Genomic DNA, 144,179 nt, shown 5'->3' on the forward strand with positions numbered 1-144,179 from the left:
TACCCCGCCCCGTATGGGGCGGGTAGCACCCCTAATTGAGATTGAGAAAAATCGCAAATAAAGAGAAACTCTAAGATTAAGGTTTTAATATAAAATAAATCAATCATTCTTTCTGAAGCCTACAAGCCGCACTTAAATAGCTAACAAATAATGGCAAATCAATAATTAAAGCCAAACAATAAAATACGGAATAAGATAATTATGACTAAGATCTAACCTAAGTTACTAAAGATAAACATTACCATAAAAGAAAATTAACCAAATATGAAATAGTTGACTAAAGTTGACGTTTCGAAGGTAAAAATGACTATTTTGGGGTCGATAAGGGGCCCACCAGGTGAAGCGTGGTGACCACAATGTGTGCGCTGAAGAGAGCTTTCCGAATTTGGGTCATATAAGTGATTCTGACACCTATAGCCAAAGTTATAGTTAAAATACGGATGTCGCCACTTCTACTCTCTCAAGCAAGAGATAAGTCTCCTCGTCCAAATATGTCACTCATCACTCATCGTCCAATTATTTATCTCTTTCCACCAATTTTGTGCTCGTTTACCTTCTCGAAGTGGTCTAGTACTTTTAACGTCACATATGTTAGCTGAGCCTCATCGACCTCGGATTCAAACTCAGATCCCCTGCATCATATTGTCTGCAATAATCTGCCCATACTTTGTCCAATTTTCTTCCAATTCATTAGTAGCTTGAATAATATTATTGGCATCTCCCTAAAAAACAACCCGAGAGAAACCCATCTCATAGCATAATTCCATAGCCCTGGTTGGAGAACTAGCTTAAGCAACATCTGTGCTCATCAGATGTTTAGTTTTTTACTTGAAAATATAAACGTACATATAATTTTTAGACCACATCGCTACTTCAAGATTAATTCATAAAGTATTAAAAAAAAATCATTACAACTTTTTTATTTCAAAATTTTCATCTCAGCTCATTTTTTTTTTTTTTTTAAATATAATTCAAATACAAAATTTTCAAACTAATCATTACAACTTTCTCAAACTTTCAAACAAAAAATAAAAAGCAATTTAATTTTTTCAAAATCCAAACAAAAATATATTATAAAACTATATTCTAATAATATTTTAACTTTATAATATTTTTTATTCAATTTTTTTTTCTCTTTTCTTAAAACTCAAAAAATATTCAACTCAAATTATCTCACTACTATTCACAAACTATTTTATTATTATTTATAAATTTTGTATCTTATCTTACTCCTCAAATCAACTATTACCTCATACCTCACACTTAAAAAAAAAAAATAATAAAATTGTCATAAGTGTGTGGTGTGTGGATAAATAGCAACTAATGTGCAGTAAAGTCCTAAAAAAAATTATTTCATAAAGATAAGAAAAAATCTTGTTTACAGCCTATTGTTGGTGGAAGCCCAGCACACCCAACATGCTGGGATGAAGAAAAAAAAAAATTATGTAAGATGTGTGGAGAGTGCAAAGTACAATAGGCTGATCTCTAGCATTGTTCCAAAGATAATAGCAAAAGCATCGATGGCCAGTCTCGACTCGACCCGACCCGGTTCAGCTCCGTAAGGGGAGAAAAGATTAGCAGACCAAGCTCTAAACCATTTGATAGTCTAGCGCTGCTCGGAGTTCGCTCCTCGGCCTCATCTAACAGAGTTGAAGAAGGTAGTGTAATGAAACTATTTAAATAATTCAGGAAAGAAAATTACTTTTTAATGTTTTCTGAATTTCGATCTTTTTGTTCTGTTATTTTTTTTTTGTTGTTTTTCCTGTTAACTCTTTAAAGGTTTTTTTCGCCTGGGTTTCATAAAGAGCTGATCATTGGGGTCTAGCTGGGTCTTTGATATTATTACTATTATCTGTAATTAAGTTGGGGTTTCATGAAAATTGTTAACCCTTTACATTTTTTTGTTTTGCTAGATATGTTAACCCCTTACTTATGAACAAAAATTGATAACCCTAATTTTTCTTACAGGGTTTTGCACGTATTTTGTTTGATAAAATGACTATGAAATTGATTGGCCTTTTGTTGGGCTTCATGCTCGGATACGTGTTTGTTCATGCATGTTTGCATGTGTGCGTGCATACATGTACAACTTGGTCTATGAACTCCTGATGGCATTTGACCGTAGTTATTTGCTTTTCTTTTTTATATGTTCAGGGTTATTGGTGTTTGTTTAGACATTCACTTTGAAACCTCAAGTACATTGCATCACGGGTTGTTTTCTCATTTTGTTGTTCCGTTAGACAAATAAGCTAACTGCTGAGGTTATTATTGACATAATATACTTAATAATGCTAGTCCTTATTTTTGTTTTGCAGGCACTATGATAATCTCCTCATATTGGCTTCAATTTTATTGCCCAAGAAATGTTGAAATGTTTTATGAAAAAACTGGAAATGTTAATGAAAGCAATTGTTAACAATATCATCATTAGAGCCGTAGTTTTTCTTTTACCAAACATGCCTTTGTCATTTGCTTATGATCATGAGTTCACTTAAGGAGTGTTCAACTTCAAACCCAGTCTTTTGATATCCATGAATGGAATGCCTCTTCATTGTGCACCATTGACTCAGTATAATGAATTCGACTTTATAGCAAGGTTTGCTTGTGTCTGTGCATCTAATAAGTAATTTGACAATTCTTCTGATGGCTTTTATGTTTGATAGGTCTACCAATCAAGCAGCTTCATCAATCAACAATGAGACAGCAGGGGCAGTATACCCATTCGGGTGTCAATACATATGCCAGCAGCCAGATGCATCAAATGTCTACTCAGAGGATGGAGCAGAAGCTGGGTCCTTTTGAAGGACGACTGGAGGCCTTCACTCCTGAGAGGGAACATCCATATGGGACCTCAAATGCAGAGGGACGATGGAAATGGGAAAGGGATGGATCAAAAGTCTCAAATTCAGTGGCATCTTATATGTCCAATGAAGGCAAGTGTTATTTATCTGTGTATGCATCTTTGAACCTATACATGGGTAGTAGGGGTCCCTCGTAAATTGCTTAGTTATATGCTTTCCATGAAGAAGACAGGAGTAAGTGATTTTAATCATATGTAGAATACTACTTATCATAAAGAATTTATATCTGAGTTTTTACTCAGATATAAATTAGGGGTCTCTTGTATTAAAGGGAGGGAATGTTCATGAGTTTTTACTTTCTTTTCAGTTTGCTAGAGTGTAATTAGGGGTCTTTTTTGTATACTACCTGCATACATGGGCTTTGCCTAGTTGCATTCGATCAATAAAAGTTTATTACTTATAAAAAAAAAAAAAAAAAAAAAATTTATATCTGAGAGATGAAATGCAAAATCTGATTTATTTTTTATGTTAATTTTAATTTTTTTTAATTGATATTCACACTCATAGACAATTGGGTTTTGTCTCTATCTAAGGCTAGTTTATTTTTTTCAATACTTTTATTAAAGAAAATTGAAAATGGTGATATTGAGACCAAAATTTAATAATCTTTCTCTAGGTGTTCCTCTTGTGTTCATCCTGCATTTTTTAATGAACTTTTTTTATTACTTGCTTAAGGTTACTGGGCTAAGGTGACTTCTTCGGGAGGCTTTTATAAGTGCTGTGCATATAAATGGAACACAAAATGAGCCAGCCTAGAGAACTGAATAGGATAGATATGTTTTCAATTCGTCTTAATTATGTTTGTGGTTGTACATACCATATTTGCTTCATAAACTCAAGATATCAATTTAGAATTGTTGCGGATTTGACATGCACTTTAGTTTCTATCACTGTGTTGTGGACTCCTTACAATTTGAGACACACGCTTGTTATCATGTAGGCCAAGGGAGTGATGCTCCAAGATCCTATTTTCATGGTCAGAGGCCTGATCCAAAACTAGCTTTAGAAAAACAAAGCAACAGTGACACCAGATCCCAAACTCATGAAGAAAATATGGACCTTGGTTTTGAGGACAATGCTCTGTTGCAGACTTTTGAAGGTCTTGAGCAAAAATTCCATGATGATATTATGAAACTAGCCAAGGAGCAGAATGAAATTGAGGATGCTGAAAATGCTCGGCATAGAGAGGTTAGTTCATGTTTGAAAGTGCATAGAAAAATATTTCAAAGTACATTTTCCCAGCTACTTCGGATGACTTACTATACACGTTTTCATGAGGTTACAACATTGAAGTATGCCATTTGTCTTTTGCAAAATCACCTGAATTCAGTTTTGTATCTTGAAATTTTTTGTCAATTTATCTCCTATATGGAGTCATATTGAAGTGATAAATATTCTTCGTGCATCCATTTTTTTATAAGTTTCATCGTGATAAAAATGGATGCAGTGACGATTTTTGTCATGTAGGAAGACCAAAATGAGTCATGTCCAGAAATGCATCGTCTGAATTGACACAAAAAATTTTACAAGGATGAAACTGGGCTTGGGGTCAGGGACAAAAGACATACCTATTAAAAAATTGATCTGTTAACAGGTTACTGTAATGATAAAACATCAAAATAACTTTTTTACCTAGGAGGCTTTTTCTCTATTTTTTTCCCTTAATTCTTGGCTGACAATGGGAGAACCCTTAACCCCATAAAATTTCAAACCCTTCTTTGAATTCAGGATCCTTCTAGAACTTCTCCTTACTAAGCAATATGAAATCTCATTCACCATCTTCCTATACTCTATCTGGGTATTAGAATCTTCCCTTTTACATCCATGACATCCTCATCAAGCCATCTCATCATAGGTTGCACAACTCAAGTCACACACCTTTTGTTGGGATTGGCTTTGATACCATTTGTTAAGACCTAAATAAAGCACCAGCACGTTTCATGGAGAATGGACAATATGGCCTTCAGTTACTCGAAGCATTTTAAGTTTTGGTCAGTCAGTGACATCCCTAATGTCAAAACTGGGATGTCTGTGACTAAACACTGTTACTTGACTCATAGAAATGCTGCTAAAGGCCAAGGAAGCGTTTTATTTGCTATTGTTCTAACTCCCTTTTCTTGAGAATTTCCAAAGAGGCTTCTTAAACAGTGTCTAACTTGTCTTTTTGGCTGCAAGATTTGTTCTCCCCTTCATTAAAGACGCAATCTTAAGTTTTTCTAAATCAAGCTTTATATTATTTTAGTTTTGGTTGCCATCAACGCATTCCCTGTTGCTCACTCCATCTTATTTCACTTTCCACCATAAATTTTGACATGATACATAATAACCTAATTGTACAACCCAATTTATATCTTGTACAATGGTCTCTCATTTTTCAGAGAATAAACACAATAAACGCTCAGTATGAGGAACAACTAGTAGCACTTCGAGCTCGGCATGCCAGTCGTAGAGAAGAATTCCTACAGAGGGAATCTCAAGCACGGCATCATCAGTACCAGAAAGCCATGATGGATCAGTACCCTAACAGTAGCATGGGCTCTAGCGATCCTCATGGTTACATTGGAATTGCAAGCTCAGGTGCTGTGGGAGAAGCACGTAGAGGCTATAATACTGATCATTTTGATTCATACGGAGAACGGGCTCGATTTCTTGGGGGTGCCAGAGATGAGGGACTCGAGTCAAGAGGTCCATATCCTGGTGGTCGTGTTTATGATACTGGATCCCGCTACTACTAATTTCGATTCATGCATGCCTTGCTGATTTCTGGTGTCTGGTCTACGCAATACCGTTTAGGCTGGTACTACACTTTTAGTGCTGTAAACGTTCTATCTTCTGCAGTATTATACCATTTTCTCCCGTTTTATTGCCCCTTTGTTTATGTGAATCAGGATCTCGTGTTCAGCATTTAGAAGCATTGTTAAATTGAAGGACTATTGTGTTTCAGAATCCATGATGCGTGGCTTGCTGATTAAGGACTCATACAGAGATGAGATACAAAATTTTCAAATTTTTAAAATTTCTCATATTTTTATTCTCAAACGTAAAATATTTTTTAATTTTTAATTTTTAATTTTTAATTTTTTTATCTAATCATTATATAAACACAAAATCAAAATGACTTTTACAGACTTCAAAATAAAATACAAAAATTAATATGATTTTTACAAATTTTGAAATAAAAATAATATTTTAATAATATTTTAATTTTATAATATTTTTATTTAATTTTGATATATACATATATATAATATATATATATAATATATATATATATGTATATCAACATTTATTGTTGATATTGCTTTTGAAGTCGGTTTGTCAGGAGCTCACATGTAAGAAATAGCTTTCTTTCTTTTCTTTCATTTTTGTTCTTTTTTTCCTTTTTCGTGGCAATAAATAGCTTTATTGAAGATACGATGAAATCTTTTTTTTTTTTTTTGAATGAAATATACTCATTTCATTAATAAACTGAAGTTACAAATGTGATTTATCAATACAAGAAGTTCCAATACATAGGAAATCTAGTCCATAAGTCAACTAATGCAACAGCTCTAGGGCATTCCTACACACAAATACATTTGTGGCGGACATTGTCTTAACTTCTAATTAAATTCTCTCGTAAAAGAGAAAGCGCTCTGTAAAAACAGAACTTAAAGGCTCTCTCTATCCTCCCAGGGAAGAAGAATACGGGACACTGCTATGGACATCAAATCCTATAGCCTATTCCTATTTTATTAAAAACTAAACTAACAGACAACTACAAATAATCACATTACCAACTATAAGACCACAAGCTCTAGTGAGACCCCAGACGTCACGCCCATTGCAAGCATCGTCATCTCGAGCCCTGGTGGAACGAGCACCCAGCCTACATACGGATCACTACAGCCCGGTCGTATAACCACCGGCCGTAGCATCGCCAACCACTCTCGAAAGCCTTGCCTCGGATTACGTCCGATCTAAAAGCCCAAACCTCACTCGGATTACGGACAACAACAAAGAAAACGAAACAAAAAAAACAAAACAAAAAATACAAAATGGATGAACAGTACACAATGGTCGGCATTGTTTCGTGCAGAAATTGTTCACGCTGGGAGGAAAGCCGATGGTCAGACTTGGAAGACCCGGAATCAGAGGTTCCACAGCAACCAAGTGTGGTGTCAGGAGAGGGCTCCTAGGTGGCGCGTGAAGGCCACGCGCCAACGCTGTTCGAAACTTCGTCCCGCGCGTGCGGGCTACGTGCCACTCCGATGGACGTCGGATTTGGAGGTCTTGAAGATCGGCGGCTAGGCATCATATCGGTGGGGCGCGTGTAGAGATGTGATAGATGGAAAGACTCGAACGACGATCATTCCTTATTCGGCCTAAAAAAATACAAAACAAAACAAAAAACACTACACATAAATTAAATGGAGAGAGAAAAGGAAGAGGGCAGGGGGCGAGGAGCCGAAGCTCCCACCCCCTTTCAACGGATCTGGTGTTTAGGGAGCTTTAGAGAGAAAGGAGAGGGTTTCCCGTAAAGAAGAGAGCTTTAGGGTATGTTTTGGATTGCAGTAAAAGTTTTAAAAAATGTTTAAATAGTTTTAAAAGCTTTTAATGAAAAAATTAAGTTATCTGGATGTTACATATTAAATCACTTTTAATCTCAAATAAAATAAAATGTACGTTTGGTGAAAATCAAACGTATTTTTTTAGATAATGCAGAACGTAATTTGAATTTTTAAAAAGGCTGTCAAAGATAAAAAATATCAATACAATTTTAAAATAATTACAACTTTTAAACTTTCAATGATATTGTCATAATCTTTGAAAATTCAAATAATTATCATTTTTATTTCAAAAATTACTTTTTTAATTTGTTTCCAAACAAACGTAATATGTTTGAAAGTAGGCCTGATCATAAAGGGCTTTGGCCCGATCCTTTCAAAACACCCAATCTGTCCAACCTGAATAAAGATGGGTTCATCGGTTCAAAGTTTAATATCGGGTTTAGACATAAGCAACCCGTCGAAACCATGAACCCGAAATACCTCTGTGAATCTCTTCTTCCCACTGCGAAACTCTAGTCGTTGTTGCCCTCTTCAACTTCTCTCCACATCATTTTAGTCAGTTAGTCTTCACGCCGAGCACCACCAACGCCTTGCCACCAGTAATCTCTCTCTGTAGACTTGTTTTTTATGTATTGTTGATCTCACGATTTCATGATTTCGTATTTTTTTAATTAATTTATAGCCCGTATATATGTTCGGTACTTGATTAAACCCATTACCCATTGTTCGGTACTCCATTAGTTTCTCTATTAGTTCCAAGTAAATATGTATAATTCATAGTACAACAAAGGGAATCAAGCTAACAAGGATTCGAAGAACTCACCTCTGTAGCCTGCATATAAAATCAGCAACTGCTTTTGGAATCAATCTAATTAAAGTAATTATCTCTAGTTGTAATTATGATTACTAGGTAATCACAATAAGAGGGACTTCAACATATGAAATGAGTATTAATAAAATGTAATAATTGAAAATTAATTAAATTATTTATTTATATCCCACTTTGCATTCTTGTTTATTTTATGTCTTTTCATTTGTTTCTCTTTAGCATTTAGAAAAAATTGAATTTCCAATTGAAAGTCCAATACACCATATCATTGGTTTCCTTAAACCCAAATCATGTCTTAAGTACCCAAATTAAGTTTTGAAAGTTGGCTAAGACCATTAATCATCATACTTGAGGTTAGTGAGTTTTAAGCCATGTTTTGAAACTTAATTTTGTTTAATATTTTCTTAAACCTTTTAATTCAAATTTTCTTGAATTATTACTTCATTATATCATAATTAGACCTTGATAATACCCTAGCTAAACCTCCCTACATGTCATTAAGAAAAATGACATATCAAACCCAAACCTTGCATCAATTGGCTTTGTTTATTGTCCTTTGTATGCTTAGACTGTTTTGCCCTTAGGCCCAACATTTTTGTGGTTTGTCCCCAAGGGTAATATGGTCTTTGAACACCTCATGAGACCCCTTCAAATCAGTTTGAGCCATGGACAAAATTGGTTAAACAAACCAACTCAAATGACCAAACTGAGTGCACCTTGGTTTAGTTTGTGTAGGAACCGATTGGGCTGGAATTTAACCAACCATCTGCCATGGTTGAGCCACCACCCCCATGCCACCTCCTTCACCACCTAATACCCAAGGGGCCCATGACCATCATGAAGAAGACACAGATTTTTCTACCCAAAACCATCCAAAATTAGAAGCTCAAATCTGCCAAATAGAAGCCACTTGAATCCGCCGGTTAGCATAGGTGGTTTGCTTGAATTTTTGTCAACTAAACCAATGCCCCACGACCTATCCACCACTGTAAGACCATTGTAGCCATAGTAAGGAATAAATCATGGTGGTTTCAAGCCACTATTCCCCCTGCACAAGAGGAAACAAACTGATGAAGGCAATATGAAATTTCAGCAACCACTCTCTATTGCATCATCTTTTTTCAAACTGCACCTTCATAATCACTTGGCAGCCAACCCTCCACCTTCTATCACCAGAAAAGGCCTTCAAGAAGGGACCTTGCACCTGAAAAAATCAGCCATGATGATGAATCAAAAGGATGAGTAAAGACAATGAGCAAAACTATCCAAAGAAAATCACTTTGAACCCGTCAACCCCATGATTGGTTTTGTTGGCTTTCCTTCTATTTCTTTTGTACCACGACTTGATCAGCCCCCATAGGAGTAATGTAGCAACTACATAAGTGAGATCATGGTGGTTTAGGGAACTTTTTTGCTCTGTACAAGATGACTCAAGTGATGGAGTGAAAATCTGAAAATTTCAGCTTCTTACACCACCTTCCACCAATCACCTTGGACCAAGGCCAACGTCCCCTCCCTTTGGCTGCCTATAAAAGGTCCCTTCACCCCCTCATTTCCCCCACACCTCAGTGCCAAGCTTTTTCTTGAGTCTTGAGAGCACTTCTCCGTCTTAGAGATCAAAAGAGTGAAACCGAGTGAGTTCTTGGTAAGTTCTTGAGTGTTCTTGTGCAAAGCTATCTTGAGTACTTTGAAGGCCACGAAATTTGTAAGTTTTCTTGCTTTTGATCTTATTTAGCATGTAAAGTTTTGTCTTCAAGTGTTGGTACAAAATTTGGTTGAGTTTTGAGAAAGTTATCAAGCTTAGTTCAAAACCGGGTCAATTAAGAGATAATTTGAATGATTAAATGATTTTAAGTGAAAATTTAGTTATGACATGTCTTAACCATGATTTGATATGATTTATTATTGTCTTAGAATAACTATGGAAGATTTTATTTGTGATTTAAAGCATGTCATGATAGGTTTTAAATCTATCTTGTTTTGATCATCAAGTATGAATTAGTTTTGAATAAATTGGAGATTTAGGATATCTTAGTCATGATTAAGTGTTGTGATGAACTTGATTATCAAATAATTAGCCTTAATTATGTCATTAAAGATGTTATTAATCATTTGTGATTAAAGAAAATCTCATATACATGCATTCATAGGGATCACTAGTTGAAAACAAACTTAGGCATCAACTAGAGTGCATGCCACGAGTTGGGACTGTTTGGGCAAGTTCCACTTTGATTTTTAAAAAGCAAAGGGTATAGATGATTTTAGAATACCAAAAATATGAATTCCATGAATTTTGGTTAAATTTGGAGTTTGTTTGCAATTAGTAAAAATTTAGGGGTATTTTTGTAAATATCTAGGGGTATTTTTGTAAAAATTTTGTTTGTTTGAGAGTCTAGGGGTATTTTTGTAAATATCTATTTTTGAAGCCTTTGATTTTGAATCTCAAATATATAAGTATTAATCCTAGCTTAGTACACACTTGATTTTAGGTGCTACGACATTTTTTCGATTATTCAGGAAGTTTGTAAGTTGACCTCTAACTTATACCTTGATATAGGCCTGCTACTCGCATGGTGCGGGGCGGGGGGTGCCCTTCCCCGCACCCCACCCCGCACCATGCGGGGTTGGGGATTTTCTCCCCGCCCCCCGCCCCCCGCCCCCGGGAGGTGGGGGCGGGGTCCCCCGCCCCGGTGCCGGGGGGCGGGGGAAAAACCCCCATCCGCCCCGCCCCCCGCATTATATTAAAAAAAAAGTTTTTTTGGTCTAAAAATATTTTTTTAGACCAAAATTATAATATAATTTAAATAATAAATTAAAATTTATAAATATAAAAAAAATTTAAACTCATTAGAGTTAGATTTTGGATTGATTTGGCCTCCTAGACCAATCTTTATATAGGAGCCAAGGCAGAACAATAGTCATCCTTAAGCAATGTGGGAAGCAATCCAATGACTTGAATATAATTTTAAGTCTTTTATAAATTGTGTATATCTATATACAATATATTTATTTAATATATATAAATAAAATTTTTTTTTTTAATGGGGCGGGGGCGGGGGCGGGGGCGGGGCAGGTCCCCGCTGGGGTCATCCCGCCCCCCGCCCCCGCTATGCCCTCTCTATGCGGGGCGGGGCGGAATCCGGCCCTGCTGCCCACCCCTACCTTGATAGATTATTTATGATTTATTGATAAATGTCTCATTCATGTTTCAATTATCACTTTAAGCATAAAATATCATGTTATGTGACACACTAAGTGTATATTTACATGATAAGTGATATTTCTACTATTTTAGCATATTGCATCTATAAATGTCATTTCACACAAAAAGCTTGCATATATGCACATGTCATGGAACACATTTTTTAACTTAGCATGAAAATAATTTTTGTCATGATCCCAAAGGTTAGGATGAAGAATTATCCTAGTGGAACTCCTATATCCACTTTGGAGTGTTTAAGAATGGAGTGGTAACCCCTAAGTTGACAAAAAAAGTCAACAGGTTTCGAATGGATACTTTTTAAAGAACGCTGGAACAAAATCAATATGTTATGACACCTAATATCGGTGGGTGTACACGTTATGATGTTACGTAATATTAGCAATGCATTGAGAACGAGTCAGTAGACAACATAGTTTCAACGTGAGCTATACTACGGTCACTGGTACGTACTCACAGTGCACGTGGGGAACTATGATGATACCACACGTTATGATTAATTTATGAATTGCTAAAAATGATGAAATATTATGATGAAAATATTATCTTTTGACGATTAAAGTAAAAATGTTCTCTAAAAGAAAATGTGTCTCCATTTTTCTGAAAATGTTAAGGAATTTGGATGGGAGACACATGCACATTTTTATGCATTTCATGCATTTCTTATTTATCATTCTTTATGCATAATTTATCTTTGTGTAAGTTGGTTGTTAACTTACTGAGATTTCATGTAAATCTCACCCCTTGTGGACTCACTATTATTCCACTTGGAATGAAAGAAGTTGTGTCAGGATACGAGGAGGACGGATTAGATGGAGCACTAAATCCGACTGATTGAGGAAGAACCTAACCTCAAGAGTAGACTAGATTTGATCATCATGTTTATATCCCTAGTCCTTCAAGCTCTAGAACACATGAATCGATTAATTTAACTTTAAAGACTTTAATATTTAGTTGTATTAAGCTATGCTACGATTTGATTTTGAACTTATGATGATTAGTAATGCATTGTGATGTTTTAGTTATTCTGCATAAGTTCTGTTTTCACCCTTCTATCCGCTGTAGTTATTGCTTACTGTTAGTTACATACTAGAATGTATTGCATATTAATTATCACGAACGGGGGTATGTAACCTTGTGTTACATGTCCCGACGTTCTAAGTGTCCGTTCCATCCCAAGCGGAGGTTGGGGGCATCACAGAAACTAACTGGACCGAGGTTGAGATCGGTTGGTCTCGATCCATGGAATCCCAAAAAATCAGTTTTTGGTCCAATCCCGCCCCACCCAAGACCAGACCGACCGAATAGGAAATACATATTTTTAAATAGATTATATATATTATCTATATATTATTTATATAATAATTGTATAATTAATTATGTAATTTTCATCTAACCTTTCACCATTAACAAATTAACAATATCAGATTTTAAATATGTAATTACAAATTAATATTCTAACAATTAACTAGTGTATGATTTCAATTAACCTATCACCAATTTACCATTAACTAATTACTAACATCTACATCTATGGTCTAATTAAAGTTATTAGATAAACTTTTTGTAAAATATCTAAGTTTCAAGTGAGTATAAAGCAATTACAAATATTATTGTAATTAACTAATGTATGATATCAATTAACTAACTTATCACCAATTCACCATTAACTAATTACTAGCATCTACATTTATGATCTAATTAAAATTATAAGTAAATATAAAGCATGTATGGACCTATGGTCAATGAAGATTATTTATTAATCATATAAAAAAATAAAAAGTTTAATATAGCTCATTTTGCATTAACTATCATAGATTCCTAATACATTGACATACTCTAAATTAGTAACAAATTAATAATTAATATCATAAATATAAGTACAGTTAAATATTTTTTTAATGAGTTAATTAAATAATCCACATTAAATAGTTTACTTAATTTTAATTTTATTAATTTAAATAATTTTTTTATTAATTTATGTGCCAAAAAGATAAAAGAAATAAAATTTATATGTTATGTAAATTTATATAATTTGTTTTCTTTTATCTTTTATGAAGGTGTTGAATACAATGCATACACCCAATGCAGATGAATGAGGTGAGAAGAATATACTTTTATACTACTATACTAGTTATTTTTGTTATTAAACTAAGACATTGAATATTTGTTTGCTATGTTTTTGCAGTAAGCTTGTGAAGACTTAAAGTTTTGGACTTGGACTTGGATTTTTTTTATATTACTATTCAGTCATTTATAATTTATAATTTGTAATTTTGACTTAGATGCATGGATTGTAATTTGTAAATTTTATTATCTATTTTCTGTACTTTTTTTGATCTTGTAACTTTTTTTTTTCTTTCATTTGGAGTTTGGATGATTAGGAATTTTTAGTTTTATTAGTATTTTTTCATTTTTTCTATATTTTCTTTTATTTATATTTTGGATGTTATTGAAATTTTACATCTTCTTCTAATTGTTTTTTCTATATTTTGTATGTTAAATTGTTAATAATAATTTAGGTTAAAAATAGTCTCAAAATTAGGACTTGGGCTAAAATTTGACTAGTAAAGTCAGTTGCATCGAGACTAGAAAAGTGGCCCATTGGGATAAGGATCGGACTGATCGGACCTGACTGGACAGATTGGCAATGGTCCAGTCTAGTCCATATGCCAATCTGACATCCTGGACTTTAATAAGAAACATCATTCATATTTCAAATGGATGTTATTTTGCTTATGGATTTTTGGCATGGATTTCAAAAGGTATGTTTCTAGAAGACTTTTTGTAAGAGGGATGGAGCCTATAGCCCTAGGCAACTTCAACAACAAGGGGAAAGGAAAAGACTCAAAAAACAACCTAGGGAATGACACAAAAGTCATCTCAAGTGATATGGTGATTTCGGCAAACCCAAGAACACACATACTTCATGCCACTTGTCCTTAGTGAGGAGTTCCAAGAGACGTTTGCATGGGGAATGACACATGGGGAAGAAAAAAGTGAGATTTTCTAAAGGATTTATATTTGGAATACTAAGGGACTTTGGGATTCTTAAGCCACACACCCACTCAAGTTTATTTTCTAAAATTATGTCATTTGTCATTCATGCATTAGTAGAGAAAGGATTCTAGAAGAGAGTGGAAAAGACAATGCACAAAACAAAATTACCCTTGTAGCCCTAGGGTTTTGGCCGCCACTTAACACATGTCATATTCTGAGTTTTGAGAAGCATAAGGAAGTGGGAAAAAGGAAAAGATGCATGGGAAAAGAAAAGAGCATAGGGAACACACACCCACCTCTTAAATGACACTTGACAAGCATGCATAAGTCTATAAGGCTCAAGCCTAGGGTTAGGATTTATCAAATGACGATTTTGCCCTAGAAATACATTGAATTTAGACCATATGAAGGAACATGCCCAAGGAGCCTCTTAGGATTTCGAATTTTGACAAGAAAACCATGCCACTTGTCACTCATGTAGAGGATCTTTTGAACTTTCCAAAGAGAGGCAATGATGAAAAAGAAATAGGAGCTTTGACACATGGCGCCCATGTAGGGATATTCTTAGATTTCCTAAGAAAGCAATGATATTTCAAATTTCCAAGGACACACACCACTTGTCCCACATGCACTAGTTACACCTAGGGAAGTGGCCCTAGGGCAAGCCAAGGGACAAGAAGGGCACGACAAACCCTAGAGGGATTTGGTTTCTAGAAGATTTGGCCAAGTGTCAAGCATGCAAAATGAAATGATGAAAAGTGGAAGAAGGTGGCCTTGGGAAAGGGCGAAATCTTGCATGAAAAATGAGGACCTACACGCCTAAGAGCTTCTAGAAGGATTTTGTGAGGGGCACACTCGAAGTGGACTTCAAAAGGACTTGTGCATTGCCACCCACAATGACCAATCACACAATGTCCAAGACATTGGTAGAAGAAAGATCTCTTTGGAAAATAAAAAGAGTTTTTCGGTCACCAACACCCCACACACACGGCACATGCCACATGGCACACATGCACACTTGTAGAAGATTGATGAGGATCTTGGTTGGAAGAATGACTCTTTTGCCACTAGGTACAATGAATCAAGACACAAGATGAAAGGGTAAAAGTGGGAGATATGGTTTCGGTTTGAGGAACCACGCTACTTGTCCAAAAAGTTACATTTGGTTCCTAACATAATCCAATGATGGAGAAGGGGAAAAGGCACACAGTTTGGCTACCAAAGGGCATCCATGCAAAAAAGCTTTAGCTTTTCAAGAATGATCACATTCCTATATGAGGGAAGGAGCTGAAAAACCTTGAGGGTTTTAGTCATTTGGTGAAATTTCTTGAGTCATTCGATCATCTCATTTTCTCTCCATTTCTATCACTTTCTCTCCATCCAAACGCCACCCATGCCTCTATCTTTCCATTCTAAGTGCATGCCAAGCTAGAGACACCATCTACAAAGGAAAGCCACGCAAGGTGAGGAACAAAAACACTCTTTTCTTACATCTCACACACGGCCAAAGGGAGAAAGTTTCAGGTTCCATGAGGTTTTTCATGAACACATGCTCAAACACACACACACACACGACCAAGGAAAGAAAAGGACTTTCAGATTTGATGAAGTTTCCCCACATGAGCGCAAACACTTACACACCCTCGGGTACTTAGGGTTTTCTTATCTAAAGAATGCAAAATCTAAACCTTATTTGCTTTAAGCTTATGAGTACAATATATTTGAAACAATGATTTTTTATTCTACAAAAGTTCCGGACCTATGAAAGGGTATTGAATGTTGGAGGAGGAAAGCCAAGAACACGACACTCACTCACACACACGAATTAGTTTTTTAAAAGATCGATTCTCATGAATCTTAAACTGTACTTTCAGCTTGCTTATTAATGGATATTGTACTTTTGTAAGTAGACCCTCACCCTACCTTGGTTAATATTTGTATAGGATTGTGTAAACTTTGCATCTTGGTTACTATTGTATATACTTGTCATTCCATGCTTAAATATATATATATATATATATATATATGATGTTTCGGTTTGTATAATGATGATTTGCCATGATCAAGTGTGTAAAGTGTTTCGGTTTTATATGGTCTTGCTATGATCTATGGTCTATGAATGATTTGGATTTGCTCATGTCAAAAGATAATTTTTACATGCTTTTGTGAACCTTGTAACATGTATATGTGAATATGCTTGGATTGATCATTGTTGTTCCGTTCATGATATGTTTTGAGTATTTGCCTATGTAATATGTTATGCATATTAAAGTTCTAATGTTATCAAGTCGTGCCGAAATGTGCAATGCTAGTTCTCATGCATATACGATGTCTCACATGTAACATGTTCTATGAAAATATTATCTCAAGTCCCATGTCACATGCATTTGCGTAAATGATGTTTTCAAAAGAGAGGTTAGTACATGTTTTATCACGGCTCCAAATGCTAGGATAGGAGAATGTCCTAGTAGAACTCTCTGTCCATTTTGAAGTGTTTAAAGTCAAGTGGAGACCTCTGGTTCGATGAAGTATAGTCGACGGGTCTCGAATGGTTCCTATGGAAGGATACTGGAGCGAGGTTGCAACTCAAGCTAATGGGTGCTATCCGGTGAAGGCGAGATAAGCGAACTACTGTAAATAATATGTTTATGTTTATGACATCATCACCTCGATCAAGTGGATCTTTGGTTGATGCGGTAACTAGCAGAAAACACACGGTGCTTAGAAGAGTCGTGAGGTATCCAAATATGTGAATTATATGATATGAATAAGGCATTTGAGCTCCATGATATGACATGCCAATGATAAGATATGACAGGATATGATATGACATTGTACGACATGTCATGATATGATACGATACGATATCATGATATGACGAGATGATATGATACGAAATGATATGACATGATGTGATATGACAAGAACAAAAATTCGAGCTCAAATGATATGAACATGTGTTAAGAGTTTAAAAGATGAAAAGTTGTTTTATGGAAAGGTCCAGTTGCACAAGGCAAGTTTTATGTCAAGTACATGTCCATGCATTCATCTCATGATTTACCATTTGTTTGCCTCTGTTAACTGTTGTATATTGTATGTTTACTGGCTGAAATTTCTCGAAATATCATTGTAATAGTTTCTACTACCATTCTCCACCCGGAATGGTAGAAGTTGTGACAGGATCAGGAATAGTGATTCATGATGATGATGAAGGCTAAGGATGTGCTCAATTCGAAGAAAGAGCGGATTTAGTCATGACTTACTCGGAGATAGCGGAGATTAGAAAGATGCCTTAATGTTTTCTTTGTTAAGGCAATTTTTAGACAAAATTACTTATACAAAAGTGTAAAAATGAGTTTGATATTCTATTACTATGAAGTGTGATTTAAAGTTATGAATGAAATTGAGATATTAGTTTTATTTTGGTACAAAATTTTATGAGATGACCTATTCCACTGCAATTTATTGCATACTGCTAGAATATAATAGGTGCATTGGATCTTCATTGTCATGTATGAGGGATATGTAGCATTGTGTTACATTTTCTGATACTTCAGTCACTGTCAAATCCCAAGCTGGGGCTAGGGGCGTCGAAACCAATTCGGTTCGATCCAGGGCGGGAAAACCCTGGATTGAACCCCCTTGGTCCGGTCTGCAATATCCCTTAGGGACCGACCGGTCTGCAATATCCCTTAGGGACCGACTTGACCGAACCGAATTCAGCCCTACTTGCATCACCACACTACACCGCCCACTTCAACCATCCCAAGCCCCTTCTTCATCCAAAGCCAACTTCCCCCACCCTCGTTGAAACCTATAAATACCTCTCTCACATTTCCCCATACCACTCCTTCAAGCCATCTCTTAAGTCCTGAGAGCATTTCTCCCCTTAGTGTGCAAAACGAGTGAAATTGAATGAGTTGTGAGAGTTCTTGTAGAGAGGTTGTGTTGGGAGTTCTAAGGGCCACAAATTTTATAAGTAACCTTGCCCTAATATTTTTTTGGTATTAGAATAGCATGTTAGGCTTTAATTTATGCCATAAGAATGGATTTTAATTTAGTTTAGTTGAGGTTTACCATGCTAAGTTCAAAACCGGGTTAAATGGGAAGTATTAAATGCGTAAATTGTTTTGGATTGAATTTTTAGCTATGACATGTCTTAATATAATTTTATATGATTAACTAATGCCTTAGAATGAATTTTGAAGGTTTAAATTTGAGGTTGAAAGCATTCCGTGATAGGTTTTAAATTCATATCTTGTATTGGTCATCTAGCATGCATCATTTTTGCTTAGTTTATGTTTAACTTATAGAGTTTTGATTAATTTTACCTAGGCTTGAATAATGTGCATTTAGAAAAACCTTGTGATTGAGATAAGAATGAAAATGCATGATTTGATTAAGTTTTAAAATATCTCTTGGTAAAGAAAGCTAGAAACATCATGCATGCTTAATGGATGGTTTAGTGATAATTAGGTCTTAAGTCATGCTTAAGTGTTGGGATGAAGGTTGACATGAGTAAGGCTTAAGATATGGTAGAGTAGTTCTTTTTGGAACAAGTTATGCTGAAACTTGGTTTTAATCATCGTTGGGTGGGTTTAGTTCTCTCATGTATCAATTCAGTTTCATATAAGATGTTGTTGAATGGGGTGCCCACATCATCTTTCATTTCATCACGTGGATTGAGACAATGTGATCTTTTATTACCTTATTCATTTGTCTTATGCATTGAAGGCTTATCATCTCTTCTTAGGACTGCTGAGAATTGTTAGTTGATTAATGGTGTCAAGGTTTGTTCTAGGGCTCCAACAATTAGTCATTTGTTTTTTACGGATGATAGCTTATTATTTTGTTAAGCCACTCATTCTAAAAATGAACCGTTGAAATAGATATTGGCTATATATGACTCTGCTTCAGGACAACAACTGAACTTGGATAAGATTGAGTTGCTTATTAGCCTAATGTGGATGCAGATGACGTTAATGCTATTATGTCCATTTGAAATATTTCTTCTCTACAACACCATTCTCAGTATTTGAGACTTCCTTCATTTGTTGGGAGATCTAGAAGTTCTACTTTTCAAGATTTGAAAGAAAGGGTATGGGATAAATTACGAGGGTGGAAGGAACAACTACTTTCTCAAGTTGGTTGGGAGATATTGATTAAAGCAGTTGTTCAAGCATTACCAACCTATACAATGAACTATTTTTGTTGCCTAAACCGTTATGTGGGGAGTTGGAAGCAATGTTTGCTCGGTTTTGGTGAGGTCAACGGAATTAAGGACGCAAGAATCATTGGGTTAGTTGGAAGCAAATGTGTGTTTCCAAATTCCAAGGAGGGATGAGTTTTAAACATATGAAGTTGTTTAATATGGTGTTACTTGCAAAACAAGGGTGAAGATTTTTAAATGAATCTTAATCCTTGTTGTCTCAGGTATTTAAAGCCAAGTATTTTTCTAATGTGGATTTTTTGCATTCAAGTTTAACTCGTAAACCATCCTATGTTTGGAGAAGTATTTTTGCAACTAAGGAGCTTTTGTTGTCTTGTTGCATTTGGCGAATAGAGAAGGGTGATAAAGTTTATATAATGCAAGATAGGTGGCTTCCATTTGATTGTCAGATCCAATCTATTTCTTTTCATCATTTCATTCAACCTTTCTTTATTGTTGATTGTTCACTTCCTTTGCTGACTAGACAGGTAGATGATAAAATTGTATGATTGGGTAAAAAAATGGCTATTACTATGTGAAATTTGGTTACCATACAACTTTGCAATTGTTTCTTCCATCCAATGCAACTGAAAGTTCTAATGCAAATTCTTCTAAGTGGTTTTGGAGAAATTTCTGGAATTTAAAGTTGCATAATAAAGTTAAGAATTTTGGGTGGCAAGCATGTAAATACTAAAAATAGCCTTCCTACAAGACATAATTTATTGAGATGAGGGATTATTCCATCAGATTTATGTAAATATTGTAAGTTGTTTGAGGAAGATGGATATCACTCTCTCTGTAGCTGTCCGATATTTCAAGATGTTTGGGTTGTCCATTGTCCACAAATTTTATCTTATTTGAGGCAAGTTGGGAGATTTTTAGATTTAGTGTTGGCATTGCTGAATTTAATTCCATGTTAGTTCCCTATTTTCCTTACCGTTTCATGGGGTTTTTAGAAATATAGGAATCTTAAGTTGTTTAAGAATTCTGATTGCTTTCTTTTAGAGATAGTCGGTAACTGTCTTGTGTATGTTAAGAGTTATTTTCATGTGAAGAGTCAACGTGTGGTGGTGTATAAAGAACATCTACTTTCTTGGAAAGCCCCCCTCCTCCTCGCCCATAGCTTAATTTTGGTGGTGCCTTGTTTCGTTCTTTCGAGTCAGCAGGTATTGGAGTCATTTTAAGAGATGCTTATGGAACTATTCTGATAGCTTTTAGCCGTGAGGAACATGGTATTTTTGAAGTTGATGATATTGAAGGTTTAGCAACTCTAAGGAGTTTACAATTAATTTTGCATATGCGTGTGACTAATATGATTTTGGAAGAAGATTCTTTAACTATCGTTGAAGCTATCCGTTCTAAAGAATCTAATCTATCTAGACAAGAGTTTGTAAATGCAGAAAATCAAAGTCTTCTTCTTCAATTTGTAATATATGATGTACTCCATATTAGTCGCCAAAGAAATGAAGATGCCTATCTACTTGCAAGACATGCTTATTTTGTTGATAGTACGTTACAATGGTGGAATTATTGTCTAGAATTTATTCATTCTAGAGTTCTTTTAGATGCTGCCTTGTAGTTGATATGTTAGGGATTATGTAATTATCTTTGTTATGAATGAATGACTACTGTTTCTTTTTTTTTAAAAAAAGAGAGAGATTGTATTAGGATCTTCGTTCAAACACCACATTATTTATTAATTTTGTATTTACAAGTCAGTATCAAATTATGAATACATAAATAATAGAAAAATTTTAAACATAAATTTCACACTCTACACAGTACTTAAAAATATATAATTTTATTTTTTATCTTATATTTTATATTGAATTAAAATATGAAATATAAAAATAAAAAAATAAAATCACATATTTTTAAATAGTGCGTAAGAATATAAACCTTTTGTATCAATTGAATTAAAATATAAAATAAAAAATAAAAAAATAAAATTACATATTTTTGTATCACAATTCAAATAAACATAATAATTTTTACCTAAAGAATAACCGAGGCTGGGAAAAAGAATATGGGAAGAAACGGTATGTACTTTTATTTCCCACGAGTTTCTCAGTCTGAAAATTTTCAAGTGTTCTTTTTTCTCCTTAGCAAATTTTTTAAGTTTTCACAGAAATAGCAACGCACAAACACAATTCTGTTCTATCTATATTATGTATTTCTTCATTTTTTTCCCTCCTTGAATCCTCTTCGCAGAAAAAGCTTCGGTTGTTTCTCTCTGCAAATCCACCATCCTCGCTCAAATGATCTACATTGTCCAAATCCATTTCTAAATCTGTCGTTCTCACTCTACAATGGACGGTGTCTCCGACGATTTCTCTGATTCCACCCAGCGACCCGACTCGGACAACGACCAACGAGTATACTTCGTCCCATACAGGTCCCATCTCTCCCTCCCCAGATTCTCTCTCAGTCCCTTTCAATTCTCTACTTTCACTACCATTCACGAATCTATACCGAGACTCCAATTGTGTCATTCTGATTCCGCTATGCGTCGTCTTTGCTTGCCACGGAAAACGTAGGAAAAGAAAGGAAACGAACGGAATTGTTACTTATAATGTTGGCAGCAAGTTGGGTATGAACTGTGTTACGATCCACATCGACTAAGTATGTGATTGGTTGATGGTTTATAAGTTTCTACGTATCCTTTCCTTAGTTTTTAAGGGTGAGTTCTATTTAGTGGGTTCATAACAAATGGTATCAGAGCCACCCTACATCTAAAGTCATGTTGCGACGGTTGCAATGGTGCTGCATGAGGGGTGATGCCGGCATGGCAGTGTTCGTCCGGAGCTAGGAAAAGACCTAGTGCACAGCCAGCCCGTGTGAGCACCGGGACCGCCGTGGACGTCAGCTGCGGAGCGTGGTGGTTGTTATGATCCCACATCGACTAAGTATGGAATTGGTTGATGGTTTATAAGTCCCTAGGCACCCTTCCCTTGCAAGTTAGTTTTCAAGGGTGAGTTCTACCTAGTGAGTTCATAATAAACTAGGCTGCTATGTGATTACGGTTCCGTCTTCTCTTTCCCTTTTCTTCTGATTCTTGGCAATCAAACTAGTTTTTTCTTTTATTTTTTTTATGCTTTGTTTTTGAATTTCTATGATCTGGATGTGCCTACATTAGTGTGAAATATTCGAATCTTGGAATACTGTATACGTGTTTTTGTGTGTGATTTGGGGTTTTCAGGTGGTGGAAGGATGCGCAAGATTTGATGCCCGGAGATTTGGGTTTGAAGATAGGAATTGTGTATACGGCTTCGCCAGTTTCCTCGTATACAGGTCCTATGAAGCTCATCAACAACATCTTCAGCTTGGATCTTGTTTTCAGTCTGAGAAAAGAGGATTCTGAGCAGGGGGGAATGGTGAAGTGGGTGTATCCGGGCGGGACTATGCATTAGTCCCCTGCGAAATATGGGTGCAGGCACTTCGATGGTGAGTTTTCTGGATTGACTTTGGAATTTTTAAGTTGAATTATGGAGTGTTAATTCTTTATCTTTCCCTTGGAACTGAGGTGCTCTTTGTTGGAGGCTTGATGCCGGATCATAATTACCATTGGTTTTTGTTATCTATGATTCTCATTTGGAAGGAGTTCTACTCTTTTGCATGCGGATGACTTCTTTTCCAGTGCCTTCTCATTATTTTAATTTCTAGATTTGGAGCTAAGCTTTCAATTATTTGATCAAACCAGTGCCAATCTAGGGATGAAAACATTTAGCAGTTATTCATTGTTGTATCAAAAAATAATGTCTGAAATTATTTGTTCTGATATACAAACAAACTAGATCTAGTTTAAGATAGAGAAAAGACTAATAGAATCCTAGAAGCGGAAACTAGAGAGATATAGGTTAGCTATCATCCAATGGGACAGTGCATAAAAAGAAAGCCTTGATATCCTCGAGAGTCTTTGTATTGTCTTGAAACTTTGATAATGTCTTTTGTTCCATGCGCACCACATGAAGCAAATCTGGATAATTTCCACAACATCCACTATGACGGTTACCAAACCTCCCCTTCTAACATGCCAACATTGCTACCAGCTGAAATGGCATCCCCAATTACGTCTGTATGGGCTGATCACAGTTTTCCATAGTGCAATACCTACCTCAATTGTAGTAGAAGATGATCCACAGGTTTATCATTCCTCACGTACAGCACCAGTTAATCACCATCACATGTCTCTTGCTCAAATTTTCCCAAATAAGGATTTTCTTGTGCAGCTGTCTAACAAAGAAAGCTGCACTCAAGGGAGCTCTGCTCCTTCGTATGGGTTTTCAAGAATATTTTCAGACCACTTTTCAATCCTCTTGGATCATGGGCTGTGACAAGTCAAGGAACTTTAAAATCACATTTGAGCTTATATTCCAAAATGACTTGCCAATATTACAATTGGACCCGTTGGAATCATTATGTGCTGCAATAAGTTCTTCCTCCATGGTTATGTGGGATCCTATTGACTACCCACTTACACTTAATAATGGAACATTAGTATCTCTCCCCTTAAATCCTTGGGGTTCTTGTTAGGCTGTTTCATTGTAGTTGGCATGACTCAAGTTCTACATTTCTACTTGGGATTAATTTTGGTATCATTTTTAATGTTAGACCTTTCAATTCATAGATGTGGATCCCAAACCTATGAATGGATGTTCCCCTGCTATATCCAAAAGCCATGGGAAGCTCCTCCACAATACTCGTGAAAAATGGCTTGGTTGATGCAGTTCTCAAAGCATAGGAGGCCCAAGGAAATTCCAAGCTGTATCTGGCCTTATTGGTTCAAAAAATCTACTCAAGTTTACAATTTGGGGTCCTTTGGAATAATTATAAATCGCAATAACTTCTTTCTTCCAGAGAGTATGTGGTCCTGTCGATTGCCTTCCTATACTCAATTCGGGGTATTACCTGGCACTTCCAAAAGAGCAATAGGTAGTTTAAATTTGAAAATGTGTGGTTGAAGCCGTAAGGTTTTTCTAGGAGGGTGAAAGCATGGCAGACTGTATAATTTTCAGGGCTCCCCAGTTTGTGTTCTAGAGTGACACTTAAAGCATTGGAAGCTGAATTGGAAGCTTGGGATGAGCAAGCGTTCAGCAATGTGGGGAGGTGAAAGAAGCTCTTCCTAGATGAACCAAGTATGTTGAAAGGGTGTTGATGCTGAATAAAAAGTGAGGAAGGACTTCATTTGTAGCCAGGTGGAGAGGCTTATTATATTGGAGGAGATTTTTTCGAGACATAAATTAGGGGCATTGTGGTTGAGAGAAGTTGATGGGAAATTAGTGATCATTTGATACAATTTTACAAGAAATGGCATAGAAAGTTCATACCAACCATAGCACATTTTTTCCAAGAAATTGTACTTTGAACAAGTCTGCAGGACTCCATTTGGGTTGGCTTGGCTTGGCTTTTCAGGTGTGGGAGGAGACTGTTGGAAATGCCATTTGAGGAAATTAAAGTCCAAGCTTAGTGAACGAAATGAATGGTCATAAGGCCATGGGGCTATATCTGATGGCTATGGATGCTCCATGGATTTTTTCCAAGCTTGTTGAGAGGTGGTCTAAGAGGGTCTTTCATGTTAGTATACTAAATTTAGGGTAGCAGACAGCTAGGTATTAATTTAGGCTTAGTGGAGTATGATCTTGAATTCTGACCTTTTATAGTAAATGTTAGGAGGTGTGGTTTCGGGGTGAAATGGTGCAATTAGATAGCTCAATGATCTCCATGATGTGCTTTTCAGTCTTGGTGAATGGCTTCCCATGGGTTTCTTCAAAAGGCATTCGTGGATTTCTAAAAGGATGTTTTGTCTCCCTTGTAGTCATTGTTATGGAGACTCTTAGGGGATGCTTGGGGAATGAGATGAGATAAAAATTTTGTGAATAGTAAGATGATTTGTGAATAGTAATGAGATAGTTTGAGTTAAATATTTTTTGAGTTTTGGGAAAGGAAAGAGAAAAAGTTAAATAAAAAATCGAATAAAATTAAAATATTGTTAGAATATATTTTTTTAATATAATTTTTATTTTGAGATTTGAAAAAATTGAATTGTTTTTTTTTTTTTGTTTGAAAGTTTGAGAAAGTTGTAATGATTGATTTGAAAAAATTGTAATGATTTGTTTGAAAATGTTTGTGTTTGAGTGATGTTTGGAAAGGAAATAAGATGAGATGAGATGTAATGAGATGAGATAGGATGAGATGAGATGAGATAGAACTATTTCCAAACATCCCCTTAGTAGAATGATTTCAGCTCTGGTGTTTGAGGGTTTGCTTTCAGGTTTCTTGGTGGGGACTCGTTATGAGGGAAGACTTATGATCCCTTGTGGCTGTATGATTTCGGCGGCGGGGATTCTTAAGCTATGCAGATTTGTGTTCTTTGTGCTGCTTGCTCCTATGCTTTGAAGTAGTCTGAGGGCTGAAGATCAACTTGGCTAAGTTTAGGTTACTATTGGTTGGCAATGTGGATAATATTGATAGCTTGGCTTGTGTCTTTGGATGTCAGGTGTCCTCATTGCCAATGATATCCTTGGGTCTCTCTCTTTGGGGGTCCAGTGTAAGGCCAAGACATTCTAGGAAAACTTGAACATTAATTGATTTGATGGAAAAGGTTGTACCTGTGTAGGGGAGGTAGAGTAACCTTGATTATGAACACTCTTTCAAACCTGCCTCTTACTTTATGCTTTTGTTTCTCATCCTTGTCCAATTGTATTCCAATTGTATTGAGAAACAACATAGCGATGTCTTGTGGGCAGGTTTGGGGAAGTAGTAGTTCCACTTTGTGAATTGTCTCAACGTGTTCTCCCCAATCTCTGAAGGTGGTATGGATATTTGAAAGTTAGTAACATTCAATGAAGCTCTTATGGATTGGGTGCTATACTAATGGGAAACTGTTTTCGAAAGGTCATGTGGTCTTAACAAACAAAGATTCCTCCACCTGACTGCTCTTGATTTTCTTGATCCAATCAGCATGAATAGACAAGTAGCATGGGATTTGAACTGCAACATATTCTGGCTTCTTTTGAAAATTCTCAAGACTTGTTTTTACGAGTTAAGCTACATACAGTGAGTCTCAGGTTTTGTGGTATTGCTTAATGATTCAATGCATTAATTTATTCTTAAGTTATCCTACAATTACAATAAGATGGAACTCAGCGAAAATTGCTATCCTTACTATTTCGATGCTGGTTTGTTGTGAACTATTCTGTAGGCATAGTGACTGTAAAGTAGCAATGAAAAATGGCAAGAGTTTTTCCTCCACAGAAGATGATATTTCCGATGTCTATCCTCTAAAACTACGACTTTCTGTTATGCGGGAAACAAACTCATTAGGAGTAAGAATATGCAAAAAGGTTAGTTAATTCGATCCAACCCACTCTTTCCAGTTTTCATTCTGAGTCATGGAACAAAATTAATTCAATGTGCTTGCACTTCTTCTTTCCTTTTTTTTTTTTTTTTTTTGTCTTAGGAGAATGCAGGAGAACTCTTCAGAAGAGCCTACAAAATCTTCAGTGTAGAGTCTGAGCTGGTAATCAATTATTTTATTTGGACATTATATTGTTTGAAGAAAAGGTTAATGGCTTCAAATTTCTGTTGCTGTACAGTTACACATCTGGGACTTTTGTGGGCAGACTACCCCATTTTTTACAAATGAAAGAAATGAGTTTCTAAAAGATTGCCACCGGCTTTCAGATCATGATGTAAGTGGTAGTTCTGTTATTAAATTTTTGTTAAGTTTGTAATGCTCATAGAATGTTGTGCATCTTTGAGTTTTGATGCTACATTTTTATACATTCACTGTATCTTTGAAATTAAATATTGGCCCATTTTGTTCTCTGAATTTGAGAGTTTGTTTTAGAGTTCTCTATCAAACTATTGTCTGGAGTTCTACTTCTCACAATAACACCTGGAGATTTATGTTTGTTTCCAATAGATGTTTTGATTTGGGATCCTTCATTATGCGTTTTTCCCAATTAGTGCCCATAAATTATATATGAAGTAACTAATTTATATAGGTACAAGTTTGAGCAGGTACTTATTCTTGACCTGATGCAAGTCATGTCTCTTTTTTTATTAATAGGTGAAGACATGCCTTTTTTTTTGTCATCTGTCTCTTGTTCTTGACTTTATGTTTGCCATATGCCATTGCTTGATGTTTTTTAAGGTTTGAAATTATCAAATTGCTCTTGCTTGTGTTACCGTCTTATAAGGCCTAAAATGAGGACAAGTTGGTCATTTTAAGTCTTAAATATGCATGTGCACTGCACATAACCATTTTTTCGTCAAACTTAATGCCCAAGGCTGATAGGGTGCATGCATTGAAGTTTCAAATTAGGATGCAAAGTATTGAAGTTGATAGTTTGGGGATCATGTTTCAAGAAGGTTGCCCACAAAATTAGTTTTTGTTTTGAGATCCTTTTGTCATGGTTGCAAAGAAATAGAACCCAGTTTATCATTATTATCTTTGACATTTGGGTCTTCGGTTATAGGTGGTTGAAATAGTACATTAACTCTTCATCCTTGCCTGAATTTATGCTCTAAGGGGAAAAGGGTAACCATACATGATGCCAAGACTAAGATTCCTACATTTGATAGTGTTGGTAGCACTCGGATATTGACAATGTTCTTATTGCTGATAATATCATTTGCATTAGTGAACTTCTAATTATGGAACTATTAAAAAACTGAATGGTAGGGATATATTAATCCCTTTTACTTTCCATGCATGTATGAAACTGAAATGACATTGTGGAGAAGATGAAGTGTAGATTGGATGGTTGGAAATTGCTCTAATTGTTGAAAGGGGTAAACTAATTTTGATCAAAACCACTTTATCCAATTTGTGCAGTTATTACCTGTCATTGTTCCCATCACAATTTATGTGTTTAAATTGCATTGAGAAGCAGAATTAATGTGACGTCCCCAACCTCCGCTTGAGATTTGGCAAGTGATTGAAGCGTCTTGACATGCAACACTGGGGTTCATGACAGTTAACATGTAATGCACCTAGCATGTTTCTAACAATATGAGTAAATCACAGTGAAAAAAGTCTAAGCAAATCATGTTACCAAAAGAAAACTATTTATCCCAAACTTGACATAACTTCCAAAATACGTTCATAACATTCGTTTGAGTTTCAAACTTAACCCATCATCCAAAATCACAAAAGACCATCATATGCATCATATTTCAAAGTTACAATTTCATTCATTGTCAAGCATTTCCCTAACATCTGCTATCAATAGCAGAACGAGTTCTATGTAGAAAACGATCAGCTCTATTTTGTTATCAAAACTCAAAAGTGAGTTCATCCTCAACTATCTTCGACCAAAAGGGCTTGCGCTTGCCCTTCCTGTCCTGTTACAACTTCTACCATTCTGGGTTGGGAATGGTAGTGAGATTACCACCATAAAATCTTAGTAAGTTATGCCACAAACATATACAGAGATAACATAAACATGATTAAGGTAAACATGAGTATGTATGCACGGACATGATCTTGCATTCATGAGAATTTATTTTTCTCCCATCTAGATTCATTTTCATCATTCATAGAGTTTTGTAACATCATGACATACATTGAGCAATTTTGCATCTTTGCTTAATCATACATGTGGTACCTCCTGGCTCCTATAAACCGTGTGTCCCAACTGGTTATCTTCACCACATGACGGTTGATGCCGCATGTGGCTTCGTCTCAAGAGACAATTAGGCTTCAGGAAATGTCCTTCACCGTGAGTACTCTAGCACACCCACTAGTGAGAGTGCTATGCTCACCGTGAGTATTCATAGTCATTGATTGCTCTTCATAATGTTCTTTTCTTTTCTTTCTTTCTTTATGCATGACAGTGCATGGACATGTGACGATGACATCTAATCATAGCATTACATGTGAAATGGCATTGAAATAATCAGATCATATACAATGAGCATAGCAAGTGATAGCTTGAAATAATAGAACATATGCAATGAACATGAAGCATTTACATGTAAGCATAAATATATTATCTAAGAGTAAGATAGATGCTAACTTATAAACTTTTTGCCTAAAACTATAGTCGCCGTGCTGCAAAAAGCGATACTTGTTATTTGAATTACTTCAAATGTCACATAAAGAAACATCAAAATCATAAGTTACAAACCGACCCTTTAACTATCGGAAATTACAAAAAAGACCCCTAAACTTTCAATATTTATAAACCCAAAACTTATGAAACTTAACAAACGTCATGGAACTTCTATGCTAATCTCATTTCTAACCTCAAAATGTTGATATTCACCCTTATAAAAAACATGGACCAAACCCGAAACCTTGAATCACCAACATGCATTTAGATCTAGTTGGGCATAAAGAAACCATCATAGCTGAAACATAACTTAACTTATTTCCTTAAACAGGTCTTAGAAGCATATTCACTCTCTTGGTTCATACTCTTCATATTCGGATTGAAAGAGAACATTTACTAGCATATGCGTAAAAACAAATGCTAGCAAAGGAAAAAGGAGCTGAAGCGTCTCACTTGTTCAATCAATTATGACGGACGGGAGGGGAGTACTAGCAAAGGAAGATCCAAAGCAAAGGCTATTTCTCCCCATGAAGCCTTGCTGGACATGAAAATGCAGTTGTCGACAATGCAAGAGAAGGTTGAGGCTCTATGTAACACCCTGCTTTCCAATAAAGTCATTTTTAAAAATTTTCGAGGTACCGGTGTACTACTAAACTTGACTTAAAAACTTTTCTTACTAACGAAGCGCCAGATACGAAAGATCCCATAAATAAATAAATTCAATCTTTATTAAGTACTTAAAATCCAAAAGAGAGTTTGCGTAAGCACTTATTTAACATCAATAAAGTCTCATGGGCTTATCAAAATAACTTATTAAACTAAAATCATAAAACTAATCATAACATAAACTGTCTAGGCCTCTGCCTCGCCTCCCTGGGCCAAGTTCTGTCCTGCAGACCCATCCTCATAAAAATCATCAACTAGGGTGGTTAAAACATAAAAACATACAAAAAATGAGTTGAATACTCAATAAATAACACGTCATACAATAAATATAATAAACATAGGGTTTTCTTGAAAATATGCATACTCATAAATACATACGTAAATAACATGAGCATGAACTTATTTCTCACTTATCATAGGCCGGTACCCATTGTTGACCCTCGTGAGTTAGGATTAGCGAATCTAAATAGATTTCGATTTTGCCCGTGGTTGCGGGTTGTGGAATCCATACATAAGGAAGGCACACTGAGTGCACTACTAGCATGATACAACCTGGCAATGTAATATGCCCATAACATATGGTACCGTCTTCATATCATAACATAGGCCGTTACTTATCTTATTATTCATGCTTCATCATAATCATACCTGCATACTTGTCATATCATAGATTTCAAATGAAATCGCATTCTTTCATAAAATGCCGTGATACATACTTCGTTACATAAAATCATGAGTTTTTATAAATCTTTTTATGCATAATTCTTTTCATAAAATCATGAATTTTCATAACTAATTTAATGCATAAATCTTCACATCATGGATTTTCATAAAATATTTGATGCATATCTTGCAACTAACCGAAACTTATGCATAAAATCGTGATATTTATAAATTAATCATGAGTTGGGTACATAAAAAGGGGCTTCCAATGAATGGCGCACATGCGTAATACTTTTATAAAAGACCTCCGGTTTTTTGTACATACGTGTAAGGCTATGATCTTGCTACCTACCTCGTATCGCTAAATCCAAAGTCTCGCTTCGTAAATTGTTACCTATACGAAGTATCATATGTCACTAAATTCAGAAGAGCGTATCATAATGTTTTATTTAATTTAATACCTACTAAGGAAAATAATTATTACCACTAAGGAAAATCACTTTAATAATTAATCAGTTTTTTTTTTTCGAGCTTAATGGATACTAAGTCCATAAGTAAGCCCTTTGTAATAAAATATACCAGACCATTTACAATCTGCCATGGTTAAAAAATTAAGGGCAATAATGTAATAATACTTAAAAGTCTACCACTAGAATTAGAAAAGAAAGAGCATAAAAGTCCATACTAGTACTAGTCTACCCACACTTAACAAAAGAAACTGAAAGCATGAAAGCAAATTTAAGGGAAAATTCATAATAAATCTAAGTCTACATGTGCTTGCTGAAAATTGATCTTATCATGTTTTATGACCCGGTCAGAGGATGTCATAATTGTAATAAGCCAAAAGGCTAAGAGCCGGTTTGGATTGAGAGATGAGTTGAGATCATCTCACTACTATTCACAAATTTTAACTCACAAATTTCACTAATATTTACAAATCATCTCAACTTATCTCATATCATCTCTCAACCCAAATGGGGCTTAAAAGTTAAAAGAAGCAATTAACACTTGAAAACAAACCTTTAGGTGGAATAAGGAAAGTTAAAGAATTGAAAGGTACAGAGTTTATGATTGCGTGTCCAGGCAGAGGAATTAAAGCAATTGAAAACTGGTGCTATTCGGTGAGAGAGAGAAATCGAGAGAGAGGGAAGGTCTTATCGAGAGGAGAGGAAAATCCTGCAACGGCAAATCTAGGTGGTCGGACTGATTGATGGTGGCAACAACTTTGAGAGAATGTGTGGCGGATCTGGGTGTCTAATGGCTGATTCCGATGAGTGAGTATCTCAATTTGAGGAAGGGAAGGCTACGGTGAGAGTGGGTTGTGTTGCTGAGATTGAGAAATATATATATATATATATATATAGAGGTGGTGTTAAGGTGTTTGGTTATCAAAATTGTGAGAAGTGTATTGTTGTAGCAAGATTGCAGAAGTGAGGGAATTTAAAGACAGGAGGGTGGCGTTGAAGTGTTGGACTGGAAGTGTATTTGTGACCACCGTAAGTGAAGATTGGTCTTAGTCACCGAGAAGATAGGGAGGGTGAGTTCAATTTGGACTTGGTTAGTAACTGTCGTGGCACTAATCCAGTAGTTCATTTGACTTGGGACTGGTATTGACTGAGATTACGTCAATAAGTGATGATTTTAAAGTGAACAAAAACTCCAATAGTTGATCTTAAATTTTAAAATGAGTCTAGCTCGTTCAAGAGCTATCTTTGGACTTTTAGAAAAACTTATTTTGTCAATTTCTAATTAATTAGGGCTCACTTGGTCCATAAATAATAACGGGCCTTAAATCCAATATCGCTCATCAAATTTAATTTAGGCCCAATAAAATTGACCTTAAATTATTGGACTGGGTCATTACACTCTAATATAGTGTGTTGAGGAGGACTACAACGTGCCTAATAAGATGGTCTTGGGAAGGGAGGTGAGTGGATCGGGGCAATGTCATGGGCCTGGGAAGTGAGGTCTGTGGGCAATTATGGGAGTCTGTAACATGTGGGCAATTAAAGGAGTTTGGGCTAGGCTCTAAGCAAATGGACCAGTGAAGGGAGGTGAGTGGATCGGGCAATGTAATGGGTTTGGGAAGTGAGGTCCGTGGGCAATTAAGGGAGTTTGTAATAGGTGGGCAATTAAAAGAGTCTGGGCTAGGTCCAAATCAAATGGGCCGTTCAGTTGGGCTTTAGGAAGTGGGACAAAATAGAGAAAAGTTTAGGGCTGGAACCCAGCTGCGGAGGCTGGGCCTTCTACCTGTGGGAGTTGGTCAACCTCGCCCGAGAAGGTTCTGAGGTACCCATCAGACCCACAAGTCACCCATCGGACTCGCGAGAAGGTGACGGTGGTGACGAGTAGTTCATTGATGGTGTCAGAGGACCCGTGAGAAGGTGACGAGGACCATGGTTCACGAGCCAATCAACCCATCAGGATTGCGAGTGACCGAGGAATCATCAACGGTGGTCAAAGGATGATCGTGGAGTTGCCGACAAGCAATCCAAAAATGGATCTCAACATTTTCTCACTAGTAGACTTGGGATCTTTGGCACAACACACACATACAAGGCTGATGGGTAGCAGGGAAGAGGGTCAGGTGGTCTTGTCTCTGACGAGGGCCTCTAGGCAGCTTCAATCAATCCAAGGGATAGTAGCGGGAGTAGAGAGTGGCATGGGGATCAGTGAGGAGAAGTCAATGCTTCTTGATTTCTTATTTGAATTAGAGGACATGAATTATACACTTTAGTTGGTGTATAAGGGGGCCGAGGTGGACCCAAAGCCGTTATGCACCTTGTCTCCCTTACTTACTACAACAGGAGGCTCACCATCGGATTGGGTGACTTAGAAAGTGAAGGATATTCAGGAGTGTGTGGGGATTTCTTGCTTTGAAGCGGTTTCAGGCCTGAAGGTAAATCTCTCGAAGTCTGAAATGGTTTTAGTGGATGGTGTGAGCAATATTCAGGGCTTGACTAATATCTTGGGTTGTAAGGTTGCTTCGTTGCCCTTAAAATACGTTGGTCTTCTGTTGGGGGTTGCTTTCAAGACAAAATCTATTTGGGATGGTGTGTTACAAAAAATCAAAAGAAGATTGGCTGAGTGGAAATAGATATATTTGTCCAAGGGTAGCAAATTAACTCTTATTAAGAGCACTTTATCTAACCTTCCTACTTATTTTCTATCCCTATTTCCGCTACCTACAAGTGTGGCCCTTGTATTGAGAGAACTTTTCTTAACTTTCTTTGGGGAGACATTGGGGAGGAAACTAAGTTCCATCTTGCTAGTTGGGATAAAATTTGCTCACCGATCCATGTGGTGGGTTGGGGGTGCGTAATGTAAGGGTTTTCAACAAAGCACTTTTGGAGAAATGGGTATGGAGATATCATAGGGAAGGGGAGGAGGGCTTGTGGAGAGAAGTCTTGGTGTTCTAATGAAGTTAGGGGGACAAACGGTGTGGGATTGTGGAAAAACATAAGAGCTAGATGGGGAAGATTCTCCTAGTTTTTCAGATTCACAAGTGGAAGAAATAGCGTTTATTTTTGGCATGACATCCGGTGAAAGGGCTCTAAAGTAGGTGTTTCCTATGCTCTACCAAATTTCTTGTGACAAAGAGGCTGTTGTGGCTGATTTATTGGTATTATCTAATGGTGTTCTCCATTGGAATGTAAGTTTTTTGAGAGTGGCTCAAGATGGAGGATATGTTTGCTGATTTCTTTGACTCGTTGTATGTAATGTTGATTGGCAATGCGATGGGGGATGGGATGATTTGGAATCCAAGTGAAATAAGAAATTCTCGGTGCACTTCTTCTATAAGGCTCTCTTGGGATTTTCTAACAATCATGGCTTTCCTTGGAACACTATTTGGAAGTGCAAGGTACCTCCTAAGATTGCTTTCTTTGTATGGAGCATCTCTTGGGCTGATTGTCACCTTAGATAATCTGAGAAAACGTGGTCTCATCATTTTAGATTGGTGCTTCATGTGCAAGAGAGATGGAGAATCAGTTGATCATCTTTTGTTGCACTATGAGGTGGCCCGGTGTTTATGAAATGAATCGAACTGGGGTGGCATGGGTTATGCCTGGAAGAGTTAATGATTTTTTGAGGTGCTGGACAGGAATTAGGGGAAATACCCACATCGCTGCTGTGTGGAGAATGATCCCTCATTGCATTATGTGATGCTTGTGGCTGGAGAGAAACAATAGGTGCTTTGAAGACATGGAGCCTTCTTTGGATGAGCTGAAGCAATTTTTTTACACTACTTTACTCTCTTGGGCTTCAATCATTATTTGTAATACGGACAATCTTCATGATTTGCTTGTATCTCTCACTAGTGCTTAGATGTAATTAGGCATATTCATTGTATACTACCGGTGTACTTTGGTGATGCCTTTTATATCAATAAAACTTTACATCTACTTGTAAAAAAAAAAAAACAAATCCGATCTTAAACCAAAACTTAGCCATATTGATGTTACTCGCTTATGGTGCTCTCAACACATAACCATCCTTACTATTAAGATCCTAATCTCAAGCAAGTTTAAAACCGTTACTTAGATGAAACTAATCCTTCATGAATGCTTAAACCAAAGCATACTTGGTAAAGAAATCATGGATGCACACTTAAAGCTTGGAATCCAAAACATGCTTGACAACCTTACTCCTTTTGATTCACATTCGTATACCTGTGATGGTTTTTCTTAGACATGGATCCATTTTTCATTTATAGGACAAACTCAAATCTCCAAATATTATAGCATACACGAGCATCTTTTCCTTATGAGGATCCACTCAAAATATCTATGTGCAAAACAAGCTTAAACTGAAACATTCATAGCTTAGATGACATTCCAACCTTCATCCCTAACTCCTTACACGAGATCACAAACATTAACATGATAGAACTCATAAATACACCATTTAATAGCAACCAAAAACTCAACCCAAACATGAACACCAATCATGCTATCATTTCTTTTGAAGAAGGCTTTCATACAACACTGATATAACCTTCTAACCTTAGTAAAAGAGAAAGTTAGGAGAAAACTTACAAGGTTGAGGCACTCGGTTTAACAAGAGGATCTTCACCACTAAGCTCTCTCTCTCTCTCTCTCAGTTTGCACAAGTGAGGAGGCTTGGTTTGATATTTCTATCTAAGTATAGTTGTTTGGAGGAGAGAAGAAGAAGGAGATAAGAAAGTGGACAACCACTCTTATAGAATTCTCGGTTTCAAGGCAAGTGAATGGAAGAATAACCACACTTCTCTCAAGCTAAAAACCGTCCATCACCCTCCCTCTTTCAGCTTTTTATTGCCCAATAGAAAACCACCAAAATCCTTCATAATTGAGCTAATATTAGAGGGTTCATAGAGGTTCAGTCCATCCAGGACATATGGCAGCAAAATAATGATGGATAAAAACTGAATGGTGTTGCACAGTTTCCGTCATGTTTTTCCCACAAGTTTCCTATCCTAATGCCCAATGTGTGACCCTGAAATCTTATGATTTTACAGACTAAAAGCTGGACAAAACAATAAATCACACTGCAGGAATTCTATTGGTGGAAAGGGGCGTCATGCTGCAGAAGAAAGAAGAGAGAGACTGCTTGCTTGAAGATCTCAATAAGGCGTCTAGTCCCATATCTTTTCTCTCAAGTTTCCAGCTTCTAATAGTCATTAACAAGGTCTGGTTTCCTAATGATTGCACTGACCATCAATGATTAAAAACTGACCAAGAAGCTTCTAATTTCATTGGTGCAGAGGGGTGGCACAATGCAGAAAAATAAGAACAAAAACTACTTGGAAAGGAGGGTCTCGGCCATAGGCTCTTAAGCCTTTCTTCCACTTGATTAATCCTAATCTTCTATGACCAATGAAGGGCTCCAAAAATCCCATGAGTGCATGTCCAAACATGATTGAAATATCTGACCAAAGAAAGTGAATTTCATTGGTGGAGAGGGGGACACACAAGGCTAAGCATAGGAGACAAAATCTGAAAAAAGTTATCCTATGAAGGATCTTTTTGCCAAGTGCAACTCACGGTGTAAAAATTAAGAGTTAGCCTTTGGATTCAATTTGGGACATCAAGAGTCAATATCCAGATGGTTTTGGGTGGTGGATTCCTAAGAATGAGGTGGCAAAGTGGGCTGCCACATGTCATGTCCGAATTAGGCCACTTGTCGCCATGTCATCACAAAAATTTTTATTGAACCAAAAATTCCTAAAAATCCCAACTAAAACGATGGTGCTAATCTTTTTGTCAAATTATACTCCTAAGTACCTCAAGAAATTCTGAGAATCAAGACCTACTATAAGGTCAGGGCAAATTCTTCGGTCTAAAATCTACTCAGCTTGTGACCCCCATGGTCCAAAAATCCATCTTGATTCACACCTTGCCTACAATTAATGATGGGTACTTCGGTTTTCTCAAGAGGGATTGAGATTTGTACTTTGGCTAGTCATTTGGTCTAGGATTTGTACATTGGTTTCCCCTAGGGGGGTTTGGGAGTTAGCAATTTGATGGTATTTAACCACCCCACTAAAAAGATGGCTGTGATGCTTTGCTACAAAGAGGGAGTGTTATGGCATTCGACCGTGGAAGTCAAGTATGACAATATGTGGAGAGGGTAGTTCTCTATTGAAGTAAGTGGGTCTTTAAGGGGTTGGGGCATGGAAATACACTTTTTCTATTATAGCTTTCTTCCAATAAGAAAAGTGCGTGTGATATTCTCTAGCTTTATCAAATTTAAGGAGGCAATGGGACCAAGATTAGATTTTGGCATGAGGTTTGGTGCAGCGACCAGTCCTTGAACTTAGCATTTTTGGAGTTTGGAATTTCTCATGGACAAGAGGCTTCTGTTTTTTTAGTCACTTCCCTAATCTGGACGTCAGCTCATAATATATGCTTGGGTAGGTCTCCTTTGCTCATTTAATAAATGTTTATTAAAATTACTACTTGCTTAACTGTTAACGTATACAATTTAAGAGTTTATACAATTTAGGATTTCTCTATTAATTTTAGCTGTATAGATATATTACCATGTATATAGGCTAAATATCAGGGATCAGTTAGATGTTTATCCCGTGTATAGCATTTGACCTACTTTCCTTTGTATAGACCTTTTTGCATATTGATAATGAGGAGGCTCTCGGTTTCTCTTGGGTTTTCTGAGTGTTTTGACATGGTATCAAGAGCAGGTTCATAGTTTACCTTTTTTCACGAATTTTTTTTTTCCCTTTCTTGCATTATCGGTGCTATATGAGTTTCCTCTGGATTTCTTGTGGCTTTTGGCGCCTTCTAAGTGGAGTTCGGGCTTCTTGGAGATTCTCAGCACTGTCTGAGTGCTTCTTGGAGGTTATCGGCGCCGTCTGTTGCCGAGTTTGTGGATTTTGGCACTTCGGTTGGTGGGTTTTGCTTCTCTACTTGATTTCGGCACTTGGTACGTTTGTTTTTGTTTGGCTCTCGGCGCTATGTGCGAGTTCTCTCTGTTTGGACTTGTTCTTTTTTGGTTTTGGCTCTTGGCACTGTCTGTGCAAGTTCTCTCTGTTTTGGCTCTCAGCACAGACATTTGTTTCTAGTTTGGACTTGCTTTTTTCGGTCCTCTCTGTTTTTGCTTACGCCATCTGTTTGCTTTGGTTTGGACACATATTATATTTCTGCAAACTTCTGGTGAGATAATTTATTCGAGGTTACATTATGTGATCAGATAAATTACACTCATTTCATATTCGTTTTACTGGCAAAAATTTTTCTGCTTGGGAGTTTCAGTTTCAATTGTTTGTCAATGAGAAAGAATTGTGGGGTCATATTGATGGGAGGGATCCCACACCTAGTGATGTCACGGCTTTGTCTAAATGGGAAATCAAGATGCTCGGGTTATGACCTAGATCCTTAGCTCAGTTGAGCCTCACTTTGTTCTTAATCTGAGGCCTTATAAAACTGCCGCTGCCATGTGGAATTATCTAAATAAAGTTTACAATCAAGATAGCACGGCTCAGCGTTTTCAATTGGAGTATGAGATGACTAATTTCACACAGGGAAGTCTCTTCATTGAGGAATATTTTTTTGATTTTCAAAATCTTTTGGCTGATTATTCAGATATTGTTTATGCTAATATTCCCACTGCAGCTCTCTCTGCTGTTCAAGCAGTGCATGAAACAAGCAAGAGAGATCAATTCTTGATGAAGCTCCGTTCTGATTTTGAAACTGCACGTTCTAATCTGATGAATCGTCATCTTGTACCATCTCTGGATGCCTGTTTGAGTGAACTTCTTCGTGAGAAGCAGCGTATCATAACTCAGGCTGCCATGGAACATCGGGCTAATGTTAGTGCACCTGCTTCTGTGGCTTATGCAGCAAAGGGGAGGAATAAGGGTAGAGACATGCGTGATGTCCAGTGTTTTAGTTGTAAAGCTTTTGGTCACATTGCTTGGGATTACCCCAAGAAGTTCTGTAACTACGGCAAGAAATAGGGTCATATCATCTCTGCTTGTCCCATTCGACCTGAAAGGAAGCAGGGTACTGCTTATCATGCCTCCACCGGTGCCTCTAGTTCTATTGCATTGCCTGCTGCCTCGCTGGTTGTTCCTATTCCTGCTCCTACAGCCTTAGCAAACCCGAACACACTCACTCCTGAAATGGTATAACAGATGATCATTTATGCTTTTTCTGCTTTTGGGCTCTTAGGTAATCATAAAGTTTTTTCTAAGCCATGGTATTTTGACTCTGGAGCCTCTGACCATATGACCAATACTGTTGTTCCTCTTTCCAATGTCAGAAATAATGATGGAAATCTTTAAATTAACACCGCTGATGGTAGTTATCTGCCTATCAGTGTTGTTGGTGATTTTTCATCTTTCTTAACTGATGTTTTTGTGTCTCTGACCTCTCCACAAATCTTATTTATGTTGGTCAATTGGTTGAGAATAATTGTAATGTCCATTTCTTCCATTCTGGTTGTGTTGTGCAGGATCAAGTGTCAGGGAAGAAGACCGCGAAGGGGCCTATAGTGGGACGACTCTTTCCTCTTCACGTTTCTTCTTCCACTATTATTCCTAGTTTTCCTTTACTTTCATTTCGGATCTAGCACAAAGAGGTGCGATGGAGGCTGGCGACTCTTGTTACACACCAATGGGGCTGGAAGTTTGTGCGATTGAGGAGATTACTGTCACTGGTGCCGTTTCTACGAGTGTGTTGTTACAGGACCTTCCCAGCGACGAAGGAGAAGTAGTGGTGGCTCAGAACCTTCCCAGCGACCCTTTAGGTTCGTTACAAGTGGTGGCTGGTGAAGTAGTGGGCCCAAATAGTATTGACCCACCCTGCCGGAAGGAAGGAGAAGTAAGATCATCAACGAAGGAGTCAGAAGATGATGATATGCAGTTGGTCATATGCGAAGAGGGATGCATAGATAGAAGAGATGTTGAACCTTTACGAGTGCTCCATCCTAGTCACAACTCTGAAATTCCAGACTAGGCTTTCAAGAAAGTGGAGGAGTTGCAAGTTTGGGCTGGGGTGTCCTGTACAGGTTTTGAAGAGCAGTTTAGAGCTCTTATTATTGCCATTGAAGAGAGTAGATTGAAGTCGGCGGTAAAGAGAGATAGGGAACTTAAAAGACTACAATGTTCTATAAATTATGATGCGAAGGAGGGAAGTGGCAGTAGGGATAGAACGAAAGGGAGGGGGATAACCATTGTTTATGAAACCTAAGATCCTCTCATGGAATGTGCGGGGGTTTAATGATCGCAACAAGCACCTTCGCATAAAATCTTTGTTGCGAATGTGGAAGGTGGATATGGTGTGTCTTCAAGAAACAAAGTTAAGGATCATTGATCGAAGACTTATCCGTAGTTTATGGGGTTGTTCTTATGTGGGCTGGTCATACTTGGCGTCGGATGGAGCATCGGGTGGGGTGCTTTTGATGTGGGATAAAAGAGTTGTGGAGGAGGTAGAAGAGTGCGTTGGGACTTTTTCAGTAGCTTGTTTATTTAAAAGTGTAGTAGACGGGTGGGAATGGGCATATGCAGGCATATATGGGCCAAATTTAGATAGAGAAAGGAGAAGGATGTGGGAGGAGTTGGCGGGGGTTTATTATCTATGGGATGTGCCGTAGTGTATGGGCGGGGATTTCAATATCACACGTTTTCCAAGCGAGCGATCAGGGAATACTCGTCACACTATAGCCATGGAGGAGTTTTCCGAGTTCATGTTTGATTTGGATCTAATGGATCTCCCACTTGCTGGGGGTGAGTACACATGGTCCAACAGTAGGGGTTGGTCGAGATTGGATAGGTTTCTTGTCTCTCCTTCTTGGGAAGCTCATTATTCGGAGTTGTATCAAAAGAGGTTGGCCCGGTGTTGTTTGGATCATTTTCCTATTATGTTAGATTGTAGAGGCATTAATAGAGGTCGCCAGTATTTCAAGTTCGAAAATATGTGGTTAGCAGTGGACGGTTTTGCTGAGAAAGTTCGTAACTGGTGGTCTTCTTATCAGTTCTCAGGTACCCCTAGTTTCATTCTTGCAGGTAAGCTAAAGGCCTTGAAGCAAGACTTAAGGAGGTGGAACATGGAAGTTTTTGGCAATATTGACAATCAGAAGACAATCCTTTTGGAGGAACTTCAAGAATTGGAGGAACAGTTGTTGTTGGGAAATGCCTCTGCAGAGGCTTTGTTGAGGAAGAGTGTGGTGGTGACTGAATTGGAGAGGGTCTTGTTGATGGAGGAAACATCATGGCGTCAAAAATCCAGGGCCCTTTGGTTAAAAGAAGGGGATAAATGTATGAAGTTTTTCCATAGGGTGGCCAATTCTCATAGGCGCAACAACATTATTGAGACTCTTACAGCAGGTTATCAAGTACTTTCATCTCCCCTTGATCTAGAGAATCACATTGTGAACTACTATGAGAATTTGCTAACGGAGCCGTCTTGTTGGAGGCCAAAGCTCGACGGTCTGCCTTTTGAGTCCATTGATATGCAGAGTGTGAGTTGGTTGGAAAGACCTTTTGAAGAAGATGAGGTGCATAAGGTCATTAGAAATATGGCCAAAGACAAAGCTCTGGGGCCGGATGGGTTTTCGATGGGGTTTTTCCAGCATTGTTGGGAAATTGTGAAAGGCGATGTTATGCGGGTCTTTGTTGAATTCCATGTTTTCCAAAAGTTTGAAAAGTGCTTAAACGCGACGTTCATAGCCCTTGTTCCGAAAAAACAGGGAGTGGTGGAAATTGATGACTTTCGTCCCATTAGCCTAGTGAGTGGGGTGTACAAAATCATCTCGAAGATTCTGGCTAATCGATTAAGTGTGGTAATGGAGCAAATCATTTCGAAACCTCAAAATGCATTCGTTCGGGGGAGGCAGATACTTGACTCAGTTCTTATTGCTAATGAGTGTTTGGATCAGAGGTTAAATGAGGGTAAATCAGGCATACTTTGTAAGCTTGATATGGAGAAAGCCTATGATCATGTCAATTGGGATTTTCTCCTTTACTTACTTGGGAGATGTGGTTTTGGGAACAAGTGGATTTCATGGATTCAATTTTGCATAACTACTGTGCGATTTTCAGCGCTAGTTAATGGTACTCCGGTGGGTTTTTTCAATAGCTCGCACGGATTGAGACAAGGGGACCCGTTGTCTTCATTTCTATTCGTAATTGTTATGGAGGCACTAGGTCGGATGGTGAAGGCAGTTGTAGATGGAGGTTTTATGGTGGGCTTTTTGGCAGGCAATAGTACTTATGGCTCTGTTATGATCTCATATCTTTTATTTGCAGATGATACACTGTTCTTTTGTGAAGCGGAGTTGGGTCAAATCCAAGCCATAAGAGCACTTTTGTTGTGTTTTGAGGCTGTGACGGGTCTCAAGGTTAACTTGGGCAAATCTGAGATGGTGGCGGTGGGAGTGGTGCCTCATATCAATATACTAGCAAAAACGTTGGGGTGTGAAGTGGGTTCTTTGCCTATGAAATATTTGGGCCTTCCTTTGGGGGCCACTTTCAAAGCTAGAGGTATTTGGGAAGGTATTATTGAAAGAGTGGAGAAACGGTTGGCTAGGTGGAAACGATTGTATCTATCAAAGGGAGGGCGACTTACATTGATCACTAGTACTTTATCTAATCTCCCAACTTATTTTCTATCTTTATTCCCGCTGCCGGCAGGGGTGGCGCATCGTATCGAGAAGTTATTCCGAGCTTTCTTGTGGGGAGGTCTAGGGGAAGAAACTAAATTCCACCTAGTGCATTGGAATAAAGTTTGTTCCCCAATTTCGAGTGGTGGTTTGGGATTGCACAATTTAAGGACTTTCAATAAAGCTCTCTTGGGGAAGTGGCTATGGAGGTATCAAGAAGAAGGGGAGTCTTTGTGGAAGGAAGTTGTAAACTTGAGATATGAAGGTGCTTGAGGGGGTTGGAGCACTAATGAAGTGAGGGGGGGCATGGTGTGGGTTTGTGGAAATATATAAGGGGGGGATGGCAATGCTTTAAAAATAACACTAGATGTGTGGTCGGACAGGGCACACGTATCAAGTTTTGGCAGGATATCTGGTGTGGAGAGCAGACTTTGGAGAGAGCCTTCCCAGCCCTCTATAACATTGCGGTTAATAGGGAGGCTTCAATAGCGGATTTATTTGTGTTTGCCCAAGACTCGTATCAGTGGAATATCTTATTCACTCGGGCCAATCATGATTGGGAGATGAACATGGTTTCTGAATTTTTTAGCTTGATATACTCTTCAGAAAGTTTAACGGCACAGGATGACAGGTTACAATGGAGGTGTAAGGACAATAAGAAGTTCTCAGTCAAAACTTATTATAAAATTCTGACGTCACAAGGTAATGTACATTTCCCGTGGAAAAGTGTTTGGAGGTCGCGAGTTCCTTCCAAAGTAGCGTTCTTTGTGTGGACTGCTGCATTAGGAAAAATTCTAACTACGGATAATTTAAGGAAGAGGGGTCTCATTGTGATGGATTGGTGTTATTTGTGCAAAAACCATGGTGAATCAGTGGACCATCTTTTATTGCATTGTGAGGTGACGAGAGAGTTGTGGAATGGGATATTTAGTAGAGTTGATGTTGCGTGGGTTATGCCGGCAAAGGTGGTTGACCTACTTGCTTGCTGGAAGGGTCTAGAAGGTTGTTCTCAGGTAGTAGCAGCTTAGAAAATGATCCTGTTATGCATAATGTGGTGTATTTGGATGGAAAGGAATGCACGATGTTTTGAAGATTAGGAGCGAACAAAGGAGGAGCTACATAATTTTTTTCTGCACACTTTACTTTTATGGTTTTCAGCTATTGTTCTTAATGGAATTAGTGTATAGGAGTTCTTAGCCATAACTTAGATTATTAAGAATGTATTTAGGTGTTTTCTATTGTATACTTCCTGTGTACATAGGTTATGTCTATCTTCATTCATATTAATGAAAATTACATTTTACTGATAAAAAAAAAAGATGTAATGTTGTTGGTCCTGGAAATAAGATGTGGCATAGACGTCTAGGTCACCCAAACTCTCATGTACTTTATACTTTTTTTAATTCTGGATCATTGGGAAATAAAACATGTTCTTCTCTTGATCTTTCTTTTGATTGTAAATCATGCAAATTTGGCAAAAGTAAAGTTATACCTTTTCCTCATCATGCATCTCGTGTATCACAATGTTTCGATATTATTCATAGAGATGTTTGGGGGATTGCACCTGTTGTTTCTCATGCGCATTACAAGTTCTTTGTTACTTTCATTGATGACTTTAGTGGCTTCACTTGGGTTTACTTCCTCCGGGCTAAGGCCAAAGTTTTTTCAGTCTTTAAGCGCTTTCTTGCCTTCTTGAGACTCAATTCTCTGCCAGCATCAAGGTCTTGCACTCTAATTCTGGCAGAGAATATATGTCTAATGAGTTTTAGGACTTTCTTCAAAGTAAAGGGGTCATCTCTCAGTCTTCTTGTCCTTCGACACCACAGCAAAATGGTGTTGCTGAGAGGAAAAATCGTCACCTTTTTTATGTGGTAAGCACTTTTTTACTTGAATCATCTGTTCTTCCTCGTTTTTGGTGTGAAGTGCTTTCTACTTCGGTTCATTTGATCAATCACTTACCCTCTCCTATGTTACATCATGTTTCTCCTTTCTTTAAATTGTTTGGTCATTCTTCTTCATATTCTGATCTTTAGGCATTTGGTTGTGTTTGTTTTGTGCACCTCCCTCCTCATGAACAACATAAACTTACTACTCAATTTGTTAAGTGTGTTTTTCTTGGTTAAGCTATACCTCAAAAGGGTTATGTTTGTTATGATCCTCATGCTCGTCGTATACGTGTTTCTAGAAATGTGGTTTTCTTTGAAAATCAATATTTCTTTTCATCTCTTGTTGATCTACCATCAGCATCTTTATCTCTTCTGCCTAGCTTTTATGATTCTCCTACAATTGTGGAAAGGTTCAAACCTGGTTTTGTGTATGGAAGACGTAGTCGACATGAGTCTGGTTCTACTTCCTCTGTGCCCCCTCACGATTTTGACGTGGCACCTGACCCTGCTCTTGCTCCTCTTCACCGGTCTACTTGCCCTTCTCGACTCCCTGATTGGTATGGTTTCTCTTCCACTGTCTCTCTTGTAGCTACTTTATCCTCTATTTTCATTCTCTCTTGCTACAAACAGGCCATGGAACACAAATGTTGATAAAATGTAATGCAAACAGAACTTCAAGCACTTGAAGAGAATCACACTTGGGATATTGTTCCTTGCCCCCTTACAGTCAAGCCTATTGGGAGTAAATGAGTTTTCTTTGTAAAGCTTCGTTCTGATGGTTCTTTGGATCGGTACAAAGTTCGCCTAGTAGCTCTGGGAAACAAACATGAATATGGGATTGATTATGAGAAGACATTTGCTCATGTTGCCAAAATGACCACAGTTCGAACCATCTTAGCTATTGCCGCTTCACAGTCATGGCAACTGCATCAGATGGATGTGAAGAAAGCCTTTCTTCATGGTGATCTCCGAAAAGAGATCTACATGAAGCTTCCCTTTGGTATGACTACTTCTCCTCATAATGTTTGTAAGCTAAGGCGTTCTATGTATGGGCTCAAGCAAGCTCCCCGGGCTTGGTTTGAGAAGTTTCGCAGTACACTTCTTACCTTTAGTTTTACACAAAATCAGTATGATTCTTCTCTCTTCTTCCACAAGTCTGCATCGGGTATAATCCTCTTGGTTATGTGTATGATATTATCATTACTGGCACTAACTGTGGTTTGATTACTAAGCTTCAGCAACTGTTACATGCAACTTTCCATATGAAAGATCTTGGCCAGCTCACATACTTTTTAGGACTGGAAGTACATCATCGGGCCAATGGTATTTTCTTAAACCAGTATAAGTATATTCAAGATCTTATTACCTTGGCTGGTTTGGAGGACACTTCTACTGTTGATACTCCTATAGAGGTAAATGTGAAATACAAGAAAGATGAAGGGGACCTTCTGGATGATCCTACTCTCTATCGGCGCCTGGTTGGGAGTCTCATCTACTTGACCACAACTCGCCCTAATATCCCTATGCTATTCATCAGGTCAGTAAGTTTATGTCCTCTCCTCGGCATCTCCATCTTGCTGCAGTTCGACGCATCATCAGCTATCTTTTAGGTTTTCCTACTTGTGGGCGTTTCTTTCCTACAAGCTCATCTCTTCAACTTGTTGCCTATAGTGATGCTGATTGGGCTGAGTGTCTGGATACACGTCGGTCTACTACGGGTTGGTGTATGTTTTTAAGTGATGCCTTAATATCTTGGAGATCTAAGAAACAAGATAATGTTTCTAAATCCTTTATTAAGGCTGAGTATTGTGCCATGTCTACTGCTTGTTCTGAGATTGTATGGCTACGTGATCTTCTTGAGGAGCTTGAGTTTCCTCAGACTACTTCTACCCCCCCCCTCTTCATGCTGATAACACTAGTGCTATTCAGATTGCCACCAATCCCGTTTTTCATGAACGCATCAAGCACATTGAGGTTGATTGTCATTCTATCTGAGATACCTTGGAGAGTCAGGTGATATCTCTTCCTTACATTTCTTCGGATCTTCAAGTGGCCGATGCCTTCACCAAAGCAATGACTTGACAACGCATCAATTTTTGGTTGGCAAATTGTTGCTGGTTGACTTATCAGCATTAATTTGAGGGGAGATGTTAACGTATACAATTTAAGAGTTTATACAATTTAGGACTTCTCTATTAATATTAGCTGTATAAATATATTACCATGTATATAGGCTAAATATCAGGGATCAATTAAATGTTTTTCCCGTGTATAGCATTTGACCTACTTTCCTTTGTGTAGACGTTTTTGCATATTGATAATGAGGAGGTTCTCGGTTTCTCTTGGGTTTTCTGAGTGTTTTGACATTAACTTGGTTGTTTTCAATGTTAAGTAGTAGGTTTTCTCTAAATTTCAACTTAATAGTTATTTTCTCTCCGTACAAAAGTATTTTCTCTCTGTACAACCAAAGTTTTCTGAACAACCAAAAGCTCCAATGAGTCCTAGAGGGATTAAGCAGTGAGGGCTAGGCAAGTTTTGGATTTAGTTCTCATTGCCAATGAAGGCCTCAATAGCTGAAGAAAATCCGGCAATAAAGGGATCTTATGTAAATTGGAGAGGACTAAGACAAAGGGACCCTTTGTATCCACTTTTATTTGTCATAGTTATGGAGGCGCTTAGTAGAATGATCTCGGCTTTGGTTAACAGTGGTTTTGTGACTGGTTTCTTGGTTGGTGACCCCAATAGAGGTACTCTTAACATTTCTCACCTATTGTTTGCATATGATACATTGATTTTTTATGAGGCAAAACAAAACCAGATGCAGGCATTAAGGGCCCTCTTACTTTGTTTTGAAGCGACGTCTGGTCTGAAAGTGAACCTCGACAAATCAAAGCTGGTGCCAGTTGGTAATGTTTGCAATATCCGACAGTTAGCTAACATTCGTGGATGTAAGGTTTCGTCTCTTCCCATGAATTACCTTGGTCTTCCGTTGGGGGCAGCATCACAGTCTTACATTTGGGATACAGTGATTGAGAAGATTGAATGTAGATTAGTTGGGTGGAAGAGATTGTATTTGTCGAAAGGTGGTCAGATCACCTTAATCGAAAGCACTCTGTCCAATTTACCAACATACTTTCTATCTCTATTCCCCATTCCAATAAGTGTGGCGACTCGGATTGAAAAATTGCATCGTGATTTCCTTTGGAGTGGTATGGAGGATGAATTCAAATTCCACCTGGTCAAGTGGGATAAGGTATGCTCTCCAATTTTTTCTGATGGGTTGGGAATTAGAAATATGAGGATCTTTAATAGGGCTTTACTTGGGAAATGATTGTGGAGATACACTATGGAACCATAAACTTTATGGAAGTCGGTGATAGACCTTGAATATGGAGGTGTGTTGGGGGGGGAGGGGGGTGAGTGGAGCTTATGTAGTAGGAATTTGGAAGCATATTAGACGAGGGTGGGGGGTTTTTTCTCGTCACACTAGACTTATGTTGGGAGATGGTTCTAAGATTAAATTTTGGAGCGACCTATGGTGTGTGGACAACACCCTTGAGGATTTATTCCCTTCAGTTTTCAGGATTGCTTGTGAAAAGGAAGCTTCAGTGGCTAATGTTATGGTGCTATCTAGGGATCAAGTCCAATGAAATGTGAACTTTAGTAGGGCTGCCCAAGATTGGGAGATTGGTAGTTTTGGGGATTTTTTTTGTCATTTATACTCCATGAGACCGAACATTCAAGGAGTTGACAGGTGTGGTAAGGCATGTTTTCAGTTCGTTCTTTTTATAAGTCTCTCACACAATTGCACCAATTCCCATGGAAGAAGACTTGGCGAAATAGGGTGCCTCCTAAAGCGGCATTTTTTGTTTTGTCAGCTTCCTTGGGTAAGATTTTGACGATGGACAACTTACAGAAACGAGAGGTGATCATAGTAGACTGGTGCTGCATGTGTAAGAAAAGTGGTGAGATTGTGGATCATCTCCTACTGCATTGCGAGGTCGCTTGAGAGCTATGGGATGATGTGTTCTGCAGGTTAGAGCTAGCTTGGGTCATGTCTGCCACAGTGGTTGAGTTTTTGGCCAGCTAGAAAAATCTAAGAGGAGCCCCCCAAATCACAGCTGTATGGAAAAGGTTGCCTATTTGCATCTTGTGGTGCATATGGAAGGAGCAAAATGATCGGACATTTAAAGACAAAGAACACTCTATAGAGGAACTTAGATCACTTTTTGTTAGAACATTATTTTTATGGGCCATAGCTGTAGATTTTAATGGCGTTGGCATTCATGACTTGTTTCTTTTTCTTCTTCCTAGATAGGCGCTAACTCTTGTATACCTTCTTGTGTACTTGGGCTTAGTCTATTATTATTAATACAATCGTTTACTTATAAAAAAAAAATTAATAGGTTTTCTCTATTATATGTGTCATTTTCTGATCAGATGTTCAGTAGAAGTGGCTATCGTTAGTTCAGAATACTAAATCAGTTGGTTCTTTTGAGGTGTAATTTAGGGCTATCTTTGTCTTGGTCTTTGGGAGAAAATTTGATTACAGCAACTAATCTTCTCACTTCTTAGCTTTTGTTCCGTGATTTATGGCTTATTGATGTATGGCCTCTAAGGTTTTACCAGTTGTGTTATGCTTTTCACAGTTTGTGCTGGAGTTGCAAGTTTATGGATTGTCCGATTCGGTGAAGTGCAAGGATGGGAAAAAAGATGAGATTATGCAGTATTCTGCTCTGGTAAAGTCGTCTGCTAGTCCTTCACTGAATCTTTGTTTAGGCAATATGAACTCTGCGTTTGGTCGTACAAATTCTGGTGAAGCTGGTTCTTTGGGATTGACTGGATTGCAAAATCTTGGAAATACTTGTTTCATGAATAGCGCTCTCCAATGCTTGGCCCACACACCAAAGCTTGTTGATTATTTTCTTGGAGATTATGGTAGAGAAATAAATCACGAAAACCCACTGGGCATGGATGTATGCTATCTTTTATTGTGGTCATAAATTCTTATTTTGATATTAACATGAGTTTTCTCCGAGTACATTTCTATGAGAAGTTACTCATTTTTCTTGGAATATCTGTAAAATATTTTGGTGCCTTAATAAGCATTCAAATCTTCACTAGGGTGAGATTGCTTTAGCATTTGGAGATCTGTTATGGAAGTTATGGGCTCCTGGAGCAGCTCCAGTGGCTCCGAGATTGTTCAAGTCAAAGCTAGCTCGATTTGCTCCTCAATTCAGTGGCTATAATCAACATGATTCCCAAGTTAGTGAGTTAATATGTCAGAAGTAGATGTTGATTTTCCATTTTTATCTTCTGGGTTGTGATTTTTAATTTCTCTTTCAAAGAAATGACGGTTCTTGTTTTGTTCATAGGAGCTCCTTGCTTTTTTGTTGGATGGGCTCCATGAAGATCTCAATCGTGTAAAATGCAAGCCCTATATTGAAGCCAAGGATGGCGATGGTTGCCCAGACGGAGAAGTAGCTGATGAATACTGGTGGAATCATTTGGCTCGTAACGACTCTATAATTGTTGATGTGTGCCAAGTAAGTGTCTCATCCTTTTTCTTTTATTCCTTAAATTTATTGTCCTTGTCTCCCCTACTCTTTGTTTTCCTGTAAGCTTCTTTAAAGTTTAAAACTTTTATTGTTAGGAAATGATGAAACGTCCTCTCCCGTTGGTTTGAGTTGCATTATAATAATGTTGCTGGTCCTTCTGGGACATGAGTAAGTTTGGAAAGGTGCCACAGTTTACATCAAAGAAAGAATTTGAAATTCTTTGTGGGACTTGAAATTAATTTTGTTGCCACAGTTGTTTGACAAATCTGAATGTCTCAAAACGTTTGTCTTGTCAATTTCTATGACCTTTTCATTTTATGGATTTTGATCCTGATCAAAATGCCATTTGATCAGAAAACGCCACATTTATTCTTTGTTACCATCTTTAGAGAAGCCAATAAAAAAAAAAAATTATGGATTTTGATCCAATCACAAAAATCTGGTGACAATAATCAGAAACTAAAGGCTAAGTTGATCTTTTCAGACCACGGTTAGGTAGCCCTTATCCAGTGACTCAACCCAAATAGATTGCTTATATAGTCAAGTCACTAATTGTGTAAACTGGTTCTGATTTGTTATTTGTTTGTTTTTCTCTGTAGCAGTCAGAACGTCAGGTTAGATTCTGTTTGGAATATTTCTTGTTGGAACAGATCTTCATGTAGGCTTGAACAGATCTTTTGTCTGTCCTCATTTCCTGCATAAAAGACGGTAACCCTATCGGCCTTATTGCCATCGTATTTTTCTTTTTCTTTTTGGTTGCAGGGTCAATATAAATCAACATTAGTTTGCCCTGTTTGCAAAAAAGTCTCTCTGACATTTGACCCATTCATGTACCTTTCCCTACCTCTACCTTCAACAACAATGCGAACAATGACTTTAACAGTCGTGAATACCAATGGGGGTAGTAAGCCATATCCAATGACTTTAACTGTGCCAAAGTATGGAAAATGTGAAGATCTTATCAAGGCTCTGGGCTCTGCATGTTCTTTAAGGGCTGATGAGACTTTATTGGTGGCTGAGGTACATTGCAGTCTCTTAATATTCTGAAAGTAAAGCTTGCATTTGGTTGATGTTTGATTTTCTACTGCTACAGATGATGTCTATATATTTTCAATTTGATATCTGACCTCCAAGGTTCCCTTGCAGATATACAACAACTGAATTATACGCAATCTTGAGGAGCCAGCTGATTCATTATCCTTAATAAGAGATGATGATCGACTAGTAGCAATCTTGAGGAGCCAGCTGATTCATTATCCTTAATAAGAGATGATGATCAACTAGTAGCCTATCAATTAGCAAAGGATACTGGACAAGCCCCTTTGGTTATCTTCATGCATCAGCGTGAGGAGTAAGTTCAATTTGTTTCTTGTTATTGATATCATTTGATTATGTAATTTCTCCATTCTTAATCGCATAATAGGGGCCTCTTGAATCCAGATTTCGACCTGACACCTTATACTAATTTTAAAAAGTACCCTATCCCCCCGAGTCATATTCAACTAGCACAGAGAGTAGTCCTTCACTCTCTCTCTCTCTCTCTCTCTCTCAGCCTCGGAACATATCAGCTGTAATTTTATTTTTATTTTGTATATATTTTCCCTGGCATTTGGTTTGGCCTTTGTGAGAAAAATTTAGGGAGGTCAGTTTTTTATCTCTACCTGACCCCTCTTTAATGAGGAACATAGGTTTGATTCTGACGACCTCTTGCCATGATAGAAAGACTTCAGACAAAAGAAGTCCTTTCTTAAAGGCTTAGATCTTGAATGATGTCTTTTAAGCATGGGGTTGCTATACGCCGCTTATGCATGTATTATATGTATAAATATATATATATATATATATATCTTTTTAACTCCTAATATATCTATCTTCTTAACCCCTAGGAGTTGGCTCAAGTGGTAAAAACATTGGTCTTGGTTGTATGCTCCCTCCAAGTCTAAGGTTCGAATCCTTTTGGGTGCAAACAATTTCTAGGGGCCATTAGACTGGGGGAACTTCCCTATGCACCCTGGGATTAGTCGGGATTGAACACCTGGTGCCAATAAAAAAATATTTATGTCTTCATTTCAATCTCTATTATCAGATTTACTTATCATTAACAAACGATGGCCTGCATGAAGATGATCAGTACACCTATAAATCCAATCGCTTGTAGGTCAACTAGCATCTACCTGGGTCCTTGGCATGTGGCTTTCAGCTGGGTGGTTCGAATCCCCCCCCTCAACTGGGCTTAAATGCCCTCCTCAAAAATGCCCAGCAAAAAAAAAAAAAAAAAAAAAAAAGAGCTTGCATCAAGTGACTGTTGAAAACTGACTGATGGTGTTGGTTCAATTGGATCAGTCGGGATTTGGGACCAGATGAGCATGGCTAGTGGTGTTACCTGCACCCCACACCTGCCATGGCAGGGTGGAAAATTCTCAATATGGCTCCGGCCCCACCTCCCCCACACTTCAGTCGTCCCCGCTGGGCGGGCGGACGAATTTTCAATCCACCATCTGGTTCCTGTCCGTTTAAACCAAACCATCCCAAATCATCCAAAATCTAACCATGTCTGACCAAAAATCATGCCAAATCGAATCTACCAACCAAGCTATCATACAATATGAGACCCTCGGTCTCTTCACATCTAGACCCAAAACTGCCGCAGTGGGTCTCAAAACCACCACTTATGACACCCATGGTTGCGGCTGTGGGTCTAAAAAAAAACCTTTGAGACCCACAACTGCGACTGTGGGTCTCAAAACCACCACTTTCATGTTCTAAAACCCACGGTCATGGTCGTGGGTCTCAAATCCACCGAATCAGAGACCCATGGCCGCAGCCGTGGATCTCAAAACAATCACTCAGACCCTTCGAGGCCGTGGCCGCGGGTCTCAAAACAACCTTGAGAAGAATTTAGGATGAAAAATATGAATAAGAAGAAAAAGAAGAGAAAGAGATGAAGAACGTAAGAAGAATAAGAAGAAGAAGAGTATGAAGAAGAAAGAAACCTTGATTGGCGGTGGGAGGACGAAGAAGAGGAGACGAAAGAGAGAAAAATATGTTAAAATGATTAGGTTTGTTATAAAAATAAAATAATAATGCTACTATGCCACCTCATTTTGCCCCCTCATTTTGACCGCTCATGCATTTATTTTTTTTCTTTTACTTACTGATTAAAAAAGTGACTATTAGTATATTGGTGTATTTTTTTATTTTTTAAAAATATTTAAATGTTAAAAAACTGTAAAGAAAAAAAAATAAAACGTGAACTTTATACTAGTGGATACGCCCAGCAGTCAAAGCTGGGCAGCACACTAGCACTACCCAAAACAAAATGATTAGGTTTGTTTAGATTTAGGTCTATATATTAGGTGGGGTACTCGTGTGCATGTGTTACAAATTTGCTAATCCCTACTTGCCCTAGTCCTTGGGGAGGGGTCTTTGCCCATCTGTCACCTAGCGGGACAGATGGATGGGGCGGGCTGGGCAGGTCTTGGTGACTTGCTGCCCAGTGCCCACCCCTAAGCACGCCTCCATGGTGGTTACTTGTATAATACATGTCCCTAGAATTGGAAGCTTTACATAATAATGTAAGATTTTAGGTGCTGAACAGCTCAAGTGGTAAAGGCCTTGGGGTTGAGGGTATGCTCCCCCTAGGTCTAAGGTTCAAATCCCCTTGGGTGCAAACAATCTCTAGGGACCATTGGACTAGGGGAGTTTCTCCTTGAATTACCCAGTGTGCACTTGCAAGAAACTCCTTGCTAGAGGGCCTGTGCATCCCCGGGATTAGTTGGGATGCTGTTTCTGGACACCCGATGCAAGTAAAAAAAAAAAAAAAAAGGTGCTGAACAAGCTCCATGATATTTGTCAACTTTCCACTCTTTGTTAGGTCTAAGTTAAGACTTGGTCTTCCTCACCTTTCTTTGGCCCTAGAAAATGTGGTTTTTGTCTCTTCTTCATAATGTCCAAATATTGACTTGTATTCTTGAACAGGAAACATAGTGACCCCCAACTCTGTGGGTCAGTGTTGACTGGTACTTGAAATGGTGTTCATGGCTGGTTAATTTCATTTTAAGTTTAAAATTAAGGTAAGGTGCCTTCTTTTATATGGAATATTGGAAGAGTTCCATGTGGGAGTAGAAAGATACACAGATCTGTTCTAGTGCTCGTCAACAGAAGTAGAGCAACACCATGGCTATTCATCAAATTTTTCTTATGAGGCAGCTTGTCATGAAAGTTAGCTAAAGTGTGATATCCATCATTCTTTTGCTCCTTCTCATACTAATCGTTCGTCGCCGTTGGTCCTCTTGACATAAGATTCTTGGATTCCAAGTCGAAAACTCAAGGGAAAACAAACATGTATCCCAGCATCCTCGATCTTCTTTTTTAGGTCATCATATGATGAAAATATTGATTTGATGGTTCCCTCTTAATTCTGGTTTTCTGTTCAATGCTACACTGTCAGACAGTACTTCCATGGGAAACTGACTTCAAGTTGGAAGGCATTTGGAGTTCCTCTTGTGGCCAGACTTTGTGGATCTTTGGGTTTGTCTGATATCTGCTCTCTGTATCTAAAATTGCTTAATTCATTTCGAATACTTGCTGAAGATGCCACAGAAGATTTTGATATCTCTCAGGGCACCGTATCTGATGAAGTTACTGGAATAGAGGGTGCAGAATGTCTTATTGGTGGAGGTGTGAACCCCTTTAAAGTCAATGGATTTGTCTCAGCCTCTGATGCTGAACTGCAATTTTACTTAACAGATGAAAAGGGAATTATCAAGCACTCCAAGCTGGTAATGAACGAGCCAGTAGCAGTCATGCAAGTGTGCAGTCGATTGCATGTGCTCGTATGCTGGCCAGAATCACAGATCAAACATTATGAGACACGTCATTTTAGCTCATTACCTGAGGTTTTCAAGTCTGGGATCTATGCACAGAGACCTCAAGAGTCTGTTTCTCTGTACAGGAGCCTAGAAGCATTCTTACAGGAGGAACCTCTTGGACCAGAAGACATGTGGTCAGTGTACATCATAATTTTTAACTTGACCTTCAAAAACATTTTCACTTTATATATGGCCTGAAACTTTTGTGTGACTCATACTGGAAGGTTGATCTATTATTGTTGGTAAATCGTTTCTGCTTTGTTGCTATGAAATATCTTCTAACATTCTTCAGTATACTGTGTTATTTTCTGTTAGAGCATCGTGGCATTCAGGCATGTTCTGTAAAAAAAATATGGATTTAGTAACTTTTAATTAGCGATCTCCACATCATCATTATCAAGAGCTTTGTTTTGACAATGGATATACGAGTCTTCCTAATTTAATGAATCAAACTTTACCAATTGTCTATGCTTGCCCATTTGTTCAAACTCTACCAGTTGTCTGTGCTTGCTCACTCTGTCAAAATATGTGCATTTCTTCACCACTTTGTTTAAACACTCACCATTGGGCTCCTTACTTTTTGATTTGTAAACTTGCCCCCTTTATTTGCAATGAACACATTAGATTATAAATAGTTTTTCCTTGTTCATTTGAGAAACACTTTATATTCTTATATCAATGGCAATGCAAGTTGTGCCACCAAGCTCAATAGCCTCGTCAAATGTTCTTTACGTGCTCAAGATATTTGTCCATTAGTTATAACTTGCGCTATTTTGTAATTTTTATGAAACAAGACTAAATACATTTTTTTTTATAAGTAAACAATTTGATAACTAAATACCTTGCAGGTGCTCTATTGTAGATGTTCCCTACAAACTCTAGAATTTCTTATATTTCCTATGTTAGCTGTAGCTTGTTATTGCAGTATTTCTATGTCAAGTTTTTTTTTTATGTAATTTTAGGTACTGTCCTGGCTGCAAAAAGCATTGTCAAGCCATTAAAAAGTTAGATCTTTGGAGACTGCCAGATATTTTGGTCATTCACTTAAAGAGGTTCTCATGTAGTCGGTTCTTGAAGAACAAGCTGGAGACATATGTTGACTTTCCTGTCGATAATTTTGATCTGTCACCTTATATTGTGCCGATGTATGGCCAGTCATGCAATCGTTACATGCTTTATGCAGTTAGTAATCACTTCGGAAGCATGGGAGGTGGTCATTACACGGCATTTGTCCATGTAAGTGGTGTTTCTTCTTGTCTTGTTTTCACCTTCTGTTGGTGATGAACTTGCCATATATTTAAAGATATCTTGAATTGTGGAAGGAAATGTTTAACATCCTATATCCACTAACATTACTGGCAGTTCCATATATATATGGGACCTTGGTTTATGTTTTTAAGATTGCTGGTACGTGAGATACAGGAAATTACTGTCACACACATTCAATAACTCAAATGAGAGAACATTTCCCCAATTTCGTGTGATATTTAGAATCCTTCATATCATCTGAGTCTATTTTCACCATGTCTGTTCTGCACTACGTGTGACTTTGTAGATTAATTACCAAGAATGTTGAGGATGCCCTTAAACGCATATACTTTGATATAATGTCTTTCAGTGTGTTAAAACTCATTCTGGGATTCTGGGAGGGAGGATGCGCCACCGGGGTGGCTCTTTCTTTTTTCTTTTTGGTGGTTTCGTTTGAAAAATGTATTATTTTATCTGGTTGGCATTGGAGCAAGAGGCCTAGGTCTTTTCAAACCTCACAAACTCATAATCACTGAGGAGGAGGATGAGAACCAAGCTTTAACTAGATGCTCGAATAACTTATAATTAGTTTATTTATTTATTTGAGTTTTTTTTTTTGTTATACTCCTGCCTCCGGTAGTGTACTCGACAGGCAGATACTACAGAGGCCAAAGGCCATTCTGGGGCTTACCTTAGCCATTTCCCATGCCTGTAGACTTCTCTTTTTTTTCTTTTTTTCTTTTTTTTTTCTATTTTGTTTTTGTGTTGTTAGCCAGTAGTTGGACTTGCTGGCCTAAGACTGCCGACCTGTAAACAAAGCAATAATCTTTGTTAAATTAAATTGGCCAGGTAGTTTCTCTTTCATATATCTTGTAGAATACTTCATCCATGGTTAAGCTTCATTGTGCTATTCTAATTGTTTTCTTATGTTGTGTAGCATTGGGGGTGACCAGTGGTACAAATTTGATGATAGTCATGTTTACCCCATAACCCAGGAGAAGATAAAGTCTTCTGCGGCATATGTTCTTTTTTACAGGAGTTGTAGAAGTATAACATCAGATTAGAATTACAAGTCATTGAAAACAATCGAAGCAAGATATCGTCGACATTTTTGGCATCTTATCTTACAAGTATTGTTAAATTAGCGTTAATTGATTCTATTGATGGGGTTTCTAGCCTGGACGAAAATGGATATGCGAGCTTAGTGAAGTGCTGAGGATAATTGTAACATAGTGTAACAAGTGGAGAAATGAATGGAAGGCATAATCAGGATTCCGGGGGGATATTCTTTACCTCTGTAGCCAACTGTGAACGAGAAATCCTTTAGAAAATTTTTCCAAAGGGGAGTTGCATCCAACCCCTGTGAGCATGTGTTGATATATTTTATATAGATGTGGATAGAAGTTATTGAATTTTTGGATAGGCAACTAATGAAAGTCTTCCCATTTGCTCTTCCTCATTTCCAATTTTCTTCTGTTTTGCATATGGCTTGTCTATAGGGTTTTACCATTTAAAAGGTTTACAGCAGAGTGTTCATCAACCTTTATCCGGAGGTGTCAATGAAAAATTTTAGGTTAATGACCATTAATATCAAGGTATGACAAGAAATAAGCAGCATTAAATGTCACAGTTTCTTAATAAAGAAAGAATTATTTTGGATATATGGAAAAATGAAGATACAAGGGAAAAATAATCAACAATTGATTAATTCCGAGTATAGTCAAACCAAGAGTAAAAAAATGCAGCAAATGTTACCTAACTTAGGAATAAATTTTTTACTGCTTATACATCAAGAATGAGGCTTAACCGCTCTCTTATCTTCCCAAACGCAGTGATTCTTTTGATAAAAGGATGTCGTGTATTGATAGATCCTTTAAACCAAAGCTTGAATACAATGTGGAACGAAGTCAAGAGAAGTGGTATAACCATTGATGCTAAGAGCATCCATACTTAAGGCATGAGCAACATAATTGTTTGCTCTTACAGTGTGCCTTGCTGACCAAAATGCAAAAGAGTTAAGGGTAGTTCTTGTATTTGCTATCAACTGGCCTGCATAGGTGTGTATGTCCGATGTTGAGTTCAACCCAGTGACAACCTGCGATGTCTCCCTCCATGATAACATTGTGATAGCCAATAGACTTTGCAAAAAAGGGATGCTTGTAGTGCAGCGAAAGCTTCAACCAGTAAAGGGTCAGGAAACAAGTTATGTTGCATCCTCATGGTTGCAAGAACCTGTCCCTCACTATCCCTTATTACAGCAACCCACACCCACCTTGCAAGAGGTTTTGTCAAGAGCCGCATCCCAATTCAACTTGCGTCTTCCTTGAGGTGGAGCTTCCCACTTTGTATGTTGCTGCTTGATGGTTGTAGAGGTCCTTTGCTGTTGAGAGATTTGTTGCAATTCTTCCATCAGGTGAACTGATTGTTGAGCAACAGTGGAAGGGTGTAGGAATAGCTCCTTGAACACCATGTCATTCCTTCTCTTCCATATAAGCCACGAGGTAATGGTGAATGACATTAGTTCCTCATGCTCCAGGGTCTCCATAAAGCCTTCTGTAGCTTTCTTATGCTTTGGCCCCACACATCTCTGGCTAAGGGGCAGTCCCATAGGATGTGCTCCACTATTTCTGATTGTTGCTTGCAGATTGGGCATGCTAGGTCCTCCAGAACCTTTCTCTTGAGCAAATTGGCTTGAGTAGGTAAAGCATTGAGGCATGCTCTCCAGAGAAAGATCTTTACTGCATTGGGAATGTTCAAGTTCTAGAGCTTGGTCCAAGGGTCCTTAGAGCTGCTTGGGTTAGAAGATTGACCCAACTGTTGGTTGTCCAGCTCAGCGAGCAAATGATATGCACTCTTTACACTGAATTCACCTGAGTTTGTGCTCCTCCAAATTAGTTTGTCGGGCTTGGGATAGGGGCTTAGGGGGATTTCCCTAATGAGTTTAGCTTCCTCCTTTGAAAAGATAGCATTAATCATGTCAACTTTCCATTGGTTTGCTGTTTTATCAATGAGAAAAGAGATTTTGGTGTCATCTTGCAAGAATCTAATGGAACTTTGAGGCTTGAAGGTTGACTGTCTAGGGAGTCATCTATCATTCCATATCTCAGTTGATTCACCATCTCATATCCTCCATATTAGGCCTTCATTAAGTAGGGATCGAGCAGCTAGAAAACTCTGCCATAGGTAAGATGTGTTTTGACCTAGTTTAGCTGACACATAAGGTCTGTTAGGGAAGTACTTCTCCTTCTAAATCTGAGCTGCAAGTGATACTAGTTTAGATACAATTCTCCAACCTTGCTTAGCTAGGAGAGCTAAGATGAAGTTAGCAAAGTCTCTTAGCCCAAGACCCCCATTGTACTTAGCTCTTTTCATTTGGTCCCAATGAACCCATTGAATTTTATGTTCTTGTGATCAGGATTTCCTTACCTACTTGGGAGAGGAACTTGGTCTTCTAGTTGGTAAGCTTGGTCTGCACCCTATCCAGGATGTGTTTGAAAGATTGAATTCAAGATTTACCAAGAAAGTTGGTAGACCTAGATACTTTTCATGGGAGTTGGTACCCCTGATCCGTGCAATGCTAGTCATGATGTCTCCGGTCTCCTCCCTTGTGTTTTTGCTAAAGTAGATTGAGGTTTTCTCCTTGTTTAGCCTTTGCCCTGAAGCATTCTCATAGTTCTCCAGCAAGAAAAATAATCTACTCCATTCAATTGAGTTTGCTTTGCAAAAAAGGAGGTTGTCATCTGCAAAAGGAGGTTGTCAAAGCAACGATTCTTTCCTATGAATCCAGCTTAGCTATAGTGATTTCCTAACCGGAGATCTTACTATAAAAAGTATCATCATCCGCAATAAGTTTCAATTTTTCCATAAGTCAGTTATACATAAAGTTACCCAATGTGATAACAAGAGATCTCTTGTTATTTGAAGACCATATTTGATGATGAAAGACCTCCATTTTCCCTCTCCTCTCCATTGCTAATTATTCAGTTCTTAGTGAATATTCCAGATTTACCTAATTCTCAACTCTACCCCTGAACAGTCATGCTGAGTCTCATCATGAATCTACCCTTATTGGGCTCTTATCATCCGGCTTTCTTCCTTTCTCGTGGGTCTCTTCTTTTATGGACCTGGACCTTTGGAAATATCATCGTGGGTCGTCACCTTCTAGTCCTTCCTCATCCTTCATCAGTGGTGTGACCAACCACTTCTTTTTCTCTCGGATTAGTCACGAGTCTTGCCTAACCATTTTAAAACTCAAATATTTATCTTAAATATAGTGGATGATTATTAAATTGAACTAAGTATTTTAAAATTTTTCAAATATTTTAAAAGTCCAAAATTATTTTAAATTGGGTATTTTTAGTGTTATTGAACCAAACCTAATTTTTTTAAGTAAGCCTCTTAAATTTTGGAGCCCCGAAAATAAAATATATTTTTAGTAGTTCATTTTATTCAAATGATTTTATTTATTTTGGAATATTATTCAATATTCATCATTTTGTTTATATTAAAACCCTACTTATTTAGATGATTGTATTTCTCCAAAAAGATATTTATTAAAACTCATTATTTTATTTTTATGATGAAGAAAATTATTTATTTGGATCAAGAATAAAAGTGTATTTCCCTTCTATTTACTTTCTACTCTTTATTTTCTATTAGTCCTCTTTACTTCCCTTAAGTTTATTTCCACCATTGGATTTAAGTTAGAAACCCAAAGATGTAGGGTTAGGATCACTTGCCCAAAATGCCTAATTATCCTTTCCTCTCTTCCTCTCTTCCTCTCTCCCCCCTTCCCCACGCCATCGCCCCCAATAAGCCTCCCTGCAAGCCAGTGTTGTCGTCATCGACAGCACCACGAGCACGTCGTCACACCTCGCGCACGATGAACCCTTCCTCCCTCTCGGCTTCACCTTCTGTAACACCCCGCTCCTCACGGTTATGAAATACATAGAAAATCATGGGAGCAGGAGTGCTACTACTGAACTTGACTTAAAAATAAATATATATATATATATATATATTTCTAAAGGAAGTGCCAAGTATAAAGATTCCTTATAATAAATAGAGTCATTTTGTTTTAAAATACTAAAATCATAAATGAAAGTGCGTGGAAGCATTCATTAAAATTTTTCAAAATCTTTGTCATAAAATTACAACTTAAAATCTCTGTACATGATCTAGGCCACTATCACGACTCCATAGACTAAATCTCGTCTTGCAGCCAACCTTTATAAATATTCTGAAATATGGTGGTTTAAAAACATAAAAATAAACTAAGATGAGTCAATGGCTTAGTAAGAAACCCATCATAATGTAAACATAAAATATTTCATGCTGAGAATTTAAAATCATGACTATTCATACCTATGCTATGGCAAGCATGTCTTATTTGAATTAACTAACTTGTCTGGCTTATCTGAATTATTTGACCGTTCTGATTGGCCAACACAGTTAACCCTGTGTGGAAGGTTGTGCACCTATCCCACATACTATGGCCACAAGGTGAACCGTTGATCTGATCTAATCTGATATAATACTATGGTGGACCATGCTTAAGTCTGTGGCTTGCACATCCACCCTGACTGCATTGGTACCTGCTTCTAAATATCCATCTGATTTATCTAATATTTATCTTACATTTTATCTTATGAACGTTTACGTGTCTTATATAACGTGAGATGCATGAGATATATAATACATATGTAACTATAATATGCAGAATGAAACATGATGAATGACGTACTTGTAAATATCATAACATGCGTGGTAAGTAAATACTGGCTTCTAAAGGACTAGTTTTAATAATAATATATATAACAAGTCAACGTATGCTAATCCTAATTTATGATCAAGCTACTTACCTCTGCGACGTCCTCAGCTCCCGCTTGGGATTGGATTGTGACTGAAATGTCGGGAGATGTAACTCAATGCTACATATCCCATACATGACAGTTAGGATGTAACACACCTAATGATCTAGCAGTATGCAATAAATTGTAGTGAAAACATTTTCTCAACTACATAAGACTGGTGGTAATATAATAATATGGTACTGAAGTGTAAGCATCCCAAAAGTTTTAAACTTCATCATAGTACTTCCAAAATAAACATCGTTTTCAAAAGTTTCCCAAAACAGTGGATCATCAAAAGTTGATTTCACAAAAATTTGAGTAATTTATTTTTCTACCACTACTTCCATGGTCCTTTTTCCAAAATAAATTTTTCAAGGCCATCCCTATTCAGCCTTGTCTTTGTTCAGAATCCCCCTCAGCTCCTCGAAGAGCTACAACACTTCAATGATGAATTGGTTGGCAGCTTCCAGTCTATCTACTAAGGATGGCTCCAATGAGCCTTCATGGCTATTCAGGGTCTCCTTGACTATCCGGGAGCTGGCCTCTTTTGTTTCCCTATGGTTGTTCTCTTGTAGTCCTGTAACAACTTTTATCATTTTGGGTGGGGAATGGTAGTAAAAGCTACCGCAGTGAGATTTCGAAAAATCTCATTAAGTAAACAAGCAACATACAATAGATAATATAAGCATATAAGAGCAAACCATAATGAATGCATGGGCATGTACTTTGAAATAAAACTTGACTTATACAACATCGAGTTTTTCAAAAATAACATGTAAAAGAAACCTTTTAACCTTTTACAGAAAATTTCTTTTCATATTTTCATTCTTGGTTCTTAAACAGATAACATATCATATGAGCTCAAGTTCTTGATCGTTCACATATCATGTCGTATCTTTTCATATCATATCATATCATAGAGCTCAATGCCTTAATCATTCTTATAACTTATGGTTGGATACCTCACGGCTCTCCTATGCATCGTGTGCTCCCCGCTAGTTACCGCATCATCCAACAGTTCACTTAACTGAGGTGACTACATCTTACACTTCAAAATACTTAATACAGTAGTTTGCTTATTTCACCTTCACCGTATGGCACCTACTAGTTTTAGGTGCAACCCCGCTCCGACATCCTTTCCACAAGGATCTATTCGAGACCTGTCGACTATACTTCATCGACCCAGGAGTTTTCACTCTATTTTACACACTCCAGAGTGGACAAATGAGTTCCACTAGGGCATTCTCACCTCCTAGCAGGTCCAATAATAAATTCATAATCCGTGACTAATCAAACGTGACCCATTAAACCTAATTTGGCCCAGTAAACATTATCCTTATTCCCTCCCTCCCTCGCTAGCAATATTGGGCTATGTTGTTACATTCACATCAATAATGTAGTTTGTATATCAATAAGCGCTATTGCAAATATGGTTTTTCTTTTTTGAAGAAATTTTCATAACCTTGGTATCTACTTTGTGTTTTAATCTAAGGAGTAAAAGAGGAAGTGACTTTGCTTAATTGATGTTTTGACTCAATTATAAGAGAATCAAACCATTTGCAAAGAAAAGATGGAACAAAAGGTTCTGTATCTACTCATCTTAAGGACTAGTAATTGGAGAAAGCATTTTCCTCTAAGTACAGGTTTTATATTTTTTTTGGTCCTTATATCCATCCTCAATGGATGAAAACATTGAAGAATTGTGTCAACGCTTATCATTACTAGATTAGGAGAAGAACGAACTGGTAGTGGATAAAATGCTGCTAGAGGACTTAAAAGTGCATGGAGAATGTTGTTTGTTCGTATCATTGCTTATAGACAATCATTACAATTGGGATGCATTCAAATAGACATTGAAAAAGATTTGAAGACTCATGAAAAAAGTATGGTTTAAGGAGTTGGGGGCATGATTGCTGCTAGCTGAGTTCAAAGATAAAGCTGAGAATGAGAGGATTCAACGTGAAGCACCTTGGTCCTTTGATCAAAGTTTGGTCCTACTGAAACAATTCGATGGTGATGTTCAGTCCAATACAATAAGTATTACCAAGGCAACTTTTTGGATTCAGCTATTAGATCTACCCTTACATGCAATGAATGAAAAGGTGGCAGGGATGATAGGAAACAACATTGGTACAGTGGAAGAAGCTTACATAGAGAAGGGGGAGGTTGCTTGGGGTGAATATATCAGAGTGAACATGGACATAACTCAACCTCTAATGAGAGGTAAACGTATACACTTAGGATCTTTGGGAGCATGCTGGGTTAGGTTTGTCTATGAAAGATTGCCTACGTTCTACTATGTATCTGGCAAGTTGGGTCATGGATGAGATCAGGTATCATTTTTCCATGGACTACAACTCACCATCGTGGCCAGAGGGTGGTGGCAGGCCATGAACCACCATTACTAGGTTCAGTAATTGATGCTGGAGACGAGGCCAGAAGGAAGACTGAAATTCTGCAACATCCTGCATTAGGTGAAAAGAGCAATAATGAGGGGACCAGGAATAAAGGGCTTGCAGTTACCATTCAAGGAGACGTTATGGAGATACAGAGGGAAAGTTTCACAAGGGGTGCTAATATGAATCTGCGGGAATTAGATCCCTTGAACCCACAATCAATTTGAAAACTCTCCAAGAAAGCCAAAATCAAGTCAATGGATGGATAATCTAGACCCGATGAGAACTCGTTTCAAGAACCTAAATTATATTAAAATCTAGACCCGTTGAAGAACATGTCTCAAGAACCCAGATTACAAAGGAGGAACGCCACAAAGGTTGTGATTTACCTTTGATAAGTTCAAAAGTTCAAGTAAGAACAAGAGGAGTAAAACTCAACTCACAATGAATAAATTCATCAAATTTCATAAACTTCATAAACTGATTAGAATGAGGCTACATAGAGTATTTAAAGCAAAACCTAATGAAACCCTAACCAAAATAAACCCCCATCTTCCAAAAGTGCCCCTAGATGAACAGTGCCGCGCTACAGTAACTCGGCTACAGTAACCCTAACCCTAGTTCAATAAAATAATAACTTTCCCAACATGCCCTTGCATAGGCCCCCTTAAGTGCTTCCCATAATGAACTCAATTATTCTAAACTAATAACATAAGTTCTTTAAATGAATTAAATAAGTTGAAACCCTTCAAGAGCTCAAAGCCTTTAAGTCTTGTCGTTGTCCTCTTCCGTAGCTAATCAAATGAATTAAAACTAGATCTTCATCCTTCAAGCCCCATCTTGAATGTTGGGCTCTTGCTAAACTTGTCCCAAGTGGATTGCATCAATCCTTGTATTGTCTCCTTGATCTTCTTGGCCCATCTGGAAGTTGCAAATGATCTTTAAGACTAGGCCCATCTTGGTTCCCATCATTCCCCCTCTCCTCAAAAGGATTCGACCTCGAATCTCCACCTGGATCAAAGGGAAAGTGGTTAGTAACATTGAAAATAGTAGAAACATGATACTTACCTGGAAGATCCATTAGATATGAATTTTCATTAATTTGTTCAAGAATTTGGAATAGTCCATCCAAGCTACCCATATCATCAACTGGTGAAGACTTTAAATCTAAAGGAGGAAATTGATTAAGTCTATAAACAATTTCAATTGGTGAAAATTTAGTGCTGGCATGAACACTCCAATCATATGTAAACTCAATGAATGACAAACAATACTCCAACAAATGTTCATGAAGCACATCTAAAGTCTTCCTCGAACCAAAATGACCACTCCAATATGCAAACTCAATGAATGGCAAATGATACTCCCGCAAACGTTCATGCGACAAGTCAATGAATGGCAAATGATACTCCCATAAACGTTCATGCAACATGTCTGAAATATTATTTTCACCAGAATTACCACTCCAATTATATGCAAACTCAATGAAATACAAATAATACTCCCGCAAACGTTCATGCAACACGTCAATGTATGGCAAATGATACTCCCACAAACGTTCGTGCAATACATCAATGAATGACAAATAATACTTCCACAAACGTTCGTGTAACACGTCTTTGAATGGCAAATGATATTCCCACAAATATTCATGCAACACAACAAAAGTCTTCCTTACACCAAGGTTACCCAACAAACCACCATGTCCATCACACACAAGCAACTTAAGCATAAAACTAGTAGGCACACAAAATCTATTCTTTCTAAACAAGTACCAATCTAGTTTATAGAACTTACCAAAAGATGCTTTCTCACATGTTCCATACATACTAGCAAAGTCATCATCATTAGCATGCAATTCCTTATCATATTCAAGTCTCAACAATTTTGCATCTAAAATGAAGACAAGGACATACCTTCTTGCTAAAGTATCAACCACAAAAATTTTCATACCTTGTGTGTATTTGAATACATGAGGAAAAGTCTCAATACAATCCTCCCGCTTAGCATGCATTCTAGTCAACAACTTACCTTGTCCCTTTAAATGTGTCAATGACTCATGTTTTTCCAATAAAGGTCGGTTAGGAGTTGTCGCACCTGGCACAAAATTAATGTAGTGCTCTATCTCCCTAATAGGTGGCAATCCACTAAACACACCGCTAGGAATGATGACCTTATATACTTTTGTCTTTCTGTTTTTCTTTGCAACCTCTCTTTCTTTTTCCTCTTGTCGCTCCACTCTTTTTTCTTGACTCTTAACCACCTCTATATTTTCTTTTTCTCTCTCTTTCTTTTGATGTTTTGGCCTCATTCTCTTTTCTCCTCTCACTCTCTTGGTTCTTTTCACTCTCTGTTTTTCTTTTACTCTCCTCTTTTTTTGAACTCTCGGCCTCACAATTATTTTTCAACTCATTCTTTCTTTTTCTTGAGGTTTCAGCCTCACCCAAATCATTTCCCTTAGGTGGTTCGGTCTTCCCCTTTGTTACAACTTGATCATTTTTGTCCCACTTTGGTTTCCAATGAGTACTAGAAACCAAAGTATACTTTGATGTACCCTTTCCTTTTAGCCGCCTCTCCACCTTCATAGCCATGTGCAACATATCCTCTACCTCCTTATAATGTTGCAACTCAACTACATTGGCTATCTCCCTATTCAACCCACTCAAAAATCTTGTCATCGTGGCCTCCTGATTCTCCACTACATTAGCCCGAATTATAGACACTTCCATCTCCTTATGGTAATACTCTACACTCCTAGACTCCTGTGTAAGATTTTGTAGTTTTTGGTAGAGGTCTCTATAGTAGTGGCTAGGTACAAATCTCCGCCTCATTATAGCTTTCAACTCTCTCCATGTTTCTACAGGCCTCTCAAAATTCCTCCTCCTATTGGATACTAATTGATCCCACCAAATAATCGCATACTCAGTGAACTTAATTGCAGCCAACTTCACCTTCTTCTTCTCAGAGTAATTATGACAATCAAACACCAACTCTATTCTTTTCTCCCACTCTAAATAAACTTCAGGGTCAGTTCTACCTTGGAATGATGGTATTTTCATTTTGATGCTTCCAATGTTCTTATCTACTCTATCTCGACCCCCTGAGTTTGCCCTAAGGCCTCTTCCATGGCTAACTCCTCTATGTCCACCCAATCCAACTTCAAATGTTAAGCCTTCCTCATCCTCACCAAACTCTCCATTCTTATACCCATTCTCAATTCTAGGCTCACGTCGCCTCCTATCTCTCTCACCTTGCAGATTTCTAATCATTGCTTCTTGATTATCCATACTATCCCTCATTTCACCTAACACCAAGTTCAACCACTCAAACTGTTGTTGCATGGCTTGTAACACAAATGATGAGTTATCTGCCACACCTTTTGGTGATGAGTCACTTCTATGAGACATCATAATATGCTGCAAAAAAGAATGTTAGTGGAAAACCTCACACACTCCCTTACGTGTTTACACTCGAATAATGGCACTCTACTCGTGTTTCACTCTTAGTGGCTTTTTCCCGATAATAGTCTCACACCCTCTTGCCTTTTACCTCAAGAGTTTTCCCACTCAAGTTCTTTAAGAACTAATTGAACACAATCAATAGAAAACAACCTTGTTTTATCCCAACTAATAATTAGATCCAGGAAACAAGAACAAGAGAAACATGGAAGGAATATAAATGACACGAGAATCAAGGAAGTTATACGGATGAAAGCGTAACAATAAGACAAGATACCAACTTTAGTGATGTATGCAGTAGCCCCTTTGATGTAAGGTTCAATCAACAAATTTCTTTCTTTCTCATTTTTGTAACTATGTAGCAACCTTTGAATATGCTACCTTTTCTTTTCTTCTTCTTTTTCTCTCTTTTTTATTTTTTTCGAATTTTCTTTTCTTTTCTTTTCTTTTATTTTCCTTTCTTTTCTTTTCTTTAATTAAATCACAAACAGCAATACTCAATTGTGAAAATCAAGCAATTGAATTCAAGCACAGAAGAATTGACAATGAAATAGAAGATAATTAATGAAACGACACTCCAAGCAGTGGAAAAACTTAGAGATGTAGAAATCCTAGAATTTTGAAACCCTAGGAGATGCAAATTTCAGCCAAACCCAAAACCCTAAGAATTTCGGCAGCCTACTTTTTGTTTCTATTTTTTTTTTTGGCAACCCTAGAACAATGAAGCCCTAGAATTAAATTTAAGGATGCTAGAATTAAAAGATAGAATCAGACCTGATTGGAAACCTTGCTCTGAATACCAAATGATATGAACCCGCGGGAATTAAATCCCTTGAACCCACAATCAATTTGAAAACTCTCCAAGAAAGCCAAAATCAAGTCAATGGATGGAGAACCTAGACCCGATGAGAACTCGTTTCAAGAACCTATATTATATTAAAATCTAGACCCGTTGAATAACATATCTCAAGAACCCAGATTACAAAGGAGGAACGCCACAAAGGTTGTGATTTATTTTTGATAAGTTCAAAAGTTCAATTAAGAACAAGAGGAGTAAAACTCAACTCACAATAAATAAATTCATCAAATTTCATAAACTTCATAAATTGATTAGAATGAGGCTACATAGAGTATTTAAAGCAAAACGTAATGAAACCCTAGCCAAAATAAACCTTCATCTTCCAAAAGTGTCCCTGGATGAACAGTGCCGCGCTACAGTAACCCTAACCCTAATTCAATAAAATAATAACTTTCCCAACATGCCCTTGCATAGGCCCCCTTAAGTGCTTCCCATAATAAACTCAATTATTCTAAACTAATAACATAAGTTCTTTAAATGAATTAAATAAGTTGAAACCCTTCAAGAGCTCAAAGCCTTTAAGTCTTGTCGTTGTCCTCTTCCGTAGCTAATCAAATGAATTAAAACTAGATCTTCATCCTTCAAGCCCCATCTTGAATGTTGGGCTCTTGCTAAACTTGTCCCAAGTGGATTGCATCAATCCTTGTATTGTCTCATTGATCTTCTTGGCCCATCTGGAAGTTGCAAATGATCTTTAAGACTAGGCCCATCTTGGTTCCCATCAGGTGCAATTGAGCAAGGGGTGCAGTTACCATTCTACCTGATGTAATTTATATTTCTCAAAGTGCATTTGTTCCTAGTAGAGCTATTTCTGATAATATCCTAGTGGCCTATGAAATGGTGCATTTTCTCAAGAGAAAAAGGAAGAGCAAAGAAGGATTCATGTCTCTCAAGCTGGACATGAGTAAAGCTTATGACAGGCTGGATTGGTCCTACTTGGAAGCAGTGATGCAGCATATGGGGTTTGCAAGACAATGGATTGACAGGATCATGTTTTGTGTGAAGCCTATCACATTCTCTATTCTAATTAATGGAGAACCAGTTGGGCCTATTTGTCCATCTCGAGGTATAAGGCAGGGAGACCCCCTCTCTCCCTACCTATTTTTACTGCGAACAAAATGACTGGTTACACTTCTTACTCGAGCAAGCCAACAAAAGATGATAAGTGGAATCAAGGTGTGAAGGGGTGCCCCAAGGGTGAATCATCTGCTGTTTACAGATGACAATGTGTTATTCTGTAAGGCATCACTTCATGAAACCATGAATGTTCATAGGATCCTCTCAATCTATGAAAATGCATCAGGGTAGAAGAAATAAAGAAAAAATAGCAATGATATTTAGTAAAAATGTACCAACGGAGAAGCAATAGGAGCTGATGACTTTTTGGGGTATTCATGTGTACCAGAACTATGAAAAATATTTAGGCCTTCCACCAATGGTGGGTAGGCACAAAGCAAGGGTTTTTTCTGACATCAAACACAAAGTGTGGATAAAGTTAAGAAATTGGAAGGAGAAGTTGCTTTCTCAAGGTGGAAAAGAAATTCTTATCAAGGCAGTAGCACTATCAATACCCACATTTGCTATGAGTTGTTTCAAATTTCCAACTGCATTATGCAATGAGCTTGAACAGATGATGACAAGATTTTGGTAGGGTCAAAGGAAGGAGGAGAAGAAAATCCATTGGATTAGTTCGAAGAGGTTGTGTCTCCCTAAGAGTGAAGGAGGTTTGGGTTTTAAGGATCTAAAAACTTTTAATAAGGCCTTATTAGCTAAACAAGGGTGGAGACTTATGCAGTCAACTGATAGCCTTCTTCACAAAATTTTCAAGGCTAGATACTTCTCTCATGCTAATTTTTCATATTCAAGATTGGGACAGAGTCCATCTTTCGTGTGGAGGATATATGGGGAGTAAAAGACAAGTCGATGCAGGGATGTAGATGGAGGAGGGTTGGCAATGGCAGAGGGGTTACAATTTGGAAGGACAATTGGATCCCTAGTATAAAATATCTCAAACAAATGGTTGTTGGGCAGATTATTGATGATAATGCTAGAGTAGAGTCCCTAATTGATATGAATAGTGGTTGGTGGGATGTATTTAAAGTAAGATGCTTACTTCCACCTATAGCAGCAGAGGAGGTTCTAAAGATAGTAAGAAGTTCTGATAACCACGATGACAAGATGGTTTAGGCACTAGAAAGAAGTGGAAGTTCCAGTGTCAAGAGTGCATACAAATTTCTAAGAGGAATGGACAATAGCATATCAGAAGGGGAGAGCTCTTCAGCAAATAGACAGAAATAGGTTCTTAAAACAATCTAAAAGCTACATATACCCCGCAAGGTTAAGCTTTTTTGCATGGAGAGCAATGTTAGATAGCCTACCAACCAAAGAAGAGTAGTACAGGATAATTTGTGCCAACTTTGTTCATCTGGGGTAGAGAACTCCTTACATGCTCTCTATTCTTGTCCTTTATTGAGGCACATATGGCAGAAACATATTCCTGATTTTACAATAGAAGAAACAACATTGTCATTCTTTGAAGTGGTGATCAAAGTGCGGGAGTGTAACAACAAAGAACAATTCGAGACCTTTATTATGATAGCATGGGCCTCTTGGAGAAGAAGAAACTTATGGATATTTGAGAGAGAACAAAGGGATGTTGAAGATGGGATTAACTCTACCATTTCTATCTATCATTCATTCAAGAAAAGTAAGAGCCTTAACCCAGATCAAATGCATAGGCAACTCTACTAGCAAGGCACCTTCTGAGGAGACTTTCAAGCTCAATGTGGATGGGGCCATTTTTCATGAAGGTAATAATGCATGTGTAGGCATTATTGCAAGAGATCATGAGGGAAAGGTCTTACCGTCAGTAAGCATGAAAGAACAAGAAGTCATGGTTCCTATGGACATAGAGCTTTTGGCAATTCTGAGGGGACTGCAATTTTGTATTCCCTTAGGACTACAAGTACTGAATATTGAAAGTGATTCCCTTCTCTCAGTGAAAGCAGTAACAACTTCTGAAGTTTTAAGTATGCTTGGTAATATAATCTTAGATATCAAGCAACTCATGAGCCGACTTGTACAATTTCTCATATCAAAAGGAAGGAAACTAGGCAGCACACATACTAGCTAAATTTGCTAGAATTGTAGAACATACAAATGTATGGTGGGATTCTAGTCCAAATTGTATTCACAAGTCCTTTGGACTGATTTACATTTGTAATTCCTTTTTCCATTAATAAAAGTATTTCCCTTCAAAAAAAAAAAAAATACAGTGATGTTTCCACTAGTTTCTTTTTTCTTCATTAATTCGGAAAGAAGTTCTGCTCTTACCATGAATGGGAAGGGAGGGAGTGAATTGCCTGGTCAAAAACCTTTGGAATAATTAAGAAAAAGGAAAAAGAAATAATAAGTCATCGTTGAGAACTAACAAAGTTGGTGCGGAAATTTACCGAGAGATCGAGTAGATTCAAGTTTGACTGAAAACTAAGCTGTAAAAGATTCCATTTCATTCGGTCAAGTGCCTTTTTCATGTCGATTTTGAGAGTTATCTCGCATCCTCTTCCCTTTGTTTTAGTAAGTAGAATAATTCATGTGACAGGGCAAAGTTATCTTAGACGAACCTTCCTCTCATAAAGTCATGAAGAGATTTGTCTCAGTATTTTGGAGATGAGCTTGTATATTACATTGCAAGTAATGATAGGTCAGAAGTGAGAGAATTGTGTCTGTCCCTTTGTTATGAGGGCGACGTGGTTGTGCTTGGGCTGCCTTGCCAAACTATCTCATGGGAAAAGTTGACGGAACAACACAACTTCGATAGTGATAGAAAATGCCCATCCAGATTTAAACTTGAGCAAGGCATAACAGTCAAACAGGATAAAGTAAAATAGGATTTTTGACGGAGACTCGGTCCATGTACACGGGTGACAGGCCCCGCGTGTATTTAGCATTTTCGAAGTAAATAACCGTGTCAGTCAGTCTTTGATTAGTTTGAAAGCATACAACGTATATACATTAATCCAAGTTGTAAACTGCAATGGAAGGCACCAACACACTCCCCATCCATAGTTTCCCATCCTTTTCCTCCACTTCACTTACTGCCTTGACAACCTTCCCCTGACTGTCCTCCAAGATCTGCAAAAGCTTACCTTCTGAGCTGTACTTGACAACAACTGCATGGGGCCAGCCACCAATGTGAAGCAGGAACTGAATTTTCCCAGAAATTGGGAGCTTGAGAATAAATTTCCTAATCTTTGGGTATAATGCGCATAAATGAGTATATAAGGATCGTCGACAGTGGATTGCCACCCAAAAGTCACCCTTTCCGGTGGTCCTGACATTGTCAGGAAATCCAGGTAGGATTGCTAGTACCTCCGTAGCCCCCGCCTTCTTGCCTTTCAACCAATACTTACTTAATCTGCATAATCAAGATTATTTGAGACGTTATTAATAGCTAAAAGAAACATGGACTCCACAGTCCTCTCATTGGCAATAATATCGATTGCAGATCATATGACAGCAAATTACCTTTTAATTGTATGCAGTACGTACATACATACATATGTATATGTATATGTATATGTACAATGTGTTTCTCATAAATCTTTGGTCCCAATGTCAAGAAAAAAGAAGGGTGCTTGGGAATACATTTTTGGAGAACGTCTCTCTTGCAACTTCCCTATCAAAACTTTCTCTAGGAGTTAAAGATGGAAGTCACTTCAATGTATACCAAAGTAGTCAGGCACATTCTTTGTTTTCTTTTTTTATCCTTTTTTGTTTTACCCAAGTTTACCAAAGTAGTCTCATGATCACCCAAAACTAGCAAATTGACTACTAAAAATTACTAGAAGTCCTTCATCTTCCATATGAAATACAAACCTAATATGCTTGTGACTACTAGCAAGCAAGACAATGTGATAAATAAGAGTTGAGCAACAGGAGGGTCTTCTGTGGTTTGAGCAAACTTATGATTAAGAAAGTTAGCTCACCTGCCAATGGATCCTTCACAAAAGACAAAGAAGGAACCATCCTTGCTTAAGGACAACCCATTTGGAAATTGGAGATTCCGCACAAGGACAGTGGTTTCCTTGGTTGTTGGATTGTATTTCAGAACCCTACCAGTATTCTCTGAAGAAAAAACCAACTGCATGAAGTTCCTGCATGTAATAACCATGTTAAAACTTATGCATAGCGGTTTTCTTCTGTTTGAACAAAAACTGGAAAGTAAAAGAAAGAATATAAAAGCCTGGTGATCAATAAGAAAAGCAGCAGAAAACACCTAGAAGTTCTCCATAAAATAATAAGTGGGAGAGATCTATCAAGGGCGACCCTAAGAATTGGAAAGACTCTTGAATGATAAAAACCAATGAGTTGCCAGATCGGGACAATCTTGGGAATTATAGATTTTTTTTTTTAGTCCATAAATTAAGTGGCTGAGGGTTCTGAAAGCAGTTGGGAATTATAAGAAAAACAATTTGAGGCAAAAGTTGTACAACCGCCGCGTAATCGATTTGAAAAGAATTCAGGAACAAATACAAAGGAAAAAAAGGCATAAAAATACTCGGGATTCAGACATTCATGGATATCGAAATGAGAACAGATATTTGCAACTGTGAATTGTGCAACCGCCACGTAATCGATTTGAAGAAAGTTAATAAAACATAGGACCCACATGAAAAAAATTAATTTTTTAATAGTGGACTCCACTCTTTTTCAAAGCGATTACGCGACGTTTACGCACTTCACGATTGTATGTAGAATTACTTGGCATGGAAAATTGTATTCCTAACTTGTGTCAGTATAAGCATAATTTTCCTACCAGATCCGATATGTACCTTAAATTTTCAAACAGTATAACATACACCGAGTATGGCCCCGCAAACATAAATTTTATCTCATCCATTATTATAGGTCATATTAAATATTAAAGGGTGTTCTGTATTCTGTTGTCAACTGTATCAGAAATGAGGCACTTCAGCAGTGGTTGGGACATCATAACTATCTATATAACTATCTATATTAGGGATCTCTTCAGCATTGCCAATCGCATCTAACAAGTTCACTTGCATCAAGCATCAACTTAAAAAAAAAAAAAAAAAAAAAGAGAGATAAAAACTGTTACTAGCATAAAAGGAATAGTGTACCTCCTCTGGTAATTGGCGCTGCTATCTGTAAAATAAACATTCCCTTTATCATCAATGTCAAGATCGTTGGTAAACCTCAATGGCACCCCTTCTGCCTCAGATGTTAGTGATGTTGCCAAGCCACCTTCTGGTCCTACCTTCATTAACCCAAAGTATGCATCTGCAATGTATAAATCACCTGTTTTCTTGTCAAAACGAAGCCCCAAAGGCCTGCCACATATGTGCTCATTCTTCAAGTAACTCAAAGGCGATGGTTTTGGATTACATAATTCTGACCTGGAAGCCACATAGTAGATGAAAAAAGCAAAACATATCAAAAGATTATATTGCACAGAAAAACAACCAAAAACACAACCTTTTTTCACAAGTAAGATAAATGTATTTTATGGAAAAAATGTGTTCCTCAAGTACACAGTGTTTATACAAGATATGAACCGTAACAGAAAAAAGGTAAAAGATTAAGCACGTCGTAGAAACTAAAGATGGAAAAAGAAAACTGTGAGCAACCCTTTCAGGAAAAAAGGGTGCTTAGAAAGAATGTTGAAAGGTCTATTGCTCACTTCTCACAACCTTCGAACTGCATTTGGCTACTTTCTCTCTAGAATCATTTTCCACAATAATGCACAATTGTGACCACCAAACTATCATTTCCAACACGTGAAGAAATCTACCAGTCATGAGCCATGACCCAATCTATCCCAAAAAGACAGAAGACAATCTTCCATAAATTCTCTGAGAATCTTGGCATAAGACAACATTTCAATGTGGTAATCAGTAGTAATGGTGAATACCAGCACGGCAACACCTAGAACCAACGTGATGAAGGATGAAACAGCATACTAAAGAATTCAAACTTGCAAACAACCAAAACTTCAAATGAGAATTCACCAATAAGTAAATCCATTCAAAATCCAAACCAATTGCATCCTGAAGATGACTTGTGGAACATTTATATAAAAACATCTGTTGGAAGAGTGATTAACAAAATTTCAATCACTTGTTTTGATATTTCAATAAACATTGTATTTCACACTCTGTCCATATGAACTTTTCTTTGGTACCACTATGACTAATAATATTCCTCTCAGTGCTCTCAATCCCCCTTCACTAACGGTAGGCAACGAGGGCCTGTCCCCGTCCTCCCCGCCCTGCATGGGCGGGCGGGCGGGCTACCCCGCACCGCCCATGCAGGGGGCAGGGAGTGAACTGATCCCAACAAGGACTCAACAAGTCTTACATTGTTTAAATATGACTATTGTATTATCTTGGCCTCTTATATAAAGGTTAGCCTAAAAGGCCAAGACAATCCAAAATACAATTCTAATGAGTTTATATTCATTTTGAATGTATAAATTTTAATTTATAATTTGGATTTAAAAAAAAATTAGACCCAATGGGTCATTGGGTTGAGCGGGGGGCGGGGGGCGGGACGAGGTGCGGTTTCAACCCACCCCTGGTACCAGGGCGGGAGGGCAGGGTTGTAAACCCTCCCCCGCATGGTGCGAGGGTGGGTCCACCCGGCCCCACACCATGCGGGTAGCACCCTACCTTTCACCTCCATCGCCCCTCTAGCACATGAGGCCCACTTCTTCTCAAGAAAATAAATTTATGATTAACCAGCATCCATGTGTATCAACAACGATGGTGATTCAAATAAGTCATCGTGCTTCCCGTTTCACAATTCCTCAACAGAAGAATTGCCCTTTTCCACATGCTAGCGCTTTTATACCTGCCATTTTTACTTCCTTTTCTCAAAATCCAAACCAAGGGGGTTTCCTAGTCAAAGGCTCCCATATATGAAGAATCAAGCTTTAAACCATTAGATGGTTTTAACCGGTCAAAGGTTTCCATTTATAACTATCCACGCCAGATCTGGACTATAATTCTAGAAAAACCAGTTAATTTGAAACTTTACTAAAATGTCAAGTTTCACCTAATTCGTAGTCAATATTGCATGGATACTTTTATATATTACCAACGCTAATATGAGTTATTTATATTCTAAATGTGGGATCACTGGTGTTAGAAACTCCCTCTCAAGGCTTCGTTTGGTTAGTTAAATACTCTCAACTCATCTCAACTCATCATTACAACTTTTTCAAATTCTAATACAAAATATAATAAACAATTCAACTTTTTCAAATCCCAAAATAATAATAATATTAAAAAATAATATTCTAACAATATTTTATCATCTCAACTCAACTCAACTCAACTCATTTCAGCATCTTCGTCAAGGCCATGTCACGTAGGCTCCAACTTAACATGCCTGGCCTTAGATGGCTTATGTAACAATCTATTAATAAAAAAAAAAAGAGCCCCATGCCGCATTGCTATATAACTCAAAAGTATTACTAGTAAACATTTTATATTATATCTTTCTTTTTTAATTTTTTTTATATTCCTCCCATTTACATTTTTATTTATAAGACATGAAAAAGTTATAATATTATTAAAATATTTTATTTGAATAAAAAAAATAATCATGTTAAAAAGTTTTCAAAACATGATAAAAGAATAAAAGGGTAGACAAAAATAGGATGAATGAGTTTTTTCATCTTTATTTTTCATTTTTTTTTTTATTAAATTATTGATGTCGGCAACAGAATATCATGCTAAAATATTGAAAGATATTAAAATATTGTAAATTTAATGGTAGTTAAATAAAAAGAAATAATATTTAAATAATATAAACAAAGAATAAAGAACAAAATATAAAAAGTTAAAAACTATTGAAATATTATAGACAAAAAAAAATCCGACAAAATAATCTCACATTGGCACACGTTTTCCCCCCTTTTTTTTCTCTCCCCCTATTCCCGTGCCCCTCCCCTCCCCCTTTCCCTCTCTTTCTCTCCCCTCACCGTGCCCGCCATGGTGGTCGGGGACCACTTCAGGGTGGGCAGGCGGGGACATGGGAGCTCACGAGTGCCGTGCGCGTTTTGTGCACTGTGTCGTGGCCGAGGTGATCTCGGCTTGCGTGGCCGACGGCTGCCGTCTGTTGGCTGGGAAAACCACTCAGGGGCAGATATCGCCAGCGAAGGAAAGGGAGAGGAAAAGGGGAGAAAGAGGCACGGGGAGAGGAGAAAAAAAAAACGAAAGAGAGAGAGAAGTGACAGTCCGCCACATTAGTGTGAGAAATTCCTTTATGAAATTCTTTTGTCTCTGTCAGCCCTCAAAACTATTGGGAGTGCTCCAACCCTCCAAGTAGCTAAATATGACAAACGAGACTTCCCATCTATAATCTACCAGGGCCATTCATTTTCCCGATATGGGATTGGGGTGTTAATGTTATACCATTATTTCCTTCCCGTCTTTAAAGTCCAAAAACTAGACGCGGAGACGTCGAACCAAAGACAATCACATCAGCAAGAACTCACCTATTCGGTGAAGTGTAAGCGAAATCGGTCCAGGATTGACCGTTCCAGAACAGGACTCGCCCATCAGCGACACCGGTATAAGGTCCACGGCCAAGGGGGTCAAATACTATGCTTTCGGGGCCCTGGACTTGGTTGAGGAACTTGATTTCGGATTTCTGCAGCAAGTTCTGGGTGTCTCTCTCGGTGGGGACCTGGGACCAAGCTGGCATCTCGACGGCATACGCTTCGAAGTCGGGGAACTCCGAGATTGCACTGTGCTTTAAAGGGTCAATTCCACAGTAGAAGGCTAGGATGAGAAATACAAGCCCAGCAAAAGTCCCGGTCGGTGACATAACCGTGGGTCGGAAGTATTTCCAGCGACAGAGCGCGAGAGCGAAACAGAGACAGAAGCTGAGAGGGTTGGTCTGAGCAACGTTTTACACTCTGTTATCCAATTAGTACGCGTCAGAGGAAGAGACTCCTATAAAATGAGTCAGCAATTGGCTTATGGTTAGGCGTTAAAAGATGGTTAGGTGAGAAGGGCATTCTTGCTTAGTGGTAGGTACGAAACGTTCATTTCGAACGATCGCGTTGGTATTTTTCAGGGTAGTGATCACCATCTTTTTATTACTCATTTATTATTTATATATATTTATTTTTTTATTATTTTTTTTAAATATTTTTTTAACATTTTTAATTATTAAAAGAATTAAAAAAAAATTACTAATAGTTATTTTCTTAACTATTAAATAAAATTAAAAATTAAAAAAATTAAATATAAAAAAAAAATAGATAGTAAGAAGATAATAATCTTATCATTTTCTATATTTTTTAAGATAATTTTTTTTTTTTTTCGAGCCTTATAAGACTTTACATTTCTTCGTGATTTTTTTTACCGAGTGCATGTTTAATTTTTTGATTGTTTATTTGGAGAGAGTTTGTTATGATGCTTACTATGAGCGACTGTATTGTACCAAGTGTATAGTACCCAATGGGTGCATAATGGAAAGCTCATATTTCACGGCAAAACATATATATACAGCTTCTCTGCATGAAGAGAGTCAATCATAGTGGTGTACGGGTGTAAAAAAAACTGGTAAATCAGATCAAATCGGACTGAACGGTCCGGTATCGAGTTTGATTCAGTTCGATACCGATTTTAATTTTCTTAAAACCGATCAAAATTAGACCGATTTTGATTTTTCTTTTTCTAAAATCAGATCGAACCGTACTGGACTGGTTCATATATATATTATAATTTTTTATATTGTCTATAATTTTTATATATAATATATAATTATATATAAAATAATTTTGTATTATATGATAAATTACTAACAAAATAATATTAAATTTTAAAATCTTATATCACTATAGTTTATTATATTAATAGTTATACTAATGCTATATAGTGCATATTAATATTTATATTAATACTATATCACTATATATTATAATATACTATATAATATATCACTATATTATATATTATAATATATCACTATAGTCTATAATACATTTATAATATATATTATAATATATTACAATATATTATCACTATATAATATATTAAAACCGGAAAATCAGACCAGAACTTATAAAATTGAAAGTACCAGTTTAGGGAGGGTAATCGATACAGAATCGATTCTTGAAAATACAAAATCGGTGCATACTGATTCGATCTCAATTTTTGTCCAAAACCAGACCGATTACCGAGTCTTAGCCACAAAAAAAATATTTGCAAAATTGCTTAGACAGAGAGACGAAATCAAAAGACCAAGCAAATTTCAGAGAAACAAAAAACAAAAATATAGAGAGTGGTCGGTGTAGGGGAAACAGAGATAAAAAAAAATCAATTTACCTTGAAAAAGTCTTGTGACGATCGAAGATGATGGCCGATTCAGGGGACAAAGAGCCAGAAATGGATCGGAGATGGAGGGGAGGGGAGATGAACTCAATAGGGCTAGGAATGACGAACTCGACGGAGATGGGAATGATGAACTCGATGGAGAAATGAGGGGTTCGACGTTGAAACTACATTGCGAGAAGGGAGATTCAATAAATGAGAAACGAAAGTAAAATAAAGGAGAAGGAGAATGCCAAGCTCAGAGGGGAAATGCGTTTCAGCCAACATGGGGAAAAAAATTAAAGAATGCCAACGTGGAGGATCCATGTCAAACAGGAAGAGAAAACGGGATCACGCAATGGGGTCCCTCGCATTTTCCTAAAACAATTATATAAAAAAATTCATAAAATTAAATTCATAAAATATATGATTTGATGTATTATATTAAATTGTAAAGTTATTTTTATTGTAAAATAGATTTAAAGGATCACATGACTCTACGTTGCATTGTAGGTTTATTTTTGTATAATCCTTTTGAGTAATACTAGATAAAGTCATGATTGTGAAAGCATCGCACTCTCATTTTAAAAAAATATTTTTTTCAAAAGTAGTATGCTGCGTTTACGCACTCTATGATTAAAGATATCATTTCTCAATCATTTTATATCTGTAACACTTAACTCTAATCTTTATTTTCAAACCTTGAACTTTCCTTGATAATTTAAACACGAGAGGCTTTTACTTGTTTTGGAGGAATTAAGTTTAAAATGTTAGGCCTTGCTATAAAAAATAATAATTCTAGATATAAGGTTGCGGTACAAGTTTTAAAAAGCTTAAAAGCTCTTTAATAGAAAAATTAGGTTGTTTGGGTGTTACATATTAAAGTATTTTTAATCTCAAATAAGTTAAAAAATACGTTTGAGAAAAAGCATCATTTTAATGTATTTTCTCAAACGTACTTTTTCAAATAATGCAGAACGTAATTCAAATTTTAAAAAGTTTGTCAATAGATGAAAATACCCATATAATTTCAGATAATTATAACTTTCAAACTTTTAAAGATATGGTCATAATCTTTAAAAATTTAAATAATCATCATTTCTACCTCAGAAAACACTTTTTAATTTGTTTCCAAACAAACCTAATGTGTTTGAAAGTGTTTTAAACATATGGTTACCAAATTGTAAATAACTTCTTAATAGTACAACTTTTGACTTAAGTTATGAGTTATAAGCTCTAAAACTATAAGTTATAATTCTCATCGCAATCCCAAACATAATAATAGTCTTAGGGTGTGCAAACCTCACGCACTCTCTTTAAAAAGGTAAATAAATCTTGAACTCATATAGAAAAATTATTTTTTTAATGGTATACCCCATTTTTTTCAAAAGGAATACTCGAGATTTGCACATATTAAAATTTTATCTAACATTATTCTATAAAAAAAAGTTTGGAAATATTTGAGATTTTTTGAAATTTATTTGAGATTAAGTTTGAGAAAAGGAAAAAGAAGATTTTTAATAAAAATATTATTAAAATGTGAATTTTAATGGAGTTTGTGAAAGTTGATATAAAGTTGAAAAGTTGTTTGAAAATAATTTTTATTTTTGAGTTTTTAAAAGTTGTAGTGATTTTTGTGTTTGAATAATGATTACATGAAAGCCTGAAATTTTGAAATAGAAATTTTTTTTTTGTATTTGATTAATATTTGAGAATGAAATTATGAAAAATGTATTTCTATGGATCGCTCTTAATGTTAATCGTTCTTATGATATTTTTTAAAACACCTTGATTGCTATACATGCCTTTATTGTTAGTGCACATTTTGTGCATCCAGTAGGACTTTTTAATTTCTTATTTTTTATTCTTTTACTTTTGATCAAATTATTATTTCTTTCGTTAATTGACTCTTAGGCCTCGTTTATTTTTAAACATCTATTACTTATCTAATCATTATAATTTTTCTAAATTTTTAAATAAAATATAATAAACAATTTAATTTTTTCATATTCTAAAATAAAAATAATATTAAAAAATCATATTCTAACAATATTTTAATTTTATAGTATTCGTATTTAACTTTCATCTCATCTCAACCTATCTCATCTCAACTCACTATCCAAGTTTGACCTTAGAATAGTCTATTAAAATGTCTCACCGTAAGAATGACAATGAATGGATTTTACATATCATGTAAGAATAAAAAATCATTTAAAATTAAAAATTAAAAAAAAAAAAAAGCTATACTTTTTTTTATCAAGTGTGCCTATGCCTAAATTATGCAACCTAAGCAATTATTGGGTCTTTGTGAGGACTGCATCGAAGCCAGAGAAAAGAACCCTCCTCCCATCTGAGGACGAAAGGTGGTTGATAAGAAGATAGTAGAGCAAGCAAAGTGCAGCTAGTCCAGGAGAAGGGCGGGCGACACTATGAAGAAAGTCTGACAGATACTATTTAGCACCGAGCAATAAAAGACTTTTCACCCTGCACCAGGCGAGCAAGTGATGTGTTGACCGTACCAAGGAAAGCAATGGGCAGAGACAAGCTCGAAACATAAATTGGGAGCTCTCCGAGATAACAAGAAGGTGCTCAGAAGGCAGCAAGGGTCGTACACAGGGGCCCAAACTCTACAAGAGATGTCACATCTAAAGTGAGCCTGCAAAAAAAAGATGAAGAACCTGCAGACCATATTGTCTAATCTCAGAGGTATGATCCAACACCACGTGAAAGATCCTTATTAGGAGAAGGATTGCTAGATTTGACCAAAAGGCAAACTGTAGAAGATGTGCACATCTTATCCCTGCCAGTCTCTACCATCCTTCAAGGTCAGAGGGCAAGTGGACAGCTGAGATTGAAAATCTCACATTCAAGCATATCTAGTAATAGATGGACGTTAGATCTAGGGCTGACAATCCCACATTATAAAAGGCATCGAATAAAACTCAAAATCTCACTTTTGAGATCATTAAGTGTTGACCCTTTCATTTAGTCAGAGTCTTCAAGAAAGTAAGTAATTTCGAAGCATGCGGCGGAAGGATCGACATCGATGCCACCGTAATACTAGAATTGTTAAGGTAAGTTAGCTCCTACCATACTGGGAATGTGAGGTAAATGTTTATGAGTATGTTATACGTTTAGGATTTTGCATATTTTGTAACTCACTTCCTTCTTGCATGAAAGTACATTTTCTTTATTATGTTTATCAGTTATCTTTATGATGAGATTTTGAGGTGATGAGTTTGAATAATGTGAAATAATAATGATGATGATGTGATTTTCGAGTATTGAGTCTTACCGCATGTCTATAATCATCGACGGGTTATGTGACGCCCACAACCCCTGCTAGGGATTTGACGGAACTTGAAGATTCGGGACATGCAATATAAGGTTGCATACCCCGTTCATGACAGTTAAAGATACAGTGCACCTAGCATGCATCTAACAGTATGCAATATTCACAACGGATTATTTTTTCCTTTCAACAATACACAATGTACCAAAAGTACTATATCTAAAATACATAAACATACTTAATAATTTCACATAATAAACAGATATCCAAAAGGGTTACAACGCTTGTCCAATAGGTCTGTAACAAAATAAGTACTGGAGACAGTGCTTCATGATTACAGACTTGAAACAAAACTATTGCACTAAATTGTTGAACCTCTCACGCAACTTGTCATTGCATTGTGGACTATTCGACCTCGTCAAGTCTGACATGTGTGGGTTCTCGAGACTCTGACACATCGTTTACTATTCTGGAGGGAATGGTATTTGGGATTACCAAGTGAGATTTGTTTACAAATCTCAACAAGTAAGCTACTAAACTACCAAAAATATATATATGCATGCATGGCAGTAAAATGGCATGGATGGATCATGATATGGACATGAACATGCATGACATGACTTGGCAAATAGTATGACATATGCCTGACTTGAAAAAATAATGTAAATGCACATCGGCATAACATGACTTGACTAAACTAAACGTGACATGAATATGATATCTTGTTCAACATATAGATCGTTGATTAAACGTGAAATTGCAGATGGTACACGGGTCCCCTTAAGCCATGTACTCCTATCAGTACTACATCACATCACAGGATTCTGCATTAGTTGTGAGTCTGTCATGATAACTGAACTGATATAAAACGAATAAACATATAGTTGACACCATTGGCTTTGGGTGTCTGACTTTGCTTCGGTAACCAGTTACTTAAGTTGCATTCAAAGCCTATTGCAAGTACATTATCATCCAGATAATTGCACAACTAGTTTAAACACTTTAGCGTGGACAAAGGGGTTCCACTAGTTTAAACACTTTCCATCCTAGCACTTGGGGTCTTTATAAAAATAAAAGATTCAAAATGACTAGAAAATATTTCATGACATACTCAATACATGTGATATGGCATGGCATAAAACAAAATGAACTGACATATGACATGACATATCATGGCATGTAACAGATAAGCATAAACTGTAATAAATGATACATCATGACATATTATAACAATTTATAATAATCATAAGTGACAAGAATATGATAGTAATGGTCTTATATGCTAACTTACAGTGATTAACATAAAGTAAAAGCGAGCATAAAAGTGCTTGAACTGAAACAAGATATTCTAAGATTAGAATATCTCACTAATTTCTTAGAAACATTAAAGTTATAAACTTATGGCTAAAATTGTAAAGTTGTGAAAAATTATAATTTTACCCATAAAATAAGGATTTTGCATATTAATTTTGAATATTACCAAAATTTACTTAAAAATACTAACTTAGAGTGAAATGACCATTTTACTACTCTACATATGAAAAAATTATCATTTTACCCCTAAGTTAAGGGTTTTATATCCTAACTCCATAACTCACCAAAATTTACATTACTTGTAAATTTTGTCTTAAATCCAAATATCTAATTGGAAAATTTTAAAACACATCATAACTAGGTCAAACATGCTTAGGCTAAAGCATGTATAGGCCAAATCTTTCTATTTTTGTTGCAATTCTATCAAACATCATTTCTCATGCTTAAAACCGAAATATGCAACATAAAAAATATATCCTATGCTCAAATAACATGCTAGAACAATGAATAAAACTCATATCACAAAACCACAATTTCTTCAATACAAAACTTCAAGTTTTTAACTTAACCACAACCCTTAATTTTCAAGGTTTTAACTTTTTTCAAAACAACTCCAAGAACTCCGAAATTTTAATAACATACTCTCAATACATTCTTAAGAACTATCATGTTTTGAATTATCAATTCAAAACCACAAAAAGTCACAAAATCACACTTGATACATTCGATTTTCACCCTTTCATCAAAACCGAAACTATGTGGCTTCGTTTTTATCAAACTCTTAGATCTGAAACATATTATGAAATAAATCATAAATTATTAACATGATATGGTTAATAATCAAGTCCTGGAATAGTTCTAAGCATCAAACCTAAGATCACTTGGCACAATTTGCATCAAAACATAGATCTACCCAAAAACTTCATATACAAGACCTATCCAAATCTTTTCAAGCATAAAAATCCAAATCTTTAAAACCAACACCCTAAATCCTCAAAATAACATCCAATGCGACACCTCCAACCCTCGCTTAGGATTGGACGGTAACTAAAGTGTCGGGACATACAACACAAAGTTACACACTCATTGTACATGGCAGATAAGATGCAATGCGCCTATGCATACTAGCAGTGTCCAATAATATTGCAGTGGAAAAATAAAAAGTTCAAGTAGTCTAAGCAACGCTGTAAGCAATCGCGTTAGCTAGGGCTGTAAAATGAACAGGCTACTCGACAAGCACGAATTCAACTCGATTAAACTTGAAATCGACTCGAATCGAATATTAAATGGGTGGTTCATAAATATAGAATTAGGCTCAATTATTAAACAATACAAACTCGTATAAAGCTTTACTAGCTTGATTAATGTTCATGAACAAACTCGTATAAAGCTTGGCTCAACTCGTGAGCTCGACTCATATATATTTATACATATATAATACAATATATATATATATATATATATATATAATAGCCAAAATCTAGATATATATATATATATATGATTTATAATGTTCATTATTAAGTATATAGACTTATAGTCTATTAGTCCACTACTTATACTATATATAAATTTATAATATTAACTTATGGTCTTATATAACTATAAGTTATGATGAATACATGAGTCCAATAAATATATAACATTATAGATTTACAACTTACACCATATGGTCCATATTATATTCATATTAGTATATGTATGTTAGAAAGTTGGTATATTGATATTAGTTGTAATACCCAGTATTTTAGTATATTTTTATTGAATGATTATTTTTATTAATTCAAAATGTATTCTCTTGTTTTAAAGTTGTTGGATATTTAGTTGGTTTATTTTTATGATTTTTATTTTGTGAAAATTATTTTGATATACTTTCTTAATATTAATTATTGTTATGCATTTAAATTTTTCTTTATTTTAAATTAGTTTATTATTGGGTTTAATTATTTTATTTTTATTTAATCACTATGTTTAAATTATTTTATTTAATTTGTTGTTTTGAAATCTTTTTCGTTAGATCATTTTTGTGACCAAAGATGTGAGGATTGGACATCATTTCTTTTCCTTTCATTTTTTCTTCTCTTTTTCTTTTTCCTTCCCATTTCTTGTCTCCTCTCTCTCTCTCTCTCTCTCTCTCTCTCTCTCTCTCTCTCTCTCTCTCTCTCTCTCTCTCTCTCTCTCCCCTGTTTTCTTCTCCTCCCCAGCCTGTTGCCGTGCGCCGTGATCGACACCGCCCCTCTCATTCCCTTCCCCACCGGCCGGCGACCACCTCACACCATTCCCAGCTCCTCTAGCGCCGTCGTGAGCTCTTACGAATAGCTTAAAGCCTCGGCATTCCTTGCGCCGTTGCGCTGCCACCATGCCACCTCCGGCCACCATCTTTTTACCACTTCATCATTGACCTCTTAGTAAACTAATGCACACATTCTCAGCTCCGATCTGTCACCGGTGAAGTACATCCAACTCTAACATTTAACATCTTATGATTGATTATATCAGCTATATCAACCTTGCCTTTTGGAGACACATTGAGTCATCAAGGCAAGGCTGCTAAGGCAAAATTGTTGGAGTAAAATGTTTTTTACTTTAACATATTTTAGTTTCCTTGCTTCTGGAGGCACCTTAAGCCATCAAGACAATGTTGTTTTTATTTTAGTTAATTAATATAACTTGTATGGTCAATGTTTATATGTTTATTTTATGTTTTAGGTTTTGTGTTTTAAAAATATTAGACCCTAGCAAATGGATGATCGTATGAATTTGGTTGATCGGTGGAGGAATATGAAAATGAAAACTCAATTGGGTTTAGCCATGTAAAGCCCATATATGATGATGGTAGAGACACTGCAAATACTGATGCCCCTAATACCGTTTCTACTAAGGGCCCAACAGATGTTCGAACAGTAGCCAATAAAAGAAAAATGAGAAAGAGGACTTCCAATGTATGGAATGATTTTGTCGAACTTGAACGAGATGAGACTAAACAGCCTCAATGTAAGTAGTGTAAATATTTGTTTAAAGCATCTCGATCAAGTTCTATGACTACATTACGTAGACACTTGCTAACTTGTTTGCCATACATAGGGTCTAAGAAAAAATAGAAAGTCTTAGCAGTTGAGTCTAAAGAGAAAGATGGTGGCTTCACTGTCTCAAACTTTACCTATGATCGTAGTAGGATTCGAGAGTTTGCCTCTCATATAATATTTTATCATGAATATCCATTTTTTTTAATGGAGCATGTGGTATTTAATAAGTTCATGAGTGCAAACACTCCATATTGAAAAAAAATGTATCGGGTTGCTGCAAAGAAAGAATGCATGATAACTTATGAGACTGAAAAGATAAAGTTAAAGGCTTTGCTTAAACCAGTTAACAAAGTTCATATCATAACTGACATGTTGACTTCTTGTAAAAAACTTTCATATATGGTAGTGACATGTCATCTTATAGATACTGATTGGCATCTTCAGAGGCGTGTTTTGAACTTTTGTAACGTGTCACCTCCACATACTGGCCTTCTTATTGCTGATGCTTTAGAAAAGTGTTTCCAAAGTTGGGGAATTGAGAATAAAATTAGTTCAATTACTGTTGACAATGCAAGTTCTAATGATGTTGTCATTAGGATCTTGAAAGATGATTTTAGGTTGAAGAAAACATTGTATGTAGGAGGGAAATTGTTTCATTTACATTGTTGTGCGCATATAACTAATTTACTTGTGCAGTATGGACTTGGGGAGATTAGGGAGATTGTTGATTGTGTGAGAGATGATATAAAATATCTAGTAGGATCAGAGAGTAAGCTAAAACAGTTTAGTGAAATTGCAAAACAGTTGTAATTGCCCTCAAAGAAATTGATTTTAGATGTGGCTACAAAATAGAATAGCACATATTAAATTTTGGATGCTGCAATTCAGTTCAAAGAAATTTTTCCTAAATATGGTGATAGAGATAGTAGTTTTGAATGGGTTCCAACTGTTGAAGAGTGGGGGCAAGTTGAAAATATTTATCAATTACTTGCTATTTTCAATGAAGTAATCAATATTGTATTCGAAAGTAATTACCCAACAGCAAACTTATTCATTTTTGAAGTATGGAGAATAAATGATATCTTAGGTAAGAAGAATAGATATGAGAATAAATACGTGAAATCAATCGTAAGGAAAATTAGTGCTAAGTTTGAGAAATATTGAGGGGAGTGTAATCTATTGATGACAATCACTACGGTGTTAGACCTAGATTCAAAATGGCCCTGATCCAATTTTGTTTTCCTTTAATTTATCAAGAGTTGAACGCTTCTAAGAATATTGATCACGTCTCTCAAGTGTTGCATGAGTTATATGATGAGTATATTCATGAATACAATTTGACTCTTGAGGCACAAAGAGAGCAGGAAAATACTCGAATAAACGTATCCAGTTATTCCTCAAGTGTTGGGAGAAATATGCAGAGTGGCCAGTCATTCTTTAAATATTTTGTTAGAAGTGTTGGTACCGTGCAGCCTAATAAATCAAAACTGGACAATTATTTAGAGAAGAGTACATATATTTGTGAAGAGGGTTCAAATGCAAATTTCGATGCCTTGGAATGGTGGAAAGCAAATAGTCTTAAGTTTCAAACTTTGTCCAAATTGGCCCGAGATATATTGGCTAAACCAATTACCACAGTTAGCTCAGAATCAACATTCAGCGCAAGAGGTAAAGTCATTGATCCTCATCAAGCATTATTGTCAACTGAAACTATCCAGATGTTGTTATGTGGGTTTGATTGGGTTAGAGCATTATATGGGCTTAAAAGATCATCAACAAATTCTGTAAGTATAAAAGTATTTATTTTAACTGTCTGTTGCTATTTTACTATTTTATACTTACTATTATTAATTTATTTACAAAAATACTAATACCTGTTTTTTTCTTTTCAATAGAAGGATGTTCCATCAAAAATTAGATTCTCTTGCCATATAGACTCAGATTCTGTTTTTTTATCATGTTTAATCTATGGAGCATTTGGGCAACTTTCTAGTTTTATCTGGTCTGTATTGTTTAATCTATATGATTTGCTATCTAATATTTGGACAGTTTGGTTCTATCTGATTTTGTTTGGGATGATATGAGTCATGAAAGTTCAGATAATTTCTAAGTTCTAACTTCTCACCATCAAGATTTCCTAAATTTCTTTAAATGACAAATTAAATTTTGTATTGCAAACATCCCTTAACAATATTAGTAAGTTAAAAGTACTTGAGTAATGATGCAAGAGAATAAAAATGATATTAATATTTTTGATTGTATCAATGTGTGCAAGTTGTCATGGTGATTTTCTTCAAGTTTGGGAACTTGCTGACTTCTGTCGTGGTGAACTCAGATTTTGTATAAGTTTGGTATTTTTCCGTTATTGTGATTTTGTTGAAATTTGGTAAGTGCAGTTTGCAGTTGTCTGGCTGATTTTGTTGAACTTTGGTAACTTGTTGTGAACTTGATAAAAAAAAAGTTGTCTGACTGATTTTTTCTAGCTATTTTTGTTGAACTGTGGTAACTTGTTGTGAATTTTTTTTGTGGACAGCAGTTGTTTATCTTGGTTGTCTGGCTGATTTTGTTGAATTTTGGTAATTTGTTGTGAACTTGTAACTTCTTTGGTAACTTATTTGGTAACTACTTGTGGTATTAGTGTATGCCTATTGAGTATTGCATATTGTTGCCTGCTGGTTAGCTGATTCGATTGTTCTTATGGGCATGTGCCTGTTAACTGCCTATTATATGAGTCTATGCCTATTGAAGTTGTCAACTTGTCTACCTAACAGTTTGTTGTCTGGCTGATATGAGTCATGCCTATTGTTGGGTCGTTGTTTTGGCTCTATTCTGTGGTAACTGCATTTGGTAACTGTAGTTGGTAACTTAGCTGAATCTCTAATGCACATCTTTCTATCTAATTTTGGGAACTTGTTGACTTATGTGACTCTGTCATGGTGATTTCAGATTTCAATGCTTGTCTGAATCCCTAATACACATATTTGTTTATGAGATTGCTTGTATAATTGTATTGTGTAACTTGTTAGAGATATGGCATTGATTTTTTAGGCAAATTAAGTTTTGCATTTTCACTCAAACATCACTTGATAGTATTACTAAGTTAACAGTACTTGAGGAAGATATTAAAAGAAGTTTAATTTTTTTAGTGTATTAGTGTATGCAGGGCAACAATGTCAAGATTTCTAGCTCCATTCATCAACAAATGAGGACTTCATTCATTTTACAGCCTTTTTGTTTTTTGAAGTTTAATGTATCTTATTTCATAATTTATTGTTGTAAAGTATTTTTTGATTCACTAATTCCATTATGATGTAAAAATTAAAAATTTCATTTAATGTACCATAGGTCCATAGCCATAATACTCTCGAAGGTTTCATGATGTAAATTTGTATTTAATTTGTTATTTTACTGATGCATTTATTTTAATTTTATATTAAAACTTTTAGGCTTGAAATTTTGCCATAAGCGAGCTGAACTAAAGTCGGGCTTGGGCTCGGCTCATTAACAGAACCGGCTCGAGCTCGAGCTCACTTCCCTTCTACACGAGCCGAGCTTGGACGATATAATATGCCCGGCTGATAAACGAGCCAAGCCCAAGCTCGACTCGAGTAGTGAATGAGCCGAGCTTGCACACCCCATGCTCACTCAAGCTCGACTCGTTTACAGCCCTGGCGTTAGCACATGGTATTGTTAACTAATATTAACACCCAACATTTTCATTTCCAAAACATGCATATCAAATAAAATCATTATCTTTCAAAACATAGTACTGGAACTTTCTCCCAAAACAAAAGGGACCATTGCAAAAGGTTAAGGCTGCGTTTGGATGTTGAACTGAGTTGAGTTGAAATAATAAAATATTGTTAGAATATTATTTTTTAATATTATTATTATTTTGAGATTTGTAAAAGTTGAATTATTTATTATATTTTGTGTTGAAATTTGAAAAAGTTGTAATGATGAGTTGAGATGAGTTGATGATCCAAACGTACCTAAGTCTTAAAAATCCCAAACGTGTTTTCTTACACAGGAAAAGTGGTCCCCCTTCTCTCTCTCTCTCCCCCCCCCCCCTCTTTTATTTCTTCAAAACTAGCCAGGTTTCTTTCTCTTCTCCAAAAATCGGTCATTCTCTCGATTCCTTAACCTCTTCAGCTAGTCAATGAGTTGCAATGTCTTGGTAATGAGCTGGTCAACATTCTCTACCCCATCCAACAAATAGGGCTCTGTTGAGCTCTCATTTCTCTTTGATACCTCCTTGATGGTCGGGGGTACCGTCCTCTTGCGTTTCACAATAGAGTGATCTTCTATACATATCACAACTTTTATCATTTCGTGTGGGGAATGGTAGTTGGAACTACCACAATGAGATTTCAAAAAATCTCAGCAAGTAAACATACAACATACATCATTTAACATAGTCATGTGCACTCACTACCATTAGGCACTACCTTGCTCTGGAATCCTTTCCAAAAAGATCCGTTTGAGGCACATCGATAGTTCTTTGTTGACCCAGAGGTTACCACTCCACTCTTAAGCACCTCAGAGTGGACAGAGGAGTTCCATCAGGACATTCTTCCGTCCTAGCATTTGGGGTTGTGATAAAACATTTACAGACACCTTGAAGAAATCATTTACCCAAATGCATGTTACATGAAACTTAAGATGTACTCTTTCTTACACTTGACATATGACGTATGAAATGTTGTGCATGTAGTTATCAAGCGTAACACGTTCAAATCATGACATGATAACATATGATACATGAAATACCAGAACAAACCATCCGAGCATAAACAAATCAGGCTTGGCCGAAACTCATAGGGTATATTAACATGTAAAATTCATCTTAACATGAACCAAATTTGAAGCACAATAACCTAGAGATCATGGCAAGGATAATTGAAGCATGAAATCATGGCAACTCATCCTGAAATGTTGAAACATTGTTACACATGGAACTGGCATCATGGAATTCAAAACATATACACATGTAAATCATGGCAATACAAACGTGCAAGCCGAAACACATAGTCTTTGCATATTCTTATACAACTCACAACAAATATTCAATCCAATAATCAAAGAATAACAAACAATGCATTATTAATCAAAGAAATGATTCACACAAACATAAACATATGTTAATCGAAACTAGGTTGAGAGTTTACTTACAAAAGTCCTTCAAAGAAAATGCTAGCAAGCTATAATTGACGATACAACTTGTTAGAACAAGGGTTTCACCCTAATCTGTGTGTGCGTGTGTCAAGGGACAACTAGGGGTGGTCATTTCAAATATTCCGTTCATAGGTTTCTAGAAGATGAAACCTTTGGATTTACTCAACCCTTGCTAGGTCACAAACTTGTAATAGATTTGCAAATGATACGGTTGATTGGTTTGAGGATTTGGGTCCTCAAACTTTTGGTCTCCCTTCCTTGGAAACCTTAGGTCATTTCAAAGATGAAATAGCCCATTGAAACCGTGCGTGTGAGTGTGTTCTTCAAAATCTCAAGCTCACTTTGAGATCTCCTACATCTTGGAATAAGTGTGTGTGATTGAGATCTCCTGCAGGAGATCTCCTGCATCTTACCGTAGAATTTCTCCTAAGGCTGTGGCCTTCCCTCAAGTGTAGAAAGTGTATGGTCGTTGTTTGGTTGGAAGAAAAGTGTGGGAAAATAGTGTTTGGACTTGGAAAATCCTCTAAGTGGTGTGAAAGAGATGGAGTAGAGAGAATGCCTTAGAAATCTAAATATGAACAAGAAGAAAATGGGTGGTCATATGGCATGTGGTCTTTATATAGCCTACCTCCTTGAAGCCAATTGGTCAATCAAGAGGCAATGCATGTTGGACTTGTAGCATGGCTCTTCCTTTTCTTCCCTTGGCCGAAACCCTACTGCCCTCTAAGCCCCTTTCTAACATCTAGGTTCAATGAATCCTATGTGCAATTGTGTAATTTACTAAAAGTCTTTTCATCTTTCCAAGAAAGTGGGTGTTGCATGCATGCCAAAGTGTCATTCCTTATGTAAGATCTCTTGGAACTCTCTACAATTGACAAGTGGCGTGAGATGGGGATCTTGGTAGGTATAGGTCGTGTTGGTCGAGTGGCGCTTAGCCTCCCCTAGGTGAATCTCATGATTTTCCTTCTAGAAGCCTAGGGGTGGGCTCCGACTCCGACAAAAGTCGGAGCTGAATTTCCCCTCTGACTCCGACTCCGAAAATAGTCGGAGTCCGATTCCGATCAGAGGTCGGAGCTCCGAACTCCGATCGGAACTCCGAACGGAGGTCGGAGCTCCGACTGAATAGCAATCTATTTATCTTCTCAATATTCCTCCAATATTTATCATATTTGATCTTCATCCTCGTAGCCATAACAGATAACAATCCAGCAGAGTCAGTACAACTATTTTCCAACTGAAAGTGAAGCTTCGAGAGCTCGCTGAAAAATGAGTTCGCAGTTGTATATTTGGATCCAGATAGCCGCATGATTATCTCATAAAAAGTTCTTAAAAATTCAACAAAATAACTCATACTGGTCCAATCAAGTGCGTCCGGTGCACCGAGCCCCTATCCTGCTGGCTCCAACAAAGCATACCTCAAGCCCCCATCCTCGACCTCCATCTGCTCGAATGCTTTTTGGTACTTCTGTGCCACATCCAACATCATGTATGTAGAATTCCATCTAGTCGGAACGTCCAAGCACAGCATACTAGAACATTCAATCTTCAGATATTCTGCTATTGCCTTAAACTTGGCAAGCCTTTGAGGGGAACCCCTCACATATCATACAATGTTGCGGACTCGGGTTATGGAATCATGAACCTCTTTTAATCCCTCAACAACTATGAGGTTAATGATATGAGTACAGCATCGAACGTGAATAAACTCGTGGGCCTGAATGACATCATCTCTCACCGTCGTGTTCCGCTTAAACCAATCAATTGCTGTTTCATTCGCACTGGCATTGTCAACTGTAATACACAGCACTTTTCGAATTCCCCAGTCCTTTAAACAATCATCCATCTTCGCCCCAATGGATGCACCTTTATGATCCACAATTTCTTTAAAACCAATAATTTTTTTATGCAAAATCCACTCACTGTCAATGTAGTGTGCTGTGATACACATGTAGCAGACGTTCTGTATGAAAGTCCATGTGTCAGTCGTAAAAGACACTCTCTGGCCAGTGGTAATAAACATCTTTCTCATCTCCTCCTTGTCCTTCGCATGCCTCTTCATACAATCTCGCATCACTGTATACTGTGATGGAATGAGAAATCGTGGCTCAACAAAATTTAGAAACTTTCGAAAGCCTCTTTTCTCGACTGTGGTAAATGGCATCTCATTAGTAATTATCATCTCTGCAAACATGTCCCTCAACATCTTCTCACTGTATTGAGGGATGACCAATTTCTTAGTCTGTGTACCATCAGTGGCTGTAAAAGTTTGGTAACTGAGGTTGGTCTGATCAGTGGCTTGCAATCCCTTCGCTATCTTATATCTTTGGCAACCATTTAGATGTGCTATTAACACACTGGTACCTTGCTTCTTCGAATGGCATCCACAAAGTGATCCATAGTAATGGCATCTTGCTACTGGGTTCGTAATTTCACCAGGAATTTTGGTGAAATGCTCCCATGTCCACGACCTCTTTTTAGAAGGTCGTGGTGGTTGATCTTGTTCAATGGGCATCTCCTCCTCCTCTTCATTGAACATATCCTCATCCTCTATATCAACTAGGAGTGGGAGTCGACTACTCGCATAAGATGTAGCTGCTCTAGATGTAGCTGCCCTAGATGTGGCTCTAGGGGTGGAAGTACCCACCGGTGTAGGAGTTGTAGCATTGGCATCCGCCACATCCCCTTGTGGACGATCATCTCCACTATGTCTAGGATCCATATCACAATCAATGAAGCTGAAAAAATTAAATTAGAAGCAAAACATTAGTTTAAAAATAAACTAGGTTATTGTATTATACAATAGGACATGTATTATTGTATCATAATAAATTATTGTATCGATGTATTATTACATCGAGGTTCGGTTGACGTGCGCTCGACTCAGCGGAACCCATCCAGAGAGGTTTGCTCGACGTGCGCTCGAAGTGGCGCTCGAGCAAAACTCATCCAGAGAGGTTCGCTCGACGTGCGCTCGAGCAGAAACCATCCAGAGAGGTTCGTTCGACGTGCGCTCGACATGTGCTCGAGCAGAAGCCATACAGAGAGGTTCACTCGATGTGCGCTCGATGTGGCGCTCGAGCAGAACCCATCCAGAAAGGTTCGCTCGATGTGCGCTCGAGCAGAACTCATACAGAGAGGTTCGCTCGAGGTGCGCTCGACGTGGCGCTCGAGCAGAATCCATCCAGAGAGGTTCGCTCGACCTGAGCTCGATGTGGCGCTCGAGCATAACTCTTCCAGAGAGGTTCGCTCGACTTCCGCTCGACATATCGCTCGAGCCAATGTTCAATACAACGTGCGCTCGACTTGCGCTCGACACCTCGCTCGAGCGCAAGTCTGCAATACAATGTAAAATTCAGGGTTTTGAGCACCGTGTTGGGACTATATTCACTATTCAATACAACCAATTCACAAGAATCACAACTGCTGGCTCCAATTCATAAGAGACGTGCTTGAATTAAATTTAGGGCTTATAAATTTAGGGCTCACCGTAGGTGGAAGCTGAACAGAAGAGCAACGAGGAACGGCGGCACGGAGGAGCAACGACGAACAGCGGCACGCTGACAAGAAAGACACAAGACGTGAGGACGGCTCCACAGTTCACTGGTTCAGTCACTGGGACGGGAGACGAGAGAGAGAAGGGAGAAGGAAGAAGAACTGAAGAAGGAAGAGGAAGAAGAAGAAGAAGAAGAAGGGGGGGGGGGACGTATGAAGAAGGAAGACATATGAAACGACGCCGTTCCATATTAAGTGGAACGGTGTCGTTCAATAATTTTTTTTTAAACCCAGTTGTAAAACGACGTCGTTTTACAGCTGGGTTTAAAAAAAAATTTGGAGTCGGATTCGGAGCTCCTTGGAGCTCCGACTCCGACTTCGACTCCAAATAACTATTCGGAGCTGCTCCGAATTCCGACAACTCCGACTCCGTCGGAGTCGGTGTCGGAGCGGAGGTCGAACGGAGTCGGAATTCTTGAAATTTTGCACACCCCTATAGAAGCCTACATGCATGAGTGACATGTGGCAAGCTCAATGGCTTGTCACTTGGGTAGGCATGCATGCCTCCCTTGGCTTCCCAAACACTCTTCTCTCTCTCCCCTTAGCCCACTATCGCATCCAGATTCATGGGCCTCACATGCGTGACAAATGGCATAAGCCTCATTGCTTGTGGCTTTTCTAGGGTTTTTGGGCTCACGCCCACTTAGTTGGTAAAAAATGCAAGGGCTTGAGTGGCCCTTTCTCTTGGGCTTTGTATGCTAAACTACAGGTCCAAGGCCTCTATCAATCTAGACCTAATTTTTATGGCCCTAAGATAATATTAAGGCAACGAAAAATAATACAGATGAAATCTAAATAGGTCCGGGTTATCACATCCTAACATGTAAATCAAATTCCTAGGGGTATTATATGTGAATATTAAAGCCATTGGAGCATGTTTTCACAAAAAAAAAAATTCATGCTTAGTCAAAACAAAATCTGTTTTCAAACTCCTAGTTTTAAACTTTTTAGATCTTTGCAAAACTCTCATAAAAAAAACTTATAACATGCAAAGAATCTTCATCAAACTTGTATATTAGCATAAAAAATAAAAAAATCACACACTATCCAGTTTATAGCCCATATAACCTCTTTATAGTTAAAAACACTTTTCACTCATAAAATGATCATAAAAATTGCACAAAATATACAAACAAAAACTAGACTCGAAAAGGAAAAACTTATGTGAAGGGTACTTTCTGAGAAAACACTTACAATAGCTTCAAAAAAGTCAAGCAATGTAAGCCAGAACAACTACCTGAGAGCTCCCCTGGTTTTCTCTCCAAGAAAAGGCTTGAAAAGTGAGCAAATGCAAGGAGAATTGACAAAGACGATACTTAAGCATCTGGAGGAGTGATAGGAGGTGTGTGAAAGACATTTTGAGTCGTGGGGTGTCAGACAAAACCAGGTACTACTGCCCATGGTTTTTTGCCTTGCTGCTGCCTAATGCGAGAGAGGAGGTGAGGTGGGTCTTGACCTTCCCATAAACCTCTATTTGGGGCTGACTTGGGCAGTGAAGGACTGCCATGGCAGGGGAAAACTTCATCCACAAGTATTGCCTTGGTGGTTCAATTTCGTGGGCCTTATCCAATTGGGCCTAGTTTGGGTTTTCAATGGGGTTTGGTTTGGGTTGCTATCGAGCTCAAATCTAATTTTTCTTGACCCAATAAAATTAATAAGGTTTAAAAGAATAAACAAGAATGTAATAACATGAATTTAAGTAATTAATAGCATGTGTAAGTGATTTAATCGAGTGATTAAACATTAAGCTAAAACCGGGTTCAATTAAGGTTTATAGGCAAACTTTTGGGATTTGGGAAAACCATTTAAGGTTTCGGTTTTCATCAAGATTTTGGAGTTTCAGTTGGATTCCAAGTATTTAGGGTTTCACTAGGGTTGAAATCCTCTTTGGTTTGGCATAAAATGAATGGTTGGATAGAATAGTGTTTGGCTTTAAGTGGTATCATCACAAATCATGATTTCCTTCACCTTTCCATCTTAGGGTTCCTCTTGGTGCCAAGTTCTTGTACAAAATGAAAAATATCCCTCTCTAAATATGTGTCTCTCTATTTTCAGTATTTAGATTGTGAAATATGAGAGTGTTGTTCTGATTTTACCACGTGGCACAACTCCATCATCGACAAGGATGATATCAAATGAACAAAACCTGCACCCAATCCAAAATCTGTTGTTAGAGTTGTTTCTAATGTACTCTAATATAGAATTTCTAACATTAACCATGTGGTTTTAATAGTAGGATGTGTTCTCACTTTCTAAACGTTTTAAAGGGAAGATTAAATCAATATATGAAATCTACTCTAAAAGGAGTAGTCAATGGTATAATTGGAGCTCCATTGATATTATTATAAAGTACAAGAATTTCTCCGTCCTAAATAATGTGGAATCTCTTGCATCACCTACATTCATCAATGAGTATTGAATGCAATAGAAGCTCCATATATAACATTTCAATTGTAGATCAGTATGCATCTTCTTCTTCTTTTTTTTCTTTTTCTTTTTTTTTCTAAGTAAGCAGTTTCATAGATAAACTAAGGGTTACATGATACAAGATTCAATGAGGTGGGAGTCCCCAACAATCATCCCAAAGCAAACAAAGCAATGCCAGTGAAAATAAAAATAAAAAAGAGGGATATGAAGTCAAAATTTAGCTTCCACTCATTTTCCCCTAAAGAAAAACCGCTTGAAGAGGTTTTCGAATAGTCCGATAACCAGACTATTAAATTGTGACTAGAAGTTGTAGTGAGACCGTATGTGTCGTAGCTTGTTTATCTAGACGTGATGTAGGAGTCTTCCACGACCACATTATGTTGATTATGCTAGTTAACACACAGGAGTACTGCAACTCCTTTTTCCTTTACTTTTGACGCAGGCAATTAATTTCGAATGGCTAGGCTGCTAGCTCTCTATCTTTAAAAACAAGCTTTACAATCAGTACTGCTATGAATTCAGAGACACGTTGCTCGAAAGGCAAGCACATGATATATTGTAGAAAAAGATGTCTCTATTGTATTGCGGTATGTTTATAATTATTAAAGAACAACCTGTGCAACTAACATTCATGTTACCTAACCTACGCGCTACTTCATCTAACCATGAAATAAACTTAGGTAGGTGGGATGCATGGAAGGCCTTCGATCCGATATCGCAGCAACCCAAGAAATGCCATAGTATAAATATTAGCTTTCCAACAAACAGTCCACGTAAATAAAGGGCATGCATATTAATGGCGCCCTAGCTTTTCAGGGCATGCGATGGGTCCCGATGAGCAAAGAATAATACATAAAGTATAAATATAAATAGTAGATAGATTAAAAATATATAGAAAAAGCTCACGTGGGTAAAGTGGTCCCTTTAGAACTTGATCCAATGGTTAAATTGATGCATCTCCTAATTAGTAAGTTTGAATTATTAATGCCCAAAAAGGCCAGGAGAAGGGGATTGGAGAGGGCAAGAGGCCGGACGAACAAGATATGATCAAGAAATGGAATTAATACTTCATAAGAACGGCCTCACGTTCTTCTTCTACCTTCTGGTCCTGCTGCTCTATTGTTTTGCTTGCACAGAGGGTCTCGACCGGAGAGATTTTCCGGCCGGTTTTGTATTTGGAGCAGGCTCAAGTGCTTACCAGGTAATTATTAATGCTCATGTGTTAGTAATTCCCTAGCTAGCTAACAACATTTATATATATATATATATATATATGTATTTGTTCATTACAGTGTTTTGATCTTTTCCTGATCTTAAGTATGAAGGGGCAGCATATCAGGATGGCAAAGGGCCAAGCATTTGGGATACTTTCACTTGGATGCATCCAGGTCTCTCTCTCTCTCCCTCTCTCTCTCTCTGCATCTTTATTTTCTTTCTGATACAATATTCTTAATTTCCAGACGTACGTTATATAGTTTTTACCATATTGGTCTGATGGTGCGAATTAAGTACAAGTTACCATTGATTTTTTTGTTTTTGTAAGAGGGAAGGAAGGGGCGAGGGAGGCAGAGGGTGGGAGGGGACTTCAAAAACGAAACAATAAAAGGAAGGTTTACATCTCGTTGAAATGGGAAGATTAGAAAATGAAAGAGAAAATTGGTACTAGATTTATAAAAAAAATCTAATAAAATTATACTACATTTACAAAAAATCTAATAAAAATAAATTCAGAAATAATTAGCATAACTCGATGTAATACATTAAATATACTTTACATTAAAAATAAATTATAAAATTTAACATAAGACATCAAATCACGTTAGTTTATAGATTTATTTTTAAAAATACTTATTTGTAGACCAAAAAATTTTTATTCTCTATACCACTGTAGGATTAAGATATATGATCTCCTCGTATGAAGTAATTCACTTTTTAGTTACATTATTATACCATCACATATTAAACATATTGATGTACTAGTTTGTGAATGACAGTAAGTATAGCATGAACCATATGAGTCAAATGAGATGTGTATCATTAACTTATAGGATGGTTTCGTTTATTTTTACAGATGAGATGAAATGAGATGAATTGAGTTGAGATTAAAGTTAAAATTTGAATAAAATATTATTAAAATTTTTTTTTTTAATATTATTTTTATTTTAAAATTTCAAAAAATTAAATTATTTATTTTATTTTATATAAAAATTTGATAAAGTTGTAATATTAAAATGAGTCCTTAAGAATTACTACCGTTCATCCCGATTGAATCCAAATTGTATATTTGGGAAAATCTTTATTCGGAAATATCAGATCCGGATGTGGATATTCAAATTCGGATATTTGGAAAAATCTTCATCTTTATCTAAGTATGTTGGTATTTGCGTCTAGATGTAGGACTTGTTTGGGTTATGGTAGGAATCTTAAAAAATATTTAAATAATCTTATAAACTTTTTAATAAAAAAATTAAATTGTTTGAGTATTATCTATTAAAGTACTTTTAATCACAAATAAGCTAAAATCTACGTTTGAGTAAAAGTCTCAAACGTGCTTTTTCGAATAATGCAAATCTTAATTCGAATTTTAAAAAGATTGTCAATGAACGAAAATACACATACAATTTTTAGATAATTACAACTTTCAATTTTTAAAAATATGATCATAATTTTTAAAAATTCAAATAATCGTAATTTATATTTCAAAAATATTTTTTTAATTTTTTTTTCAAATAAACGTAAAATTTTTAAAAGTGTTTTAAATATATAGTTATCAAACAGTAAATAATTTTTTAATAATAAACTTTATTACTTAAATTATAAGTTTTAAACCCTAAAATTATAAACTATAATTCCTACCACAATTCTAAATATGCACGTTGACTCAAATGCTGGTACGTGGATCTGGATATCTAGAACGAATCAACATTATAGATCCGGATATCTAGAACAAATATATATTTACATCTTGATGGATAACGCAGATTTATAGAATTTTGAAATTTGAAAAATTAAAATAGAAATTAAATTTAAAACTGATACAACAAAAAAAAAAAAAAAAACAAGATAATTGAACCGCGAGGGCCACACTGTGGAGGAGTACCCTTGGTGACCACGTGTGAGAGCCACTCTCGTGGGTGGTTTGTTTTTTAGTTTTTTATATATCTATTTGTTAAAAGTCGGGCTATTCTGGAGGTAGAGTAATCTGCTCAATCTGATAGTTAAGCTAAATTCAACATTTTATTTTTATTTTTTATTTTTTAATTCAGATTTTTTATCATTTTAAAATATTTTTAAAAAATATAAAAAATAAATAAATATATAAATAATCACTTTTATAATTATTAAATAAAAAAATTAAAATACATAATGTGTCAAAATAAATAGATAAAATAAGTGAACAAAATAGCATTTTTCATTTGTTAATACAGATTTAATTTAGTACTTTATTTTAATTTTTAAAACATTTAACAAAAACAAGATGGTAGATATTATTACAAACTCTGTTATCCGGATACCTTACCGGTGACTGTGGGACAGATACTTGATCCGATTATCCGCCTTGTACAAATGGGCCGATTGGACCTGCATCCGAATCTCCCAATAAATCTAAGGAAAATGCTGGAGCACCCGCTGGGGGCTCCCGCTGGGAGCTCCCGCCGGAGCTCTAGTGTATTTTATTATGTGTATTTTTTAATTTTTTTTTATATAGATATTTTTAATAATTTTAAATATTTTTAAAAAATAAAAAAATTTATAATATTATTAAATAATACTTGCTTAATCACGAAGTAAAATATAAAATATTTTTTTATGATTTTTTATTTTACTTCATGATTAAGGAAGTATTTTTTAATAACTTTTTTTTTTACTTCTTAATTAAGAAAGTATTTTTAATAATGTTCTAAATTTATTTTATTTTTTAAAAAATATTAAAAAAAATTATATAAAAAACAACTTAAAAAAAATCACATACAATATATGCTACAGCCCCCAGCGGGAGCCCCCAGCGGGGGCTGTAGCACGATCCTAAATCTAATCATGCATGCTGTATTATATATTCTTTTAAGTAATCGTGCGGTTTAATGTTAGGACTGCTGCTGGTGTGCAAGCTAGCAGTGGCAGTTGGGTGTGTCCTAGGTAAACTTTTTTTTTTTAATTTTTTTTAATTTATTTTTGAATATTTTTAAAAGAATATAAAAATAAATATTAACATACTAATAGTTACTTTTTTAATAAATAAATAAAAATAAAAAAAGTTAAATATATGAGCGATTAAAATGATAAGACAAAATGGATAGATATTATTCTAATGTTAAAATAACGTCATAGCTTGTTTTTCCAAAATTCATCCAATCAGTGCTTTCACTATTTTCTTTTTTTATTGTAAAATGCTTTAAATACAAAGAAATATTTTTAAAAAAGTAAGTTAATAAATTAACATATCTTGACGCGATGCTTTACAATCTAAAGTAGATTTAAAATATCATTTGAAACTCTATCAATTTATAAGTTTATTTTTATGTGAATTTTTGTGACTGTATCACTTCTTTTTTTTAATCCATGAAAAGATAGGTTCAAAGTCAACACCTTTCATATGACCCATTTAAAAAATAAAAAACAAAATGTATTTTTTTTTTCATGAATTAATTACTAAGATATTACGCCATAAAATTCAATTCTAGCAAATAAACTCTTTTGTAATGGTTTTTCTACAGATAAGATTATTGACCATAGTACAGGGGATGTAGCTGAAGATTTTTATTATCGTTTCAAGGTATGATTTAATTGACCATATGTCGATGGGCCTCTTAGACAAAGTCATCTCATCACTATTATTTTGATAAGAAAAAGTAGCAATGTACGTATAATGCTATGTTTGTGTCTCAGGAGGATGTAGCTCTGATGAAAGAAGTCGGTTTAGATTCCTTTAGATTCTCCATCTCGTGGTCCCGAGTACTACCTAGTAAGATCATTCTCGACCCTTCCTTTCCTTTTTAACGTAAAACTAAAAAAATTGCATTTTAAGAATAAACCAAATTAATTTTTGCAAGTGATATTTAATTACTATATGAATGAAATGAAATGAAGTCACAGCTGTCATTTCGGTTTTATTGAATGAAATGAAGTCTATTTTCAATCAAAAAATTCTTATATAAATGGGAGTTTATTTTATTTGCTTAGAGGGAAAACTTAGCGGAGGAATAAACCCGGAAGGTGTGAGATATTACAATGAACTCATCGATGAGCTCCTATGTAATGGTAAAGTTCATTCTCCCTCGATCTCCACCTACACATGATGATTTGCTTTGGCACATTCACTTGAATTCTGCCTAATTTTAACATGAATGACGATGAGCAGATATAAAACCATTTGTAACTTTATTCCATTGGGACCTTCCACAAGCACTTGAAGATGAGTATGGTGGATTCCTGAGCACGAAGATTGTGTAAGTTTGAAATACCATATATCGACATCTCAACATATAAGAAACACACAATGTCAATGAGTGGGAAAAAGTATGTGCAATCTAGGGAGTTTATCACATCCTCAGTTATGCATTAAAGTCAAACAATATCACTAGTCACTCGGTAGTTGTATTACTTCTTCTTGGATCAAGGTTGTCTCGAATTGTTGTTCGAATTTAACGGTTTTAAGGAATAATACTAGTATGTCCTCTCATTTTGTCTATTCATTTTGACAATTCATGCATTTAATTTTTTTTTAATTTTATTTTGCTTACTAATTAAAGAAGTGATTATTAGTATATTAATATTTTTTTAAAAAAAATATTTTAAAGATGTTAAAAAAATATAAAAAATAAAAAGAATAGATTTTGTCTAGAGGGCACGCTCAGGAATTACTGCTGGACAACACCCTTTAAGTAAGAGAGATAGACATATAGTGTAGACTCCATAATATTTATTGTTTTTCATGTATTTATCTCTTTCACTTATTTTTTCACGTTTGGATAGTGAAAGAGAGTGTTTGAAAATATTTGTGAATAGTTGTGAAAAAGTAATGAAAAATAATAATAGAATATTAAATAATAGTGATAAGTAATAAATAGTAATAAAAAGTAGATAAAAAATAATAATAAAATATTTTGAGAGTACGTGATTATCCAAACCTCCAATAATCTTCTTACTCGTACGGATAAAGTCCCCTCAAGTTCTCACCCGAACTTAAAGATATCAAGTGGAAGGAAAAAAGGCACATCAAGCAAACTCTAGTTACTCAATAAGAGTTTCATGTTGTCCTACATTTATACACACAATAAGGTAGGTTTGGAATTTGAATTGAATTGAGATGAATTTAATTCAGTCTAATTTTAAGTTGAGTCTAACATTTAAATACTTAACTTTTAAATTATTAAACTCATCTCAACTCAAAATTTCTTTATACGTGAGATCTATAATTTTTTTCAACTCAACACTTATTTACATACGAAACTCATAATTTTTTTAACTTCTCAAAAATATATCTAAATTCATCTTAACATTTAAATACATCTAAACTTATTTTAAGTAAATTTTATAAAATTTATTTTTTCATTTCAATTTACTATTATTTATAAGGAATTTAATTTATTTTAATTTAAATATTATATCACTCAAATAACGTGTATTTTTGTCTTTCACCTGATGCGCTGGAGTTTTTATCGAGGTATTTGGTATTTTCTCTTTTCCCAATCATACCGGCCACTAACTTAAATATTGGTGATTGTTTATTCTCTTCCAATCATTAGGAATGAATATCACGACTATGCGGACTTCTGCTTCAAACAATTTGGGGATAGAGTCAAGTATTGGGCCACTTTCAATGAGCCAAATACTTTTAGCAGCGAAGGATATGCAACTGGAAACACAGCACCGGGTCGATGTTCAACCTATGAAGGAAATTGCGCGGCTGGGAACTCTGCGACGGAACCCTATGTTGTAGCGCATAACATCCTTCTTTCTCATGCAACCGCTGTAAAATTGTACAGAGAAAAGTACCAGGTTTATGTTTATACCAAACATTTTATCAATTATGTTAGGAAGGCGTCGTCATCTATTTTCGGAATATTTGTTTAGCAATTGATACTTTTTGGCAACTTGATAATTAATATCCTAATTAAAATAGTTATACGCGTATGTGCGCAGCATATACATGTGTGAATCTGCTCATATATTTTTTTGTTTTTTTCCTAGTATGGAATTCTTATGAGATGATAATCTTGTGAGATTTACAGCCATCATGTCAGGATGCATATGAAATTTAATTATTGCAGGCTTCTCAAATGGGAGACATTGGGATTACTGTATCAACTTTTTGGATGGTGCCCAAATGCCAAACAGATGCTAGCACCAAAGCTGCTGCTAGAGCTCTTGATTTTGCTTTTGGATGGTGAGTACTATGATAAGATTGTGGAGAAAAACTATATAGCTCATATAAGAACCGAGGATGAAGTTTGTAGCATTGAATTCATTTTGAAATAGGAATAAATGAGGAATTCTATGCATCAGCTACTATTCACTTTCACACCCCAATCCTATAATTTTTTTTTTTCATAGGGGTAGTGAATAATGACTGATGAGAAGAATTTTTCGGAATAAATAACTGAATTATGACGATTTCAATATCTAACTCATAATATCATCTGTATAGGTTTGTTAATCCAGTTACATATGGTGACTATCCAGAGTCCATGCGAGCTTTGGTGGGAAATCGACTGCCCAAATTTACTGAAGCAGAATCCAATATGCTAAAGGGGTCTTTTAATTTTCTTGGGGTAAATTACTACACTGCAAGATATGCAGATGACTCTACATCCTCTAGTAGCGTCAATCTAAGTTACACAACGGATAGCCATGTAAATCTAACCAGTAAGTTCAAAAGCCCCATTTTTTATGAGAGCATCAGTTTAAATATTTATCACTTGTTCTCACATGGACACACCATACATTGGCGCAGCGGAGAAAGATGGCATTCCTATTGGTGAACCGGTAAATCTCTCGCAGTTTCGTACTCTCATGTACATACTTACTTGCATTCCCATGTTCCATATAAAGATTACTAAGTGAAGTTTGTCGTAAATGGTTTTGTAGACCTCTACTTCTTGGCTTTACATTTATCCAAGGGGAATCCAAGAACTTACGCTATATGTAAAGAGGAATTTCTGTAATCCACCTATTTTCATCACAGAAAACGGTAAAACGTTGTTTTACTCCTATATCTGTTGTGTATTTAAACTTTTGCCATGTATGTCAAAAGCAATTCATTTGCTTTTTTTCTTTTTAGGATTTATTGATGTAAATAATAGCTCGTTGCCGATTGAAGATTTTCTCAGTGATAGCTCAAGGTTAAGATACATTCGCCTCCATCTATCAAGTCTGTTAAACGCTATCAAGTGAGTATCAATGCATGCATATACTTGTATAAATATGGCAATAATTTTTTTCCATCGTGCTTCTTGTATTTTGATTCAAATCTATGCAATGACATATATATATATATATATATATATATATATAAAGTATTTCATCAAAATCTCCATGTTAAAATGCATTAGTAACGTATAAATGAACCAAATATCAATCAAACACAATAGCAAGAACAAGAATGCACATAACAGTCACCATTTTTGCCACACGTGAAAGGGTTTTAAAATAATCCATCCATTCTGCTGAGTATAGTCCTTAAATACCAATAGTTCCCTATATCTCTGAATTGTCCCACCAACTTTCTATTTAATTATATGAACCCATTTATAGCCAATGGGAATTTTACAAACTGAGTACAAGTCCACTTCTTTTTTTCTTCTAAAGCTGCTATTTCAGCAGCCATAGCATCTCTTTAAAGAGAATGCTGGACTGATTGGTGATAAAATCCAGACTCCAAATGCGAAGAAAGTGCTAACTGAAAAGCTGTAGGATTAGAACAAAACTTTGAATAAAAGAGAATGGCAGAAATACCATATGATATTGAAGCAGAACTTGCAGAAGATGCAGAATCAATAAAAGAAAAGCAAGATCACAGAGATAATCCAGCAAATAGCCTGGGATTTTGTGTACTCGAGGGGATTTTTGAAGGGTGGAAAATAAGAAGGATCACTAAGAGAAGGAAGTCAAGGGTTCGAACTTTTTAGTTTTATTTAGAATAACAATGGCAGGATCAATAATTGAAGAATTTGAAACTGGATGAGCAAAAATAGATGATGATGGAAAAGGTGAAGAACTAACTATAGGGATCTCAAGAATGGGGTTTAGGTAGGATTGCGACGGTAGAAGTTGAAGAATGGAGAAAGGGAATTGAAGACTTCTTGTGTTATGAGTAATAGAATGTCATGAAAAATAGACTTACAATATGTTCAATCTCGAGATATAAAAGAAGAATGTGATTCTAAATCATAAACTTTGTTCCTTTGATACCAAAAATGTATCCAAGATACACACTCCTACCTACAGGTCCAAACTTAGATCTCTTGTGACTTAAGGTTGAGGTATAGTTAGGTGATGTTTTATATAGAAGTTCAAAAGGCAAATGGGTAAACAGTACAATGGGGAACTTGATTGTTTTGAAAAGAAATCCTTGGAACAATATTAGACACAAGTTGTAATCTGGATGAAGAAGGACATCCTAATTGACAATGTTAAAGATCAAATTTGGAGTTTATTACAGAATTAACATAGGTTGAGTCAACATGTTTACAATAAGGTTTTTGCAGCGCACTTGGAACTGATTGTCATAGAACATAAAGACCCTCTATCCAAATCATATTACACTAAGCTAGGTTTTGAATAAAGCAAAAATAAAGTATAAATATATAAAAAAAATCTGTGAAGTAATTTTTTTTTTATAAGTAATCAAAGATATATTAATAGAGATAGGCAAAGTCCAAATACACAAGATGGTATACAAGAGATAAGACCTATCTAGGTCGAAGTAAGGGAAACTAGAAAGTCATGAAAATTCAGGCCATTAAAATCTAAAGCAATGGCCCATAGAAATAAAATACGGAAAAATAACGTTCTAAGTTCCTCCAGAGACCGCTCTTTGTTTTTGAAAGTCCGACCGTTGCGCTCTTGCCATATACATCACATAATACAGATCGGGTTCATATTCCACACTGCCTTGATTTGTTGAACTCCTCTCGGAAGTGTCCAGCTGGCCAATTGATCTACCACCGTTGCAGGCATAACAAAGGCTAACTCTATCTGGCTAAAGACTTCAACCCACAAGGCTCTAATAGTCTCGCAATGTGGTAAGAGGTGTTCCACTGTCTTGCCAGATCTCTCGCACATGCAACACTAGTCTAGTATAACTAATCAGCACTTTCTCAGATTGTCGGTAGTCAGAATCTTCCCCAATGCTGCTGTCCAAGTAAAGAAGATCACTTTCAGAAGCGTCTTATTTCTTCAGATTCTCCTCCATGGGAACGGGATGTTTGCAACTTGGGAAAGAGACTTATAAAAGGATCGAACTGAGAAAATGCCTTTACTCGCGGGAGTCCACCACATCCTATCGACTTGTTGTCTACTCGGCTTCACAGAATAAAGAATGCTGAAAAAAGCCTATAAGATGTCCACTTCCCAGTTTTGCGCCGCTCTACTAAATGTGACGTTCCACTACACTTGGTCCCCTGTTAGAAGCATAAGGTCCTCTATTGAAGCTTTCTGGTTGCATGCCAATTGAAAAATAGCTGGAAATGTATCTTTTCTGTCTCTCACACCATATGTTCCTTCTAAAACTTAATGCAAGAACTCCCCCCCCCCCCCCCCCAGCCTCTTTCACTTAGAATGGCTACTAAAATCCCCCCACCCCTTTCTAATGTGTTTCCAAACTCTCACCCCTCTAGCCCCGTACACCTCTTCAGTACACCAGCCTCCCCACATGCTTTCATATTTACAATCAATCACCAGCTTCCATAGGGCTTCTATCTCCTTATTGTACCTCCATAACTACTTCCCAAGCAGGGCCCGATTGAAAGTTCTCAGATTTTTTATATCCAAACCACCGGACGAGAGTGGTGTACACACCTTATCCCAGCTGACCAGGTAAAATTTGAATTCATCCCCTATCCCATCCCATAGAAAATCATGGTACAATTTATCAATCCGAGCCACTACCCTGGCAGGCAACTGAAACAAAGATAAAAAGTATGTAGGTAAGTTAGAAAGGGTACTCTTGATAAGAGTCAAACAGTCATCTTTTCCATCTTGCCAATTTCCTTCCTATCTTCTCTATGACTGAATCTCATATGGATGAGGCCCTTGCTGCAACCCCCAATGGCAATCCCAAGTAGGTAATAGGAAGAGAGGCTACCTTGCACCCAAGAATACTAGCGAGATGCCTAGTATTGCTCACGTTCCCCACTAGCACTAACTCTGACTTGTCAAAATTCACTTTCAAGTCTGACGCCGCTTTGAAGCATAGTAACAAAGCCTTCAATGCCCTCAACCGGTTTCGATCTGCCTCATAGAATATGAGCGTATCATCTACAAAAAGTAAATGAAACAGTAATAATGCCCCTATTGGGATCACCAATCAGAAATCCAGTCACAAACCCATGCGTAACTGCCGCCGATGTCATCCTACTCAAAGCCTCCATAATGATAATAAAGAGAAGTGGAGACAAAGGATCTCCTTGCCTTAGACCTCGAGAGCTGTTGAAGAAGCCGGTAGGACATCCATTAATCAATACTAAGAATCTGGCTGTAGAAATGCACCAACTAATCCAAGTACGCCACCTAGGCCCAAAGCCGCATCTCCCCAACAAATACAAGAGGAAATCCCAATTTACATGGTCATATGCCTTATTCATATCTAACTTACAAATAATACCTGTGGAGCCAGCCTTTAATCTGCTATCCAGGCCCTCATTCGCTACAAGGACTTAATCCAAAATTTGTCTCCCCCTAACAAATGCATTTTGTGGTTTCGAAATGATCTTGCCCAAAACCGCCCCCAATCTGTTAGCAAGAACCATGGATATAATTTTATACACTTCATTCACAAGGCTAATGGGTCGAAAATCCTTAACCTCCACCGCACCAGTCTTTTTTGGAATCAACGCAATAAAAGTAGCATTTAGGCTTTTCTCAAACTCTCCAACCAATGATACTTCTTAAAACACATTCATAATGTCCACTTTCACCACCTCCCAACAAGATTGGAAGAAACTCATCAAGAAACCATCTGGGCCTGGAGCTTTATCTTTACTCATACGTTTGACTACATCATACACTTCCTTCTCCTCAAAATGCCTCTCCAACCAAGAGGCTTCCTGAGGCTCAATAGTGTCAAAGACAAGACCATCCAGCTTTGACCTCCATCCCTCACGTTTTGTTAGCAGTTGTTCATAGAAATCCACCACATGGTCACGAATCAAAAGGGCCTCCTTACATTCCATATCATTAATGTTCAACATTTCGATGGTATTAGTTCTTCTATGAGAGTTAGCAACTTTATGGAAGAACTTAGTACTCCGGTCCCCGGCCACAAAGCTCTCGACTTCTGGTGCCAAGAAATCTCCTCCAAGGATAGTATTCTTTATAATTATGCAACCAACTCTGACTTGCGCAATAGCTTTTCCGGTAAAACGGCTCTAGCCTCCAGTAACTGTTCAAACTGTTGTAACTCCTCCACCATGAATTTTTTTCGCTCCCCTATATCTCCAAAGAATTGTGAATTCCAAAGTTTAAGGTCATTTTTCAAAACTTTTAACTTACAAGCTAAGATGTATGAGGGGTTACCATGGAACTGATAAGAAGACCACCATTGCCTAACCTTATCCACAAAGCCTTCACTTTTCAACCACATGTTTTCAAACTTGAAGTATCGACGCTCGCTTCGAATGCTGCCACAGTCCAACAATATAGGAAAATGGTCCTAGCAAAGACGTGGCAGCCTCTTTTGGCACACTTCAAGATAGTGCACCTCCCACTCCGGTGAAATTAGGAATCTGTATAGTCAGGACCATGCTGATTATTCGACCAAGTGAAGGAACCCCCTAGTAGAGAAATATCCAGCAGATTTAAGTCAAAGATACAATCTGAGAACTCTGTCATTGCTGGGCTACTCTCATCCGATTATTCACTAGGAAATCTGATTACATATAAAATCCCCTTCTATACACCAAGGAAGCTCCCATCCCACCAGCTATGTAACCCAGCAAGTTCCTCCGGTCTATCGTTGTCTACATTTGAACCATATAAACCTGCAAAAGCCCACACAAACTTCCACCCCTCTCTGTGATAGCCACCCATCGCCCATCTTTAACTACCTCAAAAAGCTTACGATCGATAACAACAGCATTCGGCACGTATGCCTACTCAGACTTGCAGTAAATCACTCACTCAACCTCCCACAAACAGCATCACCAACCAGAAACGAAAAAAAACAGAAAGTTCGTAATCTTTTACAATCATAATCCTGTGAAGTAATTAACTTGCAGACTGAGAGTAAATTTGAAAGAAAAATTTAACTGAAGTGTGAAGAGTGGAAGTGATGGATGCAAAACATGCTGTGAACAGTATAATCTGTGGCACCTGTGTATGTAATCGAGGAGTCATGAAAAGTTGTTTTAGGAAAGTTTGTACCTAAAGAAAAACAGAGTGATCATTGGTTTCAAACGAAAGATTGTAGAACAAAAAACAAAATTACCTGGTCAATTTTGCAGTGCAAAGGATTGAGAAAGAACAATTACAACTGCATAAGAGGAAGGAAATGTGTCAGATGAAGACTTCAAATAAGCAAAAGCTAACAACAATTGGCATTGTTCTTGAGAGGTAGTTAACACTCTAGAAATATCCAAGGGTGTAAAGTAAACACTTGATAGGTTGGAAAAAAAAAACTTTCAATTTGAAACATGGTGGTAGCCATGTAACTCATATCACTTACCAACTTACTAATTGAATGAGCTAGCTAAGATGCTGATATGTACAAAGAAACCCAAGGCGAATTAGGCTGCTTGTGGGGTTGAAAAAACATTTTCAAGTTGTAATAGTACATCATGTACTTGTACATTATGTAAAGTGAATGTGTTGCATGGTCAATAAAGATTGTAAAATACTGATGCCCACGGATTCCCTCACATCAAATATAAATATCTTTAAGATTCTAATGTCAAAGATTTTAACCAATATGGTTTTTGCAGGGATGGAGTTGACGTTAAAGGGTATTACATCTGGTCATTTCTCGATGACTTCGAATGGGAATTGGGATATACATTGCGGCTTGGCATCAATTACGTAGATTTCAAAAACGGGTTGAGAAGATATATGAAACACTCTGCTTTATGGTTCAAAGATTTTCTTCAACAGGAAAACATGATCACAAGGCCGAAAATGTTGTCCTTTCAGTAATTAAATCGGAAGAGAATGAGGCATTATGCTAGAATAATGGTTGTAATATGTTATACTTGTAACGCCCCAAATGGATCTTGGTAGGGAGTGTTAACACTCATGTAACTTCTCATCAAAGAATATTAAGGCCCCATTTTGATGTTGAACCGAATTGAGTTTTCTATGAATAATAGTGAATTGAGATGGTAGAGTGAGTTTTGTGGGGCCTACCTAAGATGAGTTTAGATGTATTTAGATGTTAAGATTAATTTAATTGTATTCATGAGAAGTTGAAAAAGGTTATGAGTCCCACATGTAAAGAGGTGTTGAGTTGAAAAAAATTGTAAATTCTACGTGTAAAAAGGTTTTGAGTTGAGATGAGTTTAGTGATTTGATAATTAGGTATTTAGATGTTAGATTTAGTTTAAAATTATATTGATTTCAATTCAATTCAAATTTCAAATGGGGCATAACAATACGAGAAATGTTACTTATCATATCCTACACCAAACACCAACATGTAATTTGTCATTCTATTTAAATGTAAATATTTACACATCAATATATATGTTTAAATAAAAGAATAAAAATGATAAATCACATGTTGGTGTGTGATGTAGGTGATGACGCGTAGAATTTTTCTAATCTCTCTAACTTATTCCATGAAGCCTTTATTTTAACACACTGCATAGTGCGCACACGTTGGCCACGTTAGCACAATGAGAAAAGACCAAACTAGGGCTCAAGAGATAAAAAAAAAATCAAACCTCTCCTGACCTCCTTGCCCCTTCCCCTTTCCCATTCCCGAGAATGAGACTTCCTCTCTTTGCTTTGAAAGATTGGCACCCATGTCTCAATTAGGACTAAGTAAAAATCTGAAAATTCAACTCCAAATCCGGCTTCGCTCCGATTCCGATTTGTCAGAGTCGAAGTTGGATTTTTTTATAATTTTTTAGTCGGAGTCGGAGGTGTCGTTGGACCGACTCCAACTCCAATCCGATTCGACTTTGATTTTATGCTCTGATTCCGACTTTGCCCTCCGACATCGACTCTGATATTATACATATGTTATAAAAATATGTATTCATCTATATATTATCATATATACTAGTATGAGCTAATTATTATAAAATAATATATTTATACTATAATATAAATAGACTAATGATAGTTTAATATATGTAAACATTATAGTATTACTACCATGCATAATCAAGTATAGAAATAAATTAGACACTAGTATTTAAATAAGTCTAATATAATAAATTAATAACACATACTAATTTATTAAAGTATCATAACATGTAATTAGACACTAGAAAGTCTAGCATATAATTAAGATATAAATAAGTTAGACATTAGTATAATAATATGTAATTAGATAATACAAATAATACGTAATACTATAGTATGATAACATGTAATTATACACTATAATATAAGTTGAGTATAAAAATAAGTTAGATATTAGTATAGAAGTAAATTAGCAGTGAATGATTTAGTTTTAGTTTTAAATTGTTTGGAAAATTTGAAATTTGAAAGGCCACAAAAAATTCATTTTTAAAATGGGCTAAATATGAATCTATAAAAAGAAATCCAAACTGAAAGTTCAAATCCTATTCCGACAAGTCAGAGTCGGAGTCAAAGTACAGATTTAAACTCAACCAGAGTTGGAGTCGAAATTGGATTTAGGGGAATGCGACTCCAACTAAATCAGTACTCACCCCTAGTTTCGACGCTTGCCATGAGCTCCTCTTCTCTCTCTCTTTGAATTGTTTATTTTATTTTGTATGAGAATTTAAAAAATTATAATGATTAGATAAAATGAGATGAATTGTGAAAAAAATGAGTCCAGATTCACATACACGGGCTTCAGTCTCCACCAGGAGTAGAAAAAAGATGCTATTCAATTTCTATATTCAATTTTCTAAAAGAAATAAATGGCTTTCGTTTGTTCTTTGTCAAGAGTCAAGACAAAATGAGGCTCTACGGTAGTAAGGTTGTCATTTTTTCATTGATTTAGAAAGTTAAAATGTAATATTTAATTTGTAAGATTAAAATATTAAAATTAATATTTTAAATTAAATTATGTTATAAAAGTATTTTAATCACTCTACCTTCCGGCTTGAAAATAGATTTTTTTTATTTGAATAAAAACATGTCATCTTATAATTTGACCATGTGTTTCACTACGAATCCATCACATTCAAGAACTGATACACCCATGTTTGTATGCTACTCAAGGACCCACTAGAAATTCCATCACGTTATGGTACGTGCAACATATGTAGGCGACACATGGATTCTCTACTAACCGACAACAGAGGAATCGGACTATCATAACACATCCCTACTGTACTAAACCACCTCGTAAACATATCTTTAGGTACTTTCCAAACATCGCTCAACATCAAAATTAGGGGAGGACGAAGGAAGGAAAGCTGCCACATCTTCACCCACATCTACACACATTGTCAGAGTAAGTTTTCTTACATCCTCTCAAAATCATGTATTCTCTCCCTTCTCGTACAGACCCTTAGACAAAATTTAGGAGACGTTTGGATTCGAAGATGATTTGAGATGAGCTGAGATGGATTGTGAATAGTAATGAGATGAGTTGTGAATAGTAGTGAGATTTATGAGTTAAAGTTGCTGAATAGTAGTGAGATGAGCTGAGATGAGCTGAGATGAGTTGAGATGAGCTGAGATCACTTACGAATCCAAACGAGTCCTAAGATCTAGGACTAGAAGTTGGGAAGGGGATTGAAACGAGAAAAGTCGGTGTACGAGTTATGCGTAATAGTGGGGCAAGGAAAGATAAGAAAATATTTGGGCAAAGGAAGGTAAGAGGTGTCAAGTGAGTGATGTGTCACGCAAGCAAAGGTGTTAGGTGAGCAATGTTTCCAATGAGCAAAGGTTTTAGGCGACCAACTTGTTAGGCGAGGAAAGAGTAATGGCCAAGGAACCTAGATATCTTGAGGCTCCATGCATGAAGCATATTAAGCATAGTGTTTGATGACTAAGGATGTTTATGCCATTACCTAAATATTACATGTTCAGTTTAAATATTGGAGAAATGTTGGGTTAGCATAATTTACACAAAGATTGAGGTAACTGAGTGGATGAAAGAGACTGATATATGCTTGAATGAGAGAGACCTTCAATCTCATTGATCCATTTGCCCACTAGCATTGAAGGATGATAGAGACTGATGGGGACAAGGCATGCATGTCCTTTGCAAATTGCCTCGCCTAATAAAGGTCTCCTATGTGGCACTTGACCATACCTTTGAGATTAGACAATATAGCCTGCAGGCCCGAAATCTTTTTTCCATAGGCTCACTCTAAATGTGACGTCTCTTGTGGAGTATGGGCCTTTGTGTATGACACATGCCGCCTTGTGAGCATCTTCGTGTTATCTCAGAGAACTCTCAAGTCTACATTAAGCTTGTCCTTACTAGTTGCTCTCCTTGATATTGTTAGTACATCACTTGCCTGCTGGGTGCAGAGTGAAAAGTCCTTTATCATCCACTATTAAGCTGTGCTTGCCAGGTTTTCTACATAGTGTGGCTCGCCCTTCTCTTGGACTAGTTGTACTTTGCTCGCCCGGTCATCTCCTTAGGAGGGGGGATCTCTTCCCTTGCTTCGGCACAGTCTTCCTTCCTTACAAGAAATTCTTGACTCGAAATTTCGTGATGACTATCCCTCACAATGGAATTATGAGGGATGAGCGTGCTACCATCTCTGCCAATAGCGGTCTGGGTGGTAGCACGCTCATTCTTCCATCCACATCTCGATCCTCATTATTTGCCACTAGATCAAGGGTTTCCTCCCTTTGTATTCCTCTTCAGCTACTTATGTAGCCTCCAACCTTGCTGCTCTACATTGTTCTAGCTCTTTCGCTAGATTTGGCGTCATACAACATTGGTGAGACCTCACCTTTGTCCTCCTCTTGTCCATCACGTTCCTGGATTGTCCACTTTTCACCACACAACCTCCTTCATTAGTGTGATCAATCATTTTCGAAATCAAGACAGTAGCCCTCTAATGGTCTTCTTCATCTCGGTGGCATTCCTCTTCCAACCTAGCTACTTCACGTTGCCCTTCCATGAATCAACATATTACTTTCGGTGGTATGGCTACCTTTCGTGCAGTCGTCTTCTCTCGCACCATAATGATGGTTTCGTAACTCTAAATGTTATGACTAGAATTGGTAGTTTGAAGGCTATTTATAGTCATTCTCCTGCCTTTGGATTGACCAAACTACCATTCCTTAATGAGTTCCAAGCCAATGACTACGACTCAAATAAATATGGAAACTGCTCCTGCGTGATCCACTCACCATCCCTATTGTACCTTTACCAAAAGTACAATTTAGACAATAGTCTTGGTTTCTTCCAATCTACTATTCGTATGAACCTTTCTACATAAGTGAATTTGGTTGCAATAGAACTAGATTTAGACTAATTATGTGGGGTTGTTGATTCCCAATACTTTTCCTCAACGAGAAAACATGGAACACATTATGGATTCCTTCATATTCCTCTAGTAATGCCACTTTGTATACCATTGGACATACTCTCTCCAATTCCTGATAGGGTCTAATGTACCTTTTGTGATACCACCAAACTCAGCTTAGAATTTGATAGAGTTTGAAGTGCTAAGACATATAACACAAGGTCATATACCACTGTTCATGACAATTACAGATGCAACGCACCTAGTATACATCTAACAATATGCAGTATTCGTAACGGATAATTTTTTTTTTTTTTGTTAGCAATACACAATTGTAACACCCCGCTCTCCACTAATAAAAATAAAGTCACTTTTGAAAATTCTTGAGAACTAGAGTGCTACTAAATTGACGTTGACTTAAAAATATTTTTTTTAATCTAAAGGAAGCGCCAAGTACAAAGATTCTTTATAATAAATAGAGTCGTTTTGTATTAAAATACTAATATCATAAATGCGAGTGCGCGGAAATATTTATTAAAATTTCTCAAAGTTTGTGCCATCAAATCATAACTTAAAATCTTTGTACATGATCTAGCACACTATCACGCCTCCCTGGACTAAGTTTCATCTTGCAACGATACCTTCATAAATATTCTAATATGGGGTGGTTTAAAAACATAAAACAACTAAAATGAGTAGATGACTCAATAAGAAACTCATTATAATGTAAACATACTTAACATAAAGTTTTTCATAAAATATTTCATGCTGAGAATTTAAAATCATGATTATTCATACATATGCTATGACATGCATGACTTATCTTGGCTTATCTAATTTATCTTACTTATCATACTGACTCACACATTTAACCATGTGTGCAAAGTTATGCATCGACCCCACATCTCGTAGCCGCAAAGGGAGCCTAATAGTATTCTAGTATACTATGGTGGACTATGCCTACATCTGTGTCTTGACACAAAATCAATCATGGTGCTAGATGGATATCTTGGGTTCGACCGCTGCACTTATGGAAGTTTATGGATTTTTTTTCCAAATAATACACGGAATGGAGATATTTAAAGAGAGATTTGGGAGAGGTTGTCGACAAGCTTGAGTTTGAGTTGGACTAGGTTGCGATCATTCAAGAAGAGAGTTTGAATTTAAAAACATGATCTCGTAGTTCATTCAATATAGGATTGGCAGTGACTGAGACTATGTATGAGACTTCAATCAGTGATGATTTTAAATTGAAATAAATCTCTAATAAATTTCTAATAGCTTATCATTAAATTTTAAATGGACTCTAACTCGTTTAATAATAAATGAGATTTAACTTGGTTATTGAGCCTAATTAAAACTCCTAATCAATCTCAACAATTTATTACCCGTGGGCTTATCCAATATGGCCCATTAAATATAATTTAGGCCCAATAAAAATTATCAATATTCCAACGTTAAAATTATTGGGCCGGGTCATTACAACAATGTACTATAATTGCTAATCTCAAAACGTAAATATATTTTCATAAATATTCACATAACCAAAAGTTACATCGTGGTTCTAACCAGTTTGTAACAAAATAAGTATAGTACTGAAGTTGTAACTCATTAATTGTAGATAAACGGAGTCTAAACTAAGCACTAAGCTGCTCGCGTAGCTTCACTGTTAGTTCCAAAATGATATCCAAAAATCGGAGAACCATCCCTCTCATCTCCTTGAAGCTCCTCCTCTGTTTATTCGACATCATCAAGTCGATGGTTCACCGGTCTTCTACTTCCTGGCACTTCATCTATCATTCTGGAGAAAATGGTAATTGAGACTACCACAATGAGATTTATTAAATTCATCAAGTAAATCTTCTAAACTATCAACAGTATAAATAGGCATGTATGATAGTAACATGACATGTATACTTCGTGACATAGACTTGCACATGCGTGACATGACTTGACAATAATATGACTTGACATGAACGTAACATGCTTGCGTGAACATGAGATCTTATTGCATATACATGTTTGTTTACTTATTTACTCAGACACAACAGAATGACTACACCCTTTAGTTTCATCAAGAATATTTAAACAAAACAGAATGCTTTCACCCAAAGTATTCCATCATAGATGCTCAGGAAAAGTCGAACTACCTACACCAAGAGTATTTTATTAGAGGTACTTAGACAATGTAGAATGTCTCCACCATGAGCTCCTTATTAAAGTTTTTAGTAGTGATACTATGACAAGCAGAATACTTACACCACGAGTACCCCCATGTATACTTAACTCAGAAAAATATTTCATGAGGAACTCGTATGCTTCATGACATGTATTCATTCTCTGACAGATATTGATGATGATTACATATGAGAATATAGCATGGCATAAACAGATAATCATTTAATCAAAATGATGAATGGAATTCATGGCATGTAATAGATAATTGTGTAACATAAAAGATGACATGACATTCATGGCATGTAACAAATAATCATATAACAAAAAAAGATGACATGGCATTCATGGCATGTAACAGATATGATGACATGGTATTTGTGGCATGTAACAGTAATACATGACATGACATAGCATATTATAAAAAATTATAATAAGCATAAATGAACATGAACATGAACATGAACAGTGCAATCTTACCACCATACATAAGTAAAAATATTGAGAATAAGTTAAACGCTAATTTACAAATTACCGTGTAAACGTGAGCATAACGTAAAAGAGTGTAAATTGAAATGAGAGATGTATTAGGTTAAAATATCTCACTTAATCCTAATAACAATAAAACTCACTAACTTAGAACCAAATTTGTAAAGTTACCCCTCGACTTATGGGAATTTTCAAATATGCCCCTAAAAATAAGGATTTTGCAAACAAATTCCAAAACTTACCAAATTTTTATTCCTTGTGTAAATTTTCATCCTAAATCCAAATATGAACTCAAAATTTTTAACAAAACTTCTCTTGGTTGATTCATGTATAGGCTAAAAATCATGTTTTTGTTGCTACTTGACCATTTAACACACTAACATGGTTAAATCGAATTTATCAACTCTCAAAAATCACATCCTTAGTTCTAAAATTATGCTAAAATACTAAACCACACATTTCATAAAAACTTGAACTCACTTCATTAAGGAAAATGCCAAAACATATTAGGTCAAATAAAACCAACTTTTGATGCTCTTGGTCTAACACTTTCATATCTACTCTAAGGAGTAAGGACTCCAAAAATAACACTTCTAACATGTTTATCATTCAAACCTAAGTGATAACATGCTTGACTAATCAAACAAAAATCACAAAACACAACATAGAACAATTGGTTTGCATAAAAACTTAGAAGCTGAACATGCATTCTTTTGAACTTGAAATAAAGTGACTAGATCCTTGATTTTCATACAATAACTCTTGAAAGAATACAACTACATACCTCACATTCAAGTTCTAACTAGATTCAAGCATCAAATCTATAATTTCATAGAAAATATTGCACTAAAATCAACATTTGAACCCGAGATCCTCTAGTTTATGCTTAAACTCTACCTCTTGCATGTTCATCATCATTCCAACAAAGATCTAAGTCATAACTTTCAAAAATTCATTCTTAATCCATAGATCTGATCTTTAAAAACAAGATTCATAAAAATCATGGCCATAGAATCAAAATCCTAAAGCTAAAATCACAACCTAAACCAAACATAATGCACCAATCGACTTCTACCACTTTAAAGATCATGTAAAATCACTTTATAAAATCCTAACATGTTTTGGATCATACCATAAACTTGCATATAATCATGTATACACTTCATAAAATCAAATCTACACAATATTTCATCAAAATTTCAAAGTTCTTCACAATCACCAAAACCGCACCTTTCCATCATCAATACCAACTTTCATCCAGCACACATCGAAGTAAACTAAACTTATTACTAAAAAACTAGAAGAGATTTGAGCTAAGGAAAATACTTACAAAGGGTTGGAATCAAGCAAGCAAAACTACCTAGAAAAGTTCCTCTCTAGCTCTCTCAGTTTGCACTTGGAAAAATGGATGAAAAAGTGTAAGTTTGGGCAAGCAAATGAGGGTGGCGTGGGGTATAGATGAAGGGGCTGATTTGGTGGTTGAGCGAGTGACATTTGAAGTGAGGGTTATGAAAGGAGAAGAGAAAACTGAAGGAAATGGCACTGTTTTTCTACTACTACAAGCCAAGTAGGTGAGAGGCTTGAAGGGTCAAGTTTGATTACCATCAAAAGCACTATTGGTGGCAGAAAATGAGGTGGCCTGATAACCATGGTTTGGCCTTGTAAGGAGGAGAAAACTTGTTGAAGAAGCTTGGGGCAAATGGTGGTTTGGGCTAGACCAAACAAGGGGCTAACCGAATGGGTTTCATTTGGGGCTGGACTAGATATCTTGAGTCTGACCGCTCCACTTATGGTGGTTTATGGATTTTTTCTAAATAACACACGGAACAAAGATATTTAAAGAGAGATTTGGGAGAGGGTGCCGACAAGTTCGAGTTTGAGTAGGACTCGGTCGCGATCATTCAAAAAGAGAGTTTGAATTTAAAAATATGATCTTGTAGTTCATTCAATGTAGGATTGGCAATGACTGAGACTACATATGAGACTTCAATCAGTGATGATTTTAAATTAAAATAAATCTCTAATAAATTTATAATGGCTGATCATTAAATTCTAAAATGAGTCTAACTTGTTTAATAATAAATGAGATTTAACTTAGTTATTGAGTTTAATTAAAACTCCTAATTGATCTCAACAATTTATTGTCCGTGAGTTTATCCAATATGACCCATTAAATTATTTTTTAAAAAAAAAGAATTAAGCCTATACAACTTTAAAAAACAACTAGGGCCTGAAATGGAAAAAGAACAAAAGCTGGGGAAAAGGGGCCCAACTCTGGTTTCTAAAAGCATTAGCATTGAATTGGTTATCTTATTTTTCAAATTTTGACTAATATGTAACTTTTTCATCTTTAGCTAATCATTCAAAACTTGAAGTATACATTGGATTAGTCATACTGTCATCACACTCTCTATAATAATAAAATATTTTTTTTTATTATTTATATTTTTTAATTAATTTTTATTTTATTTTCATAATCTTCAATAACCTTCAACAAATCATATTCATTTTTATTTTCACAATCTAACAATCTATAATATAATAATCTCATATGTATATAGATGGTAAAATCTTACATAAATAAAAATATCATATCTATAATATAATAATCTAAAAAAATACTTTTAGACTTGTTATAATTCTTTTCATATTTGAAAAGAAGAATAGATTTACTATAGCTTATAGTTTGGATGAAAACAATTTAACTAATTTAATATAGAGTAAATATAGATGATATTTATTAAATTTAAAGATAAAAATATATTTGACTAATACAATACCAATGCTAGCCATAAATATGCTTATCGAAGGAAGGCATTGCCCAATCCCTCCGCTTGTAAGAGAGGGAGGAGGCAGGCTACAGAGTGCCATTTTGCTATCTACACTGTGCGGGACCGGGGCGGGGCCGGTTTTCATGGAAGGCCCGTCCACATCAAAACATTTCCTTCATTTTATATAATAGATTTTATTCATCGAGTACTTCTCTCATGCGCGTCCTCTAATGCCAGGAGAGGTGAAGTGAAGCCCTCCTCCGACAGTCCGACTGGTACCAACGGTCCAATTGTAGTAGTTGGTCGTGGAATTGACAGAGTGGATGACTATTTTACCCATCCATGATCTGTCTCTATACCCCACAAAAGTAAAAAGAATGTGATCCGTTATGTAAAAGAAAGAAGACAATGAGATTTCACTTTGCGTCTGTTGACTCTGCTCTACTTGGATCACAAAAACCCACAAAACCAAACTTCCAAAATGGGCATGGACCGTTTGATCCGCAGGTTCAGGCTTCACCTCCTTGCTTGGCTTCACAAATCTCGCCATGGTACTTCAACTCCGCCTCCTTTTTTCCGCTTCTTTCTGCCTTTTTAGGTGATGGTAGTTTTTATTATAGATTCAGACGATGTGGGTAATTCCGTGCTTTCAAGCTCAATTAGTGACATAAAGGGTGTTGAGTCTGTGAGAGTCGCTGGATTTAGACTTGAATTGATTGAATTCTACATGGGCTTAGTGTAATTGCTGATGATGTTCCATGAATTGTCTAGAAAATACTATGCTGTGACTTTAATGCACGGATTCTATGCTTTCAGCCTCACTCATTGAATGTAATATGGCGTTCGTTTAGTGCGTGAACTTAAATTTGTTGAATTTGACCCCGGCTTGTTGTAACAGCTCATAATTTCAGCTGAATTATCTTGAAAATGCTCAGAGTAAGAATGATCAGGAAAACGAACAATTCAGAATAGAATTTATATGCTACTTGGTTTTAAATTCTATTTTAACAAAACCTGAAAGAGTTTTGGTTCTATATGATAATGCGAGTGACAAAGACGAATTAGAAAGTAAAAGCTAACACAGTTTCCATGGTACCCTACGAGATCCATATCGGTACCCTCATCCAGTGAAAATACACTTTATAATTACTATAACGGTGCTGCATTTGTTTCCTTTTTCTTTCTTTGCTTCAATAGTAGTCATTCGTTGTTACGTTAAATATTTAATAGCCATGTTGTTTTACTTTGTGCTACTTTTTATATTGAATCCAGAAAAGTGAAAAGTATGCATTAATGAACACTTATTGCATTTTGTTTTATCCAAGTTGTTTAATAGATATGTATCTATGGAAAAATTCTTGTATATAACTCCCTTTAGTTCTCATTCCAGGTCCAATATTATTTGTGAGGTACTTTTCTTACAAGGATATAAAGAAGGCAACCGATGGTTTTCACAGAATCATTTATACGGATTCTCATAGAACCGCTTATAAGGCAAAATTTCAAGATGGTGGGGTTGCTTTAGTAAAAGAAGTAAGAGGCTTTAATCAAGGAAAAGATGTCTTCTACAGAGAGTTGCAACTCCTGGGCCGCTTGCATCACCGCCACCTTCTTCAACTCAGGGGGTTTTCCACTGGACAAAAAAGGTTTATTACCTAGTTTTTGTTTCAAATGGTTTGACAATGATTCCCCCTTATTAAGAGCAAAAAGTATCACTTGGTAACAAAAGACATTTATGAATTTAGAGCTTGGGATGTCAATTCAAGTAGATTTGAGGTATTACTCTCTCCATCTCAAAAACTCGTTGGACCTCTAGTGGACCAACAAAAAGAATAAAGAGGTATACCCTCCTCCATAAATGAAAATAAGACTAGTGAAAATACATTTTGGGCAACCCTAATATACCTAACCATGTAGTGCCTAATTTTCTGTTTAACTGGATCCAGAGATAGTAGAGTCTTCATCATAAATGGGGTTTAGTTGAGGATTTGCATCACAGACTATGAAATGCTAGTGCATCATGAAGGTTTCTCTATGGGTTAATTTTAAGGGAAAAAAAAAAGCGTCTTTGTTTACTGATAACATGTTACACTTCATATTCTCTCCCATAATCAAATACTTATGGTACACATGCACACATAGTAGAACATAGTATGACTGTGTGATTTTGGATGTTCTTTTAATTATGAATCAGCTAGATTATGCATAGAGAGTTTAATATGCATTTTTAATTTTCTTTTACTGTTTTCAGATTTGATCTTTGGCTTGTACCTTTTTTAACTCTTTGCAGGTTGTTAGTTTTTGACAATGTAGAAAACGGAAGCTTGAAGGAGCATCTTAGTGGTAACTGTTAGAGCAATATTTGTAAGATTTTGCAAAATATGATGCGATTTTAACAATTGGCTCTCCACAGATCCTCTTAAAACTCCCTTAAATTGGAGGACAAGGCTACAAATAGCCATTGGCGTAGCAGCTGCATTGGTAAGTTGTACATTCATGAAATTATCTTGTCAGAAGACACTCTAAGGCTCCGTTCATTATTTTATCATTACTTTTCACCTACTTTTCACTACTTTTTACTATTATTCAATATTTTATCATTACTTTTTCACTATTATTCACAGAATATCTGAAATCACCTCACCATCCAAACGCAACCTAAGATTCCTACAAACTCTCTCCCTCCCCCCGGAAAACAAGAAATAAGTAAATCAAAAGGCACTAAAAGTTCACTCAAGAAGCAAGAACTTGAGAGGTAATATTCCATATCAGAGAGTATTCTGGAAATCTCAGAGATTTTACTAAATTCCTCGTCTAGGAACCGAAATGAGTTTAGTTGAAGCATTATCTATGATGCTGCATTCATAGACTTTAGTTGTTAATGCACAAAGGGGTTGGTGAATGCAGTTAAATCCCTAGAAAACTAATCATTGAAGCTCTTCCAAAAGTGGTGGTTGAAACTGGCCAGAATATCCTCATTACATATCTACTTCTGAGCCTCAAATTTTGCACATTGAAGAAAGATTTGTCACGGGCATGAATTTGGATGGCAGAATCAGAAAAAATAGTTTTCAGTTCGATTGCATGGATATGCAGATTAGTCAAGTAATGAGACAATGGGAAGGCGTAGTAGCACCATCCCATACAAGTTATACACTCTTTCATCCAAATATGAGTGTGTGTGTGTGTGTGCACGCGCGTGCGCGCGCAGTAGAGGAACAAACAATTGTGTGGGGCAACTTTTTTACTGTGTGACACATTTATATAAAGAGTAATGCTGATAAGTCTTAGGGTGTGCAAGCTCTACGCACTCCTTTTGAAAAACAAGTGGGATCCACCATTACAAAATGATTTTTTTCATGTGGATTCTAGATTTACTTACTCTTTTAAAAGGGAGTGGGCGAAGCTTGCACATCCTAAGACTGCAAACATCATTTCCCTTATGTAAATTAAAAAGAGATTGAAAAATCATAAAAACATAACTACCAACTATTTTTCATATAGATCATTGACCTTAAATAATTTTTCTTGTATTTTCACTTTAGATTCCATATTAAGAAGCCCAATATTGTATAACATAAACCTTGAGATCCATATTATTTTTTTTTTATAAGTAATGGTATTATATATATATATATATATATATATATATCAATTGGAGTAACCAAATACACTGGACGTATACAAGAAAAACACCTAGCCCATACAAGAAAGCCCCTAATGACCCAAAAGCCCATAAAAACCTACCCAAAATACACAAAGTCCGAATTGGAAAAACTATCGATACACCTCCCCGACCCCATCCCCTAGATTCCGTGAAAATAATCCTCTTCCCAAACATCCCACTACGAGAACGTCTTCAAAAAGCCCTCCCTTTAGCCTTTCCTCGATTTGAGCTAGCTCCCTTAGTATCGTAGTTGATTGCCCAAGAAAGATTCTTTAACTCCTTGCTTTTCTTAAACTTAGATTTGGTTTCAAGCATGTGGCTCACCTCGATTGCAGTGCGTAGTGCTTTAAATTGGTGTTCATATTCTCCCTATTCTCCATATGAAAGTCCCAGGGTTTGTAGAAACCCATTATTTTTATTCAGAATCCAATCTGCTGTTGAACCTGCTATATCGTTAATCGGAGGAAGAGAAATCAGAGGAATGACATTATCCCCAGCCACAGTACCCGACTGCACTCTCGACTCTAAACCTTCCCCCACACAAGGCATCAATGACAATTTTAAACTTTCCCCCACACGAGGCACCAATATGACAAATCGATTTCCTTCTCGCCAAATGGTTGCTTGACAGGTATATGGTTGTTTTCCCCTCCATCTGTTACCATTACAGATTCCTCCCCTTCATCAACATTTTGTGTCTATGCTCCACCCCTCGACAATCCTTCTTGTGCCACATTGTCTGACCCTACTGCTTCCTCAAGAGGGGAAGCACTACCATTTGTTACCCCGTTTGCATCTTCTAAAAGAGGCTCGACTGTTTCTTCCAAAATACTCGAGACCTTGGAGGGACCCTCGTTTTTAACTACAAATGAACCTTGGACAGAAGGACCAACTACCTCTGTAACTGGTGCATGAGACCCTATAGCTCCCTCAGAAGGCATAGTGACACTGGCATGACAAAGATGCCAGCGTCCAACGACTCTATCGTTGACACACCCTTTGCCTACACACTTTCCAGCACATTTGCTGGCACACTTGTACCCACGACTAGGTCCAGTCCCTTATCCACCTTAATCATTAGATCTCTTACATAATCCATAACTCCATTCAATTGAGATTTGACATCCCATAAGACCCCTTTCAACTCTCCCAAAGTCACTTAAGGTCTTTTGTCTCCTACAAGTGCCTTGCCCTTTCTTTCTACCACTGAGCTGGTCTCGGCCTGACTACCCGCCAGTGACCTCAACACCCGCTAGGGATCCATATTAATAAGTTTATTATTTCTCCTAAACTTTGTTTTAATTTTAATTTTGGAGAAGCCACATCCTTGAAAATAGATAATATATAGAAATTAAACAAAATTTCAGGACTATAAGAAAAAAAAATTGGAGAGCGGCATTTCTGGGTATATGGAAATTTTAGAAGATTTTAGAGAGCATATGGAGATTATAAATTTTTTGGAAAGGCCATTTTATATATTTGTAGAATTATGTGTAAAATATAGGGGGCATTTTATGTTTTCAAAAAGTTTTGGGGAGGCCATGGCCCCCCGTAAGTATAACATGGGTCCACCATTGTGTGTGTTTTGTGTGTGTACTTATCCACCCAGGAAAATATTAGCAAACCCTTGAAAAAGATTTCTGGAAGACCACGGCAATGAGCACCTCTTACTATACTTCTCTGGCTTATGGTATTTGAACCCAACATCTCCTTTCCCTGTGAAACAATTGAACCAAGCACATTTTCTTCCCCTATAAACATGGGGTGAAGGTTAAGGTAATGGTTTCAATCCTGTACATATTTGGGAATTGTATCTGCCTAACATCAAATTCATATTCGTGGCTGAAATTCGACTTCTTCCCATTTTCAACAATAAATAAATTAGTTTTGACATGAAAAGGAAACTCCAGTACATCTTTCCAGTCCTCTTTGCTGTTGCGTGAAATGGTGAAGGTAGTAAGATCTATAAAGAACCAAGCATAAGAGGGAGCTTTCCTCCTTTGGACTAGTACCCATACCTATAATCTGCTAATATATGCTCCTCGCACAGTGATGCTGCTTTACACTTACGTGCTTCGGAAGGAAGTGATGTAGTGATATAGAACAATACTTGTCAACAACTCAACACAAGCTCATATTTTTCCCAAAGACTAAGTTGAATTTGTCCCTTCGTAGCCGTCAAGGCACTATCTCCAGATAGTAAAACAGGAATTGGAGCTGGATATAAGCCTTTTACTTTGAAGATTTTTTTCAACTGTGCTCTTCATATGGAATTCTAAATTGAGTAAATCTTCTAATCGGTCAAGCTGCTAAAGGGCTGAAGACAAACCCCCCATGGAAATTTTCTGCTCTCTCAGCCAGATCCCTCACCGCTCTCCTCTCTCTCATCTGTCGATGTCGTGATCCCTCTCCTAGATAGCTCACCACTGCGCCTCTCTCCCATCTCACCATCCGTGAACTTTGACGTCGTGACCCCCTAATCATCTCTCCCATCGCAGCTCGCCGTGAACCTCGTCGCTTTGAACGTCGACATAGAGACCACATAACCCTTCTCTCCGTTCAGCCTTCGCCCCTCGACGCCGCAAAGCTATAGAAATCCACCTATCATCGTTACATCAGCACTCAATGCTGTCAATCGAAACAGATAATTTTCTGACAATATGCATATAGAACCATGGAAAGTCTGGAATTTTATCTATCATAGACGATTATCATGTGCTCATCTGGGGTCTTGTGCTCAAACCATGGATGCGGGTCTCCTCGAACCACAGCTAGGATGTTAAAGGGACCCCACATACTAAGCAACATTGGACTGTGGAGAAGAAAAAAATTCTAGTTTTGATTGGTGATTCAATTCATGATTTCTGTAAAAAAGCCTACAGGAAAAACTAAAATATTATGTATTTTCAATTTGAAGAGTTTTGTTTCAAGTTTATTGGTGATGTTATGATCATTGAGCTGAATAATGATGGAAGAAGTCCGAAGGAGAGGAGAGCTATCGATTGAAGACTAACAATAAACAGTTAGGTAGTTAGTTGTACACGTGATGGCACATGCCATTTAAGTAGTATGTGATTACTCTTGTTACATAGGGTGGGCAGCGGGGGCGGGCCCTGTCTGAAGGAGTATAGCGGGGCGGATGATCTACGGCCCTACCACCATTAAAATTTTTTTATTTATAAATATATTGCATATAGATATAAAACTGTAAAAGACTTAAAATTATATTCACATGAATTTACATTAGAGTTTATAAGGAAGAGTTAGTCATCTTTAAGCAATGTGGGACTTAGTAGTAAGTCCCACATTGCTTAAAGATGACTATTGTATTGTTTGGCTCCTATATAAAGATTGGCCTAGGAGGCCAAATCAATCCAAAATCTAACTCTAATGAGTTTAAATTTTTTTTATATTTATAAATTTTAATTTATTATTTAAATTATATTATAATTTTGGTCTAAAAAAATATTTTTAGACCAAAATTTTTTTTTTTAATATAATGGAGGGGGGCGGGGCGGATGGGGGTTTTTCCCCCGCCCCCCGGCATCGGGGCGGGGGACCCCGCCCCCGCCTCCCGGGGGCGGGGGACGGGGGAAAAACCCCCATCACCCGCATGGTGCGGGGCGGGGGGCGGGGAGGGGGTGCCCCCGCCCCGCACCATGCGGGTAGCACCCCTACTCTTGTACCCTTACTTAGCTAAAGAGATGTACTGAAATGCCCTTAACTCTTAACGACTTAACGTCTGGAATGTGTATAAAAAGGGAGGTAATCTCTGATGTAATTCATTGAAGAAGATTAATAAAGTCATTTCTGGAGGAACTGATCCCTCGAAGATTAGAATTGTGATCATTTTCTGAGTGAGTTCTTACAATTGGTACCAGAGCAGTTCGAATTTCTAGGAGAAAATTTTTTTTCCCTGATGGCTGAAGGAACGCGTTTTAAAGAACTGGAAAAGATGGTGGTGGGGTTACATCAACATCAAGAACAGCAAGGGAAGGATCATCAAGGGACATTAGAGGTACTGAGTTCCAAGATAGATGTTTTGCTGGATGCTGTTAATGGTGGAAGAATGGGTCATCAACATGATGGTGGCAGACAAGAACAGGTGAATCATGAGCATATGAGAGGTATGCAATTTCATTCGATTAAACTAGACTTTCCAAGATTTGATGGGAATAATCCTACGGGATGGATTTATAAAGTGAATCATTATTTTGCTTTATATCCTATGCCGGAGGGACAAAAGATCTTAATGTCATCATTTTACATTGAGGGTAATGCTCTAACCTGGTTTCAAGATGCTGAGGAAACTGGAATTTTTTATTCTCGGAGTTCTTTTTTGGAGGCCTTACATTTGAGGTTTGGGAATTCATCCTATGATGATCCCATGGAAGCTCTTACTCGACTCAAGCAAAGTTCAACAGTTGCTGCTTATAAGACCCAGTTTGAAGTGAGATCTAATCAATTGAAGGGATTATTTGAAAACTATAAATTGAGTATGTTCTTGAGTGGACTGAAAGATGAAATAAGGCTACCTGTGAGGACGCTTCATCCTCAGAATCTTAATTCTACATTTGGTCTTGCCAAGATTCAAGAGGAGTACATTTGTAGTGCTCATGGGGGGAGTAAAGGGGGAAGTTATCAAGCTTCCTATGTACCATTTCCTGTAGGAGGGAATGGATTTGACAGTAATGTTGGAAGGAAAGAGAGTTTTGTATTAGGGAGAAATAATAATTTTAAAGCATCATTGCCTGTGCAGAAAGTGAGCCCAGCAGAGATGAAAGAGAGAAGAAAGAAGGGTTTATGCTATTTCTGTGATGAGAAATGGAACCCTAGTCACAAGTGTAAAAAGGCTAAGATATTTGTGACGGAAGGGATGGAATTATTTGGTGGAGAAGATGTGCAAGGCTGTGAGTTGGTAGAGGATCTTGATGAGGTTGATATGACACCAGCACAGTCTGAGATCCCTGAAATATCCTTGCATGCCATTGCAGGATCATTAAGCCCAAGAACCATGAGAATTCATGGTAAGGTCCTGAACTGTTCTGTGGTCATTCTTGTAGACACAGGCAGTACACATAATTTCCTTGATCCCATGATTGCTAAGAAGGTGGGATTAGAGGTGAATGCTGGAAAACAAATTGAAGTTCGAGTGGCAAATGGGGAAAGAATGAGAAGTGAATGAATGGTTGAACAATTGCAGTTTCATATGCAAGGTAATATGTTCAATACTGATTTTTTCTTATTACCTCTTGGGGGCTGTGATGTGGTAGTAGGAATGCAATGGTTGAGGACCTTGGGTCCTGTGTTGTGGGATTTTAATGGTCTCACCATGTCCTTTGAGCAAAACAAGAAATCAATAACTATTAAAGGGATGAATACTACTAAATCTGAATTAGTAGAGGATGTGCAGATTTGTCAGTTAACAACAATTGAAAGGAAAGGCATGTTTTTACAGTTAATACAGCAGCAGCAGGTTATGGTTGAAGAAGAAGTTGATACTGGAATTCAAGAGATTTTGAAGAAATTTTCTGTGGTTTTTGAGGAACCTAAAAGCTTGCCACCCAAGAGAAGCCATGATCACAAAATTAATCTCAAGGAAGGTACCATGCCTATTTCTGTGAGGCCATATAGATATCCCTTTGTACAAAAGACTGAGATTGAAAAAATAATTAAAGAATTGCTGGAGGCAGGAGTAATAAGGTGTAGTCAATTCCCTTTTTCTTCACCTGTCATTTTAGTGAGGAAAGCTGATGGTTCTTGGCGTATGTGCATGGATTACAGAGCTTTGAATAGGGAAACTGTTAAGGATAAGTTTCCTATTCCTGTGGTGGATGAGCTCCTTGATGAATTGTGTGGAGCTACCATTTTTTCTAAGCTAGATCTCAGATCTGGCTATCATCAGATTCGGGTGAGGGAGACTGACATTGAGAAGACAACATTTCGAACCCATCAAGGCCATTATGAATTTTTGGTTATGCCTTTTGGCTTAACCAATGCTCTTGCCACTTTTCAATCATTGATGAATGAGGTATTTCAACCTTACTTAAGGGAGTTTGTGATAGTTTTTTTTTTATGATATCTTGATATACAGTAAGAGTAGAGAAGATCATTTACAGCATTTAACCTTGGTATTGGAGATGTTAGCAAAACACACATTGTTTGCTAAAAGAAATAAATGCAAGTTTGGTTGTAAACAAATTGATTATCTTGGACATTTAGTGTCTGCTGAAGGAGTGCAGGCTGATCCATCCAAGATCAAGGCCATGGTTGAATGGCCTTTGCCCAAATCCATTAAATCATTGAGAGGGTTTCTTGGATTAACTGGGTATTACCGAAAGTTTGTAAAGTATTATGGATTAATTGCCGCTCCTCTTACTGATCTCCTAAAGAAGGATGCTTTTCAATGGGGACATTCAGCTACACAAGCATTTGAAGCATTAAAGAAGGCTGTCTCTCAACCTCCTGTGTTGGGATTACCTGACTTTACTAAACCTTTTTTGATTGAGTGTGATGCCTCAGGTAAAGGTGTGGGAGCTGTGCTGATGCAGAATGGGAAACCTTTGGCTTTCCTTAGCCAGCCTTTGAAAGGCAAAGCTTTGGATCTAAGTGCATACAAGAAGGAGTTTTTGGCACTGGTATTGGCTGTAAAAAAATGGAGGCCTTATCTTTTGGGAACCACATTTGTGATCAAAACTGACCAGCAAAGCTTGAAATTTTTGTTAGACCAGAAGATAGGGACACCATCACAGCAGAAATGGCTTAGCAAGTTAATGGGTTATGACTTCACCATTGAGTATAAAAAAGGCAGGGAAAATGTGGCTGCAGATGCTCTCTCAAGAAGGGATGAAATAGTGGAAGGCGAGGCAGTATTATCTGCTATTACAGTGCTAGATCCAATGTGGTTACAGCAGTTGAAGGATTCCTACTTGCAAGATGAGGAGATTTCTGGAATCTGCATGAAATTGCAGCAGGGAGAGTTGATGAATCAAGCCTTTGAAGTTAAGAATGGGCTCTTATTCAAGAAAGGGAGATTGTTTTTGTCAAACAAGTCTCCTTTAAAACAACAGATTTTACAATTCATTCATAGCAATGCTTTTGGAGGGCACTCGGGATATCAAAAATCCCTACACAGGGCCAAAGCAGATTTTATTTGGGTGGGAATGAGAAGAGACATCAAGCAATATATTAAAGAATGTGAAGTATGCCAAAAGTGTAAAGTGGAGAATTTGCTGCCAGTAGGGTTGTTGCAGCCATTACCCATTCCTGTGAGATCATGGAGTGATATCTCTATGGACTTTATAGATGCTCTTCCTAATTCAAAAGGGTTTACTGTAATTCTGGTGGTAGTTGATAGATTTACTAAATATGCTCATTTTTTACCCTTGTCCCATCCTTATACTGCAGCATCAGTGGCTAAGCTTTTCATTGCACAAGTTTTTAAGTTGCATAGAATGCCTGCAACTATTGTGACTGATCGAGATCCTGCTTTTACTAGTGGATTTTGGAAGGAGCTTTTCAGATTGAATGGCACAAAGTTACATTTCAGTTCTGCCTATCATCCTCAATCAGATGGGCAAACTGAAATTGTAAACAAATGTGTTCAGCAGTATTTGAGATGTTTTGTTTCTGATAGGCCAAAACAATGGAGCCATTGGCTGCCTTGGGCAGAATGGTGGTATAACACTTCTGTGCATTCAGCTACTAAGATCACACCTTTTGAGGCCTTGTATGGTGTGACTCCTCCAACTTTATTGCAGTATGTAGCTGGCACAACTCAGAATGAGGCAGTGGATTCCGAGTTGAGATCGAGAGAAGAGATTCTGTCCTTATTAAGGAAGAATCTGTTGGCAGCTCAGGTTAACATGAAGCAACAGTATGATAAAAGGCATGTTTTCAGGAAGTTTCAAGTTGGTGATATGGTTTATTTGAAGTTGCAAAAATATGAACAGAACACTATAGGAAATGTTGTGAATCCCAAATTGGCAGCAAGGTACTGTGGTCCCTTTAAGATACTGGAGTGTATTGGGACAGTAGCCTATAAGCTGGAATTGCCACAAGAATCATCTGTACATCCATTGTTTCATGTCTCGAGACTGAAGAAGCATGTTGGGCCATTGAAGACTATTTCATCTACCTTACCACTGCTGGATTCTCATGGTGCTTTTCAAGCTGATCCTGAGATGGTGCTGCAGAGAAGGATGACTCCTGTTGATAATAAGCCATTCATTGAGTTGCTCATTAAATGGAAAGGAACTTCTAAGGAGGAGGCTACATGGGTTCCTATTGAACAGTTGAGGAAACAATATCCTGACCTTGTGGGCTAGGTCTTTTGAAGGGGGGGTGTGTTGTTATGATCATTGAGCTGAATAATGATGGAAGAAGTCTGTAGGAGAGGAGAGCTATCGACTGAAGACTAACAATAAACAGTTAGGCAGTTAGTTGTACACGTGATGGCACATGTCATTTAAGTAGTATGTGATTACTCTTGTACCCTTACTTAGCTAAAGAGATGTACTGAAATGCCCTTAACTCTTAACTGACGTAACGTCTGGAATGTGTATAAAAGGGAGGTAATCTCTGATGTAATTCATTGAAGAAGATTAATAAAGTCATTTCTGGAGGAACTGATCCCTCAAAGATCAGAATTGTGATCATTTTCTGAGTGAGTTCTTACAGGTGATTTCTATAAAATAGACTGCAATGAATACATTGTTGAAGAGCCATATGAAAAATACATGTTTAACGTGTTGTGACGGTTACGTTCTGCATCAAAGGAATCAAAGGACAGAAATGATTTTTGAGAGATTGGATGTTGTTGCTGGAACCCACTAGAGGATGGCATAAAAGTTCAAAATGGGCCATAAAATACACGGACGACGAACTGGCTGTGTCAAACTGCTAGCGATGGTCTGGTAGTGGTGGCAACGGCTGGTGGAAGCAACAAGCACAACTCGTCTGGTAGAAGAGGGAAGGGGAAACAATCCATTCGTAGGGCTTTTAATTCTAGCTAGCAATCTCATGCGGTGCTCCTCATGGCTTTAACTTATGCAATGCTGAGATGGAACCTTATTATTGGAGGCTGTTAAAGGGCTAAAAACAGCCTGGCCGTTCCAAAGCATTCCTGTTGTGAGAAGCAGTTATATACTTTCTGGAGAGGTTATTTTTTATGAAGTATTTAAAATTTCAATGACAGGCATCTGTTGTGCCAACTGTTGATCCTTCAAGTGGCAATAGATTACTTTCCGTTGTGTAAATGCTCTGGGTCCTCTTAGGGTAATCCTGCCTCTGGTTAGACAATTCTATTAGCCTTTTCCAGTCCATGTGGAAACTTGGGATTGAAATTTCTATATTATTAGGTCTATATGCATTGATCACCTGAGATTCCCTACCTGGTATATGAAACCATCTTTTTCTTTTCATTGATGTATAGGAAGTCACTGTATGTGCATTGCTTTACAAGGGCGTCTCAGTAATTATGATGTCTACATTGCAGGAATATTTGCTTCTCTTCAGTGACCCGCCGATGTATCATGTCTCCATTAGCTCAAGTAGTATCATGTTAGACGAAAACTTCACAGCAAAAGTATGGATATAGTAATTCTATTTTCTTTAAGTATTTGATTCTAATAAATAATTTACCTTAGAACATTTAAGTCAAAAGATGAGTAGAAGGCAATTTTCTGTCAAGTTTTGTCACTAAAATATGCTTGTCACAGCTATCTGAAGTCGGCCTTCTTTGTTCTTGTGAAGATTACCTCACAATGCCCCATGCCTCGTGTTCGGAAGGTATTTTTCTGTTTTTATCCATGCAACAACTTCACGACACTTGATTTCTCAGTTTTCACCTGTAGTCTATTTTATCCATTATTGCAGAATGTATGGCTCAGGAGCATGGTAACATTATACTTCAGCTTGGCGTGCTGATTTTGGAGCTTGTTACTGGTCAATCTTCAGAAAAGGGAGGTGCTGATCTTATCCAATGGATCCAAGGTTCTTGTTTTGCTAGTTCCATGCAGAGGATGATAGACCCAGATCTTGGAAATAACTATGATTCCAGGGAGCTTAGAAATCTACTAGCTGTAGCAAAATTGTGTATTAAATCTAGGGATAAGCCAATGTTTTCTATTCTGCATGTACTTCATTATCTCCAGAAGAAGGTGGATGTTCCACATGCATAATATTAGCACTAGCTCTTGAATTATTCCACAGGAAATTTCAATATTTATTCTTAAATATTTTTATTTTGATGGAGGGTCACAGCTTCCCAGAATCAGGGAAATAGCCCCTCTGGATGTTTCTTTTGTTTGCACATATGACCTTTTAATTCCTAGGAAAAGAAGGGATACAAAAAAAAAATTATTCTTGAAATATTACTTATAACTTTGTGGTATTTGATACTTTATTTTCTCAAGTGTCTTCATTTCAGTAGCTAATGAAAGAACTTTTTTGAGTCGATGGCCTCTAGCAATTCCACATTTTTGCCAAATTCTTGATGAGCCAGATTCTCAACTGGGATCCAGACTTCAGTGTGTCATTTCATTCCTTATATATACTGATTTTATGCATCGACTTTTGCAGGTCAGTGTGCTTAAGCGTTAAAGCTTCGCTCTATCACTTCAAGCTCCTGCAAAATTATTATTTGTTTAAGTAAAAAATATACAAATAATTATTAAATTAAAGTTACTTTAATTATAAATTTATTCAATTGAAAAAGGATGTTTTTAATCCAATCAACTGTTAAAACATCAACTCACTAGATGATAATTTAAATTTCTAGGTCGTGAGTATATTTTTTTATTATTAATATGGTTCAGATCTCAAATACACATGAAGGGGATGAATAGGTGTTTTTGGAATTTATTAGACTATTTAAGTTAATAATCAAGCAATCAATCAAATATTATCACAACAAATAATCAAAACATCAATATTGGTAATGAGACGGGAAACTCATTTGAAGAATATTTTCAAAATCTAAAATCACTGCGAGTGTAAGCTACCATATAAAATCCACAATAGAAATTTTGTTTGTTACAATCAATTTAGAAACACTTACAAGACCCTTGAAACAACTAAACCACGAGTATCACACTCGATCTCTACACCCTGACAACTCCAGACTACTTGCCTTTCTATAGTTACCAACTCAATCCATGCACCCAGCCAGCTTTGAAAATCCTTTTGGCCAAAAAATGCATCCACTCGAACGGACTCAACAACGCTCAAACGTGAGCACAATATGATGGGAATTTATTTATCAAGAGAAAATGGATCTTCAATGTACAAGGATTTTCTCTCGAGAATAAAATGAATACACCAAATCTAGCCTCTCTCCATGCCCTAGAAGTCGTACGTATTCATATTATTTTATATATACTTAGTGTTTGAATAAATAACTTTAAAGAGTCTAAATGCTAGTGAAAACTTGATTCTTGAAAATTTCGCTCGAGCAAAGGTCAAGCCAACTTTATGTCTAATTTTTCGATTGTGATACTGTTGAGCTGCTTTGACTCAATAATTTTAGAATTTGAAGATCCTTGTGAAACATGAACTTGTATGTAGTTGATTACATTTCCAACGCCACCAAGATCACCTCAATTATGTGAGTCCCCTAGCCCTTGATTGAGATTTGGCAAAAAGTTGTGACATTGAGATGCAAGCCACACCAACATAGACCATTTGCAGTCTGTGGATTATTGTGTGCTTATATGCCCAGAGAAATATTCTTAATTCTTCCACACTATTTATAAGTCACATCAATCATCACCTTAAAAATATTACAAACCAAAAATTGTTCATTGCCCTATATAAGATAATTACCAAAAATTTTATAGAAAATCATATCTCAAATGGGGATAGCCCCCATACTATTTTCTTGGGCTGCACTGATTCTCCATCGTACCACTCCTCGAGTCCTATATATGCATCAAAATCTACGATTTCAAGGAATAAAACTATAGTGGGACTATCATAGTGAGATTTTGAGAAAATCTCAGTAAATTATGACCTAAGACAATAATAATTAATGCAAGAAATGACGATAAATATAAGTAAATGGAATTCAATATAAATAGAAGGAAAAATCAAACATACCAAGGCGCCAACCTCCGAGCAAAATAAATAAGCATGATTCACAATAAAGCATGTAGTGCCGAAATCATCATGTAACATACATTTTACCGGACCCCAGGTCCAAACCACAATGTGGAAACCATCTTACCAACCATTTTCATTTATTAACAACTATTCGTGTGATTCTATAACCAATGATACCTAGCTTCATGCTCCGTCCTTGACCATAACACCCTCTCTAGCCTCTACCAGTCAAGAGGCCATGGCTTCGACCTGAGAACGTTACCATCTCGCCCGAGCTTATTATCACGTCATGACAATTCAAGGAACGTCACTCAATTCTTTGATGCTCCTGAGTAGCCAAAGAAACTCTACTGAGATAATGGTCCATCTTGACTTGGGGTCATGATTCACTCACACACCCATATACTCTTCTTAAAACAAAAAAGTAGATACTTTTTAAAGAATAAAATCAATACTTCTTACAATGACAACCAGTAAATCATAGTAGAGTTATACATGTTCAATAATATCAAAAAATATGGACAAAATGTAAAAGATCGTAACTTGGCATACTCATAGTCATTAACCAACATTACTAACATTGTCGTAGGAAAGAAGTTACCATTGCAATGAGCTTTTACTGAATAGCTTATTGATGATTTAACCTCCCTTGGTTCAATGAGGACTTTAGCATTTGAAAGTGTGAGAGTAAGAGAGAGAGAGAGAGAGAGAGAGTTCTGGGTTTTCAATGATCTCAAAGTATGAGAAAGAAGATTGATGATAGACACTATTTATACGGAGAGTTCTGCCTCTCACGTATTTCACAGTTTTCGACGTGGGTCGGCTGAAGAAACTGTGAGAATCTACTGTCTAGGTATATGTCAGATGGAGGGGGTGATAGGGACGGAAATGATGTGCTCTGCACATTTCAGACACTCTAATTTTCACCCACACGGTGGAATGCTCCTACATCCAGTCGAGTGTATTGGAGTCCGTGGTCTTCCTTTTTCATGTGTTCTCTAGTAGCAATGTCGTTGTTTGAGTACAATCTTTTGTGAGGTTATCTGCTACTATCTGAGCACTCCTATTTTATTTCTAGACACACCTATTTTCACACTGTGTTTTCTGTTAGGCTGTTACTCACTCCAAAATGCATTTGTGCTACACATTGCTCGCTCGTTGCATTTCTATTGCATTTACTGTATTGTACTCATTTATCTTTGCTCACCTTACATATAGCTCGTCCATCTTTTACTTGCTTGATGTAGAACTCGCATCCTTTTTGTTGCATCACTTTTTCCCTCCCAAAATGTCGCTTACCTCATTCATTAGTCACTCTTTTGCCAATCATTTGCCTGCTTTGGGCTGCGCTTGCCTAAGTATTGCTTGCATAAGGCTTTTGCTCGCCTTTTTCGTTTGAAATGACTTTCCCTTGTACCCGAGATGATGAATCTATTAATCTTATACATAGTGTTCCACCTTTAAAGGGTGCACTCCTCACAAATTTGATATGGGAATCAAAATTTACGTCTGACTTATTCTGACTAAGTCAATCGTATCAAGTCTTATGAATTTGCAATACTTGTACTTTTATTCCAATTGCAGCCTAGACTTAAACCCAACATATTTACAACTCAATTAGACTAATTTTTTTTCCATAAGAACTTGCCAACATATTAATTTTACACAAACAATTTCCGCATTTGGCAATTCTGTGACAAAACTTCTAAATAATATAAATAATGTAGTATAATCCTAACAAATTATATGTATAGACATACCAGAATATCTTCAAGAAAATTTTATTTATTGTTTTGAGATTAGTAACAAACAAATCAACGTATAGTAAATAAACAAATAATAGGAGGTAAGCAAAAATCAGAACAAGATTAATATAGCATAATGTCAATATTATCAACTAGGCTGTTAATAGATGGTTAATACTTAGTTTAACGAGAAGGCCATAATGAATAGAAAACTTCAAGTAGCCGAAGATACGTTTCGCAGCTTGCCAATGGAGAGTAAATGGTCTATGCAGATTATGATACACTTTGTTGACTACATATGATATGTCCGGCAGAGTGAATGAGAGATACTGAAGTGCCCCCACTGTGTTGCGATATAATATCTCATCCTCAAATGGAGCACCATCAAACAAAGATAGATTATGTGAGGATGTAATGGGAGAAGTCACAAATTTGACGTGCACCATACTTGTCTTCTTAAGAAGGTTAATAATATACCTTTGTTGAGTGAGAAACAAGTCTTCTGGGATGAAGAGTGCTTTTGTATCGAGGAAGTAGTGAAATGGCCTCAAATCCTTAAAAGGAAATTCAGAACCAAGGGAGGTAATAACTAAAGTAGTAGCACAAGTTTCTGACCTTGTAATGATGATATCATCTACATAGATGAGTACTAAAACTATAACATCAGAATGATAAAGTATAAACAATGATGTATCAGTTTTGAAGTTAACAAAACCAACCTCCAAGAGCTTGTCGCTTAGCCAAGAATACTAGACTTTGGGCACCTGTTTGCCCATTTGAGGCCATATCGAGCGCGATGTAATTTGTATGCATACTCTGGTTTATGAGGCTGAATAAAACTGAGTAGCTGTTGCATATAGACATCCTCATAAAGGAACCCATACAGAAAGACATTGTGGACATCTAACTGATAGATCGATCACTTATTTGAGATGGCATGGGCAAGAACTAGTCGTATAGTGGTTGGTTTTACTACGGGACTAAAGGTGTTCCCAAAGTCGATACCTGGTTGCTGATGGTAGCTCTTGGCTACTAGCCTTGCTTTGTAATGGTCTAGAGAACTGTTAGCCTTGTGTTTGTCTTTGAGCACCCACCTATAGCCAATAATATTCATGAAGGCAATAGGTTTGACTAGGGTTCATGTGTCGTCTTTTAGTAAAGCATTAAATTCCAAAGACATGGCATCTCGCCACTCGGCATGTTTTACGGCCTGAAAAAAGTAGGTAGGCTCAAGTAAGGAAGAGAGAGTTATAGCCAAGAGAGCTTTGGGCAATGGATATCTGATTGTACAATCAGTGAACTTCTTTGGTTGAAGGATGTTATCTTGTCGGCAAGTGCGTATGGGATGAACCCTAGCTGGAGGTGCTGCTACTATGGTAGAGATTTCGGGTTCGGAGAGGGGAGTGGAGGAAAGAGGTGCAGTGGAGACATGGTGAGAAGGCACAGGAGAAGAGGAAAAGGGCATGGTTGGAATTGGAGGTGATGAAACTGTCGATGGTATAGGACCAAGGGAAAGTCCAAGAGATATATTATAGTTGGACACCTATAATGTTAGAAGCAATGGAGTAAGAAAGGTATAAGGGTCCGGCTTAGACAAGCTGTGAGTAGCAAATGGGAAGCTAGACTCATTGAAAATCACATTGCGTGAGAGATATACACGGCCGGAACTAAGCTCAAGACACTTATAGCCATGATAGTGAGGGTTGAAGCCAAAAAAGACAATGTTGGGACCTAAAATGCATTTTGTGGGGATGAAACAGGCAAAGATATGGCCAACATTCACACCCAAAAAATGAAAAATGGTGTTGTCAAGAACGCGGTGAAATAGTTTTTAAAATTGTGAGACATTAGACAAGAGTAGAGTAGGGAGACGATTAATAAGAAACCATGTCATTTCAAACGCGGAGTCCCAATATTTGTAAAGAAGAGAAGACTGTGAGAGAAGTGAGATACCAGTTTTAACAACATGACGTGTTTGACCTCAACATACTCATTTTGTTGATAAGTATGGGGGCACGTGCGCTTATGATGGATACCAAGTGTTTGAAAAAATTGACTCAACGAGCGAAATTCACCTCTCTAGTTAGTTTGAACTATTTTAATTTTATAATTAAGCTAACATTCAAGATCAAGATAAAATTTATGAAAAAATGGGAGTACATCGTATTTTTGGACAATAGGAAATAACCAAGTAAATTTACTAAAATGATAAAAAAAAAAAAAAAACATAATATTTGTTTCTATTATAGGACAAATAAGGAGTCAGACCAATGGAAACGGTACCTAATGGCTCTTGCCTTGTTGACAAGAACCACACACTATATATAATTGAGAACTAGACATTGGTAACTTAAAGCTAGAGATGACTTGTTGTTGACTGTACGCTTAGTGGGATGACTGAGACGATGATACCAAGTGCTAAGGGGAACACAAGTGGAGACAAACACTTGAGGTCAAGAAGAAGGACCGAAGTTGGTTCGGATGGGGTAGAGGCCTTCCTTAGTCTTGTCGTGCAGCAGTAGAATCCCTGTGCTCTCTCGTCTTTGATGCAAAAATAATCACCATGAAATTCAATAAAGATATGATTGCTAGATGTGAGTTTACTAACATAAATAATGTTCTTTGCACTAGGGGGAACATGAAGCAATTATTTAAGGAGAAGTTTTGCTTGGGAGAGAGATAAGTGAGAGTACCAATATTGGCGAGGAGAAAACCTATTCCATCTCTGATTTGAATTTGATCTTGGCCACAGTAAGGGGAAGCTTGCATATTCAAGTTCTGAAATTCATGAGTCAAATAATGAGTAGCTGCGGTGTCCAAATACTAATTAATATCCTATTACTAAGTGGGTTTCGCAGTAAAGGCAGTGAGCTGTTGTTATGCTCCTTGGAAGGCACGATCAAAACGATGCCAACATTAGAGGGCTTAGTAACCACTTTTACAGTAAACTTGACAGATTGTAGGAGAAGAGAGTAGTGAAGGAGCCTCGAACATTTCCTTGTCTTTGGCCACATGAATTATTGTTAGAAAAATG

At 36.8% G+C, this 144,179-nt stretch overlaps 4 protein-coding genes and 1 pseudogene across 5 annotated transcripts; 4 read left to right on the top strand and 1 right to left on the bottom strand.

Moving 5' to 3' along the window:
- Positions 1–1,444: 1,444 nt before the first annotated feature.
- Positions 1,445–5,811, top strand: LOC109008733. Its single transcript, XM_018988936.2, has 4 exons — positions 1,445–1,658; positions 2,664–2,933; positions 3,802–4,049; positions 5,240–5,811. Exons 2-4 carry the CDS (start codon positions 2,696–2,698, stop codon positions 5,594–5,596), a joined length of 843 nt encoding a protein of 280 aa, XP_018844481.1. The 5' UTR covers positions 1,445–1,658; positions 2,664–2,695; the 3' UTR covers positions 5,597–5,811.
- Positions 5,812–21,783: 15,972 nt separating this feature from the next.
- LOC109008732 lies at positions 21,784–58,158 on the top strand (annotated as a pseudogene).
- A 14,942-nt stretch (positions 58,159–73,100) lies between these two features.
- LOC109008731 (protein STRICTOSIDINE SYNTHASE-LIKE 3-like) lies at positions 73,101–80,919 on the bottom strand. The gene is made up of 5 exons (XM_018988934.2): positions 80,647–80,919; positions 78,807–79,266; positions 75,427–75,702; positions 74,272–74,439; positions 73,101–73,700 (listed from the first exon to the last, which is right to left on the bottom strand). Exons 2-5 carry the CDS (start codon positions 79,136–79,138, stop codon positions 73,298–73,300), a joined length of 1,179 nt encoding a protein of 392 aa, XP_018844479.1. The 5' UTR covers positions 79,139–79,266; positions 80,647–80,919; the 3' UTR covers positions 73,101–73,297.
- A 19,424-nt stretch (positions 80,920–100,343) lies between these two features.
- Positions 100,344–113,957, top strand: LOC109006138 (beta-glucosidase 17-like). The gene is made up of 13 exons (XM_035690397.1): positions 100,344–100,618; positions 100,736–100,805; positions 104,133–104,191; positions 104,305–104,380; positions 104,599–104,676; positions 104,777–104,864; positions 106,164–106,416; positions 106,689–106,804; positions 107,066–107,283; positions 107,372–107,403; positions 107,506–107,608; positions 107,699–107,807; positions 113,556–113,957. The coding sequence occupies exons 1-13, from the start codon at positions 100,472–100,474 to the stop codon at positions 113,761–113,763; spliced, it is 1,557 nt and encodes a 518-aa protein (XP_035546290.1). The 5' UTR covers positions 100,344–100,471; the 3' UTR covers positions 113,764–113,957.
- A 9,703-nt stretch (positions 113,958–123,660) lies between these two features.
- On the top strand, positions 123,661–137,667 carry LOC109008729 (probable receptor-like protein kinase At1g49730). 2 transcript variants are annotated; one of them, XM_035690356.1, is made up of 7 exons: positions 123,661–124,185; positions 125,025–125,280; positions 125,925–125,977; positions 126,048–126,115; positions 136,798–136,887; positions 137,021–137,090; positions 137,178–137,667. In XM_035690356.1, exons 1-7 carry the CDS (start codon positions 124,116–124,118, stop codon positions 137,480–137,482), a joined length of 912 nt encoding a protein of 303 aa, XP_035546249.1. In that variant the 5' UTR covers positions 123,661–124,115; the 3' UTR covers positions 137,483–137,667. The 2 variants fall into 2 exon arrangements, with proteins under 2 accessions (XP_035546249.1, XP_035546248.1); XM_035690355.1 differs by having other exon boundaries at positions 123,843–124,185; positions 125,013–125,280.
- Positions 137,668–144,179: the final 6,512 nt, after the last annotated feature.

The sequence above is a fragment of the Juglans regia genome, chromosome 5 (assembly GCF_001411555.2).
Source record: "Juglans regia cultivar Chandler chromosome 5, Walnut 2.0, whole genome shotgun sequence".
Lineage (NCBI taxonomy): Eukaryota > Viridiplantae > Streptophyta > Magnoliopsida > Fagales > Juglandaceae > Juglans > Juglans regia.

Bases quoted from the DNA above. Each gene is read 5' to 3' on its own strand.
- LOC109008733 (XM_018988936.2), top strand. From the start codon at position 2,696: ATGAGACAGCAGGGGCAGTATACCCATTCGGGTGTCAATACATATGCC. The intron at 2,934-3,801 runs GCAAGTGTTATT...GTTATCATGTAG, and splicing joins ATCTTATATGTCCAATGAAG to GCCAAGGGAGTGATGCTCCA. The intron at 4,050-5,239 runs GTTAGTTCATGT...CTCATTTTTCAG, and splicing joins AAAATGCTCGGCATAGAGAG to AGAATAAACACAATAAACGC.
- LOC109008731 (XM_018988934.2), bottom strand. From the start codon at position 79,138: ATGTCACCGACCGGGACTTTTGCTGGGCTTGTATTTCTCATCCTAGCC. The intron at 74,440-75,426 runs GTACACTATTCC...TATTACATGCAG, and splicing joins AGCGCCAATTACCAGAGGAG to GAACTTCATGCAGTTGGTTT. The intron at 73,701-74,271 runs GTGAGCTAACTT...TTGATTATGCAG, and splicing joins TGTGAAGGATCCATTGGCAG to ATTAAGTAAGTATTGGTTGA.
- LOC109006138 (XM_035690397.1), top strand. From the start codon at position 100,472: ATGGAATTAATACTTCATAAGAACGGCCTCACGTTCTTCTTCTACCTT. The intron at 104,381-104,598 runs GTAAGATCATTC...TTATTTGCTTAG, and splicing joins GTGGTCCCGAGTACTACCTA to AGGGAAAACTTAGCGGAGGA. The intron at 107,808-113,555 runs GTGAGTATCAAT...TGGTTTTTGCAG, and splicing joins AGTCTGTTAAACGCTATCAA to GGATGGAGTTGACGTTAAAG.
- LOC109008729 (XM_035690355.1), top strand. From the start codon at position 124,116: ATGGGCATGGACCGTTTGATCCGCAGGTTCAGGCTTCACCTCCTTGCT. The intron at 125,978-126,047 runs GTAACTGTTAGA...GGCTCTCCACAG, and splicing joins CTTGAAGGAGCATCTTAGTG to ATCCTCTTAAAACTCCCTTA. The intron at 137,091-137,177 runs GTATTTTTCTGT...CCATTATTGCAG, and splicing joins CCATGCCTCGTGTTCGGAAG to AATGTATGGCTCAGGAGCAT.